This window comes from Amblyomma mixtum, chromosome 1 (assembly GCF_055824585.1).
Source record: "Amblyomma mixtum isolate Tamu chromosome 1, ASM5582458v1, whole genome shotgun sequence".
Taxonomy (NCBI): Eukaryota; Metazoa; Arthropoda; class Arachnida; order Ixodida; family Ixodidae; genus Amblyomma; species Amblyomma mixtum.
Genome location: NC_143012.1, coordinates 163329652 through 163459792, shown reverse-complemented (window position 1 = coordinate 163459792; position 130141 = coordinate 163329652). Strand labels below are relative to the sequence as shown.

Sequence of the window (130141 nt, the reverse complement as noted above, 5' to 3'; positions counted from 1 at the left end):
GCGGACATGGAGATCAGCCTGCAAATGGCCGCCAGCATAGTGGACCGCTATGCCCGAGGCTGTGGTCTGCAATGCTACCCGCAGAAATCGGAAATCGTGCATCTGCGCCTCACGCACATGCTCGACCCAAATCACTCTCCTTGCAAAGCGGTCCCATTAAAATCAGTCCTCGGACTCTTTATACATAACCAGCGACGCTGCGACACAACATGCGCCAAGCTCCGGCAGGTGGCGGACCAGGTGGGCCGCACGGACCCGCGTCCGACGACAACTGACGACCCGCGTTTCAACACCGGTTTACACTTTTCAGGAAATATGCGTTTATTGCACATTCACGCACCAAACTCTTTCCACCCCGTGCAAAGGGCTGGAGAAGGCCAACGAGCGGGTACTCCTGCGCCTGCTCACTAACACGATGCTGCGCCCAATAACACTAAAACATTTCGATCCTCAATTCGACGGGTGGTGCTCGCACTATGGGGAGGTGTCTGACACCTACCACATGATGTGGTCCTGCCAGCAGAACCCATCCCTACCCCCCATGCCAAACCCCACCAGAGAGGACTGGGCATCCTACATAGTGGTTGTAAGGGCGTGACCCTTCAGGTCACGACCCCCAACACCTCTACGAATGATTACATAAATGTTTTCACCGCCACCGCCAAGGAGGCGGCACCATCAGCTGTTGCAGCTATGTCAACCGCGGCAGCTTCTGCCACGGCAGGCGCCGCACGCGCGCTGCTAGCTACTTCGGGAGAAGCCGGCTTTCTCAAAGCACTGGGCGATGGTCGAACGCTTCACGTCCCTCCAGGTTCCGCTTGCGAACAAAACTGCCTTCACCAAGGGGACTTTCATGGTGGCCACGTTATCGGCAGTGCGAGCATCGATGAGGAGGCGTTCGATCAGTCGGCGCCGGTTTAGGAAGAAAATGGACGACGCGAGCCGTAGGGGAAAGGGCGGTAGGAGAGGAGGGACTTGTCTCTACTCAGCAAAGCTGATCTAGGGACTTTAGACGCCGGTAACGGACCTTGAAGATGGCAGTAACCCCCTCATCCAAGAGCTCCATCTTGGCGGTAGTATTTGGGGGAAGGAACAAAACCTCGACAGCCCTCAAGTGTGCATTGACATGATGCGCACTGCAGTTCTCAAGCAACATCAGCCCCTTGCACTTTCTTCGGCCATCTTGATCGAAATCGGTCAGCTACTTGCCAGAAATGCCTCGCGTCATCCATACCTTCTTAATATTTACGTACGTCACTGCGTAGACAGCATCTTGGCAAAGCCATGCGGTTTTTTGGATTTGCCAGCGAACAAGTCTCTTTTGTCCGAACCATCCATGTGTGCGCAGATGGATGGTTCCATGCATCCATGCATTTTGTCCGTCTTCGCCGCGGGAGTCTTCGTTGATAGCAGTTGTAAAAACAGACCGGTTTTATCTGCGTTGTAGATATCCTTTTCGGAATACGAAAGCATCCGATCGCGGTGCCTAGCTGGCCATCCACTGCTGGAGCGAACCCTCGTCAACGGACGCAGCCTCCTCGGCAATGTTTTTACACATGATTCCACGCCTATCCTTGAAGCGCTGGAGCTATACCCATTTCCTGGCTGGAAGACTTCGTCACCGAGAGCGAATCCCAAGTCCTTGGCCTTCGCCAGCATGATCGGCCCACTCAGCGGCATGTTCTTCGATCGCATATCCAGGAACCACTTGTAAAGCGCAGCTTCTACGTCGCCGTACTGGCGCACCGGATCCTCTTTCGATCCCCGCTGCGAACGTCGTCGTCAAGAACGGCGTCGATCGATCTTGCTACCGGTATTGATTATGGTTGAAAGTGTGGATTACGCGATTCCGTACTTCCGTGCGATATCGCTCTTCTTTACGTTTCGGCGCACTTCGTCTTCAAAGACACCTTTCTCTTCCCGTCGAGGTGCCAGGGCTCGCGAGGCTCGACATTGCCAGAGAAATCGAGCCGGACCTGACAACGGCGACAACTCAGTAGGCCCGCACCTTAACCGGAGAAGTCAGAAGTCACGGAATAGGAAAGAAGCGGAACAAGGCGCGAAGGCGAGAAACTCAAAGTGCATACAAAGACCACGAAAGCGGCGCAAAGGAGCTCTGCCAACACGCACAGCTCTCCGATTTCTGCTTCGACTTCGAGCGCCGAGAATCCATACTGGAGAGATCGAGAACCGCGATTGGCCCAGTCGGTCGCTCTCCGTGACGTCACCAAAGACCCGCCTCTTTTTCACTTTTTTTTCTTCCGCGCGGGACGGCGCGCTAGAGCTGTGCACGGGCTCGGGCCGGCCCGAAAGCCCGTACCCGGCCCGGCCCGCTGGCCGGGCTCGGGCCTTGCGGAAGTCTATTCACCCGGGCCCGGGCCGGGCTCGGGCCACGGTATATTTTTCTCGGACGGGCCGGCCGGGCTTCGCGATCGCTCCTGCGTGGCTCCAGCCGCCCTACTGTTAGAAGGTTCGAAACTAATCTCCACATGAGTGGTCTCACGAGCCCAAATGACACTGCACAAAGGAAGGTGAGGTGTGTCGAACCGAAGGCACTCGCAAAAGTACCCTCCGCCACGCGTTGACGGGGGCCGGGTGGGAGGGTTGGGGGGGGGGGGGTCATTATCACATGTACGGGACAACAGGATTCTCGCTCGTGTGGCAACAACGACGTGTTGTGACCATTATCTTCTTGCTCGCCATGGTTACTTGCGTAGGCGCATAGTTTAGTTGCCGTCACGTGAATGCACGGAGGTCGCGCGACTCGATTCGTCACGGAGGACAGCGAAATCGGGCATCAAACATGCCGCTGGCGACTCATTGGGGTCGCCCCCTCCGTTACGATTCGAGTGCCTCCGCGAGTCACCAGAGTGAATTAGCCTTCAGTCAAAAGTTTAGAGCTCTGCGGGTTTCCGGGTAGTGAGGTTCCTGTAATATTCTAGACCATGAGAGCCGAGCATTTTAAAAACATTGAAATAAACTGATTTTCCTTAAATTATCTCTTTCTGTTTCATCGTCACTTCAATTTCAGTTTTGCAGGTCGGGCCGGGCCCGGGCGGGCTTAGGTTTCTTCAGTGTCGGGCCGGGCCGGGCCTCCGTCAGTAGTGTAGGGCTCGGGCCGGGCGCGGGCTGAAATTTGCGGCCCGTGCACAGCTCTACGGCGCGCCGCTGGGGCGTCGAGCCAAGCGATGCAGTGAAGCCACCTTTCGTTTCGCGGGAGAGCAGACGCCGCTGCGAAGGTTGCCATCAATCGAGTTCTGCAGTTATTTTCGCCCAAAATTTTACCTTAAAGTCGTAAGAACGTTCCGACTGATAGTTTATTTTCGGGTTGGCGCGAAATCTCTTCGCTATATCCGCTGATGCGCTTTTATTGGCTTCGTTAAAACCGGTGGCTCAGTGGTTATGGTGCTCGGCTGCTGACCGGAAAGACGCGGGTTGGATTCCGGCCGCGGCGGCTGAATTTTGATGGAGGAGAAATTCTAGAGGCCCGTGTACTGTGCGATGTCAGTGCACGTTAAAGAACCCCAGGTGGTCGAAATTTCCGAAGCCCTCCACTACGGCGTCCCTCATAGCCTTAGTCGCTTTGGGACGTTAAACCCCATAAACCAACCAAACCAACCAATTAAAATGCAAAAATGGGAACGGGAAATTAAAATCCCTACGTTATAACCGCTATTTCGGTTTAAGCGGCTTGGCTATAACCGGGATAGACTAACTGATTTCCGCAAGGCCTTCGGCAGTGACCCAGACAACACAGCTGCATCTTCAGAACGTCCTGAAGATGTCCTCTACTGATCCTCAAGTCTTGACCTAGTCCTGTAGTCCGCGGGGACATCCTCAAATTTCCCTTGAAGGACCACGACCGGTTAAGCAACACACGAGGCCGTGGAAGGACCTTCTTAGTTCGTTTCCAGAACATCAGACGACGATTAGCCCAGAGACCGTGGGTTATTATTTGCTTAATATGTTGGCAGTGTGCACAGTGTTTGCGATTGCGAAACAGCTTTGGTTTTGTTTTTTTTTCTTTTATTCCGGCAATCAAATTTTGCAAAAGTTTTGACATGCTCAGCAACCGGCCACGGTTCGATAACCGCATTTGTTGGTACTTAGAGGTTGTTCTTCATTCAATCTTTTTATACAGCGACAGTTATAACTCTCTCTACACTTGAATTCTGCCGCCTGATTGGAAAAGCCGCTCGGACGGGTGGGCCAAAAATATGTCCTACACATCAGAAGCATGCAGTACATAAGATCAGGCTTAAAAGCCAAAATATCTTAAGATGTCTCCTCAATGCACATAATTTTTTCAGTAACAATGGTTTCGTTAACTATATCGATTTATTTTACTCAAGTATTTTTTACTAAACCTGCAGTTTTGAAGAAATGAGAGAGAGAGAAAGGAATTTTAATGAGGGAAAGGTGGAGAGGTCGGCCGGTGGTAACATAGCCCTGGCCTGCTACTCCACACAGGGGAGAGGGAAGAGGAGGAAAAGGAAAGTGCGAATGAAGGCTGATGATGGCATAATACAATGAGTTTCTCGGGTGATGTCTACACACACACACACACACCACACTGTTGAAGAAATGAAAGCCGAGTGTGAGAGATAAAGCTGCTTTTGTTTAAGTTCAATGCCACAATATTTTCTTGCAATAGGCTATTTGTAGGGAATTTCAGGAATTTTCGTCCTTCAGTCGCCCAGCAGGCTACAAAATTAACTAACAACAACATCCTCACGAGGACATTGGGCCGTGATGCATTCAAAAAGTACTCATATTCTCCTATTTGGGATGAGGACGTTTTGACCATTTGAGGATGTCCTCAGGGCGTTTGGTGTTTTCTGGGGAAGCCTGTGGGCTGCTGACCCGAAAGACGCGGGTTAAATTCCTGTCGCGGCGGTCGCATTTCGGTGGGGGCGAATGCTAGAGGCCCATCTACTCTGCGATGTCTATGCCCGTAAAGAACCCCAGGTGGTCGAAATTACCTGGAGCCCTTCACTACGGCGTCCCTCATAGCCTGAGTCGCTTAGGGACGTTAAACCCCATCAGCCAAAGTGAAGCCTGTGGAAAATAATGCCAGACGAAGGCGCTTCACATCAGCACCGCTCCGAACCGTCGGCCAGCCGTTGTAGCGACCGAAAGAGACAGAAGTGAAGAGCGAGCGCCGGTTATCTCGACGACGACGCTGTTGGCGCACCTGCCTTATTTAGTGTCCCCTGCTTTGAACACATGTTCTCACCGCCCTCCTCTGCACTCCGTTTCATGATTCATCAAAACTTCTTTTTGAGCTAGTTGGTGCATTTCGAATGTCAGAAAAATAGCAGCGCTAAAGCATGCAACCATAGAAGTAGAAAGAACACGCACACGCACACGCACACGCACGCACGCACGCGCGCGCGCGCGCGCACACACACACACACACACACACACACACACAACACACACACACACACACACACACACACACACACACACACACACACACACACACACACACACACACACACACACACACACACACACACACACACACACACACAAATTCGATGAGTTTAGCTGCACATGTTTACAACCAGATCATTTTTAACCAAATCTTATCACTAGTTATCGCGTGTTCAGCCCGAAACACGCTCAGAACGTGTTCTAAACATGCGTTTTGCCCTCTGTACAGCAGGGTGATCAAGCGTTCGGGCAACTCAGAGTTAGTCTAAAACACCAATAGCGTCTAAATAGGCAAATAAGAATATCATTGCACGTCGCTGCTGACTGTGGCAGCCTAAAGGACCTAATATAGAGTCCACTGCGATTGGCACTTGGGTACGGACTGCATGCATTGTAACTCATAGTGCGCACGTTCATTGGCGTACGCTGGGGCATGCGAAGAGAATATGAAGTACAGTCTCAATTGAGCCGCAGTTGTGACAATGCGCTAAAGTGGCTGTTTGGGCTTGTTGGGCAGTGACCATGGTTAAAGAATGCAGCGCGAAAAGACAAGGACAAACGAAGAAGTGGACAGGACTGGCGCTGACTACCAACACATTTATTCAGAAAAAAGAGCCCCTTTTATAATTCCATCCAAGACCCACGTGACCAGTTAAAGCAGCAGGCGTGGGAAAACTATCTAACACAGATACACATCGTTGCACACAACGTCAAAGACACAGCACATCGAGGCGACGCAACGTAACCCCCATACCGAAAAAACTAAATGTTTAAATGACCAGGAAGAGCCAAAAGAAACCAGGATACAAAAGAATGAATTATCGACTTTTTCGGTCCACACAGCCCGAGGCAATTGACCGAAACAAAGAACAAAAGCCAAAACAAAACAATAACAAAGACACCGCAAAACTGTGTCAAAAGTCGAAGCAAAGCAGAGTCAAAGAGGCACAATGCAACAAAACAAAACGCTACAAGAAAGCTGTGTCAAATTCTAAAAGCCATACAGAGTCAAAGAAAAAGTTACAAGTTCTCTCCGCAGACAGGGAGTTGAGTTTTCCAGGTCCACTATAATTTTCGTCTCTGTTTTGCATGATTTTTGCTGTAAGTGTTGTTCTTTAGTAAAAACTTCCTGTTGGGCGAGTTGGTAGTTCATCTTGATGTACAGTGGTTTATGGCGCAAACAAAGACAAAGCTACTTTGAGAACTTTTGTTTGCATGCATCCCTCTGGTGTGTACCTCCACCCGGCGAAGCAGTGCCACCGCGTGTTGCTTATGTTACAGATCGGTGTTGGTTGATACACATGTTGGGCTGTCTTAGCGAAGTACCTCTCTCTGGCACGCGCTGTGTGCGCCCTCAAGAGCGGCTCAATAGTCGGATACAACTTAAGTATGTAGTAAAGCTCCGCCCATATGCAGCCTCCGCCCGCAGAATTCATCCATGACACCAAGTAGTTCGCTGCTTAAACGTTTCTTGTTAAGTAAACAAGAATTAAGGTTATCACAAGACAAAAAATCTGAGCTCTAGAATTTTGATACGTGGATTGCTTGATATTGTAACGTGGCGGCCAGCCGAAGAATGAGGCGTGATGAACCATGGAAAAGAGATGATTTAATGGCCGCTGGCCTAGCGCGAGCGCTCCGTCCCGCGCCACTGCCAGCTTCGTCTTCGTCACAATATAGTCAAACATTAAAGAGCTGATTTATTTTACTGTTGCGATTGGCCAGCGGTGTAATACAACACGCCGCGGACCACGGCCCAGTGATCGTTGGCTTTGTTACGCTGCAGACGCTGCCGCTTACTACGCGCTGTGCACTCATGTGCTCCGATTTTGAATACTTTTAGCTTTTACAAGTACAAGCATAGACATATACCGGTTTATCGTACGCCGGCTGATGGCCGCGCCCCTAACACTGCGCCTGCGCAGTCGGCATCCGGTAAGCCTGCATATGTCTCATCTGTGCTACAAGTCTCGTTTGTGGCAGTGCTAAAGTTGAGAGAACTGAAGCGAGGGAATGATTTCCATTGCTGTCGGGTTTCGATCTTGGTTTTGTGCCATTGGTGAACGGCACGTACCCACGAGGAGTATTGGCCACACTAGGAAGGATTGAAAGCCTGCCTCCCCGGTTTTCTCTTCGACACAATTTCTCTTCTTCTGCATGTTTGAAAACTAACCAATTATGTAGCCAATTGTTTATATTAGCGTGAAGTCAGTGAAACCTGCTGTCTAAGTGATTGCAGAGTCCCGATTGGATTTCATCCTTGCAGCATGTGACATCTTGTTTAAAAATACGTGGCTGAAGTCAGATGGCACAGTAGACTCATGCTGAGGGCCAGGAAAATTTATGCGCAAAAATGCTTTTATTAAAGAGCCACGACTTCTTAAAAAGGCTGCGGGGTAAGTGGAAAATACTATAGGGAACTTTGTGCTTTCAGCGCGTACTTTTGGGCTATATTTGGCGCGTCATAGCATTGTCACTGGATAGAAACACACTTTCTTCGCTTCCATCGAGGGGCAGTAGTCGTACCTGAGGAAAAAATGTGGGAAGGCGGCATTACACGGGCAGGAAAACAAGACACTGCGGTCTCTTACATAACCTCTGTGAGAACTGTGAAGATTCTCTGGCTGCTCCGTTCTGCATGCTGCTTGTTCTCCAACGGGCAGTACGATTGATTTTAAAACATTTTATTCGCCGGAAAGAGCTTGGTAAGAGGTCGCGTTAAGTGGTCGAGAGTACGCAGCCCTCGACGACTTTGTCAGCCCACTCCACCGCCAAAACTTGCGTTCTGGGGTCAGAGCTAGCCAGCACTGTCTCCCACCGCTCGAGAGAAGGAGCAGTAACTAGATCACCCGGAGGTGGTTCTATTTTGCAGTCCCACAGGTTGTGATCATAGGTGGGTCGTTGGCCACAGTGTTTACAATTTGGGTTGTAAAGATCTGGATAAATGTGCGCGAGGAGTGATGGGGTGCGTATCGATCTCGTCTGTAGACGACGCCACGTAACCTCTTGTTCTTTAGTCAGGCTTTTGTCCGGAGGGGGGAAAATTCTCCTCTCTAGTTTAAAATGATTGGTGAGATCATGATATGTTATCATGGAGTCCTTCGTGAAATTCAGGGAACCAGACTCATCCACTGCCCGGTCGACGAAACCTCGGGCTTTGTTGTGGGCTGCCTCGTTCCCCGGATTCCCCGAATGGGCTGGGACCCATATCGATTCGGAATAATTTGGTGAGAATTTGGTTGCGTTAAGGATTCTAAGGGAGGTGTTTGTAATTCGCCCTTTTGCGAAATTATTGATACCCATTTTGGAATCACTGAGGATGATGCTCTCTTGGGTATGCGCTAGGGCGAGGGCTATACAGCCGCCTCTTCTGCCGTTTCAGAGGATTTCGTTTTGATTGTTGCCGAGACGATGTGGTCACCATTCTCGTTCACAGCCACAATTGCAAAAGCATTGGTATGTGCTGGCACCACGTTCACACGTTCAAATTATCCCTCCGCCCAGGGTGCTTCACATTTTCCTCTTGGAACGCATCCCTGCCGTCCAGTAGGCGGCCCGAAGCCCGAGATGCGGCCGATCGTAAAACTTGAGCCGGACATCAAGAGTTTCTTGTGCCGCTAGACAACGAGGTGGACGTCCCTCCAGCCCTGGAACGAACCGCGTCGAGAGAAAGCTCACCACGGAGCGAAGCCTCCATAGGAAGTTCACCTAACCTTGCCCCATCCCTTAGGGGTTCCTCGCGAACTTCTGATTTATGTCAGCCGACTGCCTGCGACCGAGGAAAGAAGAAGTCGCACGAGCTGCGCGGGCATCGCGAGCGATCGAGCTGGGCCGTCCGCCATATTCGTCCTCTGCCTACTGTGCAGGTCACGTCCTCCGCTGCTTCTGCGCCAGTGCCTGCCCGTCTCGAGAGTGTGTCCAAGGCGCAGCGATGGCCATCAACATACCGGGCCTCCTGTCCATCATATTCTTCTACATAATCATCCTGGTGGTGGGCATCTGGGCCGGCCGAAAGACCAACGCACCGCGCCGCGGCACCGGCTCCCTCAGCATAGGCGAGCAGTCGAACATCATGCTAGCCGGAAGGAACATCGGCCTGTTCGTCGGCGTGTTCACCATGACCGGTGAGTTTTCTCGATTGCTTGGGTCCTCTGTTCCCTTGACATAGCGGTCGATGGACACTTGTAAAACTCATTTCATTGCCGCTCTTTTTCCTTTTTTCCCCTTTGTTCCCCTCCCCAAGTGTAGGGTAGCCAATTGGGCATCGCCTGGTTAACCTCCCTGCCTTTCCGTCAATTTCTCTCTTTCTCTCTCAGGCACCATAGTGATGGGCAAGGAGGGAAGCAGCTGCGGCGCAGGGGAGGGGACCTCTCCTCATTTCGCTGGCTTGTGCGGAGAACGAGCGGCAGGCTCTGCGGGCGCTGAGCTGGGCTTGGAAACAGTTTTCTTGAACTTACTGCGAATCGTAACAAAGCGCAATTTTCGGATAGCGTAGTTAGGCTCCAGATGAGGATTCGGAAAGGATATGTTGCACGTACTCGGATTTTAAGAAAGAAACGAAAACGAAAAGTGTTTTACTCTAAGTGTTGCGGCTTTACTGTATACGCTAGTGTTGTCGCTTTGTTCAGGCAGTGCGGCATAGTCACGTATTAGTTACCGGGCACCATCTAAATGTTTCCTGTCCCAAGCAGTTGCACGATTCAATTAGAAACGTGCGCAAATTTTTTTATCTCAACTCCGTACAGATGTGTTTTTTTGCAATGAAGCACAATGTGATTTTTTTGGGTGGGCGTGGCGAACTCGATCAGCTAATGAAGGCCATAATAATACAGACCACGCTTCGGCGGTAAAGCTCTTGTCACGCCTAACCAAGCGAAAATTTGGAGATATGCTAAATACCTATGCTATAGTCAGTGCCTCTGGTGTGTGCTGCCCAAGGAACGTTGTTTTTTTCTCTGCGGAAAACATTAGAAAAGTTCGGAAGTGTAGCTTCCTCCGTTTTTGGCTGCATCTGTATGGTTTCGCTTGAAACCTTCTGCAGTTTCGAGAACTAAGAAGAGTGTTTTTTTTGGCCTAGTATTGCCAGCAGTCTAGTGCATCAGAATACAGCTATGGTGCTTATTAGCAGGCTAGTTAACTAATATTGAATAGTTAACTTTTTAACTACTTTTGCTAGGCTACTTACTTATTGAAATGCGTGTAGCCCACCGTAAGTAGTATCCATGTCAGTTTTTAGAATTTAGAAAACGCGATTACCCTCGCCGCCGTGGCTTAGCAAACTTGGACTTTTTGCCACGCCATTCGAAAATCGCCTGCCCGCGGAGGGTAAACAACGACGTCTGTCAAATCGCATCACTAAAGGGAACACGTGCCACGTGACAATCTCTTCACGCCCGCGTTGGAACAGCGAAGTGGCGAGGAGCAAAAGTTGTGGAACTTTCCTCAGAGATGCGCTTGCAGCTTTTGGGCGCGAGTGCCCAAAAAGTGCAAGGATGTGTTGAACGGTTACGAGGGTTTCCAGTAACTTACTCCAGCGCTGACACAGGTTGGTTGAAGTTAGCCTGCTATCTATTTCAGCAACCTGGGTGGGAGGCGGCTACATCAACGGCACTGCCGAGGTGGTCTACCTGAGCGGACTGGCCTGGTGCCAGGCGCCCTTCGGCTACGCGCTCAGCTTGCTCATAGGTGAGCGTGCGGGGGACGCGTTGATCTCTCCGAGAATTTTTTACTCTTGAGGTGCAATCTACCCACTCAGTTTCTTCCCCAACAGCGACGGCTTTTTTCCGACGGCAACGACGTAGGAACCGTCCAAGAAAAGCGTTTTGCTTTACGTGTTGGCGTCACATGTGGAGTGCAGAGGCACGCATTGCTATTTCACGTCGCGGATAAGCAAGGGAACGGTACAGTCGCCGTGACACTCGATCCCTGTGACCCCATCTATTCCGCTTCTAATGAGCGTCATGTAATGAGCGCTTGAAGATTCATTCGGTTGCGAAAGACGGCGTCATAGCTATTCCATTGCGTTGCTGCACTGAACGCAATTTTTTTCTAATACGTGAGGGCCCTAATGACCACGTAATTCCTTAAGAGAGTGCTGTCATGCTTTCTGTTCTAAGTGAAAGAGGAGTGACGAGCAGAGATGAACCAGCGCAAATTGTAAAGGTGACAGTCGCGTAATCTTGTTACTCGGCTGATAACGTAAAGCTGTGCAACCATACTCATAGTTGATTCATCAACAAAAGAGATTATTTGCTGCTGCGCCTGGAGCTACATAGCATTACAACGGGGCATGGTGAAAGGTGCCTTGAGCATGCACGTTCCTTAGTGCACGTACCAGAGGGTTGGATTCTTCGCGAGCCTTCGATGGCGGCCGTTAAGAGGGGGGGGGGGGGGGGCGATAAGGTGACCAAGCTAGGTGCCAGATTAAGCAGCAGAAGTTATTGGCAACGAGCGTTGATGCGCCTTAGCATACAGGGTATCGAACTTTCAGGCGGATGGTGCTATATCGCTATTTACGTGTACATAAGTTTCAGACTCCAAGCGCGGCATCCAGTGTTGAGAAGGTGGACCGCCAGCGGCTGTCATCTAAGGGAAGCCTGCAGAAAATCACTGAATATTTGTTTGTGAAGTAGCGAAGAAACGCAGCACTATATGGTTCTGGAAATATGGGCCAGAACGACGCTTTTGGCCCGACTATTACTGCTCAGTTATCTCTTGACTATGCCTTTCAACGCGTTGTTAGTGCTATCAATGCGAATCATGAAGTTGGCGGTCGCGCAACAATGCAACTAACTGTCGACTTGTTAGCTCTAGTGTTGAGCTCAATTCAAATTTCGAATACCAAGGGTAAACTGCTTCGACGCTTTGTCATTGTAAACGCTTTCTCTCTCCGCAATTTAACCCGGCGATAGCGTTGCGTTTCATTGCCTACACGGAGGAGTACATCCACGTGGAAGCACGCCGATTTTGTCGTCGAGGGCGGTCCTCCTGGGCGTTAGTAGTCAGCCACTGAAGATTGCAATGATGGCCCTCTGCGCCCGCCCCATGCAGGCGGCTACCTGTTCGCGGTGAAGATGCGCAAGGCGGGCTACAAGACGATGCTGGACCCCTTCCAGCAGCACTTCGGCGCCCGCATGGGTTGCCTGCTCTTCCTGCCGGCGCTCTGCGGAGAGGTCTTCTGGTCGGCCGCCATCCTGGCCGCGCTGGGTACGCGTACAACACTCCCAGCGGACACGTGCCTGCTTTCTGGCACTGCATGGCTCGATCGCGGTGCGGTGCAGTATGCACGGCCAGCTCAAATCATAGGGAAAAGAAATGGTAGGGTTAGAATAGTTGAACCGAGTAGACGTGCAAAAGCATGTGTTTAGTATGATTGGCTCATGGTTTTGCTTTTCTGGATCGTCGGCACGTCTGCGACGAGGTTAGCCTCAGGTAAAGCTGATCTGATCTGTTCGCAACGCAGATGGGAGCTGAGGACGACGATGCTCAATGCACAGCGCGAGAGTGCGTTGCATTTCAACACGAGGCGTGATTGGCTGCGGCGATAGCGTGCTACTATCATGCAGCCGAATGTGATCTATTCGCACCGCCGCGGATTCTAATCCCAGTCGCGGCAATATTTGTTAATTTAAGGTCAAGGTCACGGCTTCAGTGATGAATCGGCTTTTGCAGCTTTCGTCGAGAAGTAGAGCTTTCGGTCTAAAAGGAAGAAAAAAAGTCCATATATGTCCTTTCTTAAGGTAGAACTTAATGCAAGATTTAACATGTGTGAAGAGTGCAACAAAAGATAGGCGCACGCAAGCCCCAAGATGAGAAGCTGCTACTGTCTGTTAAAATTTGGTAGAACAAGACCCGTAGGTACTAAAACTTAGTCGAGGACACATCGAATGTTAGCTGTCTTCTTAAAAAATAGACAAGAATCTATAATTGGCAAAAAAAGGTTGAGTTTTTGATATAGACTATAGACCAACCACGTTCTGTGACTTACGAAAGATGCGGGGGAGAAGCGGTTGCCGGCTTGTCTACTGCGGGTAAAAAATACGCGCACCAAAGGAATACATGTAAACAAAAGTTTTCAATGTAGTTTTATGATTTCGCAAAGAACCTACGAGGTCATTCTTTCGCGAAAGAATGTTGAGTATATTATAAAACTGAAGGTGTAAGTATGAAGCATCATTTAAAAGGCTATATATTTTTAAAACGGCGCGATATATGCGCGTGGGAATCACGTCCCTCTATAGTTAGGGTTACAGGGCGGGAGCCCTACCCGTTGAAACAGATGAAAGCAAAACTTCCGTAAATATTTTTCGTTTCACTAAGCATCCTACGGAGCTGGCCACTCGTTGAGAGTTGGCGAGTGCTTTGAAGAGTGTTACAAAGTATGCTACGTCATTTCGAAGCTACCTGTTAAAACGCCACGATAAATGCGTGTTGTTACGCTACCAGCTGGATGTTTTTCCTAATCGCCCATGCTTTTCGTGGTGTCCGACATACTGCCGCGCGCACGAGTTCCCTCGCAAATGCTGCTGTTCGAACTAGACGCCCTAGGTAGGTTTACATTGAACGCAATCCTCAAACATAAACGGTACACGAACCGCCACAGTAGTGGACGATGGCGCCGCTAGGCCAGCACTATTTAGAAGCATAGGTGGCGCTCGCGGACGCTGGAGACAGGTGTGATTATTTTCAACAATGAAACTGATCAGGTGCTTACAATACAAGGCCACAAAATATCCAGAATAGCCGAGTACAAGTATCTCGGGATATAGTTAAACGAAGGGCAGATATACACGGAAAAGCATGAACAGTCTTTTAGGACAAAAGGTTGATGCCGGGATAATGCAACATAGAGTATTATGGGGGTACAACAAATATAAAGTACTGAGAGGTATTTGGAATGGTGCCGGGACTTACTTTCGGGAAAGCGGTTCTGTGCTTAAAGGACTCAGACATGGACCTTACGACGTCCCCGGCAGACGACACTCCTTCCCAAGAAATCGGCTGGACCACCATCGGTGCCAACCGTAAGCCTGCCACCGCAGCCCGACCCCGCGCCGAGCTCATCACAGTTGCCATCCAGCTTCCCCCTGGAACCCTCACCCCCAAGCTACCTCTCTACGACGTACTCGCCGCAGTCGCCTCCGCTGCGCAACTTTCCTCGAAGACCAGTGCCGACATCACCCTTCAGGCCAAGCCAGCCCAAAGCCTTGTGTTTCTAAAGACTCATTCTCCTCTCACCGCCCACCTCCTACTCTCTGTCACGCATCTTCAGCTTCATGGTAAGCCTGTCACCATCAAAACTTACACCCCCCATCCTCCCATCTCATGCCTCGGCGTCATCCATAACGTCGGGGGCCACTTCACTCCTGATGACCTCATGCATGACCTGGAATCTTTCAAAACAGATATTCTCGCTGCTCGCATGATGGGATCCACTCAATCAGTGCTCATAACGTTCGCTGGCACCGTCATCCCCCACTTTGTTTATTTCAAACGCGTTGCCTTCCGGTGCCGTCCTCATAAACCTAAGCCTCCCACCTGCACCCGTTGTCTCACTCTAGGCCATCGCGCCCACCAATGCCCCCAGCACAGCGTTCCGGCCAAGTGCCGTCGCTGTGCTGCTCCTCTACCCGCTGACCCTTCCGCTCATGTGTGTGCCCAGCCCTGGTGCGTTCATTGCCAGGTGAACACCCACCCCTCCCTCGACCCCACTTGCCCCTTCATCCTTGCTAAGCAACGCGAGTGTGCTAAAACTGCATACCTCCGACGCCTAGCTTTGCGCCGGGCCACTCAACCCACCAACCCTCCCTCCTCCCCCGCCTCCTCCTCCTCCTCTAATCATGAATCTCCATCATCTCCGATCACGTCACCACCAGGCTCCTACGCCGCCATAGTTAAAGGATCCTCGGTGCCAGCGTCCCTCTCTTCCACTACACCACCCTCTCCATCCTTGACTGACGAGAACCGCTCCTTCGACCTCCGGCTCGCAATGCTGGAACGCCAGCAGCGAGAGCAGCAGCGCATTTCCCACGATCTACAACAGCAGATACATGCCTTGACTCAAACCCTCCAGACAACCACCTCCTCTCTCACCTCCCAGCTTAGCAAGCTAAATGAGCACCTTGCCACGTTCACCACTCCTTCCTCTAGCGCCCAGGTCGCCCCTTTGGCTGACCTTGTAGAAACCACCACACAGGCACATCACACTCGCTTGGTTCAGCTGGAAACTTCGGTTCTCCAGATCCTTACCACCCTCCAAGCACAATCAAAGCAATTGGAATCCTTCGCATCTATGCTCCAATCCGTCCATGAGTCACTGCCCCCGGCAAAAAAGAAGGAACGCGTACCATCGCGTTCCTCTCCACTATCATAATGGCGTTTGGCGAGGACCTCGAGATTGTGCAGTGGAACTGCCGAAATCTTTGCCACAATAAGACCCCCCTCCACCAGTATCTACTCACCCGCCCCTCCCTACCTCATTTTCTCCTTCTCCAGGAGACCCGGACGGCCCGCAATGTCCCAGGCTACCGCGCCTATCATGCCACTACGGCCACACCACTTGCGTCTATTTATGTACGCAGTGACGTGCTCGTAGAGCAAATTGACATCCCCTCCACCCTCCTTAAATATTTAGTTGGTGTGGTTTATTACCACCCTTCTTCCCGCATCTCACTCGTCCTTTTGTCTTTTTACAACCCCCCTGTCACTTCCTCTTTATTCTCTGCTCTGGGCAAATTCCTTCACTCTCTTTCTTCTACCTCCCATCTCCTCTTTGGTGGTGACTTTAATGCCCCTCACACACTCTGGGGCTACCCACAAACCCTCAAACCCGGCCGCCTCCTCCATTGTCTGGCCCAGGAACGCCACCTCACCCTTCTTAATACTCCAGGCTCTCCTACTCGAGCGGGCACTGCCTCACAACGCCCTACGACACCCGACCTCACTTTCTCTCGGGGTTCACTTTCCTTTCACTGACAGGTGACAGCCGAAACTCTTCTAAGTGACCACTTTCTCATCCATATCACCACCTCTCTCTCCCACATCCCTCGCTGTCATCCGATTATTCACACTGATTGGCATGCTTTTCGCACTAATCTCGCCTCCGACTCCTTTCAATCCTACGACGACTGGACGTCGCGCATCTCTGCAGCGCTCACGTCCAGTAGCCGTCGCGTTCGCTCTCGTTACCCAATCCAAGACCCAGATCCTCACCTTCTCCGTTTATGGCGTCGCCGTAAACGTCTTCAACGCTCCTTTCGCTCCCAACCCCACAATGCCCAACTTTCCTCCCGGATCACTGCTTTGCGGGCCGAGATCGTCGCCCACTGCGCCTCCCTCGAGCACTCTCGTTGGAGTGCTCTTTGTGACCGTCTTGACTCTGCATTGCACTCGCGATCCACATGGTCTCTCTTCAAATCCCTCCTTGGCACTAAGCCTGCCCTTGCTCCCACTCTAGCTAAAGCCCTCACTCAAGGAACTCCCTCCGATGTTTTTGATCAGCTCGCCTCTCTCTATCTCCCGCCCCCTCTGGCACCCTCCTACCCGGTGTACTGCGGTGGACCTAACCCCGATCTGGACCAATCCTTCACTCTCCGGGAGCTCGAATCGGCTCTGGCTGCTAATGCTACACGCTCGGCTCCCGGTGAGGATGCCATTACATACACCACACTTCGCAACCTTCCTGACTGCGCCAAAGAATTCCTCCTTAAAACCTACAATGATGCATGGGACAGCGGCTGCCTGCCCAGCTCCTGGACCTCCTCCCTCATTTCTATGATTCCAAAGCCGGGCAAGCCTCCCTCTCTCTCTAACCTCCGCCCAATCTCCCTGACATCATGTGTTGGTAAGACCCTTGAGCGAATGGCCCTGACTCGCCTCTCTAATTTTCTCGAGACGAGGGAGTTCTTCCCTCATTCTCTCATCGGCTTCCGACGCCACGTCTGTGCACAGGACATGTTTCTGGTTCTCCAGCACACGTTTCTGTCACCTACCCCCACTCAAATTCACGCACTTGTGACCGTCGATGTTCGCAAGGCCTTCGACGGTGTTTGCCACGACCACATCCTTTCCCAACTCGCCTCCCTAGACTGTGGCTCCCGCATGTACTGTTATATCCGCTCATTCCTCTCTAAACGTGTCGCTCGCTTTCGAGTCGACACCTATCTGTCCGACCCCCACAACCTCACCCGAGGCACTCCTCAAGGTGCTGTTCTCTCTCCTACCCTTTTCAATCTTGCTATGGCCCCTCTCGCCTCCCAGCTAGCTGAAATTCCCGACCTGCATCATATATTTTATGCCGATGACATCACTCTCTGGTGTTCATCTGGCTCTCCCGGTCACGTACAGGACACCCTGCAACGTGGCCTAGATCTCATCGACTCCTTTCTCACCACCGCTGGCCTCTCTCCTGCTCCTGAGAAATCCGAGCTTCTCCTTCTCAACCATTCCTCCTACCAGCGCTCACACAACCACTTCGTCTCTCTCCACCTTTCTGGCTCTCCCATTCCTGTCGTCACACAGTGCAAAGTTCTTGGCTTCCCTTTGCATGCGGCTAAGAATGTGCAATCCCTTCACCGCGCTGTCACCACCTGCCACTCTGTAACTCACCTCCTGCGGCGCGTGGTCACTCGACGCTCAGGTCTCCACGAGGCTCACGCGTGCCGAGTTGCCCACGCGCTGGCCCTCAACAAGGTCTTGTACTTTGCACCCTACGCTTCCTTCACTCAGACTCAACTTAACGCTCTCGAGACTGCCCTTGTGGGCCTCTACAAGGCAGCTCTCAACCTCCCTATCACCACCTCTACCACTAAGCTCTTTGCCACAGGCCTCTTCCATCCTCTTCGTTCTCTTCTCAGTCTCCATCGTGACTCGCAGCTTGCCCGGCTTTCCCTTACCCGTCAGGGTCAGTGGTTATTGACTCAAGCGGGTATCTCGCCCATTCCAATCTCCCCGTTTACCTCTCCTATTCCCACCCCCGCCCCCAATCTTCGTATCCTTCCCCTCCCGACCAACATGTCCCCCGTCCTGCACGCCGGACGTCGTCATGCGGCCGCACAGCACCATTCCCCTCTCTTTGATACCCAGGGTGTAGCTTACACGGATGCCTCCTTCGTGGCTCCTCGAGGTTCCTGCGGCTACGCCCTGTACCATCCACACCTCCCTGCTCCTGAAACCCACACCAGCGGGCCGTATCTACACCCTCCAGACGCATTGTCCCTCGAGGTCCTCGCCATTGCGCATGCCCTCCAGTCATTTTCCCTCTTTCCCGCTCTCCAAGAGTACACGGTCTATTCGGACTCACAAGCCGCTATACACCACATACAGCAACGCACCCTTACCCCTTCTCTCCAACAGGAGGTCGAACGAGCGGTCTCCGCACTGCAGCCTTCCATCGTTTTCCTCCGCTGGGTCCCTGGGCATTCAGGGATTGACGGCAATGAGCTGGCCCATCAGCTCGCCCGCGACACACTTTTCCGGGCACCGTTGATCCCCTGGCCCAAGCCCTCGGAGGACGGTGGGAGACTCACCCTTCGCCGCACCATAAAAGAGGTCTACCTTGAGCTCCGCCTCGACAAACGCCTTTACCCTCCCCCTCATCCATTACTCACGGTGCCGGAGTCTCGCCTTCTTCGGCACATTCAGATGAATGCAGTTATCACCCCGTCCCGCCTCTTCCTCTATCGCTATCGATCGGACCCTTCCTGTCCCAACTGCCCCTGTATCTATGCGGACCTGGCCCATTGCCTATTCTATTGCCCGGCTGCTCAGCAGTCGGGTTCCTTCCCCCCACCCTCTCTATCCATCACCACCTGGCTCGACTGGCTTGGCGCTGAAGGGGAAGAAGAACAGCGGCTTCTGGTCGCCCAGGCGGTCGAAATGCTCGGCCTGTAAATTATGGTCGATTAAAAGTCCTTTACTACTACTACTAGACACCAAATTTTTGTTTGCGTGTTTTCATCTTTCAAACGACCTGCTAGACATTGTTATGCACGAAGCACCCCGTGGTATTCGTCTACGACCGCCAGATAATTTATAATACAATTTCTTTTTGACGCTTTTTCGGTTTCAGTTTCGTCAGCCGAACGATGGCTGTGACGCGTAGTTGTTTAGGTCGCGTGAGGCACACAAACAAAGACACTAACTGCTGACACGTCGTTTGTTGTAATTATAGCTACTAGCTACTGAAGCAGTCTAGTTTAAGGGCTGTAGTAAATTGAAACTAATTATCAGCATTTATATTGCCGTTTTTCGTCCGTCACGTGACCTAAAAATCAACTACACGTCACAGCCATTGTTCGGTTGATGAAACCGGAACAGCACGAAAAAATAAATTCGAATAGAGATTATTTTTGTGTCGTAGGCGAAAACCGCGCGGTGATCCATATATCCTAATGAATAAAGCATCATTTAAAAGAAGCAAACACGCAATAAAATATGGTGTCTATGGCCCTTTCAGAGCAGAAGTTCAGTCGAGATTAGAAGTAAATCATAGAGCTATTCAAAAATTAGCACTAGGTGCCCACGGCAAAACCAGAAAAGAGGCACTACAGGGGGCATATGGGGTGGGCATCCTTCGAAGGTCATGAAATACTTTCAAGGCCGTGAAGTAAATACAAGGTCATGAAATACCCAGACTTTCAGGATGCAAATATCTTCGGGTATGGGTAAAGGAAGGACAGATATACATGAAAAAGCACGAACAAACTGTCACAGCGAAAGGGCGAAGAGATGCCGCGGTAATGGAACATAGGGGTGCAACAAGTATGAAGTACTGAGTCGTATTCGGAAAGGATTGATGGTGCCAGGGCTTACTTTGGGCTATGCAGTTTTTTGCCTAAGATCAGAAGTTCAGTCTAGGCTAGAAATGAATTAGTTGTTGACATTAACACCAAGTGCCCATATCAAAACCACAAACTAGATAGTACAGGGGGACCTGGTTTGGGCATCGTTCGAAGCACGGGAAGCTCACAGTAAAATATTGAGGATGCTGAACGGTAAACGGTGGGCAGCTGAAGTAACGAAATATTTATACGGAAAGCGCGTTAGCTCAGAATAGCGGTAAAGGACTAGGAACGTAATCAGTAAGAACGGAGAAATAGAGCTTTAAGCGACAGGTAAAAATCGCAAAAGATAAAAACTGGATAAATTAAATGGAAAAGATAAAAACTGGATAAATTAAATGGAAAAGCAGACTCTACAGCTGTATAGAAATTGGAAAAGAGGTAAGGAAGGAATCTTTCAATGATAATTAAAGACGCAGTGCCTATACTCTTTGAAGCTAGGTCTGGGTGTCTCAGAACGCGAAGGTACAAAAAGAAATTTAACCTAGAAGAGGAGGCATGTGGTGTGGTAAATCTGTAGAAACGATTAAGCATCTTATGCTAGAATGCGGCGGTATCTATCCGGATGTCTATGCGACATAGGCACACTCTGTGAGGACCTAAAGTTTAGAGATAACAGTGGTCATGTCAATGAATCTGCGGTAATAGTTAGAGAAAGTGATTGGAAGATTGGTGGCTCAAAAGCTGGGAGATGACGTAAGGGTACAAGTGGAGGCTTGAAAATGCAGTTTTAAATAAAACGGCGAATTTATACATGACACCGTTTAGTTTGACGGATTGTTTATAAAGAAATAGAAATGCATCCCTCATAGCCTGAGTCGCTTTAGGACGTTGAACTCCCGTGAAACCATAAAAAAATAGAGATAAAAAACAAGCATGGTGGGAACTGCCGCCACCCCATTTTAAAGGGCACGCTCCTACCTTTCATCTACTCTTCCATCCATCCAGCTTACCGGAGCCGGAGGCGTCCGGGGCAAGGTGTAAAAAGAACTCGGGAAGCAGCGTCCGGCGATAAACCTGAAGCACGGAGGATATCACCGAACGCTATCAAGTGGCGTGATCACGGGGGACCGACTCTCTCCTTTTTACTTTTTTGTGACTCGGCTTCAACATTTTCGCTGGGCGCTCCCTCCTGAGTTTTCTTATTTTCTTCGTGGCCGAGGTGTATCGTTTGCACCGTCGTCTGCAGCAGTAGCCGGTTGTCTTTTTTTCGCTTGCCATGCCGTTTGAAAACTGAGTTTTCATGTAATGCTTTCTAGTTTGAACGACTTTATTGGTGACAAAATGCAGAGCACACTGCCGCATGTCGGACCATACAAGGAACTTAAGTTCTCTATTGGAGGAGCACCGAGCGGCTAGAGCACCTTTTGGGGGGTATGTCCGGCTTCACAACAGATTTATCATTGCTTTTTAAAAGGCTACCTTCGAAATTACGTGGCATACTTTGCCACACTTCTTCAAAGCACTCGGCAAACCGCCGATTTCATGGGTTATTTGTGAAACGAGAAAGTTCTATGTGTCACACTCCCTCCACGTACCCCAGCTGGAGGGGGATCCGCCATGCGCACGTATCGCGGTGTTTTAAAAATAAATCAAGCCAAGTCAAGTAAAGTCAACTTTATTCCAGACATGTAAAGAAAATCACATGGCTGAGGAGGAGGGAAAAAAAGCCGCAATATTGCGGCTTGACAACGTTCCCTTCCCCTAAACTACATCCCCTAAACTACAATCGCCTAACAAATTAAGTTTCACTTGTTACGTTCAGTTCTACGGTTTACTCTCCTTTTCTTCACATAGGGACGACAAAATAGGTGAACAGTGAAATGAGGAAACTGCTTTGAAAACTTTCTACAAGTACAGGCCGTGACTCCAACTTCTACTCCCAACCTGCGTCCGCGAGCTCCCCCTATGCTTGTACCCCTGTGTTAGTTTGTAGGCTATTGGTTCTGAGCTTTCTTAGCCTTTCAAGAGATGCGCGACGCCCCTTTTCACGCAAACGCCTAAGCATGGCACAAGAAGTGAGTGCGCGCTGAGGCAGGCCCGAGCATTACCTCCGGTCGCTGTCGTCCCGGGCTGCCGTTTTTACACGGTCTAAGTAGTCTTCCAATTGACTTATTATTAATCTTCGTGTACCATTTTCAACTTCAGTGTAAAAGTTACAGAATTCGTTCTTATGTGGGAACTTGACTGTTCCCTTCAGCTTCCTGTATACATGTTTCATTTCAAGGTTGTTCCCTTAAAATGTTATACCTGCTTGTTACGCGGACTTACACATAGGCTGATTACATCCGGTTGCTTTGTCGTACTTTTGTACTTAACTGGCTTTCCACGATTGATGGCGATGCGGCTCGGTGCTAAGCGAAGAAACCGACGCGCAACGTAGTAAGCGCAGGATTACAGCAGCGGCAACGGGGTATGCGCAGGCGCCACCGTGGAGGTGATCATGGACTTCGAGCGCACCGAGTCTGTGATCGCTTCGGCCTGCATCGCCCTTTTCTACACCTTCACGGGCGGCCTCTACTCGGTCGCCTACACGGACGTCATTCAGCTGCTGGCCATTTTCTTCGGCCTGGTGCGTCCTCGCCTTTGTGGCTTGCAGCGTTAGGAGGCATGCCGGGTGCCTTGTCTATGGAGACAGCTCTCGGCGCGCTTGTTTTCTTCACGACACGTGGTCCCGAAACGCACGCTACGCAAATGGGAGAGCATTTCGACCCTACGTTGTTCATACCTAAAGCGCTAATAAGGCTCACAGATGACGTATTCTATGTTACAAGAACTTGAGGTCGCTCGGTATCCGGGTGCGCAGTGGCTCTCGGTGCCGTTCGCCATGTTCCACGAGGCGGTGGGGCCCATCTCGTACCCGAAGAACGACTTCGTGGGCAGCGTCGAGTGGAAGGACTTCGGCATCTACTGGGACTCCATGCTGCTGCTCATGATGGGAGGCGTCCCGTGGCAGGTAATGGGACTCCTAATCTTCGGACGCTCGCTTGGGGCATTACTAAACAGCGGCACGGTGCAGTCCAAGAACAAAGGCAATGGAACGACTGCTTTTTGACGACATTACTAAAAATATTGCGGTTTGCCTTGGTGAAGGACTTCGAAAACGCCCCTGTTTCTACTTGTCAAGATTTAGACTAAGTAACATCACTGGTAGACAAAACTTTAGCCTTCTCTAACAACTACTCTAATACTGCGCTGCAAACAGTTAATTAAGAAGCAGCTAGGAGAGGCTGAGGAATGGATTGTTACTCTCACAACGAGGTTAGTGAGGTTTGTCCTCTCGAATTGTCCTCTCGAGCCGCACGAACAACGCGTTTTAGTGGAAACGCCTAACCGTGGCCTTATGAGCCGACGCGTACCCGCCGCCATTTTGTGTCGCTGCTGAGAATTTAAGGTTCAGGTTTTTCTACAAAAATGACGCCACTTCGCTACCAGCAATACCGCTTGCCGTTCTTAACAGAAGATTACCAGAACGTGAGTAATGAATATGCAAGAATTATGATGATTGTTCCTTTGGAAATGAGCTTAGGAAAAACTCTTGGCGATCCTTCGTGGATCGTTTGAATACATCATCTTTACTTAGGTTGGTTATCTCCGAAGTCGAGAGATATAACGTAGTATATAGCTCTCGTATAAGTATAACGTACAAGGAAGTGGCGCCGGGTGCTTTACCAAGCCTCTATGCACTCTTACACCTGTGTGTGTGTTCGGCCGCAGGTGTACTTCCAGCGGGTGCTCTCCAGCCGCACGGCCGAGGGCGCCGAGCTGCTGTCGTACATGGCGTCGCTGGGATGCCTCTTCATGGCCATCCCGCCCGTCATCATTGGCGCCGTCGCGAAGGCGGCAAGTGAGTGTTACGATGCGCACTCGGACACTTGAAGGGCGATTAGCAGCGTGGCCGGTGCGGTGGGCAGAACATTCGGCTGCCGTCAGCACGATGCTGTACGCGGAGAGAGAGCAGGGATGATGAGAGGAAATACGGTGCAAGAACGCGCGAGGGCACTCGCTTGAGTGGATCGAGACTGGCTTCTTACAGCGCAGCTATTTGATCCTCAGGCTGTAGAGAGGGCAAGACACATATTTAGAACGAATGAAATGTGTTCCGCAGCTCCCAAATCTGTTGCGACCAGGAACGCAAGAAATGACGATGAATTCATAGAAGTTTGACTGCACATGCTTACATCCAGATCATTTTAAAGCAAATGTTTCAAAGTTAAAGTTTATTTCCCATCTAACAATACAGATGGAGGAATCGTAGCAAAACGCTGCCCTTGGGCAGCTTGACGAGTCTACGATCCTAATGATCGGCAGAGAGGCAGCATAAGAGTTTATACAATTCTAGAAACAAGCACATCAAGGAAACACCAAAGAAAACACGAAACAGCAATATGTATACATAAGGAAACATAAACCACGAAAACTTAAACCACGTTATTCAAAAACAAATTATGAAGTTCTCGACGTGAACAGGAAACCAAATCGAAATTAATGTGGATATGCCTAATTAGAAGAGGTGGAAGACTGTATTGAAGGCATTCTTTACCAAGATTTATTCGTGGTTTCGGTACTTTCCATTCTTCGCCATGTCTTGTTGGACACACCGATTCTTTTTTCTTTAGTTATGCTAAATTCTTAAGATGCTGGATGTTATTTCTAGAAATAGAGTGTTGAGCTTGAAACACGCCTAGAATGTGTCCTAAATAAGCGTTTTGCACTTTGTGCCTGTTGGTATGCCACTGTACTACGGCTGACCACGCGATGATCAGCACCGTGCCACGTCGTGACTATAGCTAGCGCCCTGCGTGACCGTACAGCTCCTGTGCCCGTACGCCGTGACCTCAACGCGATCTGAGGCGTCCAGCACGAGATGACAAGAGCCCTACCAGCCGCTCAAGTGATCCGCGCGCCGTGACGTCACAGCGAACATGGTTTGAAAAGAATCGCAAAATCGCCAAATCACAATTACAATCGTAAATCGCAAAAGCTTCCAACAGCTGCGCTTGATCAACGAGAAGCGCAATTTTCCAAGCATTCTCTTCCCTACCAAGCGACGACTCTTGACGTCACCTTCTTTGAAAACAGGGAGTAGTCTATACAGGCCTCGACCTAATGGCTACGAACATGCGTCACTCCCACTTTCGTTTGTGCCGATGTCAAATCGAGGACGAGCCGACATATGCGTACTGTAGGTGCATGCGCAAGACAGAATGTCACAGCGTCTTTGTCATTATTCGCCCTTCAGGGTGGATTTCCTAGCTTAATTGTCTCAGCGTGTGTGCGCCGCATGTCAGCGAGATGCGCCATTAGATGGCGCTCCCTTCATTGCGGGAAGGACGCAGTGACATTCGGTAATGACGAAGGAACCCATAGTAGAAATAAAGCCTCTAGCAGAGTAGAGCCTACTACGCTAAGCATCTCTGCAAAGGAGAATCAATGTTCACCATTGTGTTGACACCTGGCGCCAAGAAAAACGCCATTGGCCGTAGCCCACTTCTCTCAAGACCGACGACGGCGGAAGAACAGTGCGCCCGATGGTCGAGAGACTAATGCACTTATTGAACGGAAGACGGCTGGCGACAAATCAAGGTGGTGAAATGCTCTAGCCATACGAATTAAGGCTGCCAAAGCCAGCAATGTTATTCAAGCCTAAAGTCATGTACCAAGCAGAGGATGCGGTCATGAACGAAGTGCTGCAAGAAATCCTTATTCCCCATCGCAGTCGATGTCACCGAGGCCGTGGCGGTGAGGCAGGTATACATCAGCGTTCCAGGCAGCTAATACGCTAGGAATCAGGTATTCGAGGAGACTTTCGTCGATGACCCATTCGACGCGGTCTTCATCACATATCGAAGACGCGCCAACTATAATTCTAAAAAAACTATACAGACTGCTTGTGCACTATGCAGAGGCTGTCGTGTAAATATTTTTATTACAGTCTTTAGTGTCCACAAACCGGCTTTGTGTGTAACTCAAAAAATATTTTCCGTGGCAGGGCTAGGGTCACCCAAAAATATCGGATCAAACAGAAGCTATGCGTGATTCACAATATAAGTACTAAATCGCATTCCTATGATCAAATTATATCACTAATTGTAAGGGCTAAACAATTTCTTCAGTCAGATACAGTATGCTATCGCACTTTAGTTTAACAAAGGGAGGCTCTAAATTGTTTTTTGACTCTGCGATGGTGGATTTGTCGCATAATCGCTCAGCAATCAAGCAAGCGCCAGCCTGTGGTTTCTGCGCTCGTGAAACCTCATCACGCTCAAAAGCGAGTAGTTAAGGCGAAAAACTAACATTTGGGCAAGCGTCAGCGCTCAGTATTATCTATCACTTTTCGAGGGCGACAGGCATGGTGACACTTCTTGGGGCAGAGGGACCGCGGCTGCACGAAATCAGAGGCAGTTTGAGATCACTGGTACAGGCCGTCGATCTGCGGTGGACTTCGAACGGCGCCGTGAGAATTTACTTTATGGGCCTCACTTGGGAATGTTTTTTTCAGTCGCCCACTCACTCACACTTGAATCTACTCACTCGTAAGACGTCAAATACTCTAAAGTTCCCCAAAATCTAAAGGGGCCAACTTGCACATAATTCTGTGACTGAAGTGAAACTAGTCTAGGCATGAATGATCCGAAGATTTTAACCTGGCTGATTTTATGATCAATAGTAGGAAGTAACAGCCATCACTAGCGCTAGGAGGATACGAAATAGTCACATTATATGCCGGCGCCGATAGGGATGCAAGATTTCCGCGGGCCAGCAAAACAGCTGGGCACGCTTTAACCGAGCGTTTCAAAACAAGTTGCACACATAGTGGCTGCATAAACGGCCGGCGAGGGAAATGCGCTCTTCGGGTTGTCTTGCTGGTCGCCAGGTACCGCCAGCAGGAAACTCGCTCGAAGATATCAAATTGTTGCGAGCCCTTCGTGACTCTTTTGACACTTTGTGACACTTGCTTTGTGAGGCATTGGAAGGGGGTATACGTTGTTCATTACTGCAGGGCACAGACCGAGCTAGTGCCCTAATGATCTATGTCGGCTAAACTCGCTAACCTCTGAACGGCGCCACTACCAGTACCGGTTCTGACACTATCGTGCCGCTGCAGCAAGGATAGCTATAATTCTATGCATACATGTGTGAACATAACCGACTGAATCGCACATGCACCAAATTAGCCTCAGCCTGTGGTGGGTTCTCCGCTTTATCGCACTACTGTATCAGTGCCCGATTTCGCAGACCTGACGGCGGCGGGCTACACGAAGCCGGTGCCGCTGACGGGCGAGGCGACGTCGCTGACGCTGCCGCTGGTGCTGCAGTACCTGACGCCTGGCTTCGTGTCGGCCATGGGGCTGGGCGCAGTGTCGGCAGCGGTCATGTCCTCCTCGGACTCGTCCATCCTCAGCGCGGCCTCCATGTTCGCCTGGAACATCTACAAGCTGGGCATCAGGCAGAACGTGCGTGGTTGGTCCCATTGCGGCGCGGAATAAAAAGGTTGAATCGCCTTTCGCTTAGCGGGACATCGTGTCTGAGCGTAAGCTCTCCAGGCAGGAACAGAATGAGCACTTTAGAATTCGGCCACTAAAGATACCCCGCCGCACTAAGGTTACTCTTCCTGGTCGCCAAGCAACAGTTACGGCATAGAAAGCGTAACCAGAGGAAAGTGATTCATCGGGGTAACCTAACCGCTGCTTTTCCTCAGAAGTAGCATGGCGAGAGGGATATGGTTGATCGGATGCTGCGTTCCAGCCAGAGCAGGGTCGGCGTGCAGTGTGTCTCTGCAGAAGTCAATATTTCGTCCGGCGCAGGCCACGGACAAGGAGGTGATCGGCGTGATGCGGCTGTCCATCGTGCTGGTGGGCGCCCTGGCCACCTTCATGGCGCTCACGGCCGAGTCCATCTACGGCCTGTGGTACCTGTCCTCCGACCTGGTCTACGTCATCCTCTTCCCGCAGCTCGTGTGCGTCGTGTACCTCAAGGAGCACGTCAACACGTACGGCTCGTTCGCCGCCTACGTCGTGGGCTGCGTCCTGCGCGCCGGCGGCGGCGAGTCCATCCTCAATATACCGCCCTTCATCGAGTATCCCTTCTTCGACCGCGAGCAGAAGTTGCAGCTCTTTCCCTTCCGCACGTTTTCCATGGCCGTCAGCTTCCTCACGCTGCTGTCGGTGTCCGGTGGCGCGTCGTGGCTCTTCACCAGCGGCCGCGTGTCCCTGGACTGGGACATGTTCCGATGCTTCCAGCCCCAGCCAGAAGAAAAGTCACCCCTGGTCATTGGGGCGGACCTGAAGGCTGCCACGGCTTCGGCCTCGATCCCAGACTCTGGCCCGGCTTCGGCTGCGGCCCCGGCTTCGGCTCCAGCTTCGGCTGCGGCTCCGGCCTCGGCTCCGGCTTCCGCACCGGCTGCGCCGCCGGACGGGATGACTCCAAGCTCGGAACCCACTGCGTCACCTGCGCCTCCGAAAGGGCAGGAGGATACGCCAGGCGAAAAGATGTCGACCTCTGCCTACTCGGCGATGCATACGTAAGCCGCCCTCAGCTTCAGCTTCCTTCGAATGTCCATCAAACGTACTGGACGGCAATGAGTTCCAGGCTTAAAAGAAATTGGCGACTGCATTGACGGCGCCAGAGACAACACGCAAGACTGGTTCCTTCAGGTGTATAAAGAGTGGTTGCAACATTTGGCTGCAATGTGCTGCGTTCAGAAATTATTTCAGGAAGGCAAGCAATGAGCAAAAACTTTAGCCTTATTGGTTGCGCTGTGAGGATCCTATGCTGCTTTGGCGTATTCAACTGCCAGCCTAACGAACGTTTTGTATGAAAGGCACTTCATATCCGGAGTTGCTCTGTGCACAGTGCGCCTGAGGTACCATAGTGTTTCAGAAGAGTTGGAGCCGACGTTTTCAATTCCGGGACAAGGTAAGCGCAGCAGGGGGCGACAGAAAGATAGGTGGGCGGATGAGATTAAGAAGTTTGCGGGGATACGGTGGCCGCAGCTGGCAAAGGATAGGGTTAATTGGAGAGACATGGGAGAGGACTTTATTCTGCAGTGGGCGTACTAAGACTGATGATGATGATGATGATGAAAATAATGTGCGTCCTTTATTTGGAAACAGCTCTCATCGCGGGCGCCATGTTGTTCAGCGCGTAGCTTGAACAATGCAGCAGTGTAGTTTCAGCAAGGCAAAATAACGAATTGACTGTGGTTGGGTGCGGTAAAACTGCCTAGCCCTTTTAGACACGCCGGTGGCCTTTCGCAGTGCTCCACACTTAACAAAATGGCAGCCGCCCTGTTGCTTATGTCGAGCCCCTCCTTATGCGAGCCAGAGGTGAGTTTACGAAAAAAAGAGATGTTCATTGCTCGAAATACTCCCTGAAATCTCCTCTCTCAGGAACAATAGCCAGCGCTGCCTTCTATTTATCTGCAATGTTGGCTTCCACGAAAGTGGGTCCCCCGATTGAAGCTGTGTACAGCCCACGAGGTTCGTTTCCAAGCCATGTGGGGCGCTTTGGCAGCATCCCTGGAATCTTCGTAGGGGTGACGGCAATTGTTCCTGCCTTTGCGCTCGTGCGCGAATAATGCTGTGCACATCCTTTTTCGACATGGAAAAATGCAGTTGATATCTCGTGTTCGTCATTTATACATCGTTTCTTGTCATACTTAAAGGTTGGAAAAAATGCATATAAAAATGCATTTGAAGAAAAGCCAGTACCTGACAAGCACAAAAGGATGTTCTCATAAGTACTCTGTCGTGCATCATGAAAAGTGCTGTGACCGAACACATGCGACAAAAAGCGGGAAACCACCCAACACAGTCGTGTTGGGTGGTAAGCATTGGGTAAGCACGGACAGGCTATCATCTAAGCCCCTTCTCCTTCTGAGCCCGTTCAGAAGACGCATTACGGCACCGCGCATGCACATGTGTCGACGACAGTAGTCCTGGTGCCAAGTAGCTGCCAGCGTAGTGGCTGCGGCTGCCCCTGAGCTTTCGACCACCTTTTCTCAGTAACAATCGAGGCAGCGGCGTTTCCGTTCCCTTCGCTAGCTGTTGTTACTAACTGCGTGTTTTCTTAGCAGCGTCGCCTAATCGTATCTTCCACGTTTCCCTGACAGGAAGGAGCGCCGGCATTCCAAGAGCAGTCGACACAGTGGCCTCGGCGCAGAGAGTAAGGAAGGCAGCGACGTGACGGGCAAGCGCAAGCGCAAGAAGCGCCGCCCCAGCACGAGCTCGTCCAAGTCGGCCCAGTCCGACACCGGCACGGAGTCGTCGCGGGGACAGCCGGCCGCCGGAGAGGCCAAGAAGGACTGAGCGTGCCTCCCCCTTCCTGCAGCGATCGCGGCGGCCATTGCGAACGCCGCTACGCGTTGCGGTAGCGATGATAAAGGAAAATGTGCGCCGCATGCACGTGTTAACACTGGGAATTTGATTGTACCAGGTTAAGGGCACCGCCGGTGCCCGAACCAGTGCGAGCTCGAAACTTGTGCAGCGTCGACATAAAAACAGCCCTGATTGAAGAAGCGTAGCTTGTTGGGCCAGTTGGTGCATGGTAAGTAGAAAACCAGCAGAAAGGACGCATTCACAAGAAGTGCACAGGACAACGCTCCAGTAAGTAGAAAACCAGCAGAAAGGACGCATTCACAAGGAGAAGTACACAGGACAACGCTGGAGCGTTCTCCTGTGTACTTCTCCTCCCTGTGAATGCGTCCTTTCTGCTTAACGTGGCTAGTTTTGCCATTGCACCGAGAAATGCGGCGAATTTGTATTGTTGAATCTGTAGACCATTTCCTCCTCTACTGTCCAAAGTTCGCACTTCAGAGGTATTTTATTTACCTGGAGGTCCCTCTCTCCAGGTTTGGGCTCCCGTTATCTCTGCTAGTGTTGTTACCGTTCGGTGCGAGCGCCAAAGGATTTGCATTGGGTTCAATTTGTGGGATTCCCCATGATTGCTTAATTGCAACAGGAAGGTTGATTTGCTAACTCCTTTAAAATTCTTCGAGGGTTTCTTTTTCACAAAAATGTTCTCTGTTTTTAACTTTAAACATTCTTCTGTAATTTTTCATCGGTGCATTTTTCAAAATTCACGCTGGGCTCTAATATTCTGTCTCAATCGCCTATGAAAATTTCCTTGTTTATGCCACTACACCTTGGCCAATCCCCCCAGTGGGTGTGTGCCATGTCTTAAGAGGAAGAAGGAGTGTGTTTTGTATTAAGAGGAAGGAGTGTGTTGCGTTTATAATGAGTGCCCCATTCTGTAAAAGGCTACAACAACATAATGAGTGCGTTTTTATCTGCTATGCAACCTGGAAATGCCGCGGGTATGTGCCATTAAGGCTGAGGACATCATCACAAGGAGTGTTTGGCTTGGGCGACAGCCTAGTGCTCCCGCGCAGTGGTCTGCGAAGCTTATCTGTTCGCGCCGCCGCGGGATCGACTCCCAGTCATGGACATTGGTTTCTTTTTAACTTAATATGGGGTCCATGTTGCGAGGCTGCGGCAGAAGAAAGACCGAGGCAATATTCACGGCTGGTGCTGGGGAGGGTATGAGTGCGAGCGCACTAAAACGTCGATTATTTTGAGATGGCGCACGAATTAAGGTTTTCGCGATGGTGAGTTTTATTTCGGTGAAGACTACAACCTGTACGAGAACGCGGACAAAGTAGATGTTTGGGCGAGTTGGTTCAGCGTTATCAGAACAGAGCAAAGACGTGGAGATCACGGCGCACGTTTTTTGATATAGGAGTGTTACAAAACTCGCATTGAGAACCTTGGTCGTCGACTGGAACAACGTAAGGCTTTATTGTTTAGAGACATTATTGAATGAGAGACATTACTCTGAATTGAATTACGAAAGTCATTTACACCGGTGATACGCTAGCACAGAAGCATCTGTTATGGGAACTAGCCGGTGTTGGGTTCAATCGCCCTCAGCGCATATTTTTGGGGCGAAGGCCTCTTGGGTCGCACTGGTCAGGTGCTGGCACTTCGCGTCAGGCTTTCCTCGCCACGTTCGTTAGTGCAAGGCTCTTCGAGTCGAGGCTGTTGAGGAGGCCGCACCTCCACTCGGCCCTCATGGGAGTGCCCCTGGGGCAATCGTGGACTTTGGCGAAGGCGAGCGAATGCCTCAGCGGGCCGTTGCAGGCGTCTTCGCCGAAGTGCTCACCGCACTGCAGGTAGCACCAAACGAAGAAGAAAAGCCTGTCGTCAGGCATGCCGGGAACGACGTCTTCCGGGGACTCCGATGTGCGGTTTGCCCGCGCCCCAAGGAACGCCGCGAAGGTAGCCTCCACCGACGTGAGCCTGAAGACCAGCTCCCAGTCCAGCTTGCTGAGAGAGGACGCGTTCTTGGGTTTGGCTAGGAAGCACGTGATATCCTCTTGCAGCTTCTCTCCGGCGGGCCCTCTCCACGATCCGCTGGCGAAGAACAGGCCGGCCAGGCTGCTGGCGGCCACGGAGCCCAAGGCGCCGTACTTGGCGCCCAGGGGAGCTCCCGGCTCGTACACGGGAAACGAAAACGCGTAAGGCATGAGCGAGAAGTCCTGTTGCTCTCTGTGCACGTGGGCGAGGAGGGGCGTCTCCTTTGCGGCGGACGGCGACATGGTGACGCCGTACGGCCACGGGCTGACGTACTCGCGCTCGACCTGCGCGCGCCCGTCCGGTAGAAGAGGCCGAGTTCAATGCCACCGAAAGCCGCTATCGCGTTGCTGGGGCTCTGAGTAATACGCCTTGCGCAGCAGTGTCGTGTGAAATACATATAATAAAGAGCGCAGGCTTTTCATAACGCGCAGCAACGAAGCCAATTCCAACGTTAGTGATCTGGCTTAACATAGCGCAAGCTTCGGTTGTTACGGGGGTCCACATGCACTAGAAAACAAGAGCGCGTCAATACGGCATGCTTCAGTTAGTCAGTCCAAGAAATGAACGTTCAACCTTGTAACCGTACATAAGGCTTACACTACGACGCTTAGAAATCTCCGCAGACAGCATATGCTTACTAAGAATGCTACAACTATTATTATTATTATTGTTATAATTAATATTATTGTTATTATTACCGTAGTTGAACCCTTGCTCATAGTTTCCAACGAGGGGACAAGGAGAGGTGTCATGTCTCCGTAGGTGTGGAAGGCGTGCCTCAAGTAATCTTCTCTGGATCTGTCCAAGTAGAGGAACAGGGTGCCCGTTCCGTTGTCGTAAGACGGCACCTGGAGGTCCTGCAGCGCTGGCGACTTTTCGATCTGCTCGCGGAAGGCCCGGCTTACACGCTGCACGACGTCAGCCACGTCTCTGAGTGCATCCCGCGTCGCCACTTCGCCCACGTAATCGGCGTTCAAGGCGAATCCCATGTTCTCCTGGACGATGCGTAGGCAGGTGATCCGCTGAGCCTCTCCGATGTCGTCGGGCGAACCCCGGTCGTAGAAGCGACGCATGGCCTGGCTGTCGGTCAGCAGGGAAAAGAGCTGCACCACGATCCAGCCCAGCGCGAGCGCGAAGCCCTCGGCGCCCAGCCTGGTGGGCAGGTGAAAGATGCGCCGAACAAATTCGGGCCTCCTCACCACCACCCGGATGCTCGGGTCCTCGTCGACCTCGAGTCGGTAGCGCAAAGCGTCCCTCCATAAATCGCGACTGACGTTCGTGTCGGCTTGTTCGACGAGTGACTCCCAGACGTCGCTGCTACGGAGCTCCAGATCCGGCGCACTAAGGTTATCGAAGGGCTCCCGAAGCGCAGCCAGTGTCTCGTTCTCCAGCTGCATCTGCCGCAGGTAGGAAACCTGCGAGGCCTCGTCCGTGGCGTAACGCTGTCGCAGCGCGTCGAACAGCTCCCTGTGACGCTTAACGCGGTCCCGCAGGAGCAGCAGCTCGGCGTACATGCTTGTCGGCTCCACCACGTAGCGTTGATGGCCCGCCAAGTGCATGTCGACGAGGAAGGCCACGCCCCAGTTTTGGCAGAGGTAGAGCAGCGTCGAGAGTGGATTAGAAGCCGGGGCCTGACGGGGCCATTGAAGACCGGAGCTGCGGAGCACGCCTTCGATCTTTCTCCTGCGCACATCGCGATTTCTTTTTGTTTGTTTGTGTTTGTGATGAGTACGACCGTCATGCTGCTTTTTTCTCACCGACAAAGCTAGTAAATTTCCGAGATGTCGAGTACTCGCCACTGTGAGCACCATCAACCGATTATAATAAGGGGTGTTCCGAATCGAGCAAGCGAGTGAATGAGTGGGTACGTACCTCCTTGTACGCCCTGACCACCATGTCGGCGCACGACATGTACGCCATGGCGGCGCGCTGCTTGGGCGACTGGAACTGAGCCGGCACAACGATACGCCGCGCCAGACGCGTGACTCGGGCAGAAAAGGCCGCCAGCAGCCTTTCACGCACGGTGTCGCCGCGCCGGCGTATCCAGCCGCCGCAGACGTGCTGGTAGTAGTCGCGGCATGGTTCTACGCCGGGCAGCAAGCTGAAATTTACCGCTTGGGCGTACAGCTGGCAGGACGCTGCGTATTTAAAGGAAGCATCGCTTAGTTTTCTAGGTGACGTCTCTGCACTCAGCTGAGCGCGCGTGCATCTTCAAACATTGATTCACATATAGAAAGCAACTTGTAGAAGGCTTGAAAAATAAGCACATGTTATCAGCATGAGAGTGAAAAAAGAAAGAGAGGACGTCTCCTGATCAAGTGAGCGAATGCTCAGAAAACAATTATTTCATTCAAGAGATAACCTGTCACATGATAATAACACAGTGAACAAGGGAGGGAAAACCTTAGGACGCTTGCCAACGTTTCCACAACAGGACTTCTCTTCGCCTTGGCGAAGACGAAGACAATTCCTCTTCTCGAAAAATTGACAAGCACCCTGAGGTTTTGCCTCCCTAGTTCATTTTGTTATTTTCCAGAACGACAACCAGAGATCCAAGCTCTCTACCATGGACTCTGTCGTGTATTATGTGCAGCCATGGTGTTAGAATAGATTAGCCTATTCTAACACCACGTGTGCAGCTATGCACTGTGCATTGTAGTTGTGTTCTGGCCCAACAGATGGCGTTACTACCCCCCCCCCCCCCCCCAGCCGGTTTGACGCAGCGCGGGTAGAGGGAGCGAGAGCGAGACACGGAGTGCCGGATTGCTCGCGACACTGCGTCCATGTGAGTGATGTCTTGAATAAACGTGTGCGTTCTTCCAAGTCTAGGTTCTGTAGGCAATGCGACATGGTGGCAGCGGTGGTGCCAACGGAGAGGTGAACCACATCGAAGACGACCAAACGGTGAGCATCCGCACATTAATCAGCCTTCAGCATGCCCGATGAAACGGAAGGAGACTCCACACGAAGGGCAGCCGCAGCGCAGCAGCAAAATGGCGGAAACTTCAATCCTTTCACTGTTGAGCTTCCCGAAAAACTTGATTTCCGAGACCGTTAGCGGATTGGAAACGTTGGAGTGCTGGGTGGGAAAGTTACCGATTCGTGCCTTCGCCACACCGTCGTGACGAGACAACGCAAATATACACATTTTTATACGCTACGGGAAAACAAACTAAAGATATTTTAGCATCACTGAAGTTGATAGGTGATGAAATGGAGAACTACGCTACTGTCAAGCGCAAATTTGAGGAGCATTTCATTCCATGCATGAGCACAATCTACGAGAGGGCTAGATTTAACAGTCGTGTTCAACAACCACAAACTGGCTGAGGCTTGGGAATAAGGCGAACTCAAGGACGAGCTCATTTGTGACTGCTTTGTGGTAGGACTGTTAGACGCCGGGCTCAGCGAGAAAATTCAGCTGAATCCCAAGCTGACTCTGAAGTCAGCGACGAAACTGACGCAGAACTCCAGAGTCGCAAAAAGGCAGTGTCGACCGACCAAACCCCTGAGGAAGAGGAGCTGCGACGCCCCAAAGGACGACCGAACTACAGACCGGCGCTACGGAAAGCTGGTAAGGAAACCAGCCAGAATGCGTGCAAATAGTGCGGCGGGCGCAACAACACTTCAAGAAACAGTTCCCGGTATCAAGGAAAGTGTGCAGCAACAGTGTAAAAACGGGTCACTTTGCAACAGTGTGTATGTCTGCACGCCAACACTCACCGAGACGGCTAGTTCAAGAAGATAGCATTCCAAAATGGGCATTGCAAACACGGAAGTATTCCTTGGGGCGGTTAGCGATACAGGTGGTCAGGAACCTTGGTTCATCACAGCGTTTGTTGACGGATATCCGATTCAGTTCAAGGTTGCCACAAGAGCAGATGCATCCCATCCTCGGAGTATGCAGATAGCCGCATGGAGAAGCTCAGACTGTCAACTAGCCCCCGCTCTTGCATTGTTCTCAGACTGCCTGGCAAGAGACTTTTGGGACCAGGCAAAACGCCAATTATCTCCAAGGGAATGTTTAATTCTACCATTGCCTGGCGAAACAAATCAACTCGCCAAAGGATTTTTCTAGTAGAAGGTCTGCAAATGGCAAATCAACAAAGGGATCGGTACGGGTCACAAAACCACCCTGTGGGTGATATACCGCAGCTACACAAACACTGGCACGAACAAAACCAAAAACAACAAAATGCACACGGGCACCAACACAACATCACGCAAAATGCACACTTAAATACACACAGTGGCATGCCTGCCGTGCGCCGTAACACAGCGTCCAAGTTGGTGCGTTGCACCCAGTTCGCCTGCATGCACGCCGTCGTCCTGCTCACGAATGAGCACACAGACACAGACACTCGCGACTGGAGCGTTCACAGCACTCGCCCAATGCCCACGTGAGCCTCCTTAGTCGCACCGAGCGTCCCTGTGTACATTCGAGCCACCACGTGCTGTCAGTAACACAATTAACGCCTAAACGGTAACTCACTCATTAGGCTGGCGCCACAACGGGGCGCGAACTGAAAAGATGGTGCCCTCCAGGATCAAAAACGTCCCGGGTTTTGATGGGTCCAAACCCCTCACTACACGACGCACCTGAGGGCCCGCTCTCTCTGGCGCGCCGGTACGAACCGCGTGCTGCGTAAGGAACATCTCTCTTGCCGAGTTCAGCTGTAACAGTGCGGCAGGCTTTGCTGAACATAATTTGGCGTACCGCAGCACGGAACGTACTGTTCCACGCGCCGACATTCACTGTGAAGGCTATGCGCCTGTCCCCTGGTACTTTGGAGCGTTTGGAGCTATTTGCACCGTTCCTGCACGGGCAAACATTTAAATCGCCGCTCCCTGCTTGATAGACGCTGGCCGGCTTCGTGGCATCGTCTGCTGCACGAGCTGACTCGCCGTCGCTTGACCCGAGCTTGCCTTGCGGCAAGTCGCCACTCATTTCCGGGTACTCAAATGACCTGGCCAGACACACATCGGGTGCGTTCCACAACTGTGTGGCGCTCTGCCCGGTCGGCCCAGCAAGCCCGCCTCCGTTCCCTGGCTCGCATGGAACGCTCTTTCCATCAATGACGCTACGGGGCCCTTCATGCCCTATGACCGACACAGTGTGCGGTTCCAGCAACGCTAGACTTTCTCCTGTAACTAGGTCCGCGATCTGACATCTGTCGTCGCTGGCCGTTCCCTGCTGAGCTAAATGCTCTTTTCCGCAGCTTGCTTGAGACTGCGTTTTTGGAATTGTGAGACTCACTTCCAACAATCCTGAGCACGCGTCCGCGTCCCTGGTGTCATTTGGGATTGAGCTAACCTGGGCGGCCGTGTCGTCGGCGTGCACGTTCACCGCCTCTGATACCGCGACGCTGCGTTCCGTCAGGCTGCTTTCTTGAACTGCGACTCCAGCTTCGCCGAAATCTGGCTCACCCTTTACCTCTGCCCGGCTGTCCTCTTGACCTGCGCCCGGCAGGCATATGCCGTTGCCTTCCCGCACTGGCGACCTCTCTGCTCGTGACTCGGAGCAGTTCTCCCTGGCTAGTTGGCTAGCTCTCCTAGACTCCTTGATCTTAGAAATCTCGAGCTCTACCTCCTGGCGTCTCGCTTCTAATACCCCCAAGACATACTTAACATCCTGAGGTTTCTCCTCGCACAGCGGCGCCTTTCCTCTATTCACTTTCGCAAGTTCAGCCTGAAAGTACGCTAAGCGCGCCTTTGCTAATTCCACTTGGTACCTCACATCGAGTGAGGGCCGGCATGGATAACTCTCCATACCGCCGTCTGTATCCCTCAACTGTCCTGCCGGCTCGAACACAGGGACGTGAACAATGCGACCAAGGAAACTCACGGTTTCGATGAGTCGATCTGCATTGCCAGCTCCTTGGCGTCGGAGTCCACCTCCACTTTCACCGCACGCTGCGATGAGCTGTCGGACGCCGCTGGTCCTGTGCCCGCTGCTGTCGCCTTGCTGCGACCCGCCGGTGACTGTCGAGTTCTCGACGCGCTGCCTCCTTGACCGGACGCAGTCCCGCGTCGCTGGACACCTGCCGTGGTCCTTGCGTCCTTGCCGCCGTGTCTCCGCAGGTCCGTTCACGAACGCTGACCTGTCGCCTTGTCGTCACCTTTCTCCCTGCCTTGTCTTCTTCCTGCGCCGTCTTCCGATGGCCGCAGGATCCTGTCGACTGCGCCAGTAAATTTCAGGTTCTTCTTCTTCTTTGCACTACAGGTGCACCGCCAGAGACGGTTGGTAACTCGAACTGAAGCTCTTCGCACCAGGGGTGCCACGTCAGAGACGCTCGTGTGATCAGTTGACACGCAGGGATAAAAAAAAGGCAATAACTGAGGTTTATGTACAGATATTTACAGCGTACAGAAGTTTAGACACTCGAGACAAATTAACGGCACAAGGACAAACAACAAAAAGGGCGGAACTGGCTAATCACTAGGGGAGGCCCCTGCTCGGCGTTGCCGAAGATGCGTTGCATCTGACCTTAGCGCAGAACCCCGCTTACGGCTCCGGGGCCCAGTTTTAAAGCCCTAAAGGCCCGGCCCACATTCCGTAGCTTCCAATCATGTTGTGTTGTTAACATGATTGGTTCTTCAAGAGTCTGGCCAGCCCTCCAGCTGCCGTAAAGTAGAGCACTCTCTCCACCACAAAATAAAAACAAACACAAATAGACATCCATGCCAGCACGTGTGCGAACCAGTACCGCGGGTGGGGGGACACCCGTATACCTGCCGGCGCGTTCGCGAGCAGCCGCGTTCCAAGAAAGGAGACGCTTCGCTGTGAGCACCCCCAGCCGCGTTCCGATGACCCCCGCGAACGCTACCGAACCCTTACATGTTGGCTTTGCGTGCACATGCAGTCTTTGTTTTGTTTGCTTTTCGTTTTTTTTCACTTTTATTTTTATTTTTTTGTTGCCATTCCTTTTCTTTCCTCTAGCTGTTATATTTTCATGTTTTAATTGTTTTTTTATGAATTTCGCTCGTTATATTCCTTTGTTTGTTTGTTTTTTTACCTGCCTTTTGTTATTTACTTGATCCTATTTTCTATTTCCCTTTTTTCATGTACCCCTTCTGCTTTCTTAAGCCCAGTATCTCCTGTTTGTTCGTTTTTTTTTCTCCTCGCTTTCTTTTCCTGTCTCTTCTTCCTTCTTACAGATCCCCGCACCTTCCCTCCTCCTGGCCGCCTGCGAGCCTGTCAGAAGAAACTAGGCACGCTGGACCCATCATTGTTTCATGTTCATTTCGTCCTTCGTAATCCTTCAGGGGCGCCTTGTCTTAAAAACCATTTTTCCCCGACCATCATTTGTGCCTTTTTTTTTTCCTCTCTTGTAATTGTTTTTCTTAAATTTTCTTTTGGGCGTTGGCCCCTTTTCTTTTATGTTTAATTGGATCGCCTGCGATAACCTCTTGTTGGGTGCGGGCTTCCTCTCCAATTTTTTATTTTATTTTATTTCATTTCTTGAGAGTTTACAATAAAAGGGTCTTATATGCCATGGCACTGGGCTGCTGATTTGCCTCGTCCATTTCGGGGTATTAAATGCCCGCTGATGGCCGTGTTTGCATCTCGTCCTGGTCGAAGTCGGTGATCGCGCTGTGCGGCAGCCTCAGAAAGGCCGCCATTTAACGGACGTTGGCGGGAAACGAGCGTTTGGATTGAGTACCGAAGTCAGGTTACGAGCGTTCGATTGTAGTGTAGGAACGATTACTGGTGCCGAGGTGTTGCATGTGTTGAATTGTCGGTAAAGTTATCGCAGTATTCACTACATGATCCTCTTTCGTTAAATACTTTTTCCCAGATGGCTCATCTTACGCACATCCGCTGGAAATCGTCGAAATGGTGGATAACGTTAAGGAGTGGCCAGAAATTCGCACTGCCCATATTGGTTTTTGGAACTTACAAGCCGAGTTCGTGTTTGCGGACCAGCCCACAAATCGTTAAGTACAGATGCGGCGCAAGGGTTCATACAAATGAAAACCAGGTCATATTTAACGCACAAGGGAGGTAAATTTATAATCGGTGCTACAGCATGGTCTCATTGAATTCACGGTAACGAAAACAACTTGTTAAACAATGAGTGACGCGATAACAGTAAAAAAAAAAATCTTGTCCTGTGCTTCTATCTCGGGTTCAACATCGGTACCGGACTTTCTTCTGTGCACCTACCATCCACGAAATGGATTGAACATATCCGAGAGTTCGTAATTGTGCGAAGACATTCTTCTGTACGCAAGAAGTGTACTGGAAATTTATTTCCAGGTCGGCGGGAAAGCGGTAGAGCAGAAACAAGTCGTAACCGCATTAGGACTGTCTTTGCGAACTTCCCGAACGCGCTCTCACTGATCCGCTTCCGATTTCCTTGATTATTTGTGCAGTCTACGATCACGCAGTGCTGTTCCGACGAGCTTAAAACGTGAACGGCATAAAGAGATACAAATATTTAAAACGTCAAGTCTGACGAAAAAGGCTGCTCTGCGATGTACTAAAAGCGCACGACTGCAGAGCAGACTCGAGACTGGCAACAATGGACCGGCGGAAACGGAAATGGCTGTTGGCGCCCAAAACATGGGGTTCGAGATTATTTTACTCCTCCACAGCTTGCCTTCAGTAAAATGGTGCATAGTTTACGCATGCTCATACTGCTCAGAGCTCATCTCAAGTCTTCATCACTAATGTTAATCACAACACTGCATTGAACACCGGGACTCAGAAAAAGTGAAGACAGCAGAAGCACTTACTTCACATCCCGTCTACGCCTTTCCTTTCTCTGCTTAGTTTACCGGGTTCTTTTTCCATCGCAAATCTGTACGAAGTGACCGAGCTTTCGCCATTGAAGCTCGGCACTCCCAGTGTCACGCTGCATTTATGGTGCGAACTACTACTGCTATAGCTAAGCGGCGCAGAAGGGAACAAGCCTGCAAAACGGGCTCATCAGGCTACAGCACAGGCAGGCAAAGCGGCCCTCACCAGACCCGCAGGACTTGACGGGCTCCACCACGGGCCTGGTGTAGCGCACGATGGTGGCGATGAGCAGCAGACAGCCGAGCAGGGTGACGGCGCAGATGACGGGGCCGGCCACGGTGTTGCCCTCCTGACGCCATTTGCGGCGCATCTCGCGGAAGCCCGCCCTGGCGCGTAACAGGCGACTCCATCTGGTTTTCGTGGGGGGACGCTGCACAGGGAACGCAGCTAAGCTCCACAGAGAAACAGGGCACAGCGCAGAGGCAGTACCAGAGCCCGGCAGTACCAAGTGTTCGTGCGGCAGAAGCCTGGACGCTCGCATTAGAAGCATATGTTTAGACTGCTTTGTGCACTGTGGGATTAACGAACCGCATCTGACGACTGCCTGGACTTTCGTCTTATTGGCATTTACGACGAGCAGGAATGACGGGTAGCATGCATAATTTCGACTGTATCTTATGCTGGACATTGCGTGTGCAGCTAATTGTATAATGACGCTATCCTCGAGCACTTTCACTCTCCCTGCATCTATCTTCCTCGCTTCTTTTCTCCAGAGCGTAGTAGTAGACTAAAGAAAAGTTGCTCCGACTGACGTCAGCGTCCTTCCTCATGTTCAAGTGTTCTGTTTGCCTCCTTAGCTGCGCTGCCTTTGGCGATATACTCTCGCTGAACACGCTCGGAGGCGTGTTCCCGCCATTATGCGGTCTAATTTGACGGCTGATCGATTGCAAACACAAAGCACAGTAGCCTGGGACGGAAAGACGACGTTGGCGCTCTGTGCCTAGACCGAGCTGCTCGAAATATGCGCGGCGCTGCGATACAAAAACCCAGCCACTACTTCGCGCGAGATCAGAAAAAAACATCAGGCGTTCGACTTCAGTTTTACACGCAAGCAGCATTGTGGCGGTATAATGCTGTAAGATGCTTCTAGCCTGCATGCGAAATACAGCACGGCAGTGCTCATTATGCCTTCGATGCCTTCATTTTGAAGCGTTGCAGTTTTTATCGTGTCTCGGGGCTCTCGCTCGCAGCCAGCAAAATAGCTTCCTAAATGCGTTTTTATGACATGGGGTTAAGAATGACTCATCGCTCTCCACCCAGATGTTACGACTTGCGGTGGACTGCAGAAACACAGACGGTTCAGAACAGCAGCCTAGTGCAGAGAAGTTCATGTTCAGGTAACAGACAAAGGAAGAAGGCACTACTGCTCGGAAGAAAAAATTGGCTGTGGCTTAGCTTGGTTAAGCCCGGAAATTGCGAAAGCAATGGGCACGTCGCAGTCGTTTCGTCAAGTTCCAACGTTCATCACTGCTGAGACGACACCTGGCTTCTGCACCACTGTCCATGGCATTGAGCGAATGAGTAACATCCGTCCCATCTTCCACTGTTTCCAGTGGAGAGGTTGCACGTCCACGCAAAGCTGCATACTGAGCACGCCTCTTAGAAAGTCTTCTCTCGCGCTGTTCCTCCGTCTCTGTAGCTCGCTGCTGTCTCTTACGCTCATTGCGACGAGCTTCCCTAGCGGTAGGTGGCATCGTCGAAGCAGATGTTAAGCCGCCGGTGGTGGCACCGCCACTACTCGCAGACGGCGCGAGATGGTCGCCCAGCTCTTCGGCGTGACGTCACACAGAGGTCATGCGAAAGGTCAATGGTGGCACCGCCACGGCACGACAAAGGCTTGAAAGTGCAAGTAGTATTGCTTTCGCAATAATAATCGGAGCTGTTTGTTATGCCTGTTAAGCACACGCCACAAATATCGCGCTTGTTTCTAATCCTACGAAGAAAACTAAAGACAGAAACACTTACAGCTCGTCGAATCTCTTGCAGGGCCCGGGGAGATTCAGGCATCGGATCGATAGCTTTCTCGGGGTACAGGATGCCCAAAAGGCCACTGAAGACGATGCAAAGCTATAGTCGCTATTCTTCTTACTTTCTCCGAACGAGAAAGCTGTTATTGTCTTGAACCTAAATGGTGCTCATGCACATTGGGGCAGCGGCCAGCAATGAACTGGAGCAGGACCAAGACTTCTTCTTCTTCTTCTTTGTTCTATGAGCTTGCATTGTTCGCATCCAAAGCGGCAGGGGCCTGTTACCTGCCAAGGCCTGCTCACGCATGGGCATGCATTACCGAATACGGGAACCTCGACGAGAAATATAACGTTTAGCTATTAATTACGCATCAAAACTATTTTTCTCTTTGGCGATAGGTAAAAGCCAGTTATTAGTGCCTAGCGGAAGTGGTCATCTCCGTATGCTTCGTGTGGCGTTAACACCTGCCGTATTCTTTAGCACTGCTCACTGCTACGCTATTGTGTATCATGCTGCGCTGTTACTGTATATGTACTCAAAGTTACGGGAGAAATTGCTGGTTTATTTCATTGCAATGCATGAGTGGAGAAGTATTCAAATTGTCCACCCTGCTGCGTATCATGTTCCTCTTCTTTTTCTATCATCGCATGCGTGGTCTCAACCACTCTAATTCATGGCCTCTGAGACAAAAGACAGCTTTCTAACACCTTCTAAGTTGCTTGATTCCGTGGCATGTGCCTCAAAATATCTCTGGTTATTCTTCAATTTCCCGACGACCTCAGTGCCTTAAAATATAGGCGCGCGAAAGCAAGTGAGGAAGAAACTGCCGAAGTTTCAGCCCGAGGACATCATCATCATCATCATCTTCATAAGCGTTCCTGCGTTGTCTAATCATTAGGTGCACATACTTGTTTGCCGCAGATAAATTCGTCTGCGTGTCAATTGTGCTTGATACACCCAATCTGCTACAAAAAATAGGACGGGACACTTAAGCTCTGCCGAAAGGGTATGACGCGATAGCGTTAATAGAAATTGTTCGTTCTCGGAATTGGTCGTTGTGGACTTTACCTTCGTAGATCCCTGGGAGTCGACATACCACTCCTTACGCAGTGGTGCACTGGTGCAGCGACGCGGAAGAGCCCTGGCGTGTGCTTCCACCAGTAGGGCTTGTTCGACCCAGGTCTGTCTCCGCGTGCAACTTCTCGCGAGCGATCATTTAACAGCCACCTGTCACGGTGGTCAGTCTACTCACAATCCAGTGGGTAGGTTGTGATGACGCCACAAGGTCACGTGACAAAGGGTGGCCCACCTAGGTTGCGCTTCTCCGCGGATTTTTCGCTTACAGCGCCGAGGACGACGATGACGCCGGGATTTCTGCAGAACTGTAGCCTTGACGCCGTCGCGTTGAAATTCGTCCCTCTAAAGCAGCCTCCGTTACTTCTTTACCATCAAATGGCACCTCGGAAGAGGGCATCTAGTTCAAGTGGCCAAGTTCATAAGCTGAACCTGGCGCCTTCCACTGAACGCTCACCATAAGCGAACAGCCAAGGTGACCGGGGCTACCTACGATTTTAGCGCAATAACGTTAACTGCCTTGTTAAGCAGAAAATCCGACGTCAGCGTTGTGAGCGAAAAATCACAAGCATGGTTCTGGCAGGTGGTTCCCAGAGGGAAACTTAGGAGGCAGGTGGGCCACCTTGGTCACGCGACCTTGCGGCGTCCTCATAACCTGCCCATCGGATAGTGAGGAAGCTACCCACCGTGGCAGGTGGCAGATAAATTAATTATTGGTCGCTCGGGAATAGCAACCTGGGTCGAAAAATTCCCATCGCCGGGAGCACATGCCACCGCAGGGCAGTGCCACATCGCTTAACTGCTGCACCGCTTCTCCTGGAGGGCTGCGAACACTCCAAGGGACAACGGAGTAATTACTCATTGGCATCCGCCCAAGCGCACCCATATGGCTGCAATCGAAAGCTATACAGCTTTATCGACACTTCGTTGTTAAAGACAAATTCGCCCTGCTCCAGGGTTTGAACCCGGGACCACCGCTTCACCGGAGCAGTCGCTCTACCACCTGAGCTAACCAGGAGCCAAGGTTATGGTAGGGCGAGAGCGAATTGGTCAATATAACTCGAAGTCCCATACTGGGAACAAATCATCTCCACCTTGGGGGATTCCCCTAAACATATGACCAACTCCGACGGATCTATGAACGTAAGTAGAGAATGACGTTCTGCATATATTGCAATTAACCCATTACGCTATCACGTCATTGCCTTAATAAGGACGAGCTTAAGTGTCTCCTTCAATGTTTTGTGCATACCCAGAAATTCTGATAATGCGCATTTCTTAGAAGGATAAGATGTCCATGAACGCATTTTTTTCGCCTGTACTCTGATTGCACCATAGCAATCAATGTATCCTCAGATCTGCCCTCGGGACGCCGAAGTGTTCTGCTATTTATTGTCAGAAATCCACCCCACTGGTCTTCTATGGCAGTCTTAATTACTGAGTGCACGTACAAACGTTAAAATCAAGATTTTGCTACGCATCGGAATGTTAGGCCTATCCCATCATATATTCGTAAAAGTATCTTACAGTAATTCGCAGTTGCCTCGCAAATAAAAGCGTTACCTAAGCAACCTGCAGACTTGGTTTGGTTTGGTTGGTTTATTGGGGTTTAATTACGTCCCAAAGCGACTGAGGCTATGAGAGACGCCGTAGTGAAGGGCTCCAGAAATTTCGACCACCTGGGGTTCTTTAACGTGCTCTGACATCGCACAACACACGGGCGTCTAGAGTTTCGCCTTCAAGAAATTCAGCCGCCGCCAACCTGCAGACTTGGTTTAGTTAAAAAAAGAAATATTTACCAAGCCTATAAAGAGTCAGGACTTCTGTCTGGACTAGCTGGTGCATCGCTAATTGACAAAACAACATAGTGCGAGAGAACGTGAATAAGAGAGAACACACAAGACACCACGGTAAACACCGCTCACACTAGACCACTTGGTGCGGCCGGCCAAATGATAGCCCGAAGGGCGCATTGGAAACTATCGAAAAAAGATGCGACAGCTATTAACGAATGAAAGGAAACAAAATATCGTTACCTGTGCGGAACAATGTTCTTCTTTCTTGTTCATTCATTTATAGCTGCCTAATATATTTTCCAACGTTGCCAACGCGTTCTTCGTGTTATCGTTTGGCTGGCCGTAGCTTGTGCTTCAATACGCGTGTTATTTATCATGCTGGTTTTATGAAAACTAAAACGTATTTTCCGTCAATAGTGAAGAGGTTGCACGGCACAAAGGCATATACCGTTAGATGTTGGCATTTACTTCTTGCTCATGAACGCAAGGATACGCTAATGGATCGCTACCGAGAGGAGTAAATAAAAAAACCCGGCGGTGTTCCGCTGTAGCAGTCATTGCAAACATTTCGGCGTTCTGGCGTTCGCCGCGTCAAAAGAAAGATGCCCTTCTCAGTAGTATTAGCAGTAGCGATAGCCTTGATTGAGCACTTTACGACTTTGCGTGAAAAAAATCATTTCGCGGTTCAGTTCTGCTTCCAGCGACAGGATTGGAAATCACCCTGCTGCGCTTCTTGCGGCACAGCGTGCTCTTCCGTATGAACGTACTTATCATTTCAGGCATAGCTAAAAATGGTTACTGCACTTCCATGTTTTTTTTCCCATTACGCCCGACAAAAAGTTGCAGAATCATTCCTTGGTGGCCGCAGTTACCAACACTACCCACTCAACCCTCCAAACCACAAATCCGGCCATAATAACTGTAGTGAGCAGTTATGTCCAGATGTTCAGAACAACCAACATTTTTGTACTCACATTTCTTTACTATCAATCAGAAATTTCAGTGGTAATGGTCGCGAAAAATTGCGGCGACGAGGCAGCCTTTTAAAAGAGTTGACGTAATCAGAGCTGCTGTATTCACGCATAAAGTCTTCACGCGCAGTACGATAACTATGCCGCCCTTTGGTAGCTGGAACAGGCGCGCTTTTGCTGCGATTGTGGGTTTGGCTGTGTCGATGAGTGTGACGTCAGTAAAACTGAGCAGATCTGTAGACAGAAAAGAGCTCCCCAATGTTGCTGGTGTGTCTCGTCCACAACGTTACGTACTTTTTCATAATGTTGACGCCACATACACCAGAATACTTTTTAGAAAGTGCTGAAAATTTTAGAGGAAAACAATGAAGTACGGCTCAAGATCGAAAAAAGACGGTTTTAGAGCCTTGCAGCATTGTGGACGTTATCCTTGTGGAAAAAAAAAATCTGTATGACGCAATAGCCCCGAACAAGCTTTATCACCATTATACATAAGTCATACAAATGTTATACAACTTCATTCAACGTCATTCCATACGTATGATGTTTAATCAGATATGATATTTGTATGGCGAAACCTGCCTGGCGTTATTGCATCATAGAACGTTTTTATTTTCACTGGGGATATCTCCATACAACTACACGTGTAGTGCACTGAGTGCTCGAATTTCCCCGAATCTTTTCTAGGTACTGCGGAAATAAATGAACTCCGGGTCAGAGCTAAACTTCACCCCTTGAAATCCAACGTTACGTCCTCATAACTCTTACATTCCCTGCTTATCTACGGAAATGGACAGTGTTCCATTGCAGCTTTCACATCATCATGGAAGTTTACTCTCTAATTTCAATGCGTTTTCACCTACGTCAGAAGTTTTGTAGCTTGCAGCCTTGATTCACAACATTCACTACGTAAGATCGGGCGTAGGGACCTTATATGAACATTATTCTGTCCGCAGTAGCACTTTCAACAGGACACGTTTCTGTGAACTCCGGTAGCATTGCTTGTTGTGGTTGCCGACATGTCAGCATACTAAAGGAACACATAGCAATCGCTCTCATTTTGTTTCCTAGTTTGCTTACTAACAAAGCACGGATGCAGTTCAGCGTCGATTGCGTCACTTGTTCATGGAAGCAGTAATGAGCATCTTGCCTTCAGACGTGCAACAGTAACACACTGCGTCTCTGAACTCGGGTTTTTATGTTTAGCGCTGGTTATAAATAGTAGCATGAGTCACATCACACACATACGGCAGACACGCGGACCATCAGAAGTAGTGACTCATTGCAACATTCTTCTTTGCTGTCGGCAGAGGGGCACAGCCAACAATGCGTGTTCGTTGCTACTGGTCGAAGCAGGTTGTCCTCAGAAGGTTTGCTACGTTCCTTTCTTCCCTTAGTAAAAGGACACACGAGAAGATGTCACTGATGAACCGCACTCGGCGTGGACACGCACTTCATTGGCTTCGTCCTACTTCTTCCTCTGCGGGCCCGTCAAGTGGACAGAAATCTGCGAGACGAGATGGCGGTCGACCGCTTCTCGTTCGTCCTCGGCGGCCAGGTCGAGCACGGGGCCGGGGGCCATGGGCAGCACCTTGAGCATGCAGCAGGAGCGCACGTCGGCCAGGAGGGCCTCGTAGGCGTCGATGTCTCGGAGGAGCTCCCTCGCGGCGGCCACCGTCGGCTCGTCGGGGTCCTTGCAGACGCGCAGCGCGAGCGCCGCAAACAGGCCCACCATGAGCAGCAGGCCCAGGCTGACCAGGGCGTCCAGTGTCGACACCGCGCCATGCGTGCCCCACTTCTTTCTCGTGGCGGCGGCACGCGCAAGCGGCAGAAAAACTGCGTCAGCTTTACCTTTGTTGTTAGATCCTTGTATATGTGGTTTTGGTTTCAATTTAGTGCATTGTCTTCTCTTGTTTTCTCTTTGTGTACTTTATAATTGCCTACTTTCTGTCACATGACCCGTGCATATAAATCGTGGGTCGTTGTCAACTAAAAGGAGTTTCGTTTACCACTCGACCAGTGACACTCGCCTCCGTTCATTCATGGCCCTCGCCTCCACAACAACGGCGCCTTCGCCTCAAGGTAGAGCAAGAGATGCGGGACGTTTTCCTGCCCCGTGACAACTGAGCACTTCTAAGGAGGCATCCTAAGAAGTAAAAACGGAAAGAAACTTTGAGCAAAATAGCAGTCGTACGTCTAATTCTTTACTTCTGCTACACACCAACATGGACATCGACAGCGGCTGCATCGAAACTAACCATGTCTTGAGATCACTCGGACTAACCGAACATTTTCTGGCGTGCGATCTTCTGTCCTGCGCGTGCAGGAAGGGGGAGAATACGTATGAGAACGGGTAAGGGTAGAATTAAAAGCCGCCACTCCCCGTTGCTTCCGTGGTGCAATGGATTAATAGTTCCATTCGATTCGCCTGCACTACATGAACTGCTTCTCGTGGTGCTGCACTTCGTCATTTGTTTCAGCGGTGCAACATGGTGCCGTCTCCACGACGCCATTCATTTAAAAAAGTGCAGACGTTGTGCAGGTCTAACTCAGGAAAACTGCACCTCCTCAATGGTCGGTGCCGAAACGGTGCAGCTGCAGCCGTCATGGAAGCAGACGACGGCTTGCGCGACGTTGGCTTGTGCTTTGCGATTAACGGCGGAAATACTCAAATTAGTCCACTCGACGATGAGAACGCTGCCCCACACCGGCCCGACTCTGATGGAAAGTGAGTGGCCACCCGAGAAGGCGGCGACGGAGGTGGGGACGGCGACCCTCGCTGACACGTACCTTCCGTCTCTCGACCACCGTGCTCTCGACGCACCCGTCACCGGCGTCTTTTCTTTTCTTTGGACGAATAAAGTTATAACAGTACTTGAAGCCGGTTATGTTAATTAAAAAGTACACATGTGCGTGCAGTTTTATGCATGTTGTTGCAACAACCGCCTAACATGCAAGACGGCGTGTGCACACCACAGTCGTGTTCAGTAAAAGAACACACGTGCGTTTCGCTTAGCTGCCGCGAGGTTGCATCGAGGCTGATGCATGGCAACACCTCACTGCGATGTTCTGTCTGAAAATTATTCACACGGTTCGGGATGTTGGCAGCCGTTTATATATGGGCGCCTCGCTGCGGGCTGCAATTTGGTGGCGACGCCAAGGCTAAGCAGATGACCAGGCCTGCACTCGACCTTTTGTTTTGGAAGCAGCCAGTGCCAAGCTGCACTTGAACTGCAGGAACTGGCTCTGCACTCTTGCGGCACCACCACGGCACCGCCGCGGAACTTTACAGAACTGGTGCAGGGAGTGCAGGCGAATCGAACGGACCTAATGTTGTGTTTGAACGCCCAAGACAGCGGCTCGAATCCGCTTTTGGCAGTAATTTTTTCGTGGCCTTTTTTAACGCATTATGAACAGCAGCGAAGTTATTTATCATTTACCTCCGGGACTTTGTTCTTCTATATGTTGAAATTCTGAGATGCTTTAGCTGATATCACCAGTTAAGCCTCTCACTCGAAATATATTTATCGCTCTTTTTTCCACCCATTTAACGAGAATTGTATGCACTCAAATTATCTACCATTCGGTCAAATATATAGGTGCTCCCCTCAAGGTGAAATAAATTTGTAATAAGAGAGCAAATTACTCAGTGGCATCCACCCAAGCGCAGCCATACGGCTACAAAAGAAAGCTGTACAGATTCCACAAAAACTTCGTACTTAAGGAAAATTGCGTCCTGGTCCGGGGCGCTTGGGTGGATGCCAGTGAGCATATAGCTCCCTTATTACATCTACCATTCCCTCGGGATGTGCGTTACCTTTTTTTTTTGCGGTGGGGGGGGGGGGGTTGCATTCTGAGATGTTTTTGAGAATTTATAAAGCTTCGATACGAGCCGGGAGGCAAACTCAAATTGGTGCCCTGTGGTGTTGCTTATGCGCAGAAGACAAGATCGCCCGTCGGAGAAAGTCAGCTGCTCACAATGGGTAGCCCGCGATGAGTAGAGCGCTGCCGGGACTGCCTACGCGGAAATACACTGGACCTGAAGCGACATGGAATATACTGAACCGAACTAAACAGCAGAGTAAACCTCCTGTTCATCTAGGAATGCCGTAATCTCTGTATTGGGCTGCATTTGACACTATTGCCAAAAAATATGTTCAGCTGGAGATTAATCACCTCTCCTTTAGCTGCTCCTGGACGACGAGGACAAACAACATTCCGTCAAAACGGGAGTAATGTGTTCCAGCCCAGGGGTAAGAGGGCTGCAGGAGCAAGGAGGGTATTTACATCCTTCAAGATTGGCTACAAGGTGCTGAAAGAGTTCTCTTGGCGTTGCTTCGTTAAGCCTTCGCTTCCTAGGAATCTTAGGGAGAGTGGCCCACATTTATTAAGAAAGCCCCATGACGCTTGGTGAAGTAAGCGGCGGTGAGCTGAACGACGCGTCAGCTGTGCGAGGAAGCCATGGACGTTCACTCGAAGCCTCTCACTTCATCGTCTTCTACACGCTGGCACGTGAGGTGGCGCTACAAATTCATGTTGTCCTCAACTTGTTTTTATAGGTATTGGCGCACCGCCGAGCAACGGCGTTCCTGTGCTACGCCGCCGGCCGCCATGCCTGGAGCGAACGTAGCAGATGAACTCTTGTTCCACAAGCATGCTTTCTTCGCGTGTCGCATTCAGATTGCGTTTGGAATCCGCATGCAGCCGACTTTCGGGCGGTAGTCAACGGGTGCTAGAGGAACAGAAAACTACATCTTAAAACCACTCGGATGGGCAGCTGCGCTGTTTGAGAAACCGAAGGTTGGTTGCGGGTTGCGTTCCTCTCAATGAACTCCTAAATCGTGTATAAATGACATGTTTTTGGAATATATCAACATCAGGTTGAGGTATATAGGAAAGGCGTCCAAGCAATGCACCGTTAGCAATCAGCAGACTCAACAAAAAAAAAAACTGAATACTGTGGCTGACGCAGTACTGAAAACTGTTAAACTTTGCTCCTGACTAGTTAAGCACACGAGAGAACCTTTGCTAACACTGACGGCAACCTTATGTTGCTGTGGGCAACAAAGCGGGCGCTTATAGCCACCCGATCCCACCTCCAAGAGTACATGGTACCAAGAACTTAGCAGAGGCTATCAAACACCTATCAACCATCCTCCTACGAGTAGCAAAGGCTTCAAAATTTTGCATTTGGTAAACACTACCGTAGGCTGTTTAAATAATTATAGAAACAAAATGCAAATTCTCACATTTATTTATTGCACACATGCCCTCGGCACAGAAGACGTCGGTATCTGAGTCTCCTTATGCTAACAATGATGACAAAGTGTTTTTCATGTGAAAGATGCAAAAATTTATGACGGTATACAATGTCAAAAAAGAACATTGCCCTGGGCACAGAAGCCCTCACTGCCTCAGTTCCCTGTTGCTAACAGTGATAACAAGGTGTTTTTGCAGTGCAAGACGCTCAGTTCAAATGTTTCGGTGCTGTAGCCTAGAGAAAAGAAGAGTTGGTTACACAAAGAAAGTGTCTAGTGATTTTAAATGTTCTGTCCAAAAGCCCTCACGCACCTTTAAGAGGAAATGTTACTGACATTACGCAATATAACAGGCGTAGTTGACTTTGAATATAAAATATCTGATTTGAACCGTGACCCACTGCAAACACGCAGTGAAGTGTTTTGCCTGAGGCCACATTAGTTATCGAAAGCGCTACCGTTCTGTGCACGCGCGAAGCCCTTATATCTACAGGTAAAAACAGAGATGATTATTGAAAAAGGTTGCCTCGAAGTTTAACAGCGGTAAGGAGGTAGGACAGGGCTAGATGTTACCCAATGTACGGGCCTAGCACGCTATAGGCGCCACAGTAAGTTCGTTGTCTCCTTCGCTGTTCCCACTGCTGCAGTAATCGACGCATGGAAAGCACCAAGGAGACATCCCCATCAGCCTGACTACTCCCACACCATATCTCTTCAGTTAACCCTCTACTAAGTCAGCTGCTGCCATCCTATCCCCGCTAACTTCCCAGCCACCCACCTAACGTTCTGCCGCCCCCTGCTACGCTTACATTTTCTTGGTGTTCAGGGACCATCTGTTATCGTGCCTTCGCATTCTGTCGCCATGGACACGGAGGATGAAGAGGTTGGCCTGTATCAAAACGGTACCGCTTTATATTCACAGCGGCCTGTCACCGAAAACGGAGCGGTTAGAGGCTGAAAAAAAAAAGTTTTCGCAGTCACCGGACGATTCCTCAAGTAAGAGGCTTGCGTCGACACACATCTCCGCGAGTACAATCCAGAGGCTACGCCACTACGCCATTCACTTTAAAATAGTGGAAAACCGTTCTTTTCTGTAAACAGCCAGGACAGCAGCTTGGGCATGTTGGTTATTCATTCTTGATGGAACAGCGCAAAACATCGGGACAAGAGACAAGCGCTGACTTACAACTGGTTTTTATTTCGAAGAAACATTGCTTCTTATACCTTCTACACCCTCTCAAAAAGCACATGCGTCGCAACCATATCGTTCAAGCGTCCACAAAAAAGCATGGACGCTTGAACGATATGGTTGCGACGCATGTGCTTTTTGAGAGGGTGAAGAAGGCATAAGAAGCAATGTTTCTTCGAAATAAAAACCAGTTGTAAGTCAGCGCTTGTCTCTTGTCCCGATGTTTTGCGCTGTTCCATCAAGAATTTTCTGTAAAGTCTTGAAGCTACTGGTGGGCAAACTTTACAATTCAATTTTCATGACAGTAAAAGAGCTTTTCGATGCAGGACAAACGTCAAGATAGGAAGAAAAAGCCAGGAAATAAATTTTTAGACAACAGATAGATTTCGCCTAGATGTGTCCCGTTACGATTCGCTGTCGACTGAAACGCTAATATTAAGACTTACGGCTGTAGCATGTTGCCGCGAAATACTGTAGCGTTTGTTTGCTCATTCTCCACAGCTGCCGCCTCGTCGCTTCCATTGTGATGGAAGAAGCGACCAGATTTATCTTGATTGATCGCATCCAGGCGGAGCCGATTCTACATTGTTCCAGAATGGTCTAGTAACTTTGCACGCTTTATCTCGATATTTAGCTACCAGCCCTAAATTCGGCACGGCCGAGAGCGGCGGGCTTCTGCTCGACGACCGCCGATCACGCCGGTTGCTACGCCGCCGCCGAGCCATTCAGTTCCTCGTGGGCACAAGTCAGCCCAAATATACCGGGTGTTTTTTTTTTAGAAGGCCAAAATTTTTAAGGAAAGGTAAATTCCTTTAGATTTATTTTAACCCTGGGGCTATACTGAGGGCTACGGCGGACGCCAGGTAACAGGCAAACTGCTTTATTTCGCTGATTAACTGAATACGTTAATTAACTTTTATAATTTTCATTTTAGGGGATATGTTGTATTAGCCGAATTGAAGATCGTCTTCCAAACAGTCCAGCCAAGAAAAAAAATTTTCGTGAAAAAATTTTTTGCGCGCGTTACGAAGCAAGATAGTCACCCTGGTAGGCAGCTTCACACTGTAACACAGCGTCTGTGAGCGCCTGTGACGTAGTTCGCTCCGCCCTGCACTTTGTGTCACACGGTTGACGTCACCTGAAGGAGAGATAGGCGCCTGCCGGTACCGCTGCCCGTTTCGCTTCGCTCAGCGGCCTCACGGAGTGCGGCGTGGGAACGCAAAACGTACTGTCATTGCGGCATTCCGTGAGGCCGCGGAGCGAACCGAAACAAGCAGCGATAGCGCAGGCCGCCCGTCCGGGCTTCAGGTGACGTCAGCTGTGACGCAAAGCGCAGGGCGGAGCGAACTACGTCAGAGGCGCTCATCGCCGCTGAGGTACGGTGTGAAGATGCCTACCAGGGTGTCTTTTTCGAGCCTCGTAACGTGCGTGAAAAATTTTTAATTAAAACTGTTTTTCTCGGTTGGACTGTTTGGAGGACGATCTCCAATTCTACGAATACAACATACCCCCTAAAATAAAAATAAGAAAAGTTTATTAACATATTTAGTTAATCAGCGAACTAATTAAAGCAATTTTCCTCTTGCCTGGCGCACGCCGTAGCCTCCAGTATAGCTCCAGTGCTAAAAGAAATCTAAAGCAGTTTACCTTTTTTTTTTAAATTTTGGACCGTCTAAAAAAAAAAAACACCCGGTAGATTTTTGTTTAGAAGCCATTTTCGCCGTCGTCCTGCTTTCTGGACTGCAGTCACCAGTATACGTGACAATATGTTGCCAGCTGATAGTTCCTTGCTTGCATGGTGTCTTGTGGGCTTAAAAAAAAAAAAAAAACCTACAGGTACGGTGTGCGCTTTTGTACCCTGCGAAGACGCGGTGAGTTGAAACAAAAAGAAATGCATATCCACCAGATATTTGACACATTTCTTTCAATTTAGTTTCTTTTAGAAGGTTCTGATGAGCCGTAGAGAGGCGCTTTCTTCTGTTATCGCCAATGGCCAGCCGAGGATGTCCGAAGCAGTGGGACGCCACCTGCGGCGGAGGAAAGGAGGCACGAAGATAAGAGAGGGTCTCGAGAAAAGACGGCGGGGCAATATTATATGGAGTCAAGAGAAAATTAAGGTGCCAATAGCACAGACGTCCGAATGTGGGAAAAAATGTTAAGCCTATATTAGTTACCATATGACGATTTTAAAGCGAGGGCATTACACGGCTCATCGGCACGAAAACCTTGCGTCGCCCAAAGTGTCGCCCTGTTACAAAACTCTCGACTAGTCTAAACAGCGTGACGTCATTCAAGCCGGGAATTTACGGAATGTTAACCACCAATCCTAGAAGTACTTGGAACTGCACCAACTACAAAAGAATAGAATATATTTGGAAGAGATGAATATTAGCAGTGACGTAAACAGTATTGAGCAGTTATAAACCTTATACCACCACTAGTGAGAAAAACTGATCTTTAAGGAAATAGTAAACTGTACGAGGGCTCATAAGTTCTATAAGGCTTTTCGGTAGACTTCTCTTGATTCAGATTTGTATTCCATGTAATTATAGTTTTTATGAACATCACGATGAGCGGACTTTTAATTGCACAAAGCTGGTGGTTCATTTCTCAGGAAATAGCATTTAGATTCGTTTTACTAATTGTCTGTCACATGATACTGCTGTGTATGGTCTATAAGCAGTGTTTTTTGCTCGACTGTCCGGTCCCGCTCACAAGCTAACCTTGCTAGCTTAATGGGGCTGGAAATACATTCTGTGCTTTAAGATGAATAAAGCGTTATTATCCTTTTTTGAAAAAGAATTGGAAATCAATTACAATGCTTTCGCATTAGTCGTTCGTAAGTTCCTTAGGTACCCCCCTCCCGTAATTTTAATAATGCCAGCATTTGGCAATATGCGTTTGAAGATTAAGGGCAAACAAGGTCAGCGCTGTAGGAGAGCATTGGTCGTCCGTTATGAAACAATCCGCTACAGTTTTCGCGTGTGATTTGTGCTCTCAACCCTCTGACAGGAGTGAGCGCCCGGCTGACTCTGCCGGAAGGCTGTGGCGAAATGGAAACAATGCTATCTGGTACAGTCTACACGAAGGCTTGTTTTCTTGATGCGGCTTCGCTGCACACGAGAGGGAAAATATTTCTTACCGAATTACGGATGAGCCCCACTTAAGTGTAGTATATATTGCCTGCGGTACTCAGCAGATGCTCCAATTATTTCTTTGTGCGCCTGAAATCTACTTCCAGCAGCCGGTTGGGTCGCCACAAACGCAAGATCATATTCAGGCGATTCTGAGTGTTTTCGTTCTTGGGGGATCCCGACGCGGCCCATTCAGCTGACGCTCACCTCACATGGCTCCACCGGAGCACAAAAGCTCCTCACTCCTATATGCGCAGGCAAGAGGCATATACAAAGCACGAACAGTGCGCCTGAAAAATTCTCGCTTCTCTGCCCATCCTGTGGGTAACCGCGCAGTGATGTGTAAAGCATATTTCACTTCACGTTGCATTCAAAATAAAATTGGTCAGTAAGCACTGACACAGAAACTCTGCTTCGACAAATACGCTGGGAAACGACATTCGTAACTCTGTGAGGAGTAGCTGTTTTTGTTTCTGTGCAGCTATAAAATGGCTTAAACAAAAACATGACGTCTCTGTCTCGAAAGATAATTTGCATTTCTTTTCCGCATAGTGCGCTGTGAATCGAGGCACATAGCCTTAAAGAGGAACACCGCCTTACCGGTAGTTACCGTGCTTAACTGAATTGGCGCATAGAAACCCAAAGGACGGCTCCGACGACCGAACAAGGCTCACATCAGCTCTTCCTCTCCGGGCGACTAGGACAAGCAGTTCTTCGAAAAGATAGCGCAAAAAGGACACGGACGACACAGAACTGGACCGGACGGCGGGACGGGTTTTCGATGAACAGTTACCAACCAGCCCAAACCAAGCTACAGTTGCATAAAATTTCTCCTGCATTGGGCTCTTTTCTATCCTCTGCTAATGCTTTAAGTTGGGCTAGTTGGTAGTCGGTACCACACGTATTGACTGGCGAAATTCACACACACATAACAAGAGAAAGCGACAGGACACACGCTAGAATTGCAACTCAGAGTTTTACTAGACGAGTAACGTGTATACAGCCAGCTTGTACTTGCGCCGCTGGTGCCACCAATCCGTTTGGAACGCACAAAATGACAAAGAATTATTAATACACGAGTATAGACAAAAATTGACAAACGAAACCAAGAAAACACATCGCACAGGCACGAAAAAAACCTGATAACCGTAAACGGAGAAAACGAGCAAAGTCTAAGAAGAAAAGAAGCTATGCAAAAGGTATACAATCTGACCAGAGCCGCGAAAGATAGACCATACAGATACAAAAAGGCGGTGTGAAAAAGTACATGACGCGTAAAACCATGAAATCTAAAACAACCCGCGTGAAATGAAGTAAGCAGTGCGAACACCTGCGCCAATGGAGCCAACATGCAAAAGGCCTATAGACCCAAATGTAGGAGAACGAGCCGAAAGGCAGAGCTGATAACATAAAACGACGGGATCCTCTGAGGAGGCCTAAAGATGACTTTATAGGCATAGTAAAATATAATAAAACCAACTTTAAAAGCGTTGTAAAATAACAACCCAAAAGGGAACCCAAAAGGCATTGTGCCGAACTGTATGCGTGGTGCACTTGAAAAGACTTGCCCCACAAGGTTCAAGACAGCCTTGATGAGCAGGTGACATGGCAGAGTAGGTCTGGCTACCCGAAGGATGTGATCGCATCCGTAACCGAAGTCCTCGTTAACGAGGTATACAATGGGGATCGGTCCAAGCAAGACGTCAGGTCTGAGCTGAATATGAGACGGGAAACCATTCAGTATGTGCACGGATTGTCGCACTGATTGAAAAAGGTGGCGGCGAAAAATGGTGTCTCGGTGTTGCTGACAGCGCCCAACAAGCTGGGCAGACTATGCCGAATTGCCAATGAAGGGAGGAGCAGCAACAGTGCTTGCACTAAGAAACACCGTACCAGACCTGTCTAGTGGCAAAAGGGTGTCGTCTACAACATCCCTTTGCCTTGCGGTAAGCGCGCTACCTGGGTCAGACAGGCCGTTGCCTGATTGAAAGGCTACAGGAGCACCAGCTCAAGGTCTCTGCTGTTGCCACAGAAGGCCATTTGGATGAACATTGTGCCCGGTGCCCATACAAGCCAGTATGCAAACCAGCATGGGAAAAAACGGTGGCTGTGGGTAGGCCAAGTACAAGAGAAGGTATAGAGATTCTGGAAGCATTCCTTATAGCAAAAGCCGGTGACGAATGCGTGAGCAAACCATCTGTTGCCCCAACTAAACGACAAAGGCGCTATTTGGCCAAGCATGTTCCTCCGCCCAGCAGGTGAATGTGGTTCTTATTGCCTTGCGGCAAGCCGAGGTTTTTATTTGTTTTAGTCACTCTTTTGGGTTGTTATTTTATTACGCTTTTAAAGTTGGTTTTCTTTTATATTGCCATGCTTTTAAAGTAATCTTTTAGGTCTCCTCAGAGGATCCCGTCGTTTTATGTTATTAGCTGTGCCTTTCTGCTCGTTCTCCTACATTTGGGTCTATGGGCCTTTTGTATGTTGGCTCCATTGGCGCAGGTGTTCGCACCTCTGACTTCATTTCACGCGGGTTTAGATTTCATGGTTTTACGTGTCATGTATTTTTCACACCGCCTTTTTGTATCTGTATGGTCTATCTTTCGCGGCTCCAGTCAGATCGTATACCTTTCGCATAGCTTCTTTTCTTGTTAGACTTTGCTGGTTATCTCCGTTTACAGTTATCAGGTTTTCTTCGTGCCTGTGCGATGTGTTTTCCTGTTTTCGGGCATCAATTTTTGTCTATACTCGTGTATCAATTATTCTTTGTCATCTTACGCGTTCCCAACGGATTGGTGGCACCAGCGGCGCAAGTACAAGTTGGCTGTATATATACGTTACTTATCTAGTAAAATTCTCAGTTGCAAGTCTAGCGTGTGTTCTGTCGCCTTCTCTTGTCCTGTGTGTGTGAATTTCGCTAGTCAATATGTGTGTTTTCATCATCACCTACCACCGTTCATCCTGTGATCACCTGTGTCGACCTCATCGCCTCAACTACAAGTCAGTCAAGGGTTAGCGCCTGTCCCGTCCAGTTCTGTGTCGGCTGTGTCCTTTTTGCGCTATGTTTTCGAAGAACTGTTACCAACTAGTCCAAACCAAGCTACTGTGAAAAGCAGTAACTTTATACAGCACTTAGTCGGCCCCCCCTTACCTGGAGCAGGTCACAGGAGTGGTGCAGACTATCCCTTTATCGCGCGCCTGATGCTTCTTAACAACTTCGGAGCTTTGTGTCCGTTCTTGGCGCCGTGCTTGGCGGCCGGGCTGTGCTTTGGCGATGTCTCCTCGGCCTTGTCAGCCACCTGGGGGGCGTCCAAGTTGGACAGGTCCAGGTCCGCCACTGCGAGGAAAGCAGTCCCGATGTAGGCCACGTTCTCAACGGTGCCGTACAGACACAATGGATTAGCGTCACATCGATTCTTAAATGCCGACTACGAAAGACGACGCTAATGAACTGCACAGCACAAGCTCTACTAAAGGAGTTGGTTTATTGGTGTTTAACGTCCCGAAGCAACTCAGGCTATGAGGGACGCCGTAGTGAAGGGCTCCGAAAATTTTGACCACATAGGTTTCTTTAACGTGCACTGTCAATGCACAGTACCCGGGCCTCTAGAATTTCGCCTTCATCGAAATTCAGCCGCCCCGGCCGGGATCGAACCCGCCTCTTTCGGGTCAGCAGCCGAGCGCCGTAACCACTGAGCCACCGCGGCGCGTTCGCTACAAAAGGAGCACTCTAACTTTGGTGTCATGTCTTCTTCTCTACAAAGATCCTAAGAAGACACTACTATGCATGATTCACCAAGTGGCATTCGCCTAAGACCGCAAAATAATTAAAATAGAATTTCACTGTCGCGCTCTTTCGGTTTCAGTTTCAACAACCAAACGATGGCTGTGGTATCGAAGGGAGGTTATAGATCACGTGAGGCATGAAAAAAACTTGTATGATCGCGGCTTCACCCTTTTCATTCACTACAGTGCTGAAGCCAGCGTTCCTCAAGATCTGGAACAACAGCGAATGCAGAAGTACCGATTAACTTGCAGTTTTTCATGCCTCGCGTGGCCTGTAACCCCTCTTTAACGCCACAGCCATCGTTCGGCTGTTGAAATCGAAACAGCAGGAGAAAGAAATTCGATTATAAATTATTAAGCGGTAGTTGAAGAGTGCCACGTGGTAATGCGTGTACAATAATTTCTTACGTCTCATTAAAAAGAAGAAAACACGCGCTCAAAAGTTAGGTGTCTCTGCGCCTTTAATGCGTGGTCCTTCATAATGGTTACTAAACAGCAAAAAGACGAGCACATGAAAGAAAGGTCGCACACGACAAGCGCTCACTAGCAAAAAAAAAGTGATTGATATCCATGATCAGAAAAAATAGCAGCCAGGAAAAAAAAAAAGATGAGAGAGAAAAGAAGAAGGCGTGGAAGTAAATTGCTTTTGTTGCTAGCAAGCGCTTTGTCATGTGTGGGCTTTGTTCCATGTGCTCGTCTTTTTGCGCATTAGTATACATTATAAACCTATACCAACATGCCCAAATTGTGCCCTCCTTCAGTGTGGTCCTTCGTTGTTTATGATTTATGTGGTTTAATGTCCCAAAGCGACTCAGGCTATGAGGGACACCGCAGTAAATTGCGACCACCGGGGGTTCTTTAATCTGCACTGACGTCGAACAGTACACGAGCCCCCAGAATTTCGCCTCCGTCGAAATTCACCGCCGCGGCCGGGGTCGAACCAAAGTCTTTCGGGTCAGCAGCCGAGCGCCATAGCTTACTTGGTGGCGGCCAGTCCTTCGTCGTCTCTCGTTGTTAACGCTAGAATTAACGGTTTGTTACCAACTACCGCATGCTCCTTAGCACGTAGCCAGCACCAGGGCCTTGATACACTCTAAACCCGAATAAGCCTATAGGTGAATAAAAAGGGAGCCAATACCCTTATTAAGCGGGCAAGTTAAGTGCACTTACGGAGAGTGTACTTCGCTGTAAGTACACTTTGCCGCATCTAAACGACGCAAGTGGAGTGTCACTCGCGGAAGAGTGCACTTCGCTAGGAGTGCGTTCACAGACCACACTTTACTGGCCGAGTGCGTAGCCTCGACGCCAGCTGTTTCAATGGTACAAAATTGATAGTGCATAAAAAGTACTTACAACTTTATTTTACGTGCTATAACACTGTTGTCAGAAAAAAGTTCGTTGCTAATAGCTACAAGCAAAGCAACAAAACAAGTAAACGTGATCAGATGCAACATCGCTGCCCGCCGCTATCTTGTTTGTTGTCGAAATTCTGGACAGACTTGGCCGGTCTTGGCTTTTGTTATATTTTCATTTTGTTTTCATTGTTAAAAACTGTTGAACCTCCTTTTATTTGCGCTATCGCATTAAGCAATCAAATATTATGAGTCTTTATTTCTTTTCCATCTTCCTGTTCAGAAATTCCGCTCATTTTCTGCCGCTATTTTTTTTTACTACGAGTGCACTTTGATTTCCCGTTTAGCACTGCGTAGCCCAAAGTGTCACTCAGGATGCCGAAGCGCACTCCCCTAAGTGCACTTAACTTGTGCGCTTGACAAGGGTATGAGCTGTCTTCTAGCCTACTAAAACTTTTAGGGAAGGGGCATTCTTCCAATGCCCTGGATAGAAATTCACCGCTAAAAATGCGGAGCTTTTAGCAGTCACGAAGATTTTAACCGAGGTTACAATTTACTGTATTTGCTCACCTTCAAACCTCCGATGCCGCGTTTAAAACCCTCCACCCACTGCTAACTCCACCCCGATACTATTCTTTGCTGTGAAAATAGGCCTCCGTTCCCAAGAGTAAGCATTCTGTATATTTTGTGATGGAGATCTACCCTGGAATTTAGGCAGCAAACCCTCCTCCTTAATGAGAGGGCGCTTGAGGACAGCCTGTTCTCTTTTTATTCCCATGGAGGGAGTGTAGGAGAAGGTTTTAGCATAGCGCTGACGCACTGCCGTACACTTACACGCTTTGCCGGATGCACTCGTAGCAGCGTCACACCTGGTAAACAGGTGTACGTCTACGCTATAGTAAGCTTCAACTTTAATGGAAACAGCATTTGGTAACAATGGTCAGTGGCCTGTCGCATCCTGTATTACTCCGCTAGCGATTCACTAAAGTAAACGGGATCAGCTTTTTAATGTTTGACTATTGCAAACAAGCCAGAAGTGTCGAAATCTTTGTGCTTATGATTTCTGCTCATTCTTAGCTTCTTTTCTGGGTCACAAGAAAACCTTTAACAGCGGACTCCTTTTTTTGTCCCGGAGGTATTCTGCTTGGCGGTCGTGAATGTGGCGGAGGTTCACTGCAGACTTAAGTTGTATCCGACTATAGTATACCTCCTTTATCACTATCCAGTGTCACTTTGCTTCACGAAGAGCGTGGCAAAAGAAGTACAAACCCAATCTGAGAGATGCCTTAACCCCCTCCCCCCCCTTTTCCTCCTCCTCTTCCTCGTAGTTTTACAAAAGCTTCCTGCAGTTGGTCCTTCAGCGCAACCAGACACGGATCCCGCCTGAACACAGGGTGTAAGTGTAGAGCATGAGCACGTACCCGAGGAAGGCGAAAAGTGAGGTGGGAAATTCGTTGGGATACCGTACCCGCGGTAGGGTAGGGCTAACTGCAGACCATTACTGCAACGCTTAATTCCCCGATTGACATAGACTAGCAAATTGCTGATGATGCTGAAAATCATGATGATGATAATGATGAGGGGAACACTATCTTACTCTCTAAAACTAGCACTGGTTGGCTAAGCATACGGGCTGGCAGCTACCAGGGAGTCTAAATCCAAACTAGTTATGAGAGCCGAGTACATTTACAGATATGAAAGAAGTTGCGCGTGTCTGCCGAGTGATGTCGTATCGATTTCGTTCTTTAGACTGCACGTTTCGTATGAAGAAGTCAATACCATGCAGCTCCAAACCCAGTGTAGTCCCACGTAGGAAGTGCCAACACCACTGTATGCATCATATGCTACCAGCCTTCAGGGGCCTATTAAGGTGTCACTCTGGACCGTCGGCCCAGCGCTATGCAATATCGTTATGCCACGGATCTCCCAGGTAAAGCTCACAGTCCACAGCCCGCCTGTAAATCTGGAACCTGAACGCATCTTACCGTCCTCGTGCTCCATGGGGAACTCGTTGCGCCTCTTGTGACCTGAGTGCGTCTTCCTGGTAACTGCGAGAGAGAAACAAGACGCCATGACAGCTTACAGCTGCTGCATGCTATTGCCGCCGGCTGAGCATTACTTATTCAATGCACTATTGCGGTAAATAAATCAGTTCTTCGCAGAAAACTATTTTCCACCGCGAAAAAACAAAAGACAAGAAACGAAGTATGCAGCAGAACGATATCGTAGGCTTCATGGAGAGCGCCAGCTTGCTACCGACTAACCGGGACCGCGGCTGGAGATAATTCTTTTTGTGATTCATTATGGCGCTTTATGTTCATTGATCAGCACGTCCTATGGAAACAAAAACTATCAGCTTGTACGTGGTCTCTTTAGGCAATTACGGTATGACAGAACGGAAACTTTATCTGTTCGAATGCGATGTAAAAAGTAATCCAGCCGTAAAGTGCTGATTCGTAAGCAACAGTTGGTAAAATTTCTCGTCCCTTTTAACTACGAAGCCGCCTATCAGATAGTCACTTCAGACCACGCAGTGCCTCTCTAAAAACCCTTCGCCTGCCTGATGTTAGCTCCAGCCATATTGCGACCAACTCAAGAGGCGGTGGTACAGCCGTAGCCGATTTGCGTAGAGGATGACGACGTCGAGGCGAAGGTTGATTTTTGATAAATGTATTTTAAAGTAAAACGAAGTAACGCTCGACACATTGCGAGGCGCACCGCACTGGAGGGCTCTGAATTGTTATCAACTACCTCGGGATCCTTAACCTGCACCGAGATGTCCACCTACAGGATCCCTTTTGATTCAGTTTCGTTCGAAGTGGGGGCCAGTAATAAGCCTACGAACTCGTGATGCCGCAGCTCCTCAGCTGCCAGCAACTGTGACGCCTAAATAATTCCGCGGCGGCGTTGCAAGGTGACTAGAGTTACTGTACAGGTACCTAGAGTTGCGCGTAGGGCTGCCGAGTTGCCGCAGAAAGCATCCAAGGTATGCGGCAAAGCCACACTTCGCGTTTGCAGGAGACGCTACGCGGCCCAACTCGGACGGGGAAATTGTCGAGCGATTACCATATGCAATCCCAGTCTCATTTTCCGTATACACTGCTCATTTATATAATTATACCGAGTAAAAGGCTCGGAAATCTCTTCTTGCTCTGCGGCTTTACCGCATAACTTGGATGCTTTCTGCGGCAACTCAGCAAACCTACGCTCACTTCCAGGTACTTGTGAAGTAACTCTAAGCCAGCCGTTTTAAAATTTCGCATAGTTTGCTTTAGCTCCTATTTGCTAAGTCTGGACTTCGCACAACCCGTGTCGTAACCGCCACTTTCTCCTTTTGCAACCGAGAGCAGTAACTTAAACGGACCCTCATGAGGCTTCGTTTTGCGGATAAATTCTGCGCGCTACCTAGCGGCTTCTATAAGCGACCTGTAGTATTTTATGCGATAGTTGCTGTCTATGTTTAAGACTCACAGCGCTAGCGGACTCTTCAGAGACCGCACCTCCACACATCCAGCGCCGATGATTTTAAGGCGGTCAATAGGCGCGAATTACGATGACGCGGGTTTTTTCCCAGGGCTTTTACCAAGCCTATATCCAATAAACACCTAAAGTGCAAAGTAACTACGAAGCTCAGAATCGCTTTTGCGTTTCAGTACATGAAAATGCCAGGTAAAAGGGAACCTCATAGGCAGCTTTTGCTGATTTGAAGGCGAAACAACTTCCGCTCACTTTATCAGATCCCTTTAACATCCTGTCAGCAGCAAAAGCTAGTAATGCGGGGTCTCAAAACACGGCGGCTTTTTCTGGCGTACCACTGTTTAACAGGTAACTGCCGCTGCGGGTCTCTGGTTGACCTGGCAATATTCTTAAAATTTGCAGCAAAACTTTAAGACAAGCCGGCAACAGCTGCTTGACAAAGTTTTTGTAACTCTAACATTCCTTTCTTTATCTTGAGAAAAGTCGAGGTAAGATGAGAGCAATTGATTTCTTAGCAAGCACTGAACAATTAGGGCTTCGAGTATGGGTGAGGGACAAATTTTTCACTTTTCCTGAGTAATCCTTCTGCAGATGGCTGATTGCTTCTGCGTCTCTTCAAATTTATTGTTCAGATGAAATCTAAGTGTTCTGCGAACTCTTTCTCTTTAATACTGTTCATATTATATTCAAACGGAAACTAAGGGCGACTCCGGCACAGTTTTATTGTTAGTAAAAATCGGTTATATGCCTCTTCCTGGGTATGTCCATGCCTGTTCGGCAAGAAAAGACGCACGTACGGCTGAGAAAATGGCATTTAAAAATTTTCGCCCCGCTCGATTCGAACGCATGATGTCTTCCCCAAAGAGGACTCCATATGAGCCATCTCGGTGACATAATCGTCTCGCCGTAAGCATCCTTAGCCTGCTGGGGAAGGTTGCTTTCGCAGTTTCAAGCAAATGCTGGTGCAGCATGGCATCTGGGATCCGCACCCACGAAACTCCGCCGACGCACGCAGTTCCCTTGCAAAATCTTCCGGTGGTAGTGACCCCTGTAATTCATTTTTCTTTTTACAGCTAATGCTCTAATAACTTTATCTCAGCCATTTAGTAGAAAAAGTTTAGAGGGTGCAGCAGTACTCGTGTAACGTGTAACGTCTTGACGCGTAAGCGCGTTAGGTGGACACCATCGCCAGGCCTCCTCAAAGCGCGATTGAGGTGTCCACAGACCCAAGGAGCTAGTTATACGCCTTTTCTTTCCTTAAAATCAAAGGCTTGTTTAGAAGGAGAATAAGTAAACTCTCGAAACTAGACTATTTGCTTCGTGCAAGCGGGCCCTGGAGTCCTTGAAGGCAACGAGATCGAACCGATGATCGCAAGCGCAAGATGACCGAGTATGCACGGGAGCTGAGAGATGGCAAAAGGGGCCTCTGAGATGCCCAACCTAGCAGTCGCCTGTTGAACGTCAAAACGGGCCTGCCGCTCCAGATCTCTCGGCCTCTAATGCCAATCTGTTCTCGCTGATTATAATGCGCTAAGCCGGTAAGATTGAATATAATAATTTATCGCCTATATTAGCTTACAAAGTTCAATTCTTAGAGTCGTTTTCCATAAGGCTCTTAGCATATTTTTAATGCTGTTTGGGTTCCTGCGCCGAAAACCCTGTGAACGGCGGAAGTAATGGATTCGTGGCGCTTTCCAAATGCATTCTTAATGAGAGAGGGCCTGTCTTTTAACAAGTTAGGAAACTTGTAGACGCGCCAGAAACATACAATAAATACGCAGGTGAAAATGAAACCCTCTGAAGGTGCAAGCGTTGGCTAACCTCGTCGGGGAGAACCTTCGGCCAATATGGGAAGACCATGATTCGATAGTAATAAACAGAGAGCAGGATATCGAGACTGGTGTGCTAAGTGACTCCAGGCAGTGCTGCCGGAATGAGAGGCTCGCAGTGTAAACCTGACCTAGGATGTGCGAAGTCAACAATGTGCGCCGTGATGTGCCTCCCCACCTGCATTGTTTCCCAGGTTTCCTGCAAAACTATGTAAGGGGAAAGGCTTCGCTCACACTTTTCTTCGTAGTAAAGGAGGTGGAGGCCGCCTAAAACAAATATCCGGAACAAACTGCTCCAACTATGCTGCACTACATCTATAAAAGTCAAATCAGTATTGAGATTCGAAAGGCAGCAAAATATCCTTTGCTGACGTCGTGGAGCTGTGCCATTGCTCGCCTTACCATTTTACCATCCCCAGACGAATGGGCTCACTGAGCGCGCGAACCGCACGATCACAAACATGCTGTCAATGTATGTTGATTCAAGGCACAAGAACTGGGACAGCGTCCTGCCGTTCATCACGTATGCATACAATACTGCGCGCCATGAGACTACTTGCTACAGCCCCTTCTTTTTACTCTATGCTCGCCCCCCACGCTACACCCTGGACACCATACTACCATTTTCTGACGAGCTTCATGAGGATCCCTCTATCGCTGAGACACTGTCTCGCCGAAGAAGCCCGTCGCCTTGCTCGCCTTCGTGTTCTCGCCTCCCAAGATCTGTACAAAGCGTGCTACTACCCCCACCGCCGTCACGTCACTCACAGCCCTGGTGATTTCGTCTTCGTGTGGCGGCCGATCAGAAAGCGAGGATTGCCGCAGAAGCTGCTGTGCCACTACGATAGACCCTATGTAATTATGGACCAAACTAGCGAGCTCAATTACCGCATAGCTCGTCTCACGGCAAGCCCTACCATTCGTGCGGCGCTATTTAACTCGCCCAGCGGGCTTCGGCTGCGTAGGGGGAAGTGTGACGCCCATGACGAGGCGATGCCTATTCTATTTGGTCGGCATCGCTGACTACGCAAAAAATGAGGAGGACGAAGTGTTTGTGTGTCTCGTGCTTCGAAAGTGGACCCAGCTGGTTCTCGGTCGCCCGTCGTGGTCTTAATACTCCTCCTGGTCGTAACAATATGTTGGGCGCTTGCTTTGCTTTTAAGAATGACGTATCGAAGATTCTTCCCAGAATCTAGACTGGTAGGTGTGTATTAAGCTTTTTATTTTTTCTCCATTTTCACTACATGGACCTGACTTTCTTAAAAATTGTGTATACTGATATCGGCAGCCCACTCATCCTACACGCAGCGAAATCACTCTTAAAATATTTCACCCCCTCGAGTCGCCAAGTCCCGACAGCCATGCGAAATCACTGGGGTTTATCAAGCGGACAAAATTCATTTCATGAGTTCAGCCCCATTTGACAGGTAGCGGCAGCTCAGCAAATTTCCATGGAAAGCATTTGTGTAGATTTTTCGGGGGACTTGGAAGGGGTGCAGACTCACGCCTGGGCACGACCACGGTCACGATGAGGAGCATGGCGAGGAGGACGAGGAACAGCGTCCCGCACACGATAAGCACCGTGAGGATGCTGTCCGTGTTGAAGAGCCCCGCGCGACGCGGCTGGGCGGCCTGGATCACACTGCGACAGGAGGAAACAAGAGGTGGTGGTTCCCGTTGACATCCGGTCTTTAGTGGGAGGTGACTCAAGTACACGCAAACATAGTGCGCTACTTTAGAACGTTTCATTTCTCATTCATTTCACTTGAAGACAACATGAACCAAGTACAAACTGGAAACAAGCGGTCAATCTTAGGCACAGCCGGTCAGGCCACAATGTCTCACTCCGCCCCAGCCAGTCCGACCGAGCAGCGGGGACTAAATTCCCGTCGCACAACCACAACACTGTTTCCCAATTCTAGCCTATAGCCAACGCTATAGCGCAGATAAAGCTCCGCATACCCGAGCAAGTACGAATTTTATGCTATTAACTTCTTAATATTTTAAGGTTTGACGCCATTCGGGTGGTGGCACACCCACAATTTAAAGCAGTAAGTAGCCTTGCAGCCTTTCGCAACCTACTGAGTTCACCCCAACTCATTCACTCGAGAAATGCGTACTCTCGTCCCCATTCCTCCCGCAGGAAAGCATGAAACTTAGTTAAAAACAAGCTGGTATTAAGACGAAAATACTTTATTCTTAACTGTCAGCTAGATGAGCAGCTTCACTATTCTCTGCTGCATTTTCGTTGCGTATGATATTTTTACCGGAACTTCTGGCTGACACACTACGCTTGTGTCGTAACACGTGAGTTTATGGATAGTTTACCGCCTTGCTAACCGAGGACCGCGGATTTTGTTGCAAAATAAATTTTACCAGCACTTGCGGACAACGTTGACAAGACTTTGTCCTATGAGTGCAGTTTATTGCTAGGTATAACTTCTGGCTGCCTTGCACGCATCATCATCGTGTCATACAGGTGCAGACGTAAGTAAACGGAACACGCTATTCCGTTCTAATTGGAATCACGACTTCTCTATCAGGCATGAAGCAAAATTTATCGATGAAAAATCAAACTAACCTTCATTACCAGCCTGCCCATACTGCAGCTGCCAGTTTCGATTAGACAGCGAGTTAAAATGTTTAAAAGCAATAGCGTGCTTCGTTTCATCATGTCCGCACCTCTATGTATAATAACATTAAAACTGGACATTTAGCATGAGATCCGAAAATGATAGCATAACCACACTAAAGGCATCGAGCAGTTACTGTAAATTCTTGTGGACGTGTTGCACTGGTGTAAGGCGCACCGATCACGCCGACGGCGTCGGCGCCGGTTTGCCCGTGCAGCATGGACGTGACTCGCGTTTATGGAGGCAAGTGCCATCATGGGCGCCGTTCTGTATCGACGAGCGTGACGTCAAGGTGAAGCCAATGGCACAGCACCAAATCAAATGGAAACGAAATGAAATGGCTTAACCAGTTTTCGTTTAAAGAAGCAAAGAATAAAGGTATCACGTACGAAGGATTGAACTACTAATAGCTAAGTGTTCATAAAGAAATAAAAATAATCGCGCCAATGCATCGCCTGAATAACAGCCATGGATAGAGATTACGGCACTGCGCTCTGCACTTCCATAACTTAGTTTATTATGCCTTCCCTCAAGAGAAAAGTTAAGTATACAACAGCTGTATATTACCAGTGCCCACCTATGGGGCAGAAACGTGGAGGCTAACAAAGAGGGTTCAGCTTAAGAACAACGCAGCGAGCTATAGAAAGAAAAATGATAGGTGTAGCGTTAAGAGATCGCAAGCGGGTGGAGTGGGTGAGGGAACAAACGTGGGTCAATGACATCCTAGTGGAAATCAAGAGGAGAAAGAAATGGGCTTGGGCAGGGCATGTAATGCGAAGGCAAGATAACCGCTGGTCCTTAAGGGTAACAGAGTGGATTCCAAGAGAAGGCAAGCGTAGCAGGGGGCGGCAGAAAGTTAGGTGGGCGAATTATATTAAGAAGTTTGCGGGGATACGGTGGCCGCAACTGGCAAAGGACAGGGTTAATTGAAGAGACATGGGAGAGGCCTTTGCCCTACAGAGGGCGTAGTCAGGCTGATGATGATGATGCGTTATAATGATCCTTAGTATGTGGTGGCGATACTCCATGCTAAGAAAAGGACAGCTGAGTTCGCGCCCGGTAACGGCTTTGTTACCGCGATATTTACACAAGGCGACTTCTCTGAGGTGTAAAGCGGCCGTTGTTATCGGCCTTCGCGCACTTTCAAAGCAAGACCCTTACAAGCTCGCCAAGGCCGTATGCGGCTCAGTGGGCTAGGCAGTTTAAGCACTCCAAAAACACTCACACTTTCTTTCTTGTCCGAGGCGCAACGGCACTCTACAATAAAGGCAAACTATGTACAGTCAGGCCGGAATGAAACGTAGTGAGATATTCGTTAGGCAAGGATTTATGAATCGGTCCTTTGCTACATGGTTTATCCTGAAACATGACTGAGACTAGGGCTATACTGCAGCTTAAAGTACACAGGTGAAATATCTTCGCAGGCGCTGTTAGCGTTTCGTTCCGACCTCACTGCACGGGCTCACTACCAAGCCCGCTTGTAAGTTGTCACCACCAATGGAATATAATCCAGAGCGCCAGGTCCGTGGCCAACACAGCCCGCGTCGCCTATGAGCGACAAGTAACAATTTATTGCTTATAATGTGAACGCGAATTGTTTTTTGCTTAACGATGTACTGCGCGGTGTCGATGGTGCAGTTTGCCGTAGAGGAAGTAAATAAAATAGTACTTGTCTAAGCAACCAATCCGGATGCGTTGTTGGGCAGGTTGGTTCATATTGCTTTAGAAAGATGGGATGCGCACATGAGGCAATCACAAGCCCGCCCGTTTTCTTTCTTGTGATTGTCTCATGTGCGCATCCCGTCTTTCTAAACCAATCTGGGTAGCTATTGCTTCTATACGCTCTTGGGGACAGCAAAAAATTCCAATTCGTTTTTTTTTTCGATTCGCACAATGAAATCTATAATCTAAATAGGGGACTTCTGCCTGTAGCGGCATCCCAGTAGTATGTCGCCACTCAAACCACTCTATGTTCACCTGAAGACCACCGATTATGCTGGCATCGCTGTCTTGAGCCACATGACATGTGCGGCCCAAGGCCTCTCACGGATGTGCAAGCTCTGTCTACGTTATCCACGAGGGCTTGGTTGTTTTAGCACTTATGAAAGGTTCAGGGAGATGCAGCAGTACTATTGGTCGCACTTCTTTCGCTCTGATAGAGTGCGATAGGTTCTGAAGATTTTTGTTTTTCATCGTGCGATAACCCGCTGCACGCTAGATATGTGGATTATTAGTGCAATCCTACAGTTCTGCACCTTGCCAATTCAAACTCATTCTTGATCATTGCTCGTTCTGCTGACAGAGTTTTCGCCGGGTGCCTCTGAACGCTGCCCCGTCATTCAGGGTGGAGACGCCTACGCAATTTTGGGGCCGATGCTCTAAGTTGTGCCGCCGTCCGTGATACCTCCAGAAGGTTTCTCTATTTTTCTCTCTAGCCTATAAGACCACCCGAACTGCCGACATGCGTCTGCATAACAAGCAGGTTCGAATTTAGGTACCTCTATATCTGTAGCAGTGGACTTTGTCTGTGACCCACAATGGCGCCTACGATGAATGGCGGGTGGCACAGCTCTGGACTGCTGCGCTTGTGTCGATGCTCAGTAGTTCACATAAACGCCCACACTTCTCTTTTCACACGGAGAGGTGTTCCCCGTAGGCATGCACAAGAACGTGAGTACTCACTATCGCCTGGGGCTGCGGGGCATACCGTACGCGTAGTTGGCGTATCCAGGATCGTAGCCCATTGCTGTATTATGGAGGAATAGAGAAATACCTGTGAGCAAGCACTGTTGAAAACATGGGACGAACGGTATTACCCTGATCTGCACTCTCTTGTGTGTGAATACCTAATCGGCGTTACGCCATAACGGCGGCTTTATTTCGTTCGTGTGCACTAAATTTAAAAACGGGGCGCCGGAAAGTGACTACGCGTTAGATGCCTGCGAAAACGCCGCGCGTTACATGACCACACGGTGCCCTATGCCGCGCCGGTCACTTCAGTTATATATTCTAATTCCAAATGCCGTGTTGGCGGTAACTATGACATTCCAACCTCAACATAGCTTTTTTCGTCTGCAGAAGGCAGCGCTCCAAATACTATTTGATGGTAGACAATTAGGGGTTCATTTCCTTAGCATGAAACCGGTTCCTTTACTTTTCCATTTAAGACGTAACCTTAAGGTTCGTTCACACTTTGGCATTCGGCGGCGGGAGCCAGCGAAATCGGCGGCCGCCGAAATGTTGCTTCGTTCACAAGTGCCCGCCGCCACGTCGCCATGAACCATTGTTGTCAACAAACCGATGCTACTCTTATGCCTAAAAGGGGCAGAATCGTCGCTCTGAAATAGAACAAAAATGTGAATGCATTACTCATACGTTTCTTTAGAGGCGAGATGAGACGAAGCGAAAGCCCGGTGCCCCATTTATGGCTGGAATGCGCTGAAAAAAGCGGTAACGACGACGAATTCAGTCGGAAGGGAGGCGTCGTGCATTGAAGGGCGCCTCCATGTTTATCGTCGCGGGAATGCAACTTCCTACTCGCCGTCCTATTGGCCAATGAGACTCGGCGGAATTTTTCTGGCGGCAGAAATCGGTCTGTGACTGATCGCTCTTTCCGCTGAGTATTTGGCCGGAACCTCTGCCGCGGCGCCGGATTCTGCTCGTTCTCGCCTCCGAATGACCAAGTGTGAACGCGCCATAATGCGGTGACGGCGGGAAAGTTCTCGCACGTATTTTTCCAGCTTCAAATGTGTAGTGGAAGGCAAGAAATGAAGCAAAGACGCGAAACGAGTAGTGCTCAGCATTTTCGTGCACACTGGACTTCATTAATCAAGACATACAGCAAGGATCCCTAAAAAGTGCCATGACATGAAACACTCAGAAATACAGGTGTTTTCCGTTTGCTGCACAGAAAAAGTGCCTATAGTAGCGATTTTTTGAGATTAAGTAAGGGTTTCACAACGGCATGTGAGGTCAGCATCATTTCGCGCGTTTGTTCCCTAACCTATTCTGCCCTACTCCTGTCCCTCAAAATTGCCCTAAGCATGTTCAAATCGACAGCTCGGAGTGTTCTACCCGATGTAATTTCAAGCTTTGCCATTAGCCAGCAGTCTTATATTACGTCGTGACATCATACAAGATTAAGCGAAACTCGCTTGACAATCAGTTATTCCACGCCGACTGGAAAAGATGAATAATTGGAAAGCAATGGAGTCTTATGCATTGGAGAAATGCGAAAGCATCTGCATTTTGAACCTCAGGAACTGTTTTTTGCAAGTGATCGTTGTCTAATTAATCAGTACACATCCCCAACGCACTTTAACGTCGTGCACTCCACAGCACGTGCACTTCGGGCCCCTCCAACACTCTTGAACTAACTACCTTTCGTGGCGTATGCGCTGCGTTCGCCGGCATTGCGAGTGAGGTCAAGTGAGCGGACATGCTGTGATGACACGTTCTGCCGGCAGGTCCTGTACACGCTACTCACGAGACAAGAAATGTTTTCGCATTACAATAAAAAAAATTGCTGTGGCTTAGCTTGGTTAAGCCCGGTAATTGCGAAAGCAATATCCGTTGCTACGCCATGGTTCAGCTGGTAGTGTAGCTGGTGGTGGTGCTTGTGGTTAGACTTGTGGTGAAGCATCGGTTATACAATCCAATCCAATGCAATCCAATGCAATCCAATCTAATCTGATCTAATCTTATTTAATCCAATCCAATGCAATCCAATCCGCGCCGCGCGCGGCGGGCGCAGGAGTTCGGCAGCAGCCACCACGCGCGGCCTCGCCTCGCGACGGCACAAGTTGGAGCCCTGCTCTTGCAGCTGTGACGTCACACCGCTAGGCGCGCCGCTCAAGGTCAATGGTAGCTACCGCGGCCTCGCTACGCGAGGAGCTGAAAGTGGACGTAGTATTGCTTCGCAATAAAAAGCTTTCAGCGGCACACGTACGGGACAAGGGTGTGGGTGCGCCCATGACTGTCGCGCCGTACGGGTCACCGGCGTACGGCTGCGGACCGTACATGGGCTGCGTCTGCGGGGCCGCGTACGCCGGGTCCACGTAGCCTGCTGGTTGTGGCGCGTACATGGCTCCAGGTTGGCCGTACGCGCTCTGCCCGTACGCATCCTGCTGGCCGTACTGCATGGCCACCGTCTGCAACAAACCGCGCGGCGCCGCAGGAGACGGTGCTAGATATGCGAGAAAAACGCATCGCAGCACGTGTAGCCTAGCGCACATGGCGTTCACCTCTATTGAAGGTACTGAAATTTGCTAGAAAAAAAAAGACTGAGTTAACGATGTCGTTCTTTTCAAAACCATCAATGCAACGGTACGGTATGTCGGCTTTAACGTCCCGTACCAGCTAGGTGTACGGGCGCTTAGTAAAGGCTACAGGTTTCATTTACATCACCACGAGCTATCGAATGGGAAAGGGTATACAAGGTTCTCCGCGATTGTTCTATAGAGGGATGCTTCTTCATTGACGGTCATTATAAAGTACTCCCTAGGGAGCGTCAGCCTCAACCGTTGGCGAGAGCTCCGCTATCAACCGATGCCTCTAAACCGCACATTTATACAGGAGAAAGTCATGCTTGAGTGGTCTAATACGTGATGTGAAAAAATGGGATTCTTAAAAAGCAAGCCATCCATGTTCCCATATCGCTTTCCGAGAGTCATAGACATCTTTGCCCCAGTACATCGATGTTTTTGTAGTGTTAAGTTCTATTCTGCTGGTTGACAGAGGTTTGATGGCCCACGTAGCGCAGATCCCCTCATGCCCCCCCCCCCCCCCCGACCGCCTTTGGTGTGGTGGGGTCTGGAAAAATAAATAAAAAAAAGGAACGGATAGAAAGCACGATTATGCACCGATTTGAACAATGCAGACACAATACACTGGCAAAAATTACAGGCACAATATGGCAGTACCAAACAAAGGAAGAAGTTCAGAGCCTATAGCCATCTTTGTACGCTAACAACAAGAACCCAGATATGCGAATTCTACCTACTCATCCTCTACAATGATTGTGCGTGCTTAGCCCTGCCACAGAGTCAGCTAGTTTGTTACCTTTAGGTCCTGCTGTGCAATCAAGCGGAGCTCTTCTGTCTGTGCCACTTAAAGGGACAATGACGACAAATTAAAGACGGCCGATATCGATAAACTGACGCCTTCAAATGCCAAAGATGCTGCTACCACCAAAAACGCAGTTGTAATCACTTAAGGAAAAAGTGACAATTATCGCCGCCACAGGCCAGTTTGGGACGCAGACTTCGACGACGGCAGGTAGTTTCTTGTCTGCCGATTTCTTAAGATATGCCACACCGACATTCACTTCCTACGGCGGATGAAACAGTCCCCAATACGCTCGATTTCATCATCAGTGCACGTAGTTAAAATCAAGTGCCGTTAAAATGGTACTTTCTTTACTCCAAATTCATCACTAATAATACGTAGGACCAAGCGGACACGCAATACGAAAGCTCTTACGCCGCGCACTAGCTGAGGCAAGTTGCGCCAAGGCTAGCGGCAGCCTAGAGCAACATTGCAACGCCTCCCTCCGCCGGTACAGTGGACAACGGGGCAAGGGAACCCACGGTTGACCTCTGCTGCGGCCTGGTTCATAATGCTAGTCTTCCGTCGTGACTAAGGGCAAAGCAATGCCTAGCTAATTGGACAGAACAAGGTCGCTCACCGTTGGAATGCCCCGAGCTGTCCGCAGCGCAGCCTCCGCCCTACGTGCTACTTTGTCGTCGTCTTCGCCGGCGAGCCCGAGACGAACGCTGCGTGGCGGTGCACGCGGCACGTAATGTGTGCTTCTTCCACTTCTGGTTTGCCCATCGCCTCCTAAAGGACACATCAATGAAAAAAGAAACTTGCAGACTTATCTCTGCTATGCCTTAATTAACCTACTGCCTGAAATGCACCAAGGTATCCTTTTAGATCGCACTGCTTTCTCGTTGAACCTCTTTTAACGGAGCTGCCGCTGTGGCCTATGTATTCTTAGATTCTGTCGTCTGCACCTCAAATACATGGTTACACGTCGGTTGCATAGGTGAGCTTAGACGTATATTGGTCACATGCGCTCCCACTTAAGGCGATGCAAGAAAGCACCAGCCGCGCAAGGGCCGTTGGTCCGTTCTCCAACGATCGCAGTCCGCTCAAATGCAGCTGCGCCCACTAGATGCAGAGGTACAGAACACTGGTAGAGTGACCTTGGCACATGTGCACCTCTTCGCCTATAAAGATGGGCGGAAAAAAAACTGAACGCTAGACTTTGGGCACCACTTGACCGGAAAGAGCGAGCCAGGACAAGGAAAGGTCAGACTGCGACAGTAATGTAATATAATGTAATGCATATAATCAGTGGTGTCCGACTCTTCACGAACACATTGACCAAAACGCAACACGCTCCTCTAATTTCAGCTGTTCCCTTCGCTGTTCCCTTCGTCCCAGGTGCACACGACGTACGCATCCCGGAGCAAAATGCGACAATGCATGCGTCAAAATGAGGCGTCCTTCCAAAATCAAGAATTTGGTCACCCTTGCAATGAATTCACGCCAAGCCCGCTCCATGGACACGAACGCAATCTTCCAGAGTCTATTGGCATAACAATTACTGGATGCAGAGATAACCCGGCACTGTTTCTTTATATTAACCTCTACAGACTAGGCAGTTCTATAACAATTCTTTGCATGAAGCCTGACTACGCAATCATTTTAAATTTTATGCCTTCTTCGCAACTTTCAGTGCTTTATCACTCAAGCCCACATTCACGGAAAAAGCCGCTTGTCGTTTGATGTACAGTGGTGAGCAGCCTTGTCTAGAGCGCTTGAGCAGTGCGCACGTGGTAACAAAAACCGAAATTAGAGAGCAGCCCCTCATTACAGGGCAAAGTTTTCGTGCCTGCTTTGTTTACGAGGCTATCTGGCGCTACTTCCGTGCAAGCGTTGCAGCTGGACCCTAGAGGCTGCCACAAAATCTGGATTTGTTTGCAAGGAAGTGCACCGCCCGAGCGCTCTAGACAAGGCTGCTCACCACTGTACTGCTTTAACATAAAGCAATATCAGAAGTAACAAGGCATAGCCACGACAACTAATGAAAAACCAAGATAAACAATGTAAAATGGTGGCGACACAATGCTCTTTCATACAATTCGCGTTCAGCTTAACTGCGCAAATCGATCGTATCTTTTTTTCTTTTACTGTCTCTGCAGTTGCCTTTCGTCTCCTCCCTGTCAATTGGAAATGCGACGAACTTTTGGGTGCTATTGTAGGTCAGGCTCAACAGAGCTTCTCTCATTGTCAGTGTGTTGTACAAATAGCCGTCATTGCTCGCCGTAAAAGTTGCTGCGCTTAAGCTGTGAAGAAGGTTTGGACATTTTATTTCTCTACAATTTTCTCACTTCCATCGCACTTCTATGGTGGGTGTCTTTAGGGAAATCAAAATGCTTGTGTCACCTATGTTGCTTGATGCTTTCCAGTGATTTCTTCGTATCTTCATCACACCGCTGGGCAAATGACGTTTTCATTATGTCCTCAAGCCGCCATCCTCTTCAATAAACGTTTCATAAATAAATAAATAAATAAATAAATAAATAAATAAATAAATAAATAAATAAATAAATAAATAAATAAATAAATAAATCAATCAATGAAGGGTAGAGCTTTGGAGCAAGCAATAAATCCTGATCGGTACTTAGGCCCTAAAAAACACCACAATGCTGCGCTTTGCACCGTGTGTAGCTTGCTGCTAAAAAAATTCCCTAGTTTTGAATGTCGAGTGCAAATACTCCCAAACTTTCCATGAGGTAAGACAAAAAAGAATTGTAATAAATAAATACTTAAGTTAATTAGAATGCCTGGTCAATTGCGCAGCACAGTTTTGAAAAATATGGCGTGCCGAATTTCACGGCTTGTCGACCGCTTTCTCGTTTACCAAAGCTCTCTTACAACTTTTTTTTTTCTCTGCTTAGAAAAAGTGAGTCTCGTCAGCTTGAAAATTTTTAAAATTAAATGGTTTTTAAAATGGTTGCACCAAACGGTTTTAAAGCCGATCACGCTCTCGAGTGCATCATCCATGCCGAAGTTATTTAACGTGTCATTGAGTGCAACCGCACTAGCATTTCCAAAAGGTGCCCTCGCTGGATTTGTCCCGAACAGATAACACTGAATTAATATCTTCCAAGAACAATAAATCAGACGTGGAAAGAGTGTAGGACGAGAGCGGAGGAATGCGCAACCGAAGGGTGGTTACCAGCGGAGCCATCCGGAAGTTGGTTACCGTGGGAGGAGGAGGGTATGGTGATAGCTTAAGAAGGCGCAACCAGATAGCGGTTGCCACAGGTGCCACCCGAAGGGTAGTTACCCTCAACCGGAGGGAAAATTTTATGGCGGCTGCGACGAATGAGCAACCAGAGGTTGGCTGCCTCGGGAATCACCTGAATAGTGGGTTACCGGGGAGCGAAGAGGGAGAGCATGGCATGAGCGCGGGAGAAGGAAAAACTGTATTAGTCTCAAAAAAAGAAAAACGGAACTTGAGGTCGTCGCTAGGTGATCAGACGTCATTGCTTCGTGATGACCTCGGTGGCTCGCTCGAGGGCCCGGCGTTGGACAGCCAGGTCCGAGCTGAGCAGCGTCGCCTCCCTCTGCTAAAAAGTACTGATGGTTGGTTGGTTTGTGGGGTTTAACGTCCCAAAGCGACTAAGGCTATGAGAGACGCCGTAGTGGAGGCCTCCTGAAATTTCGACCACCTGGGGTTCTTCAACGTTCACTGACATCGCACAGTACACGGGCCTCTAGAATTTCTCCCCCAAAGAAATTCATCCGCCGCGGCCGGGATCGAACTCGCTAGAAAGTACTGAGTTTCAACTCTGGTTTAGGGTGATCAGGAGGGCAAGCCCATAGGATGTTGGCTCTGTCGGCCCGTTGACTGCAGAAGGCGCAGTCGGGGTCATAGATAACAGGAAACATGGCGGCACACGGGGCCGGCTAGCGGGAAACCAGGGTCCATCTGCAGCGGCGGCTGCACAAAGCGCCACCTGAGGAGAGAGGGTCAGCGGCAGTGGCGTCCCCGCGCCGATAGTGGCGGTCTGGTTAGGACAGATAGTCGAAGAACGAGCATGTGTTGAAAACTAAGGAAGAGCGGTCTGTACCTGTAGAGATATGAAATGGTCCACATATAAATAGAAATGAGTTCACAGCTGTGGCTGAGTCTCGCGTTACACTGTAGTAACCTTACCGAGTTTTAATGTGATATCATTCTAGTTGTCACACCAAAAACCTGCCGATGTCCGGTGTCACAAAGTTCGCTGATAGTCAAGAGAAATCACGGACTGTGTCATGTCTTCTGGGCTTCTCTGATGGGTCAACCGGACTGATCGATAGAGGTCATGTGACCTTGAGATGTCGTCACACCCTGCCCACCGGATTCTGCGAGACGTTTCCACCATGGCAGGTGACAGTTAAATTATTGATTGGTTGAGAAAGTTCCCGTAACCTTGTGACGTCATAGCAACCTGCCAATTGGGCTGTGAGCAACGCAGTTCCCAGCCAGCAACGTGGATAGATAACTGAAATGAAAGATCAAGAAAAAATTTAGACGGGGGGGGGGGGCACTTTGTTGACCTAAAGTGCGATGAGGCGGCAGCATTAAGCGCGGTGTTGCTGCTTGTTTCACTGATGCGTGGTTAAGTTGTTAAGCTTCGCCTCTAGGAGTGCAACGTGACAGAGTCTTGCAACGCTGCCAGGGAGTCCACAGAAAGCCATGCCCGTTCGGCTCTGCAGCTCCACCACGATATTTTAGAGCCTGTCGAATGTCCCCACAACGACAAGGTGGTCCTGGCCTTGGATCTTAAAGGCGCATTCGACAACGTCAAACATGAAGTAATCCTGGACCACCTCAGTAACACCAACTGTGGCCACAAAACATTCCATTACATAAGTCAATTTCTAACAGACCGTCAAGCCTATATACGCATACAAGATGCGGAACACGGGCCATACACCATCGGCTTGAGGGGAACACCTCAAGGCGCGGTCCTGTCTCCCCTGCTCTTCAATTTGGCAATGCTTCGTCTTCCCTCCAAATTGTCTTCTCTGCCCGGGATACATCACGCTCTTTATGCGGATGACATTACAATCTGGGCCACGCAAGGCAACCTGGGCCACATGGAGTCCTGCCTGCAAGCAGCGGCGACCCTAGTCGACGACTACGCGGCCTACTGCGGACTCCAGTGCGCCCCAGCTAAATCAGAATTTCTGCACTTACGTCCCTCCCCTCGGGACACAACTCCGCTTCGCATCAGTCTCCCCTCGGGACCGATCCGGGAGGCCAAGGAGATCCGCGTCCTTGGCCTCTTCATACACCACCAACGCAGAGTCGACACCACCCTAGCCAAACTTCGCACGGTGGGAGACCAGGTGGGCCGAATGGTCCGCCGGGTCTCCAACAAGCGGGGCAGATTACGAAGCAAGGATGCACTGCGGCTTGCCCATGCTTTCGTAACGAGTTGAATCCTCTACTCAACTCCCTACTTGCACCTGTGCAAACACGATGATGACCAACTGGAGGTCATCCTGCGGAAAGTCATCAAGCGGGCTCTCGATCTTCCGGTCACCACGTCCAACCAGAGGCTTCTGGCCTTGGGCGTGGTGAACACATTTCGGGAGCTTCGAGAGGCCCACTTAGTCAATCAATACACGCGTCTTGCACAGACCACGTCCGGTCGCCGCCTCTTGGACCGGCTACACATCAAACCCGACTACCACATTGAGGAAAGGGAGAGAGTGCCAGAACCCTGGAGACGCGCCCTCCGGGTCCGACCCCTTCCCCGCAACATGTCCAGAGAAGACCATAACGGTCGTTGCCAGGCGCGTGCGGAAGCGTTGGCGCGATAATATGGTAACCAAGAACATGTGTATGACGTAGACGTTGCCGGCCCACACCACGCGGGGTGGTACACGGCCGCAGTCGTACACAACACAAACACAGTTAACGGGCTCACTTTCAAAGCCTACAGCGCAACACACGCGGAGGAGATTGCCATTGCTCTGGCTCTCACGAATCCCAAGTCAAAACACATCATCACCGACTCGCGAGGGGCCTGTCGGAACTGCGAGTTGGGCTGGGCTCCCCCGCTTGCCTGGCGCATACTGGAATATAGCTGTCGATCTGAAGATCCAACTCCACGCAACCTGATTTGGGCCCCCGGTCACCAGGGGCTCCAGGGAAACGAACAGGCCGATCAGGCCGCCCGCGCACTCTCTCCCCGGGCTATCTCCCTGTCCTTGGAAGGGTACTACCAATCAGACAATCTGGCCATTACATTCAAACAAATCACCGATTACTACAAGGGGGAGCACCGGCGCTACCCGGCCCCTTGTAAGGGTCTGGATCGCGCTGACGAGCGCCTCCTCATCAAAATTCTCACTAACACTGTACTGTGCCCGGCGGTGCTTAAACATTTCAATACATCCTTTGATGGCACGTGCCAGTTCTGTGGGGAGGTGTCTGACACCTTCCACATGGTTTGGGCGTGTCAATCTAACCCGTCTATCCCCTCCAACCCCAACCCAACCAGAGAGGACTGGGAGGCGGCCCTGCTCGGCTGTCAAGACCTGAAGAGCCAGAAGGCCTTGGTTCAACGGACGCGGGCGGCGTTGCTTGCCAATGGGGCCCCGGAATAGGGGCTCCACCTAGTACTGTGAGGGGAAAGGACCAATAGGGTCCTACCCCAATCACCTTTCTGTAAAAAATTTAATTGCTTATAAATGTTTTTCACCACCACCACCTACGCCTTGCTTGTCGGTAAACTGGTTTTTGAGGAAAGGAAATGTATTTGTCTCGCATATCTCGGTGCACACCTGTACCTCGCCGTAAGGGAAGGGAGTGATCGAAGACACCTCATTCACTAGACACGCCTTTGTTCATTCCAAGCCACCGAGTTGGCATGGCTGAGGGGTTAGCGTGCTCGTCTCGCACTCCGGAGAACCTGGTTCGGCTCCCCAACTCGACCAATTTCCTACTCGGATTTATTTCTTTATTTATCTGGTCTGATTTGAAATGTTAATTAGGCTAATTGGTTAATTAAGGAATTAACGTTAATAAGGCCCATTTACTTGGAGCATCACTATACGATCCCTTTAATTGGTTGCATGGTTACTAGCCGAAGTAAAATTGGCCTCGTTTGAAATTCGCGCACTGTGACGTCACGACCTTTTTCCACCAATTGAAAACACACCTTCTGTTTGTTAGGCGCGGCGGCGGCTCCTCGAGGAGCACGGGGTCCACGGACCACGCGACGAGCGGTTAGGCCTGGCGTAGTATTGCTTTCGCAATAAAACTTGTAATATATGCAAATGTCGGCACCCCCAGAGCATAGCAGATATTTACTACTGCAGCTAGCAGCCCGAATATGGCATTTTTTCCCCAGCATGTGCAGTTTTTAAGTGGTGCTTCGGCGTTGGCGGCCGGCAAGAATTACGTACGCTTCCGCTCACACTTTCCTCACGTTATTTCTGAAATAGAAGAGACGCTTTCTCTCAGAAAGAACAGACGCGCTCTGTTTTCTTTTGAATAGCTGTTTTTTTTCACTCTTGCGCAGTTTGTAGTGGTCGGACGTTAACTCTAGGGCCAGACGCCTCATTTCGCCGAAATATGCCACCACAAGCTACCGCTCAAAACTGGCAACCATCTAGTACAGTGGGGTCGTGCCTGGCCAGGGTGTGCAGCCCACATCAGGAGACATTACAACTTTCAGCACTCTCTCAACTAACTACGTTCTCCTGCGTCGCAATGTTATCACCGTCGCCCCTGAGCATCAAAGTCATTGATGCTCGTCGCGCCTATCTTCCATCGCAATTTACCACTGCTTCAAGGCCGTGCTCGCACTTATGGGGTCTACATAAACCTTGGGTGCACCGATCTGTTCGTGGAATTACGAAGAACGCTGGTGCCTTATTGGCTGCTCTCAAACCGATCACTTTGGAATATGTGCATTCTAACCACAGTCACCGCATCTATGTCTGCACAAATGGCTCAGTTAACTCAGCCACTTCCGCCGGGTATGTGGTGATCTCGGCGAGGCCCATCTTGATCAAGGTGAAGACGACGTACCACACTTCCTCAACTGGTGCGGAACGGCTGCCCTTCAGTTCATTAACCAAGAACCTCCTCATGAGTGGTCAGTCTTCACTGATTCCAAACCAGCCCTTCAAGGCCTGCAAACGGCTCTACGCCGCGGGTCGCATGAACAACTGGTTGCAGAGGTTTGCGAGGTGTACCACTGGGCTATATCGAAAGGTCATGATAACATTTTATAGCGAAAGCAATACTACTCTCAAGAACGGCCTTTCGCGCAGCGGCGGCCACTTGGCACGTTTGACCTTTAGAATGACCCCTGACGTAATAACACGCCTAGTGACGTCACAGTGTGACGTCATACCAGGAGCGAGAGACGGGCTACCAACTCTGCTCATTAACATCATCATAGGAACTTTATTTTAAGCAGAGGAGTTTGGGGCTCACAGACCCCTGGGCAACCGCACGGCCCCACTGCAGTCAAACGTTATTTCTCCTACGGACCATGACGTCGGCAGCCCGGCTGGTTGCGATGCCCTGTTTGGCCGGGTCCGCGGAGCACAGCAGGGTTCCCATGCCTCCCAAGTGGTGAGGTGATCCTGGCCCCGGGGGGAGGGTCCGCCGGGCAGAGGAAGAGGATGTGGGAAAGGGTAGCGGAGGGATGCTGGCAGAGGGTACAGGAAGGGTTAGTGGAGTGATATCGCGATTGCAGACGGGGCACGGGAGGGTGCGCGTCTGGAGGCGTCCCAGAGCGTCTGGTGGTAGTTGTCTCGTCGGGTAACGGCGGCCGCTTGGCACGGCGCGCCGCGCTCCTCCCGCTAGAGGCGCTAGTGACGTTATGGCGTCACGTCATACCAGGAGCGAGAGACGGGCTACCAACTCGGCTCGTCGGGTAGCGTCTGCCGCTTGACACGGCGCGCCGCGCTCTTCCCACTAGAGGCGCTGCATATGCAGTATAAAACATCTGCTTTCGCAACCTACCAGGCTTAACCAAAGCTAAGCCCCCGCCAATTTTTTCAGTAACTGCGAGGACACTGCGATATCAAAGGAAACCACCACGTGGACGAGGTGGACTGTAAGTCTGTATTCCTATATCAAGAGTTGACGCAGCGTGTGAGCTACGGAGTTTGGCGCTTAAGCTCACGATTTCTGCGTGGAACACTGGCCAGTTTCTGAACCGTCGCCTCAGGGCATTGGATCCTGGGCTGGGCCTTCGTCTTGCCAACAATATGCCGCGTCGCGAAGCAACATTGTTTTGCCGTCTTTGGCTCGGTGTTGCATTTACGAAAAAATACACGCTCCGGATTGGGATGGTCGACAGCCCTGCTTGTGAAAGATGTGGCTGCAAAAAGACAATTGCATATCTCCTGTGTAAGTGCCCTACTTTGGCGGCCGAAACGCGTACGCTTCGTTGCCCTGTGGACCGCCTCGATCCTCGCCCTTTAACAGATTATAATATCCTGGGACCATGGCCGCAGCAGTCGAGTGCCCTGAAGGCGTACAATGCACTTTTTTCCTCCTTAGAGCAACTTGCTTGAGAGACAAATTGTAAGTGTGCCCCTCGCCCTCTCTCTTTTTCCGTTCTCAATCCCATCATCCCTATTCCCCAGTGCAGGGTAGCCAACCAGAACACCCTTCTGGCTGGCATGTCTACCTTTCCTCTTCCTCCTTATCTCTCTCTATCTCTGGCGCTCCGATTGAAGAAAGTCGGTTGCGCAAACCGACAACAAATAAACAGGCCGCCGGTCACAACGATGGTTCCGCAATAAACCCAGGCATTCGCTTTGCTCAAAGGACACTGGACAGCTGCATCGAATTGTTTTTATCACTAGAAATCGATTCCCTGGCTCTTCCTCGGTAGGTTAGCGTTTGCCTGGCAGCAAAAAAAAACATTTCCGGCTCAGCAAATTGAATTTCACAATTTTCCCACCTCTCGATACACTCGTGACGTCCATGCCGATAAAGACCGGCCGGTGATGGAGACAATTGTACTTCGTTCTTTGGTCATTTCTAGCTTATAAAAGCGCATTTTTCGGTAAGAGTGACCTCAGTATAGTTATAATGACAGAGCTTACCGATAAAGGCATACTTTAGGTTGTCGTCAGTCTCTGTCTAAAGTCATTATGGGCGCCAGTAGCCTGGCCAAACCCTGACAGTTTTACATTATTTTCTAGGACTCTAATGCAGTCATTTCTAGCCTGCTGCACAGGCGCTGCCCTCTATGGTCCAGGTGGCACTTGGAGTGGGGAAACCTCCCATGGTGTCGACGTTACGAAGAGAGGGATGGTAGTGGTGACGGTGTGACTAATTGCCTGGAGAATGGGGAAATATTTTGAGGCTCTCTCTTTCGCAATACCCCGCTAATCATCGCTTTGAGTGAAGTGCCTGCAAGCTGCCTGCTTGAGCACAGTCATAAGTGACCATTTTTATCCGTGGTTATTGAGCTCATGATTTTCAAGGAGAACGCCTGAACCAAGGAAAGACGAACAAGACAAGGTGTTTGCTTCTCATCTACTGCTTTCTCGTCGGTCAATCTTTTTTAGAGCGCAGCTCTTTGGCGCCCGTTCCTGCGTTTCACGGCGTCGCCGTTGTCCCTCGTAACCAGCTCCGCAGACGGTGCGGCGCGCTGCTCTAGCTGCGCACGTTCCTGGCGCCGGAGCTCCTGGCGCCGAAACGCATAGCCGCCGCCGTTCGCCAAGCGGCTGAGTGGAAGCTCTGGTGTAGCGGTCTTAAAAACTAGCTGTGCATGAATTGCGAAACCGGCTACGCAGAAGCAGCCTGCTCCTCACACTTTCAATTGCGGTGGTCTCCTCGCTTTGCTACCCGCCGCACACGTCAGCATATCGAGGTGTTGTTAACGTCGAGAGAGTACTCTTGGTCCGCAGCTCGCAGCGCTGTATCCTTAACAGCCCTTCGCATGACATTCTGGATCCGAGTGCACTTGGCCGCAGCGCCGTATGTGACCAAGCTTCTGGCAGTTAGCGAGGCAAAGAAGTGAAGTCAATTCAACAAGACACACCTTCTATCATCGCCTCTGACATAGTAACGATGCATTACCATCTTCTGTGCTCACTCGTGCGTGCATCGCATCACCAACGTCACCCATAGCGCTCCCACATCAGCCTCGTGAAGGCTCCGGGCATTCCAACCTCTGCGAGCAACCGTCCTCCCGGAGCTTCTAGTGCGACTAACTTTTGCCCGCATAAAAGCTGCCACCGGCATCCCTTCACCATGCAAGGCTGTGCATGGAGGAATTCAATGCGCAACCCGCGCGCCGACTCTGCCGCGAGAGCAATCAGCGCCTTACCTTCGAAGAGCCGGGAACCCCCATGGCGACAGCACGCCCGTCAGGGGCGCTGCAGGTTTGTAACGCTATCAGCGTGTATACCCTGCTGAGGTCCTAGCAGGAACAACTACTGCTGTAAAATTCGCAACCTTTTCGTCATCTTCCTTGGCCCAGACAGTGAACAAGCATGGTGACAATGATTATTCGTAGCGCCTTTATTCAGAGAGCCACCCTGGCTCATCTGGATGCACGATCAAAAGATGAACGCGTGAGTATGGCCCCTCCTCGGCCCACCTGGCTGGTATGGAGCAATACCGACAGCTCCCATTCCATGACTCATGCATGATCAGCACAAAGGAGGCCCAGCTTCGAAAAAACGTTCTGCTAAAATTTTTATTGCCTGGTCAGCAAACGTGCTTTTCTGGTTACACTGTACTAGCATGGCGGCGCCGACAGCGTTTGACGCAAATGCTGTAGTGATTGGTGTCCTACTGCTCCCCGCCCAGCATAAATCATTGTGTGTTAGCAGAGCGGCGAAAGAAAGAATGCATAGCCCCATGCCAGGATAGTTTCTGTTGCCAGATCGGAGTGCCTGCAGAAAGGCATGTCATGCGTTCTAAGCGTAAGAGTGACTTCAAAAACATTATGGGGACACTTATGCTCCGCCTTTAAGGGTATGACTCGATGGCATTAATGGTTCCCTTCAGCGGTTTCACTTCATACACAAGCCATCGCGGTGGCTCAGTGGTTATGGTGCTCAGGTGCTGACCCGAAAGACGCGGGTTCGATCCCAGCCATGGAGGTCGCATTTCGATCGAGGCGCTATACTATAGATGCCTTTGTGCTTTTCGATGTCAGTGCACGTTAATGACCCGAAGTGCTCGAAATTATCCGGAGCCTTCAAACATACGGCGTCCCTCATGGCTGAATCGATTCGGGACGTTAAACTCCCGTCAACCAACCAAGAAGTTCTGTTTTGAATTATTCTCATTCCAGACATTCACGCGTGACGCCACCCATGACGTGTATTTCTGCACGCAACGCCTCCACGATGACGCCGGGTTTTCCGCTGAACTGAACCCATAACGCTGGGCGTCAACACATCCTATGGCTGGTGTTTTTTTTTTCTAAGGTGGCAGCTGCATTCTTTGTGGCTGTGACACTGCTGACACTCTGTGTGCAGAGTTTCGCTCAAAGCCTTCGGTTTAGTTCTTAGAGTATGACTGTGGAATCACTCCTGGTCAACTACGCAGTCATCAACTAGCCCATCTGTGTAAAGTCCTTGCTAAAAATGTGCCCCAACTACTTGACTGAGAACGCCGTGTCCATTCCAGATGCCATTTCTATGCGTTCGTGTTCGTGCGTTCCTGGCCAGCGGCGACGTCTTTTCGAGGTAGTTCACCAAGCGGCATATTGCGTCAGGCAAAAACACGACATTCATTTTTTTCTATCAGATATAGAGAAAAAACAGTGCGGAAAAACATGCAAGAGATTAGAGCCTACGCCATTTGCAGTAAGTTGTTTCTGACAGCTGAGCTAGCAACATCGCTAGGGCTCTATGTCACTAACAGAAGCGCAAAACCATTGCTTTGCTTCGAGTGATGCACGAGGACGACGTCGGCAAGTGTGTGAGAATGCTATCTATGAAGAGATAAGAAATATCCCCTGGGGCCGACTCCGTCAGCAGGACCGCGTTCACCTCCTGCGGGGCCGTGGCTGGGGGCGCCCCAGACGTAGCTCGGCCAGCAGTGCCAGCAGGGGTAGCGTGGAGCCCATGAGCGCCACTGCCACAAAAGTGGCGTGCAGGTCCTTGAGTGCCAGCGGCTGGAAACCCCTCTGGCGTTGCGCGCAGCGGCCCCAGTCCGGCAGCATGCGCTCCGTCCACAGGTCCATCAGGCCAGACTCCCGCAGCCAGCCCAGCCTGCGGCGTGGTTAGGCGGGCATATAACAGTGAAGTTGTCTACGTGCGCATTGAAGTAAAGGATCGCCGTTTTTGGATGACTGGCTCAGTGGGTGAGGCTCGTTTTCGAAGACACGCCAAGGATTATGGGAAAATTGTCTGATAGGTATTACTGCGAAAGTAATACTGCTTGCACTTTTCTGCCATCGATGGAGGTTCATCCTTCGCTCCGGCGCAGCTGCGGCGCGCTACCACGTGACCGCGTGACGTCACGACAAGAGGAGAGCTGGGGGCTCAACTCGTCTCATCGATGGAGGCTCATTAATTTTATTCATTTAATCAATCAATCAATTAATTAATTAATTAATTTTACTTTATGCCGAAGAAGAATCTATGAGTAGTGCGGAGCGATATAATCACAAGAGAAGAAAACGCCGTGTGGAAGAAACACCGGAACAGAAAGAAGAGCGGCTTGCTAAAAGAAGAGTGCAGTATAGAGCAAAGAAAACACTTAATCATTCCAACAGTTCACCGCCTGTGTCTTGGCCACTCCCCCGTAGTGGGTATGTGCCATTCTACTTGAGGCCAACCAACCAACCAACCAACCGAAAGAGAAGAGCATTGCGGTGATTCGAGACGGTGAGATCGTGGCTCAGCGGCGTGAAAAAGAAGAGATAAGAGTTGGCGAGTTCGAGTCTGCTACGTGTGAATTCGAGAAAAGAAACTACCAGCAGAACCAAGCGCAGCCAGGTGTTATTGCTTTCGCAATCAGCCCGGCTTAACCAAGCTAAGCCTTCAGCCAATTTTATTTCCGTTTCCAATCTTCCACTGCTTCTGTGTTTCACAGCAGTCACTGCGCATGCTGGCATTGTTCATTGGGTTAGTTATTTGTGCACAGACACCCACTAATCGCACTGTATCATCGCAAGACCGGTGCGTGCTGCTTATGTGCACGGCGCGAACGATGAAGCAGACAATCCCGAAAGGTAACCGTCCGCTGTCATAATTAAAATTCCGACGTAGGCTGGCTGTTGTACACATGTGCTGCAGCCGGTTTCACATGCGTCTGAATGAGTTTAATGCGTCAGTCATTAAATGTTTATTTGCCGTACCGCGAAATGATGGAATCTGTGCGAATGTGTGAACGATCGAAGTATTTTTCCCAAAGCGTGCAAACGCTGCCAATCCGTTTGCAAGCGCTCAACACATCGCATGGCGTGCCCATAGAAAGTCTCGTCCCACATAATTTTCGTTGCTCTGCAGTTCGCATTTCGATGAGAACGATACGAAGTAGAGTCGAGTCAACATCGTGCTGATTTTGCGATGATACAGTGCAAAAATTCAGGGGGCACTTTGACTGTCTAAAGTGCGTAGAGGCGAAAGCGTTTTCCGCACCTCTTTGACTGCTTCTGTGGCACTGGTGGCGTCACATGTAATTCAGTACTAATTACTATGTGATGACAAATCACTAATTAATGGTTAATTACAGATTAATGCCTGAATACTAATTAGCTGCTAATTAATGACGCTTAAGCTTCGCCTTTAGGAGTGGAATGCGACAACGTGTTGTAGCGCTGCCAGGGAGTCCACGGAACGCCACCACCCGTTCGGCGCGATGCCTTGCCGTTCGAACGCAACGATTTTTGGAGGAAAGGAAATGGCGCAGTAATTCTCGGTCATCTCGGTGGACACCTGAACCTCATCGTAGAGGAAGGGAGGAAGTGGGAGTGAAAGAAGAAAGACAAACATGGCCCGTAATGAAAAAAATGAAAATTGTATTTGAGGAAAGGAAATTACGCAGTAACTGTCTCACATATCTCGGTGGACACCCGTCAAAATTAAGGGGGGGGGGGGGGGGTGCACTTTTTTGACCTGAAGTGCGGTCACTGGTGTGTGGTGAAGATGTTAAGCTTCGCCTCTAAGAGTGGAACGCGACACCGTCTTGCAGCGTTGCCATGGAGTCCATAGAACGCCATCGCCCATTCGGTTCTACACCTCGCTCGTCGGTAAATTGGTTTTTGAGGAAAGGAAATGTATCTGTCTCGTTGGACACAACCTCTCCGGAAGGGAAGGGAGGAGGATGGGAGTGAGCGAAGACACCGTATTCACTAGACGCGCCTTCGTTCATTCCAAACCATCGAGGTGGCATGGCGGAATGGATAGCATGCTCGTCTCGCACTCCGAAGACCGTGGTTCGATTCTCGAGCTCGACCAATTTCCTACTCGGTTTTATTTATTTATATGGTCTGACTAGAAAAGTTAATTAGGGTAATTGGGTAATTAAGCAATTAACTAAGCTCAGTCGCACCTACTTGGAGCATCACTCTATGATCCCTTCAATTGGTTGCATGGTTACTAGCCAAACTACAATTGTCCCGTTTGAAATTGGCGCACTGTGACGTCACGATCGCTTCGACCAACTGAAAAGCGTGACATTTCTGTCGACAACTGCTGCTTACAACGATGAGACATTAAAGGCTTTCGCCTTAATAAGCGATGCTGCAGCACAAATAAAATAGTAGAATAAAATATATCAACACAGCGACGGTGTTGAAGCAAGTGAGCAGAGTGAGACTTTAGGAACCACAAGCACAGGAAATCTGGACAAACGCTTCTAGTTTCCACGGCTGTCACCATGCACCGCGCCGCGCTGAACACTCAAAATCACTGCGGAAATTTAGAATGTTAGGTAAATCCCGCTGATTTAGTAAGGCCGCCGGAAAAAGTTCGTGTGAGCGTAGGAAGCATTGAATAGGTTAGATTTTGAAGCGATGAGGAAGAGTCAGCCATTATAATCATCATAACAATGCAGTTCCCTCGATCTCTCTAGTTTTCTCAAAATTAAAAGTTTAAAATATCCCAACTGCATAGCCTGGTAAGTGAGTGGTGTTGCACTGCTGATCATTTGCAAGCACGCACAAACGAGGCCAAGGAGAGATGTAGACAACACAAGCACTCTTTTTGTTTTCTAGCGATGCCACTATACATATATGCACTTCCCTTCTTGACGCCACTCTAGCTAAATGCCGGCATCAGGTGGGCGCTGTTGTATTGAGCGCTTGTGTTGTCTAGGCCGGTCCCTGTCCTCGTTCGTGAGCGCTCGCACGTGTTCAGCAATAAAGTATCCCCTCTGGGTTACGTGACGTCCGCCACTGGCTGCCAACAGGTGACGCTTGCTGCTGATGTCCAGCAAATGCTTGGCATAGATAGAAGCGGTTGTAAACGACTTTCCTATGACCCATTGCGTTGATTGCGGACCCGCACGTCACCGTTTAGCGCTCAGCGTAGTAGCTGAACTCGCCATCATTTGTGCCAGCAAATTACTGCATCTATGGAAACTCAAAGGTTAAATCAGAAGCGAAATGCCTGTATAATCAGCTTTGGTTACGCAGTGAATGTACAAGGAGTGACAGTGACGTTGCTCTTCCCGCAGAAATGTGCCTTTCGCTACGGGCTCGTTACTAACGCTGTGTACTCACAGTGGCTTGGTAACAATGCGAGCGAGCCATTACGTTCTAGCTGTACTCAACTTAACCGAAAGTTTACACTCCTGTCTTACTGTATCGTTATATAAAATCACTACAGGTAACAGTGGTACAAATGCTGACTAAGCCAGAACATCTTACTAGAGGTATAAAGAATACACTTCTGCGAAGTAAATACTAGGTTCGTACCAATATAATCGACCCGATATAAAAAAATAAACCACAGTTACAGTTACGAAAAGCTGTTCCTTACTGAGGAACCTACAGCATTCAGGAACCATTTCACGTAGTATCAGTCCCCATCAAGATGAGCACCTTCGAATGCGACACATCGTTCGGGCGTTCTAGAGAGGAGGCACACCTCTGGTCCAGGGCGCGGCGGAAGCGGGGGTCCAGGCGCGCGTTGACGTACAGCCCGAAGGAGAGCGTGTTGATGGGTTCGCGGGCCACATAGAACTGGGCGTGAGGGAAGCGCGAACAGCTGCGCCCCACCACGTAGCGGAAGCTGGTGCGGTCCGACAGGATCACCGAGCTGCCACGCGCCACCTCGGCCAGGTGCGCCGGCCCGTACAGCTGGTCGATGGACACCAGACCCGCGTGGCGCTCCACCATGTGCCACACGTTGCGCCACACGGGCCGCTCGGAACCCTGCGCGTGGGGCTCAGTCTGGACCTGAGCATGAAGCGACTACTTCGCCTTCATTGCCTTAGTAATGCAGTTCCAGTTCCTTTTTACCGTGACGTAGGCTATCGTGCTTGCCAGGAAGTGCTAGCCAAAATTTCCCGATATAGAATATCCCGCCGAAAATGTGATCCAACCAGAAATAGCGATATAATAGCGCAGAGTAGGACAGGACACACGAAGAAGACACGAACAACACGAGCGCTAATGTCTTCTTCGTGTGTCTTCTTCGTGTGTCCTGTCCTACTCTGCGCTATTATATCGCTATGATCATGCACCAACAAGCCCAAAAAGCTACGCTTTTCAACCAGAAATGTATGGGTAGGTGTAGCGATTAAAATGAAACGCGCTCGCGCTTCACGCGGAAAACGAGTGACATTTGCGGCTTAATGTCTCCGGATTTTGTGCTCACAAGTTCAAAACTTTTGCCATAAGCTCAGCCATGTACTAGAACCATACGTACCATGAGCATGTCTAAAGTGAGCTCCGGTTCGCTGTAAAACCAAACGAGAGCGCCAGAAGAAAGCTTGGACTATATCTACAAATTTAGTGACAGGAAAGCTCTTTTTAGCATATGTTTCTCGCAGGCAGTGGCTGCATTTAGCACGCCCACGTTCCATGACGCTGCCATCAAAGTGTGACACAAGGCGCCTAAACAGCGACCCCAATGTGAAAGTGGTGCTTTGACAGAAAACCATCATGCGTAGAAAGCGGGTAATATCGCCGGTAGTGAGGCCTTCCATGGTTGCGGAATGACCGATGGTCCCGCGGTCATTCCGCTAACTAGTTCACTACAGTTAGCGGCTCAACACTTATTGACGATAAAATAACATAAAGAAGCCATCTTTCCCTTGCCACATCCCTTGAGATACTGCCTCGATGGACTTGTGTACAAAGTTTGTTGCGAATGAATCCACCATACGGTGGCATTAAACAACTTCGATATCGCCAAGATGACTTCTTCAGGAAATTTATTAATGGAAACATTTTGCTTCTTTTATTTTCGACAAACTGTCAACCACGAAGGCGTTATTAGAGGAGTGGTTTGAAGGACGTAAATAATTTATACGCTTCTACATGTTGCTCTTACGTTGGAGTCGCTACCAAAATATGGAGGCAGTGACACAATAGAAATACTAACATACAATCATCATCAACAATACATAAAAAAGAACTGCCTTCTCGGCAAGCGCTACAAATTTTCCTAACATTGGCTGCATCGTAATACATGGTTCTAATGCATTCGTTTCGCGAACAGTCTACAGAAAATAAGAATACCAAAATGAGTTTTTAATGCAGGAGAATTTCTGTAGCCTATTTCGATGCGTAAGTCTGGTTTCTCTAGTGCATTCCCTGTTTAAAAAAGAAAAAACGAAGAATTTAGCTTCAAGGAATTGTGAAGTAGATAGGTACAGAATTTTTGATCGTTTCAGCTTTGCTCGACTGGTTCACGTGGGAAGACCTGCGCAGCGAGAAAGTTCAGTTGGTTAGGCAGTGTGATTGTGTCGGTTATGAGGAAAATGTGTCGCCTCTCTCTGGATCATTTCAAGCGTGCAGGTAATAACGTTTTGCCTGCGGATTGCAATGTTTTGGTGCTCTGGAATGCCGGAGACCTCTATGCATTACTTCGACACGTACTTCGACGACAAGTACGACACGGCCCACTCAGTGCCCATGACTCACCTGGTGTTTTAAACTCAGTGGCGCAACCTATGGGTTCAGCAATCTCCTTAATGGGAGCACCACATTGTCCACACACCCAAACCCCATGTGCTTCTATTCAGGAGGCTACCAAGGCAGTCTAGTGCTACACTACTCGAATGCTACAGCAGGCAGCTCCAGGCAGCTGACATAAGATGCACACAAATACCATGTTTATTAGAACGAATGCGGTGGCCTAGTGACTTCAGCATCCGCCTTGCCTGCAGGAGGGGCGGGGTTCGATCCCCAATGCCGCTGGGTACCCACCGGTTTTGTAATGGGCACAAGGTTTCCCCCTGCCCAGCGCTCGGCTCTTCTCTGGTGAAATGCTTGGAAAATAGCCTTTTGTCACCTCACCTTCCCTCGATGAAAAGTTAGGCAGCGGTTCAACTCTGCCGAATCGAGTTTCACGTAGCGAAAGCTACATAAAACAAGCGATGTCTGCCGGATGGGCAGAAGCGGATTGCCGCAATCTTTGAAGATGTAGTTCGTTATGCGTGCGCTTCTCTCGCGCTCTCCTTCCTACATAGCGTCTATGTCAAACGCACAGCTCTGGTTATACATACCGATACCAGACGTTACAACTGTGAATTGAATCACGTGACATAACGTGATTCCCACGTGGCTTTCTTACTGCGTCTACGACAATGTCAAAGTTCAATATCAAATGTAAAGGTCAAGGTCAAAGGTCAGGGTCAGAGGTGGTCCACTAAGTGGACCACACATGAGTAAGTATATGCGCATAGCAACACTAGCCATGACTTATCTCAAGGTCGTTTCAAGGTCATTCGGAGGCTCACAGTGAAATGAGTCCCAGGTATAGTAGTGTAGCTTTCGCTACAAAATCTGACCGCGTGGGGCTGAAATCCGCCCTGTGCGGTAAAGCCTATGTGTTGACTCTGCTAGAGATAGTAAGGGGTCAAATATTTGCATACCTCAGCTGAAGTTTTTCCAAAAAAAGAAAACGAAAAAATGAACGAACAGGTGAAAAATGCCACCGGATGCACTGTATTTGAGGCTATATATCTTCTAGGCTATATATCTTCATTTATTATAATACATACAGACCAGTCACAAATGAGGTCACAACAATTCGCGTTATTCATTCATTTTTAATTAAGTTATTCAATTTATTTGCACAGGAATGCTAAATATGAGAGCAGCTTTGAGAAGCGGATGTGCATGACAGATGGCGTGGATGAGGAGCGGCGAACTCTCTTGGCCTCTCTTCTCTGAAACGAATACTACTTTCCTACCGGTGCGACCACGACGTTCGTCCAGTGACCTAGTTTTTTTTATTTGCACTTATTTTCAGTGTTTCCTTAAGTAGCTTCTCTTTTATTTAGTGCTTTCGTTTCTCTGCGGGTAATCCTTTTTTTTCCCCGTAGCAGCACTATAATAGTGTCTATGAGGTTCGAGCTGAACAGGGCTGGGCAAGATACTTCAAAATAGTATCTTCGATACGATACTCGATACCTTTGAAAATTGTATCTCCGATACCGATACAAGATACACAACCGAAATCGATTTTCGATACAGATACTCGATACTGTATCGTCGATACTTCGATACGTCACTAAAATATCAAATATAATACAGGTTATATTACGACTAACGAAGTTTACATAACTGAAATCACTGTCTAATAATGCCGGTAATATACCGGGTGTCCCAGCTAAATGTAACCAAACTTTTAAAAAAGGCGAAGTGTCCTAGTCCCGCGAAACCAACTCAGGGTTGTTCATAGTCGCGTGGCCTAGTCTTGAGTATTTTTTTTGCTCTTCAAAGTTCATTGATTAGTTAAGTTTAATTAGCTAACTTTTTAATTATTAACTTCAGGAAGAAAGTGTCAATGCAAAAGTTTTAGACCACCTCGAAAAACCGCTAGTAGTGCTGTTTCCGTCAAGGTACGATTTACGCAGCTTCATTTATTGGCAGAATGTAAGAAAAGAACAGTAGCGCAACCAAGACGAACACAAGAGAGGACCACACAGGACTAGCGCTAAACTTCATCTAACTTTATTCACTAACAGCGCAGCAAATATACGGAAAACCAGGACACGTGCAGAGAGATACCAGTTTCCACACAACACTATCTACAGAGCCGTTCAAGATACGCCATTTCCGATTTGAAGAGGTTCACCGACGTATCGCTAACACAATATACACCTCTCTTCCTTATATGAAATGCTTCCAATAGTTCCCTTGCCCTTGTGTCTTTGCTTCTACCTAAAATCTTTATCGGATGAAACCGTGGTTGACACTTTTTGCAGTACTTGCATCTTGCCTGTGGCAAATGTTCTGCCGCTCGAGGGCATTCATAACACTCAGCGCAGTGCTGAGAAAGGTGTGCACCACTTACGTCCTTCACTGACCAGGCGTGCTCACCTGCCCTTTCATTGATGCACCGCCCTGTTTGGCCCACATAGGCCTTCCCGCATGACAGCGGTATTTCGTACACCACCCCGATGCAGCCATTCACGAACTTCTTTGCATGTCTGATGCGGCACCCACTCTTGTCTTTGCTCGCGATGCCCGCACAGAGCTGTGCCAGCTTGCGTGGGGCCAAAAAAACAACCGGTACGCCATGTTTGTTGGCCACTTTTTTCAAGTGGTGGGCTACCTTGTGCACATATGACACTACTTCAGGTTTCACAGCCGCTTTTCTGTTGTCACATGGCTGCTGCATCTTGATGTCTTTCACCTTGTTTAACAGGGCTTCAGCAACCGCTGTGATGATTGTAATGCCGGTAATATACCGGGTGTCCCAGCTAAATGTAACCAAACTTTTAAAAAAGGCGAAGTGTCCTAGTCCAGCGAAACCAACTCAGGGTTGTTCATAGTCGCGTGGCCTAGTCTTGAGTATTTTTTTCACAGCGGTTGCTGAAGCCCTGTTAAACAAGATGAAAGACATGAAGATGCAGCAGCCATGTGTCAACAGAAAAGCGGCTGTGAAACCTGAAGTAGTGCCATATGTGCACAAGGTAGCCCACCACTTGAAAAAAGTGGCTAACAAACATGGCGTACCGGTTGTTTTCTCGGCCCCACGCAAGCTGGCACAGCTCTGTGCGGGCATCGCGAGCAAAGACAAGAGTGGGTGCCGCATCAGACATGCAAAGAAGTTCTTGAATTGCTGCATCGGGGTGGTGTACGAAATACCGCTGTCATGCGGGAAGGCCTATGTGGGCCAAACAGGGCGGTGCATCAATGAAAGGGCAGGTGAGCACGCCCGGTCAGTTTAGGACGTAAGTGGTGCACACCTTTCTCAGCACTGCGCTGAGTGTTATGAATGCCCTCGAGCGGCAGAACATTTGCCACAGGCAAGATGCAAGTACTGCAAAAAGTGTCAACCACGGTTTCATCAGATAAAGATTTTAGGTAGAAGCAAGGACACAAGGGCAAGGGAACTATTGGAAGCATTTCATATAAGGAAGAGAGGTGTATCTTGTGTTAGCGATACGTCGGTGAACCTCTTCAAATCGGAAATGGCGTATCTTGAACGGTTCTGTAGATAGTGTTGTGTGGAAACTGGTATCTCTCTGCATGTGTCCTGGTTTTCCTTATATTTGCTGCGCTGTTAGTAAATAATGGCTTATGGCTTATGGGGTTTAACGTCCCAAAGCGTCTGAGGCTATGAGAGACGCCGTAGTGGAGGGCTCCGGAAATTTCGACCACCTGGGGTTCTTTAACGTGCACTGACATCGCACAGTACACGGGCCTCGAATTTCTCCTCCAAAGAAATTCAACCGCCGCGGCCGGGATCGAACCCGCGTCTTTCGGGCCAGCAGCCGAGCACCATAGCCACTGAGCCACCGCGGCGGCTGTTAGTACGAGGGGGTACCCAGAAGTAACCGGACTAAATTTTTTGGTCGGCAAAGCTTCTTTGGTACCGCGTTTTGCCACTAGGAGCGCATAGAACGAACATTCCAGAGCCAGTAAGCCGAGTGCCGTCGTTGAAGGAGGTCAGACTAGTTTAGGCAGAGTTTTAGAGTGACGACTGTTTTGTGTGAATGTCGTTCTTGCAAGGGCTGATTTTCGTGAACAGCGTGCGGCAGTGAAATTCTGATTTGTGCTCGGAAAAAGTTGAATGGAAACTCTTGAAATATTAAGAAATACGTACAAGGACGATGCTATGGGGACAACTCAAGTGTTCCTGAATCGAATCCTGAATCAAAGCAACAATCATGCCAATGGAAAACTCCAAATTCACCTCGCCTCAAGAAAGCTCGTCAGGTGAAACCAAACCTCAAAACAATGCTGATTTGTTTTTTCGACGTGAGAGGAGTCGTCCATTGAGAATTTGTTCCGCAGGGTCAGACAGTTAGCTAGGCTTTCTACTTCGATGTTTTGAAAAGATTGGGCAACAGTGTGCGGTGGAAGCGGCCAGATTTGTGGCGGTCGGGTGACTGGTTTTTCCATCATGGCAATGCCCCTGTTCACACAGCCCTGTCTCTACGACAATTTTGGACCAAAAATGGCATGACCCGTATTCCTCAACCCTCATACTCTCCCGACCTTGCCCCGTGCTACTGTCTTTGTTTCCTAGAATTAAAAAATGGGGGAAGGGAAAGCGTTTCGCTGATGTTGCTGAGGTGAAGAAAAAAACGACGGAGGCGCTGTCAAGCATCGCAAAAGATGAATTTAAACAATGTTTTGAAAAATGGAATGAAAGATTCGACAAGCGTATCATTGCAAGTGGGGAATACTTTGAAAGAGATTGAAGGTCTGTGCCTAAAATGTGAACAAATAAGTTCAAACAAAAATAAGTCCGGTTTCTTTTGGGTACCCCCTCGTAAATAAAGTTAGATGAAGTTTAGCGCTAGTCCTGTGTGGTCCTCTCTTGTGTTCGTCTTGGTTGCGCTACTGTTCTTTTCTTACAATATGCACCATCTAGCCCAACAAAAAGTTCTTCTAAATCATTTATTGGCCTTAAAAGAAAGTTGTCACGTGACCAGCTGCTCGCTCACTTCTCTGCCCCAATGTGCAGCCAAAGTCTCATCGATGAAATGACTTCAGAAAAAATGGATTTTATTCTTTAAGGCGTGTCTTGGGACGTTGAAGTGGCACAGTTGTCATGTGGAAGCTTTTTCTTATTGTGCGGGTTATGGTTAAAGGCCGGTAAAAAAACTACTTTACGTAAATATTAATTTGCTGCAATTGTCTCATTAAGCTGTTTCTCAAAGGGATCTACAACATTTCCATTGACACTTTCTTCCTCAAGTAAATAATTAAAAAGTTAGTTAATAATCTTAACTAATTAGTCAACCTTAAAGAACGAAAAAAATACTGCAGACTAGGTCACGCGACTCTAAACAGCCCTCATTTGGTTTCAGACGGCTAGGACACCCCGTGTTTTTTAAAAGCTTGGTTACATTTAGCTGGGACACCCGGTATATAATTGGCGAACATAGGAAATGTACCCGTGGTTTCTTTAACCTTTAGTGTATTTCTATAGAGCCCTTTTCCTGAAAAGACTTATAAACGAATCCGACCACATGGATCTGTTGAAGCTCCGCGTTCTGCGCAGTTGGCCTTGTTAGAACTTTAATTTGGACTAAATCCATATATATATATATATATATATATATATATATATATATATATATATATATATATATATATATATATATATATATATATATATATATATATATATATATATATACATATATGTTGAAGCGATCGCTTCCGTAAGCAGCCTAGCGAAAAATCATTTAACCCAAAGTTCCTCATACGAACTAATCTGTGAGCACTTGGCTATATGAATAAACCTGGACCGTTTTCTGTTTTCGGTTCGATACTACAGAGTACTTACCCGATGGCTTGTGCCTTTGATAAAACTAAATGATGCAAGCTCAGTGCGCTTGGGAACCGAACAGTTAGTTTGCCAGTACTGCGATAACAAACTTCTGAAGCTGAAAACTATTCTTGAAAAGCTAGAATGAAAACAACAAGTAAAATGGCTGAACGTTTTTATTAGGCAAAAAGTATTCGTTACGTTTGCATGAAGGTCTTAAGTAACAACATTTGCTCGAACCGCCGGTCCGAAAGTGCCCCGCTATGTGGGCGCGCTATAACAGTGGCAAATGAAAAAAGCCTCTGGCTGGTCAGCAGGGGCGTATAAGATATTGGAGCTGTACCCCAAAACTCACAGCTGCGCCTTATCCAACAAACACCGTCGTATTATGCCCTGGGCGTCCTTGCTTAGTTAATTTGTAACTTTGATCCAGCGCCAGGCTTGTTTACGTGACAGTCAGCTTTGACTCAAGTGCAACTCCTACTTGACTGCCAGCAAGTTGTATCTACATGAAAAGAATAGCGACCTCATCAGGCTAAAACAAAATTTTAAACAACGTAATCTGACGTAATTTTATCGTTTTTTTCACTTAGCCGAATTGTCCAGTGCCTAGTTTCATCTCGTAAGTGACAGTTAAAATCTCAAACATTAAGGCGTTAAAAACAGTAAAACTAAGGAAAGTTTACGTACCTTAAGGTGAAGCTTGAAATTCGTAGTCGAGGAGTAGGCACCGCTGATTGTTGTTTTACAAAATGAGCACATGGCCTTGACTTTGTCCTAATCAGATGACTCGACAGTGAAATATTTTCCATCCAAGATGGCACACCGAAGTTTGTCAGCCATAGCTGCTGCTTATCCGCGCGTAACGCGGCGAGGGCTACTGGCGTATACCGCAAACTAGGAACACGTGCGAGCAGTCGCACTGAAATGGGACGGCGGACAGTCGGACGGCGCAGAAACACCGATCCAGAAGTGGTAGCTTCGGAGCTGGCTAAAAAGCAGCGAAGGTGCTGCCGCCCGTCTTGTACTACCGCCTGAGCGAGGGCTTTTACAGCTTTTTTTTTTTTTTGGTATCGAGTATCGTAAAATACACGATACACTAAAAATGTATTTTCGATACCGATACTCCCATACTCTAGTTTTCAGCACGCGATACCTAATACCGATACACAAAATGTATCGAAAGATAGTATCGAAGATACATGTATCTTCGATACTGCCCATGACTGGAGCTGAATGTATGCAAAAATAAAGATAGCTTTCAGCTTGCGTGCCTTTGCCGCGGTCGTTGTTTACTTCTTCGTTCTATAAATATTAATACGGTGCTTGCGCCATTATTCATTACCAACTGGGGAGGAAGGGTGAACTCACGCTGAGCATGGCGACCAGGATGCTGTTCGCGAATAGGAGCGGCCGCACTTCGGACTTGAGCGCCAGGTCCTCGAGGCTGTCGATGCGCGCGCCCTCTGAGCGCACCGAGAGGCAGGCCTTCATCTGGCCGGCCATCGCGTACGCCAGCACCAGCGCCGACAGCCACCAAACCACGCGCAGCGCGCGCGCCGCCAGGTAGCGCTGGCCGCGCACGTCCTCTCCAGCCGAGCCGCCTGCGAGACCCGAGTGCAAACGAGAACCTGTGCGCTGAGGATGGTCTAATTATGGCGAATAAAAAGATCTAATTCGTTCTGTTCTTCCGTGTCACCTGCCTCCCTATTCAATTAGTTCCGATTTGGGGTCATTTGAACAAGAAAGGTTACTTCTATAGCAAAGTAGGTTTTGTTTTATGGGGCTCAGTGTCCGAAAGCAACTCAGGCTATGGGGATGCCGTAGGGTAGGGTTCCGAATAATTTCGAGCACCTGCGGTTCTTTAACGTGCACTCACATCACGCAGCTCACGAGTTTCTAGCATTTCGCCTCCATCGGAATGCGACTGCCGCGGCCGGGATCGAACCCGCGTCTTTCGGGTCAGCAGCCGAGCACCATAACCACTGAGACACCGCGGCAACCTCTGCCAATGCAGATTCAATAGCTTTTCAGACAAGAAATTAGACACCAAGGAATTCAACGGGACATAAAAAAAATATTACTAAATCGATAGTAAGTGCACAACGTACCATGAGACACGTCCGTAGAAGCAGGCCAGACAGTTTGCACAACATTAAAGAGCCTATGTCAAAACGCGTTGCTGACTCTCATCAAGGCATCGGCCGACGTTTAAACGTCATCGCGCGATGTGCGCTGCATTCACAAACCAAGACACGAAACGAGGCACGGACGAAGCGCAACCGAAGCCAACTAGACCAGTTTGTGTCATTGTTAGATTTAAACGTCACTAACGATAACGGCATGGGAGAGCATCACTTGCTCGCAAGAACATTGATTCGCATGTTATTTCCTCATGAGGACCTAAACACATGAAAAGAGCGCATATGTGGCGTCCGCAGCCCATATGCGCAGCTGAGCGGATGCGATAAGCGCCGCACCTCAAGCTCTTTGCTGGGCAGGTATTGAGCGACGTCGTAAAGCTGCAGCTCCGCTACATTTTGCGACACGCCTGAAGTTACTTGAAAGCCATAGCAATGCCAAACTATTGGAATCGCAAGCGCTCGCTTATATAAATGGTTTACAGACTTTCTGTAGGCTACTCACAGACTATATTGCCTTCGTATAGATTTTCGCTTTTCTCAGTTCGTAGTCCATAGACTGCCTATAGATAGAAGTCTAGTAAAAGTGTACGGCGACAAATCTATAGGTTGTCTACAGACTATATATAGAATCTGTATTGTCTGCAGACTAGCCTATAGAACTTTTCCAAAGAAAGTCGCATTGATAATAATTGTCCAAAGACTGATCAAAGAAAATTTTGCAAAGGCGTGGAGGTACAAAGGCGTATGGTGCCCCACACGTGTCCTCCGAGACGTCATGGCCATGCTATCTTCGGTCTAAGAGCTCTGCAACTAGTCTCAGGATCTATAGGGCTTTTGTACATGCCTCGGAGCGCACGCATCTGGGCTGCACCCACGCAGCTAGTATGTCGAAGTTCAAATTCGATGTAACCGGTGGCACTTGAGATCGAGAGCATTGCCGCAAGGATTAGCTTTCGGCGGATATTAGTCGGCCGGGAGCGTGAGTTCTGAGGAACACGCAAACTCTGGCCTTCGCCGAGCGGGATTCACACCTTGCTGCAGGAGATTCCCCAGGAGACCGAAGAAGTGATGCACGCCTCGTCGCAGGAACCCGCCGGCTCCTGGCCGGCTGTCGGCTGAGGCGGCGAACACGCAGCACACGAGCAGGGATGCAACCAGGCATAGCCACACCTGCGGACGTTGGAGAACAACGAGGGCTGTCGAGGGGAGACTTTGTTATTCGTGCTTTAGGTGGTCTATTGAAGGCTCAGTACCACAGCAGTTTTGGCTGGCTTACGGTATTTTGCTTCAAGGTGAAAAAAAGTAATCCTTGCCTCTCGAACGAAACCAGTAAAATAAAATGTGCTATGCGTCTGGTTGTATTTAAAGAAGCTTGCGTCGTCGACTGTCTTCAGTGAGAGTAAATGAAATCCTTAAGACGCACTAATTTCCATTGTGTTCTCACCTGTGTGCAGCAGGAAAAAGGCTGGATTAATGGCGCTGCAGTTTTTTTTTTACAGAAGTTCAGGGCTTCGTGACGCCAGCAAAAAAAAAGAGAACATGGCGGCACACATTAAATCTGGTTAGCGCGCAAGATGCGGGTCACGTAGGAACGTAGGAACCAGCAAGGAAGCAAGAACTTTTCCGGAACTACGTCTAAAACGCCGCCTGTCGGCTACAGTAGAATATTGAAGTGTTGCGCGCTAGATCAGAGTCAATGTTGAATTTCCAATAGGGCGACAGCCTATAGGGGTGCGTGGTGTGTGGTGCTCTAACGATGAACACCTAATCGACTTAACTACCACTATTGTTCATCACATACCTTAAAGGAGCCTAAAAGGAAAATGTAAAACTCAGCAAGGCGAATATATCATTTCTAGAGAACACTACTGATGTTTGTTTTTATGATCGATAAGGTGGCTGCGTTGCTGAGAAAATCTCAAATGAAAGTCCCAGAACCTTTCCACAATCAAACTGCCCGCGAATATGAGCAGTGCGTCATTTCTGTGACGAATTTGTGATGGAGGTCGCCGATCAATCAGAGGCAAGCTCTGAAGAACGGAGGTTAGCCAATAGCGCGTGCTTGGGCAGCCAGTGGGCACCCATTGATTCTGCGCTAGCGGCTTTCGAGTGACGAGACGCCTTTAATTGTCTGTGGCGGCCTAGCAACCAAGCAAGCAGCAGGGACCGAACGTCTTCCAATGCGGCTGAGCTTGTCACTCGTCACAGTTTTTCTCGACGAATCGCTCCCGTAAGGCCTTCAGTTCACTTTAGAGAGTTGAGCCCTAAATACTGAGACTCCTCGTTAGAGTTCCCTCTCCTGAAATAACTGACTACGACGAGCCCAGTAGCCCGACTCAGCATCGTATGAGGACTACGTTGGTTTCGGTCGCACTACCTGCCCCATCGTCAACTGTGTTGTACCTGTACTGAATGCAACCCTTTGTCATCTTGCCGTAATACTTTCTAGTAGTTGGACCGAGGTGAGGATGATGGAACGGAGCTTCGAGAAAGTGAAATACCCTCGCCTCTTGTTTCTGGTGAACATTGCGATTGAGCTGTCGCGTTTACTGGAATTAGCCAGTGGTATCGCGCTAGCCTCAATATTAACGCTACTTTTTAGAGTACCATGCCCCGTTTCGATAAAACATGATGTCTTACATCGTAATATATCAGTGTAACTCTGTCTACTGTTTACCTTCAGTGCCCCTTAACTCCTGCGGACCAGCCACTTACTCTCATGTCGAATGCCCGTAGAAAGCCGAAGGACGCCGCCCCGCCGCTGTCCACCACGGGCACGGCTGCCAAGATGGTGATCTCGTCTGAGTAAACGGGAGCCGTGTGTCGCGCGGCGCGGTTGCGCTCGTTCGACGGGACCATCATGGCCATGGCCAAGTCGACCTCCTGCGTGCAGAAGTCCGTCCATAAGGGAACGCAGCTTCAAAGACAACTTGGCTGCACATTTGTGACGTAAACACTTTTGCATTTTGAGGACCTCGAACGGTACCTTCCCTTCGCGATTACAGAGATGTTGAGGCGGCCTGGAAGTCTGCTATTCTGTTCCCATTGTGGTCCTCTGCATAAAAGCTGCTGCACCTCTGCTTGTTATCGTCCTATCATTTTTAATACGACAGCACTAGAAGGATCATGAAAGCGTAAACGGTGCGGCGTCGGCGTCTTTGCGAAGTCGTCACCTGCCGGAGTGATGTTTAGGGGGATTTTTCCTCTATCCACCTGCCCCCTATAACCCTTTCCACCCCCTCGCCCCTCCATTTTCTTCTTCTCGACTTTTAGAGAAGAGGAGGGGACGTCGGATTAAGTATGACTGAGCAAAAATGAAAATTACACGATCAACAACAGGCCTAGGCGCAAAATAGACAGGTTCCCGGAGAACTATCTACTGCCTCCCGAAGAAAATGAGGCTCGAGAAAGCTATCTCGTCTCCACATTGCTCGGGAAGAGCCACTTGGATCCCACAAATCCCATCTGTGGCTTTGTTTAAAGCAGCCACCTTCCGGCGCAGTGGCGCATCGCTTAACCGCTGCACCACTGCGCCAGGAGTGGTATGAGGACTCCCAGGTATCTATGAATGGAAAGTAGAGAATGACCAATTCCGCATATATCGCCATTGGCTGCAACAAATTCAGCAGCTACAGAAAATGCGAATGCATTGAAAGAATCCACCGAGGACCGCATAAGAGATTTTTTTTTTTATTTCCTCTCCACGGCGATGGCTTTGTTGAGATCTTCGGACGCGAGCAAAGCGTGAATGCGACCACAACAGCGACCGATATGTGCTAACTGCTGGCGCGGGAGGCGCACACTGGAGGACGCCGGCTTGTGTGTGCGTAGAGGTGCAGAACGAATGAAAGGATGAATGAAATTGAGCTGATCTCACGTCTCGCTGAAGGCGCCCAACGAGACCCGTGGCTGTGCCGTTGGGGAGCACGTTTCCCAGAGACCGGTCGGCGGCCAGCTGCAGGCTGTAGCTGTAACAAGAAGGGCGGGCAGCCGTACATAGTCAGGGAATAATCCGAAAGCGTGTTTTGAGCGCGAAACTGCCAGTTCACCCCGTTGGCGACCGACTAGAGTTCATTAGCGGTACTGACAGTGTGGCGCGCGAAACATACCCAGTAGTTCTGCTTCATTCCGACAACGCGTCAAAAGAGGCCGTGAGTTGAACTTCGCGCGTTACTCACAGCGACAGAATTCAATTCTCTTTGCCTATCTCGAGCAACCACAGACGTTTCCTTTTCCTCTAAAGACGCCAAGCGCACCACAGTTCGCGCTCTTTATTGTGCTATCAAAAGTATTTTGCCAGAATAACTTCGCCCGAAACATTTCTGGATCATGTCACAACCCTCTGAATTTTCCAGTTGAGTCCAAACCTAGCTCCCATTAAAAGAATCACAATAAAGTACTTTTTTCTCATTACAGTTCCCATTGTTTCTTCGCAATGAATTCTTGCGCATTCGTATCGGATAGAATTATATTAGTTCGCAATATCAGCGTGAATTACAGAATTTTGCGATGTTGTTTAAATACTTAGGCTAGGTCTGCAAACAGTACAAAACTTTTCATCGGCTCCTTCAGACACACATGCCAGATTTAAAAAATGTCGGAACGTGAGTGCAATCGAGTACGTTAAAAAAAAGAATTTACGAAAAAGTGCGTTTCGTCTCGACTTCGGTAATGAAAGTATAAAAGACAGCCCATTTTATAGCCATTAAAATTGGGATTTCCCTCAACTATTTCAGTGAGAGCAATCTCTGTTACAGGCGAGGCAAGGAGCCTTTCACTACGGCGTCCCTCATAGCCTGAGTCGCTTCGGGACCTTAAACCCCCCATAAAAACATAAAAAAACATAAAACAATTTTTAAAACTGAGCGTCTGCGCCGCCAGACATTGTTACCCCATGTTGCCGCTCCACTGCACAACCCGATGACGGCGCCCCTCAAAATCCTGGTCTGGCGCATAGTTATTTTCATTTCATTTCATTCATTTCATTTATTTTCCTTAAAGGCCCGGTGAGGGGCATTACATAAGGGGTGGGTACAATCTTCGTTGGCGGCAAGTGTTAACACGATGACAAATGAGCATGAAGATTATCAGCGAAGGTCGCGGAGCACATGATGGCTGCAATGTCGCTGGGAAGGCCGTTCCAGTCCACAATGGTACGGGGAAAAAATGAGGCTGCAAAAGTAACCGTGCGGGAACGTGGTCGAGAAATTTGGAAGGGATGAGAAGTGCGAAGAGATATGCGGGTTGGCGGGACGATGTAGGGTGCGCAGGAAAGTGAACTGTGGTAGAATTTGTAGAATAAGCAAAGGCTGGCGATGCGACGGCGAACTGAGAGGAGTGATAACCCGGATTTATCTTTCAACCCTGACACACTGATGTCGTAGGAATATGAAGAATGAATGAATCTGGCTGCTCTGTTTTGTACTGCTTCAAGTGCGTTGATAAGGTAAGCATGATGCGGGCTCCAAATAGGTGAGGCATATTCTAATTTTGATCTGACAAGTGTTTTGTATGCTAATAATTTTACATGATCGGGGGCATGGCGGAGATGACGTCGTAAAAAACCTAGTGTTCTATTAGCAGATGAGATAATATTAGTGATGTGGGCACTCCAGGACAAGTCATTACACAAGGTGACACCTAAATACTTATACGATAGACAAGTCTGTACAGGGACGTTACTAATTACATACGGGAAATCAAGCGGATTATGGCAGCGGTGAAAAGACACACGTTTACACTTATGAGGGTTAAGTTCCATTAACCAAACGTCACACCATTCCTGAATGCGGTTAAGGTCTTCCTAGAGAGAATTTTGGTCATTAATGGTAGTAACTGAGCGGTAAATGACGCAGTCATCAGCGAACATGCGAATTTTAGAATTGATGTTGCCTGGCAGGTCATTAATATAAATTAAAAACAGAAGTGGACCGAGTACAGAGCCTTGAGGGACACCAGATGTTACAGGAATGGAGTTAGAATTGTGATCGTTAATAGTGACAAACTGCGTGCGATTAGCGAGGAATTCTTCTATCCATTCTAAAATATCAGTAGGCAAGTTCAAGTATGACAGTTTTAGTAGTAATCGTTTGTGTGGTACCTTGTCGAACGCTTTTGCATAATCTAGGAAGATGGCATCGGTCTGCAGGTTAGTGTCAAGATTAGCATGCAAATCATGAAGAAAAATAGCAAGCTGTGTTTCACATGAGTGACCTTTTCTAAAACCGTGTTGTGACGGATGAAAAAAGTTGTTAGAGTCGAGGAAGGTCATGATGTTTGTGTAAATGACGTGTTCCATGAGTTTGCAGAGTACGCTTGTATGGTTACGCCTGAATGCCTTCAGGCGTTCACGCTTCCCCTCTCATCAGCGTAGCAACTACGGCGCTTCTTACGAGTTGCGTTTTCATGAACAGTTGTGGCAAAAGTCAGTGGTTTTTGATGAAATGAAATCGCCCAGTAGCTGGCTCACTACACTACAGTGTGCTTCATAGCCTAAGCCTCTTTGGGGCGTTAAAGCCCGTAAAACAGTATACCAACTTCTCGGCGACAACCCGAACCGCTCCACGACAACCCGAACTGCCATGCTAAATTTTGCTCGCGGGCGAGTTCACGTCCCTGCATTTCGCATGCTGGACTCCCTCGCCGCGCACCCGCCCCGCCATGTGGAGCTGATATGGGTGCCTGCCCACTCCGGGAATCCCGGAAACGAGGCCGCCGACGCTTTAGCCTGATGTTCTCTCAACCGGGCACCGGCGGCCTCCGATGTGGGGTTCTCGCGGGAACGCATGCACTCATTCAGTGAAATGACGCAGGCCTGCAAAGCCGAGTGGGTGCTCTACCCCCCGACCCATCCCACCCTCGACCATTATCATCGGACACTTTGGAGGTGGCTCCAGACACGCACTTTACCCTCCCCTTATATATTCTCACGGTATCAACAAGTCCACACAAACCCCTCCTGTACCCACTGCCACCATCCTAAAGCCACTCTCGACCATATCATTTTCTTATGCACGGCGGATCCTCCCTCGCATGGCCTGGAGCACCTTGCCATTTGGGAGGCTTGGGAGACCCTACTGTGCTCCGAGGACCAGGCCAAGCAAACCATCACCGCAGGTTGGGCTGCCAGCGTCATGAGCCTCCGGGACATGAACGTTTGAGTGCAGTGGGGCCGTGCGGGGGCCCAAGTCCTACCTGTCCCAAACTCCCCTGTTCCAAAGAAACTTTTCAACACCTGTGTGCTTTGCGATGTCAGTGGGCGTTAAAGATCCCCAGGTGGTCGAAATTATTCCGGAGCCCTCCACTGCGGCACCTTTTTCTCTCTTTCTTCTTTCACTCCCACCTTCTTCCCTTCCCTTACGGCGCGGTTCAGGTGTCCACCGAGATATGTGAGACAGACACTGCACCATTTCCTTTCCCCAAAACCAATTAATATTATTACTTGTTCGCCTATTAAATAAGAAGCAATACATTCCTTATCTGCAATACATGATCAGGTATTTTGCCCTACCAGTGCTACATCCAGCGCAGTCAGGTGCTGGCAATTGTCAATGACTTATCTATTTAGTTTAACGCTGCAGTGCAACTTACCATGGCAGGTGGCGCTTCCTAGGGTAAACTCCAAACTGTGAGTTGTGTGAGCCCAAATACACGCACAAGTCACCAAAATAAATCGCGAAAAATTGAAAACCTTCCACTTGATAGCGTTCGGGGTATAAGCAAATTTTTTTTCTATAAGAGAGCGCCTTAGACCCCTCGGGTAGTAGTACCCTTGTCAAGTGGGAGATTGAATTTAGCGAGCTTTCTTTCACAGCCGTTAACAGAAACAACGTAAACGTTGCCTTGAGGCAAACATTGAAGACATTGAGGCAAGCATTTAAAAGTGATATACAACATTAAAATTACGAATTTCTTCCCGAAGCCAATACTTAAACGTTTGGAAGTTAATCCTAACGAACAGCAAACTTTGCTAGAGGAAAAAATAATGCAAGCTAAGCGACACGCCTCCCAACAACACTCGGAGTCTTCACTCGCCCAAGACCCTTCGTGCTTTTTTATACTTGGTTGCATTTAGCTGGGACACCTGGTATATGTGCGATCACTTGTGAAACAATGTTTACGGTATTGAGTACCTCAACCACAAAGCGTTCCATTACAATGAACGAAATCTCCGGGATCAAGAAAGGGTTATAACCCGCCCCTGCGGCACTATGTGCGCAGATGTCGGTAGTGGAGTGATCGTTCAAGCACGCATCACTTCGGGAGGCCCGGTGTACTCACTTGAAGCGAAGCGACAGCGACAGCGCCTCCAGCACATCGCCCAGCAGTCCGACAAGGCGGTCGCCAGTGTCGCTCTTCACGACCTCCAAGTGTGGCTTGTACTGCGAGAGGGAACGAAGCTCCTTTTAGAACATGCTGCTGGGTTACTTTCTGGAGGGGAGGCGTTGCGAAGAGTTCTAAACGCCTCGTCATGGTGTGCGCATGTGTTCTAGAGTTTGTTGTTCGCAGTGTTTTTCTACGCACTTCATCCCAGGCTGGTCCTCCACGAGGCCCCTTGCCTCCACAAACCCACCCCGATACCCGCACCTATAGAACAGAATAGGCTTGGGCAGGTTGGTGACGCAACCACCTTGCGTCACCAATGTGACGCAGTACCACCTTGCCCCCCTCTGTTCGACAAGACAGTCATTTTGTATCGACACCGAAACGAACTAGAGAGATCAAGGAAGTGCGTGAGATAGCACGGGCAGGAGACCAATGCGTTAGCAGTCCGTCTGTGGCGTTATCGAAGAAAGAGTTCGAGTTCTTGGCATGACGACATGCGGCATTTTGTTATGTTTCTTCATGTTTCTTCTTTTTTTCTTCCTGCTGTATCAGTAGTGTATATATGCTCCTTATCTGCAATAAATCCGCTGTGCTGAAAGTTAGCGCTTGTCCCGTCTCGTCTTTGTCCTGTGTTGTTTCCCGCGCTATGATTACGCTGCCGCACCTATATCCCTTCAACACATCATCACATTATCAACCATGGCCAGAACCCGGCGCATATGGCAAACACACTTCTATTCCGGTGGTAAACGCGGGAGTTGCCGTTACGACAGTGCTCCCCCAAGTGATATGACCACCCAAGATTTTTGTTGTTTTTTTGCGATGGGAAGAAACTTTTTACCCGTGTACATGAACTTTTAACGTACATTTTCTTTCTCAGTTTTTACCACTGTGCAATTATTGGTGAGAAGGAACCTTAATTAATGTCTATTTATCATGGAAGTCTTTATGCTGATGCAGAACTGATGACTCGAGAACAGCGTGGGCAATGAGCCTCCTTACAAAAGTCGTTTGGGGTGTCAAACTCATTTGTTTGCAAGAATTTAGCTCAAGAGAATGAACAGCACCATGATTGAAGAAGGCTTGCAATTATTAGTAAACTGATGGGTACCGAAATCGATCCCCGCGCCTCCGTATACAGACGTATGCTCTGACCACTTGCTCAATACTGCGGCATAACATAGAAATGTTGTGTAATCCTCTGATACGGATTCTGCTATTCTCGTATGTTTATTTCCTGCGCTATTGTGCGATTTCTTGCATAACTGTTGTACTAACTTGCCGAGTATTGGAGCAAACCCTAAACGGGAAGGTCCCAGGTTAGCCTCCTTCCAACACCTTTTGCTGCCGGTTCCTCCTTTCCAAGAAGTAAATGCGAATTGAACTCAAGCGGCGGCTAATTTATCCAGGGGAAGTCCTACATGTCTACATACTAAGAAATCAACTGCGGCAGTAGTGCGCAGTGAGGAGCTGTGAGAAGCATGTAAGGGCGAAATTCTATCCGGTTAAAATATTCTTGATTGCTCTTAGAGCAGTTGAATGGCCACATTAAATCGAATGTTGACAGTGAGCGTCAAAAAGACTGACGCATTTTTTTTCCCAAGCAAGAAAGAAATATACGGTAGTTCTAACGCAAATGTGTTTTCTTCCCTTCTCCAGCAAAAATGTACTCTGTATACGATGTATACGATGAATGGAAGCCCTTCGGTGGGCAGGCGAAAACATGGGCCGTGGGAAACATGGGCACGCAGTTGGGACTTAATCGAGCATACCGGTGGCTGCGAGTCCAGTGTCTTCCATACTTAGTTACGTCTGGCGTGCCATTCCGAATTCGGGTTATTACCGGTTCTTTTCAAAGAAAAAGTATCCTCGATTAACATCAGTTTATTGCGGCCTCAAAGAACATAAGCAGCTTGGGGTAGCAGGCCCTAAAAAAAGAAACTGAATTGCCCGCTTCCTCTGAATGTAAGAATTCATCTTATCACGTGAAGTACGAAGTAGATGAGCTGCAGGTTCGCTCTTTCGTATCTGAGGGTGGACAGCCATATCCCGCTGCAAGCGCTGCGTCGAGTACACGTGAGAGAGTCCCGGCGAAGACAGTGCTCGTGACTCTTGTCTACGGGAAGCTGACCGCACTAAAAGGAACCAAAAGTTGGTACTCAACTGCCCAATCTAGGGGAACAAAAGCTTTGTTAAGCCGGATATTTGGGCAAGTTGGTACATGTTAAAGAAGAATAAACAGCGCAGATTCGCAAGACGAAGATAGAACACGACGGTAGATGTGACACAGCGTCAAAATCGCTAGGCTGACTGTCAGCGCGGTGTGGTGTACGATGTGCCACTATCGTGTGGGAAAACGTAGGTCTGACAGACGGGTCGCTGTCTAAATACTCGACTAAGCGAGCTCGCCAGCTTGCAAAAAAAAATCAGGCACAGGCAGCAATCTAGGCATTGCAAAGAATATCATTACAAAACTTCACTCCTGTCCCGGGCAGCACGCGCGTCCTAAAGAAATACAGAACGAAGGAAGCCAGGAAAACCTTCGAGGCACTAATCATTTAGCACAGAGGCCAGAGTTGCGTCAGCAAGACATCTGTTAGACTGCTTGGGAAGAAAATAATTTATTTATCAGTTTGACTTCTGCAAAGCGCCTGCAATGAATGCAATTTCTGTATCATTTACCATGTATCATTTATCGAGTACTTGCGAAAAAAGATACGAAATAAGGCGGCTTTAATTTACAACCTGTAGGGGAACTGTCCTCTTAATTTAAGAATTACAACATATAAAGCATTAATGGAGTCTGTTTTACGCTATGGAGTTACTTTATATGGCACATGCTCAGAATACAAAGTGCAAAAGGTGGATACACTAATAAAAAGAATAGTAAATTGTATCAATTAAGGCACAGGCTTACTGTCACGATATGGTGGGCGGCTTGATGTTTGATTGGCGCCGAAGTTATAATTAATCGGGCCAACCTGCCCACCACTGCACTCTCCGTAAGTTAGGAGGGGGTGGAGCGACAAACTTCTCCACCCCGCGTGCGGAAGATGAGGTTAGACTGCTGACCGGCGATAGGGGCCACGCCTGATTAGCCGTTGACCGGAGGGATGAGGCGTATAGGCAAGTTTCTTAGCAACCCTTTTACTCCGGTAAGAACAAGAACAACGGTTACGAAACAAGCCAAGCAAAATAGCGGTAATGCACAGGCGCGAGGCGAACAACAAGCACAAAATCAGAACACAAACACAAACTATTAACAAGAAGAAGGAAAACAACAGGGCGAGAACTATACAACAAAGTTACACGATTAAAGCAATATACAAAAGAATAGGACGAGAACAGCGACAGAACAAAGAAAAGAGCAAAGCGAGTGGTGAGAATCGGTGGCTTAGCTGCGTAGTGGCAAGGTCCGGTCACAGGGAGCGTCGGGCTGCGGAAGCGCGCGGTGCTGATGGGGGGTGCGGATACGGGCGAACTTGGGCCACGGGTTACGCGTCTTCCACGCGTCTTTCGGGGCCGCCGTCGCCGCGCTCTACGCGTCAGACACCGCCTAGGCTCGCTTGCCGACCACTGCCCTGGCTGACCCTACACACGTCGGCACGCACCGAAATCTCTAAACCAACTAACTCGATCGTGATTTTCCCGCCACCGTGTTCCCGTGACAAACCACAAAAAAAAACAAATAAAAGCAAACGAATCCTCTCGGCCCCGTGCACCAACGATTTACAGATGTTGAGAAGGGGGGAGAAGAAACATGAAGAAACTGGAGGGGATGCGAAGGAAAGGTATGGTCCTAACGAGGAGCGATGTTAACTTCCCAAGGTTGGGACGGGTGCTAGGGCATTCACCGGCCGCTTCCCGTCCCCCCCCCCCCTCGTGAAAGCACTCGCTTCCCGGCAATAATCCTGAGGAGGGGGGCGGCGTAGTCTTGACCCCCCCAGCGTCGCGAGGGGTCAACGCCCACGCGGGGGGAGGCAAAGTCATCGCCGCTGTGTCGCGACATGCCCGCATACTACCGGCGCCGTGGCCAGCCGTGGCCACTTTGGTCGGAGAAGAAAGAAGAAAAATAAAGCATGCGCGCACTTTGTAACACAACCCCCACGAAAAGAATGTTATTCTTAATAACATTTCAAAATCAAATACACAAGTGTCGTGCATGCACAAATGCGTCTTGCCGAGCAAGCAAACGAAGATGAATTAACGCGCACTTCACTGTCAGGAGCGCGCACCAGTTCTTCGTCGCACAACGTTTCCCACGATGGCTCGCACAGTCGCGCACTGCACACTTCACGCAGTCACGTCACAGTCACTGCAGACTGTTCCACACAACACTTGGAATTGAAACAGTTCAACACTGCACACAACATCCGCAGATTTTGCGTTGCCAAACATTCCAAGCACAAAAAAGGCCACAACATATAAAGACAAAGAAAAGGAATGACCACTTAGGCGGAAAGGAGCTTCGGAGCTCGTGATCGCCTAGGTTCCGGTGGGTGCAATGAGTGCCGGACTGTTGTCTTCCTTTAGTACGGCACTGAGGGGGACTTCACCGTACTTCTTGGTGCGGAACTTTCCAGACAGGAATTTTCCTCCGCCTACTTCGACTGTGCGGCAGGTATCGCGAAAGATCGCTCGAGCGTCGGCGATATGACGCTTCCACCGTAGTGCTCTAACGCGAGCGCGTCTCTGGTCGTCTAGCTTTTGGGATAGCTTTGTAAGACGCATGCGATCGTTTCGCGCCTTTTCTCTGTCGCCTTTGAGAAACCCTTCATAGGTTTCTCCTCCTTCCTGCCATGCAATAAAAGGAAGCGGGCACTGTCCTTTACTGCTAGGCTTGTTCGTCTCCCTCGGCGAGCAGCACACGGCCAGAGTATTGTAACCCGACCGCTCATGGGAATAGCCACCCTGGCGAGAAGTTACTGACTGTACGTCATTTGCCGGTTGTGCGCTTGGCTGTGCGGAAACGGCAGTCTCGCAGCAACCGGCTCGCTCTACCCTCACGTATGCCCGTACACCTCTCTGCACTCCTGGCTGCTGCTCCGAAAACGGGCCATCCGTTAAGGCGACCGGCCCCGTGTCGGCCGCTTGTCGCGGTTCTAGCCACGCGGGAACTGCGGCTTCCCCACGATCCGCTGGTTCCCTTAAGGAGCACAACTGCGCTCCATTCTCTCTGTCAGGCTCTACAGCCGACGAGTCCGAGCCATGCTCCTCGACTCCGACTGGTCCGTCGGGCTCTGCTTTTCTTTCCTCATCATCACGAGGGTCGGGGCGCTACACAGCTCGCCGCCCGGTCCGCCGCTCGGGAGCCGTGACATAGCCGGGATCTCTTTTCCTGAAAGTGTGCCCCAGTGTCCCGTCCTCCAGGTCAGGCGACACTGTTACCTCCCATGTGACGTCTGAGGGCGGTGCCGGCATTCGGCTAAGCAGCTCTTCCCGCGTGTTCGCTTCAGGCGTTTCCGAACTCACCTCTACCCCGATTGCAAGGCCGAGCTCACCACTTCGTCCTTTGACGATACAAAGTTCACCCCCTTTGAACGTGAGCTCCCCATGCTCGGGAGGCGTCGGCAAGCGCACCTGGTCCGCTGCCGGTGTCATTTCTGCCACCGCCCTGCAGTCGCCTTGCCGGTAATTCCGTTCGCCGGCATCAAGCACCTTCGGTGCTGTCTCACCCGGCACTTCGCTTCCGTTTGAAGCGGCATCAGAGCCTTCGCTCCTGCTAGCTTTGCTTCGTGCTCGGAGAGCCTCAAGTTCTCTCTGCAGCTCCAGCAGCCTGCGCGCTGAGCGCGCTTTGTCTAGCTCGTCCTCCTGACGACGGCGCTCATCCTCCTCGCGACGACGCTCGCGTAGCGCTATCCGCTCGTCGCACACAAATTGGCGAAGGGCTGCTCCCTCGAAACCTAACGCCTTTCCGCGCCCGATGAGTCTTTCTAGGTCCTCCATCGCGCCGACTCTACGCACCTTTCAATAGGGCGCGTACGTCAAGTCTGGCCTGAACCCTACGCCTCCCGGTCAGGGCTAATCGTGGTCAGCAAGTCCTGTCGCGGACGCCAATTGTCACGATATGGTGGGCGGCTTAATTTTTGGTTGGCGCCGAAATTATAATTAATCGGGCCAACCTGCCCACCACTGCACTCTCCGTAAATTCGGAGGGGGAGGAGCGACAAACCTCTCCACCCCGCGTGCGGAAGATGAGGTTAGACTGCTGACCGGCGATAGGGGCCACGCCTGATTAGCCGTTGACCGGAGGCATGAGGCGTAGGCAGGTTACTTATCAAGCACTTTTATACTTGGGCAAACCAGCAGAACAAAAAGTTACAAAACAAGGCCCAACAAAACAGCGGCAATACAGAGACGCGACACGAATAAACACAGAATCGAAACACAAACACAAACTATTAACAAGAAGAAGGAAAACAACAGGGCGAGAACTATACAACAAAGTTACACGATTAAAGCGATATACAAAAGAATAGGTGGAGAACAGCGACAGAACAAAGAAAAGAGCAAAGCGAGTGGTGAGAATCGGTGGCTTAGCTGCGTAGTGGCAAGGTCCGGTCGCAGGGAGCGTCGGGCTGCGGAAGCGCGCGGTGCTGATGGGGGGTGCGGACACGGGCGAACTTGGGCCACGGGTTACGCGTCTTCCACGCGTCTTTCGGGGCCGCCGTCGCCGCGCTCTACGCGTCAGACACCGCCTAGGCTCGCTTGCCGACCACTGCCCTGGCTGACCCTACACACGTCGGCACGCACCGAAATCTCTAAACCAACTAACTCGATCGTGATTTTCCCGCCACCGTGTTCCCGTGACAAACCAAAAAAAAAAACAAATAAAAGCAAACGAATCCTCTCGGCCCCGTGCACCAACGATTTACAGATGTTGAGAAGGGGGGAGAAGAAACATGAAGAAACTGAAGGGGATGCGAAGGAAAGGTATGGTCCTAACGAGGAGCGATGTTAACTTCCCAAGGTTGGGACGGGTGCTAGGGCATTCACCGGCCGCTTCCCGTCCCCCCCTCGTGAAAGCACTCGCTTCCCGGCGATAATCCTAAGGAGGGGGGCGGCGTAGTCTTGACCCCCCCAGCGTCGCGAGGGGTCAACGCCCACGCGGGGGGAGGCAAAGTCATCGCCGCTGTGTCGCGACATGCCCGCATACTACCGGCGCCGTGGCCAGCCGTGGCCACTTTGGTCGGAGAAGAAAGTAGAAAAATAAAGCATGCGCGCACTTTGTGACACTTACACACAGCCTCCACAAAAGAGAAGTACTCCAAACAAGGCATACTCAAGGTACGCTAAATGTTTCAGTTTTCGGTAGTTACGCGGCACTATTTCGCAAGTGATTTCAATGTACCTGTACACAAAGAAGTCACTCTAAGGAAAATAGAAAGATACATCAAGCCAAGAGCTTTCACAAACTACAGAAAAAAACTTGAAACTACTATGTCCCCACGCTATTTAACGAACTTAATGGACGACCTGTGCAATATTTAACAAAGGAAAATAATGGTGAAGCATTAGGAAGTGGCGCTTAGCAACAATGCAAGAATTGCATTTTTTATGGCTTTGCAGGTGTGAACGGTTCCTGTTTGCATGCCTCATGTGTCTTGCCTTCTTATATGTGCTTATCATGTATTACTAGGCTTTTCCCTTTTGTTCTCATTTTTCGTGACAAGCAGGACAGAATCCTGCTATCTGATCACTGCTTTGGATAAAAAATTTATTGAAGATGTATCCACCAACTGCCAGGTCAGCCAACAAGCGCTTTGTGCTTAGGCTGACCAGCAGACTTATGTGTATGAAAAAGTGGTGAATAGATTGTATTGTATTGTATTGTATTGTATTGTATTGTATATTCGTGTTTTGGTTTTAGATGTTTTCCAGCTATATATTTCGCCGAAATAGAAAAAAAACTAGTTGATAATCAGAGCTTTGTGCCGTCGTGTTCTTTCTTCGTCCTGTGAATCTGTGCTGTTTCATCTTCTCTAAAAGCTCTGACCTACAAACGTTTCGAATTCCTTCAGGGCACCTATACTGTGGATTCGAATATTGGGATAGTATCAATGTTCATGAAATTCCTGCATGAATGCGTCACGTACTATCGCGCTCAATATGAGTTGCAACGCGCGGTCATCGACCGGAGCTCGTTCCGTGGTCTGCCTCCTCCGAACAGTCGCTCGGAATTCTGGGAGAAACTGCTGTTCCAGGAAACAAGAGCACCCCCGCTCAGGAAAAAGCTTGCAGTAAGTGAAATTCATTCTTTTGGCTGCGACATACTACCGCATCGCAACAGCTCTCGATAAGTTCCCTATATACAGGGTGTTTCACCTAAGACTTTCTGCAATTTTTAAAAATAAGCTATTTGAATTAGATGCGCGCTTTTTCTGGCATAGCATTGTCAGTGGTGTAGTACATCATTATTCAACTAAGACGTGCTAACTAGCAGGCTTGTTAACCAATATTTAATAGTTAACTTTTAAACTATTACCGTTGGGCTCCTTAATTATTGAGAGGCATGCAGCCCACCGTAAGTAATGTCCATATCCGTTTTTAGAATTTCGAGAACGCGATTATCCTCGGCGCTGTGGCCCAACAAATTTCGCCTACATCGCGCCAAAATACATGCGGTTTGAGAAGCTTGCAGGCAAAGCAACCTCTCCAGTGAACCTAACTCGTCAAAATAGCCAAAATTTGTTGGGCCACAGCGCCGAGGATAATCACGTTCTCGAAATTCTAAAAAAAGATATGGATTTTTACTTAAGGTGGGCTACATGCCTCTCAATAATTAAGGAGCCCAACGGTAACAGTTTAAAAGTTAACTATTAAATATTGGTTAACAAGCCTGCTAGTTAGCACGTCTTAGCTGCATTATGACGTACTACACCACTGACAATGCTATGCCAGAAAAAGCGCGCATCTAATTCAAATAGCTTATTTTTAAAAATTGCAGAAAGTCTTAGGTGAAACAACCTGTATATCCTCTTAGTGGCCCAATTAAACAGCAAGAGACAATTTATTTGATACTGAATTCTATTTGCTGCATTTGATTCAATTCTCGAACACATCATTGCATCTAACACGGCATTACATTTAGAAGGCAACGGTTTTTTCTTTTCAAAACAACATGGGTTCAGAAAAGGGTTATCATGTGAAACACAACTACTCGAATTTACTAATGAGCTGTTTCACGGTATGGACGAAAATCTTCAAATCGACTGTATATTCCTAGACTATGCTAAAGCCTTTGACCGCGTCCCACACTGTCGTTTAATAGCGAAACTCTCATCATTGCGCCTCGATTCATTAACAATTTCTTGGATAAGAAACTTTTTATCATTTCGAAAACAATTCACTTCTATTGATAACCATTCATCCCCTTTAATTGATGCAACATCAGGCGTACCGCAAGGTAGTGTAATAGGCCCGTTACTTTTTCTGATTTACATCAATGACCTCCCATTAGGCATTACCTCAACACTCAGAATGTTTGCAGACGATTGCGTTATTTATCGCAAAATCCGCTCCTTTAATGACCATATCGCCCTTCAAGAAGATCTACATCGCATTAATAACTGGTGCTCATCATGGCAAATGTCCCTTAACACTGATAAATGCCAGTTAATGACATTTAGCCGTAAACGGTCTAATTACCTTTTCACTTACTCGCTTAACAACAGTCCAGTCACTCTTGCGTCATCGTACAAGTACCTTGGCGTTCACTTTTTATCTAATCTCTCATGGAAAACCCACATAGAAAAAATTGCTGCCAAAGCTAGCCGTACATTAGGCTATTTAAAGCGTAACCTCAGAGGTGCGCCTTCTTCCACACGCCAGCTCGCATATCAGACATTCGTCCGCCCACAAATTGAATACGCATCTTCCATTTGGTCACCTCACCAACAGTACCTAATTAATTCCCTAGAGCGCGTACAAAATCGTGCCGCTCGCTTCATTTCTCGCAACTATTGCCGACATTCCAGTATAACTAACATTAAGGCTTCGTTATCCCTTCCATCCTTAGAATCTCGCAGAACAATAGCACTTATCTGTCTCTTCCATAAAATTGTTTACAGCCATCATTCCTTCACACTACCTCTTACAAAACCGGCCCGCACATCTCACCGATTGCATAATCACCTCAGTTTTAAGCGCCTTTCGGGAAGGACCACTGCATTCAACTCATCAGCCCTGCCCCGTGCAATCATTTATTGGAATAGTCTTCCTGACAACATTGTTCACATCTCAGATCATGTTATTTTCAAAGAAAAAATAAGTAGCATTTTCTTGTGAAGTGTGTTCTGTAGTGCGTTTTTCAATTTAGTTTTTCAATTTAGTTCTATTTTCTGGTTGGTTGCTTGTTCTTTGTATAACGATGTTAAAATAACCATGTTCTACTTGCTTCTTTTTCCCACCCCAGTTATGTAACCCCCCTCACATAATACTCCAGTCGGAGCCCGTGAGGTATTTGAATAAATAAATAAATAAATAAATAAATACGTGATCACGTTTTATTGAAGCGAAACCTTTTTCAATCCGATCTTGATGCATATCAAACAAAACGATTTGTGTAGCCCTCTGCTGCCATGACTTCCATGAGTTTGCATGAGGTATTACTAGTCATTCTCACGTGACCATGCTTGTGTATAGCGAATTATTTTCATACCTAGGAATGACTCATATCAAACAAAATGGTTTTTGTAGGCTTGCTCGGCTATCACAAAAGTGACGCCCCTTGGCCTAGTCACTAGTGACAATAATAACGTGACAACGCTCGAGCACAGTGCATTATCATTCTACCCAGGCATGCATGTTGCATATCAAACAGACCGTGTCTTAAATCTTTGTTCAGCTAACGGGAGGACGAGATCGCGCGATGAAATCGCGTGATTACGGTCACGTGACCATGTTCGAGTGCAGTGAACTCTGTTTGTACCCAGGCATGATGCACATCAAACGAAATGGTTTTCCAAGCCCTGCTCGGCAATCAGTATACGAAGGCCACATGACCAAGTCACGAGTGACTAAAGTCACGTGAGAACTTTCGAGCACGGGGAATTATTTTTGTGGCTAGGCATGTTGCATATCAAACGACTCAGGTCTTGAAGCTCTCTTCGGCCATCAGCATGACGAGTTCGCATGATGAAATCACTAGTGATTGGGGTCACGTGACTACGTTCGAGCATAGTGAACTTTCTTTGTACCCAGGCATGATGCACATCAAACGAAATGGTTTTCCAAGCCCTGTTCGGCTGTCAGTATACGAAGGTCATATGACCAAGTCACTAGTGACTTAAGTCACGTGACCACATTCGAGCACAGGGTATTATTTTTTTGCCCAGGCTTGTTGCATATCAAACGACTCAGGTCTTGAAGCTCTCTTCGGCCATCAGCATGACGAGTTCCCACGATGAAATCACTAGTGATTCGGGTCACGTGACTACGTTCGAGAGTAGTGAACTCTCTTTGTACCCAGGCATGATGCACATCAAACGAAGTGGTTTTCGAAGCCCTGCTCGGCTTTCGGTATAAGAAAGCCCTATGACCATGTCACTAGTGACTAAAGTCACGTGAGCACCTTTGAGCACGGGGTATTATTTTTCTGCCCAGGCATGTTGCATATCAAACGACTCAGGTCTTGAAGCTCTCTTCGGCCATCAGCATGACGAGTTCCCATGATGAAATCACTAGTGATTCGGGTCACGTGACTACGTTCGAGAGTAGTAAACTCTCTTTGTACCCAGGCGTGATGAACATCAAACGAAATGATTTTCCAAGCCTTGCTGGGCTGTCGGTATAAGAACGCCCTATGACCAGTCACTAGTGACTGAAGTCACGTGACCACTTTCGAGCACAGGGTATTATTTTTGTGGCTAGGCATGTTGCATATCAAACGACTCAGGTCTTGAAGCTCTATTCGGCCATCAGCATGACGAGGTCCCATGATGAAATCACTAGTGATTTGTGTCACGTGACTACGTTCGAGAGTAGTGAACTCTCTTTGTACCCAGGCATGATGCACATCAAACGAAGTGGTTTTCGAAGCCCTGCTCGGCTGTCGGTACACGAAGCCCACATGACCAAGTCACCAGTGACTAAGTCACGTGACCACCTTTGAGCACGGGGTATTATTTTTTTGTCCAGGCATGTTGCATATCAAACGACTCAGGTCTTGAAGCTCTCTTCGGCCATCAGCATGACGAGTTCCCATGATGAAATCACTATTGATTTGTGTCACGTGACCACATTCGAGCGTAGTGAACTCTCTTTGTACCCAGGCATGATGCACATCAAACGAAATGGTTTTCGAAGCCCTGCTCGGCTGTCGGTATAAGAACGCCATATGACCAAGTCACTAGTCACTGAAGTCACGTGACCACTTTCGAGCACAGGGTATTATTTTTGTGGCTATGCATGTTCCATATCAAACGACTCAGGTCTTGAAGCTCTCTTCGGCCATCAGCATGACGAGTTCACATGATGAAATCACTAGTGATTTGTGTCACGTGACTACGTTCGAGAGTAGTGAACTCTCTTTGTACCCAGGCATGATGCACATCAAACGAAATGGTTTTCCAAGCCCTGCTCGGCTGTCGGTACACGAAGCCCACATGACCAAGTCACCAGTGACTAAGTCACGTGACCACCTTTGAGCACGGGGTATTATTTTTCTGCCCAGGCATGTTGCATATCAAACGACTCAGGTCTTGAAGCTCTCTTCGGCCATCAGCATGACGAGTTCCCACGATGAAATCACTAGTGATTCGGGTCACGTGACTACGTTCGAGAGTAGTTAACTCTCTTTGTACCCAGGCGTGATGCACATCGAACGAAATGGTTTTACAAGCCCTGCTCGGCTGTCAGTATGAGAAGGCCACGTGACGAAGTCACTAGTGACTAAAGTCATGTGACCACCTTTGAGCACGGGGTATTATTTTTCTGCCCAGGCATGTTGCATATCAAACGGCTCAGGTCTTGAAGCTCTCTTCGGCCATCAGCATGACGAGTTCCCATGATGAAATCACTAGTGATTCGGGTCACGTGACAACGTTCGAGAGTAGTTAACTCTCTTTGTACCCAGGCGTGATGCACATCGAACGAAATGGTTTTCCAAGCCCTGCTCGGCTGTCAGTATGAGAAGGCCACGTGACGAAGTGACTACAGCGCATAGTCACGTGACCACGTTCAAGCACGGGGAATTATTTTCGACCCTAGCATGCAGCATTTCAAAAGGAGTGCTTTTGGAATACCTTTTAGGCTATCACTATAATGAGTCCACATGACCTAGCCCTTAGCGATTACTGTCACGCTAATACGCTCGATCACGCTTCATTTTTCTACTCAGGCATGGTACATATCAAATTACATGCTTTTTGAAAGGGCAACTACGGTTATTTTTCAGCCACTTTAAGTTAATGGCTGTTTTGTGTTCCTAAGAACCTCCTCTAATGTGTACGATACAAGGTTCTCAAGAGCAATCCTAAAATAATTCTTAAACAGCAAAAAACGCAAAACTCGAAACCGAAACCGCAAAACCCAAACCGGGGAGGTGCCTTCGCGCGATATTGACTGTGATGTCACTGGCGTGTTCGCAGCGCTGCGAAGTTCGTAGCCGCGCTGTCGACATGCCTGAAGCGCGAAGAACAGCTTTTCCGAGACCAGCGAGTCTTTAGAAGACGACTCGTTCGACGATTTTGGACTGGACGAGTCGCCTTTCAGGTATGACCCACCGCCGCGCGAGCCAGGCGAGTAACACCGCAGGCCGCGTCACCTACAGCATGGAGACGGTCTGAACTCTGAGAAGTAAGTACTTGAGTCATTTCTCGTGCATGCATTTGTGGCACAGTCGTCAGAACAAAAGTTAATGTGATGCTCCCGCGTACAGCTGTTCGTGTGGTGAGTGCAGGCCGTCCCAGCTTGAGGAAAGAATCTGCTGCCGGAACGCTGCCGCGGTGCACAACGTCCTTACAGGGGCATGCATCACTAATATTCCTCTCTGAAAGAAGCTTTGTCTCGACTTTGAGCTTTTGGAAGTGAATTCACGCCAGCTACAATTCTACAATCCAACATACTTTGAGCACGCTTACCGTGGTCCGCTTCCTCTTGACGGCTGCGCTTCGTTCAGCTGGACGCTGCGATGGGCAGTTGTACTCGAATAACGTTGGCACATAATCTGCCTTCAAGCGCAGGTTCATTAGTTAGTCCAAAGCTCTCTCTGAGGTACAGGCTGTCTTCATAGCAATTCACTCGAAATGTTTTGGGCACAAGCGGCAATGCTTCCTCGGAGACCAGTTGACACGGCGGACAGCTCTCACCCACTTGTGGCGAAGGTTCTTATCGCTAGTAAACCTACGGTAGATCACGCCCGTTGTCACAGATGAAGAACTTGTGCACCCCACAGTATAAGAGAAATTCCCGTGACCCATCACTCTGGCGTACACATCACGTCAGGTACGTTGAGATGGCGGAAAATTACACAGGTGGTCGAAATAATTCCGAACACCTCATGTACGGCACCTCTTTCTTCCTTTCTTCTTTCACTCCTTCCTTCTTTCACTCCTTCCTTACGTCGCAGTTCGGGTGTCCGTTACTGCGTCATTTACTTTCCTCGAAACCAATTTGCGGTTTTCTCCTGCACTGCCAACGCCAACGCGCGCCAGACCAGCTTGACACACCTACACGCCATTGACATCACAGTACAGGGTGGCCTGCAGAAGTTGCTTGATCCATGGGTAACGCTCGCGTCAGCTCGCGTCGAGAAGCGCTTGTCTTGAAATTCGCTCGCGGAAAACTACGCCGCTTTCAGGTGCGAAATTTTACATAAGACATCAGATTACTATAAAGAATTCGGACTTAAAATTTCATTTCGATCGATGAACATCGAAAAATCGCCGGAGTTGCCGTTTAAAGACCTCTTTGGCTAAGCGTGACCAGCTCATGTGATGAATTCACTAGTGATACTGGTCACGTGATCACGCTCGGGACTCTCTCTGTGTAGACAGGCAGGTTGCTTATCAGACGAAGTTGTTTTGGACGCTTTGTTCGGCTATCACTTCGGTAAGCACACATGACTATGTCACGTGTTAACGCTCGAGCACAGTCCACTATTTTTACTCTCACACCACCGCCGTCGCGCCTCTTTCGCCCACCTTCAACCTGCAGATGAATTCTATCGATTGTTTAAAGTCTCGACTTAAGGAAAATATATTAATTAGAGCACAACCACGACACTAATTATCGGGGGTCATTTCAACGGTTTTCGCCTAATTGTCGACTCGGATGCAAGGTCAATTTATTTGCACTGCGCAAATGCGAAGGCGGTGCTCGGATCCGGTCTAAGAACCAAGCACCTACGACATCAGTTAGAGCTGTGGAGTTCGACCAGATGTGTTGAGCGGCAAACACAAATCATAAAAATAATTAATTACATAATTTTGATTTATAAACATTTTTAACCCTATAAAATGACTGGCTATAAAAGGTGCTTTAGTGCTGCCCATTTGCGTAAAAGTACAGCGCCTCTTTTAGAAACAAAATATTCTTGTTCACTTTCCTTCACGGGCAGTGGCTCTTATTGGATCCAATTTGACCGAGGTCGGTTCGTATTTTTGCCACTAGCTGCCGGCCTGTGTAGGTCTGGTCATCTCGTGACGTCGTTAGATGAAGCTTCTCGCTTTTTTTCAGCGTAAAAGTTAAGTGCTGGGCTCGTTTTTGTCGCCCTGTTACGATCTCGACGGCTACGTATGTGCGTTCGTTTTTCACTATACCGGACACAGTTGAAGTCGCAGGCTTTGCAGCTGCTACCTTCAGAAAGGCGGTGTGCTTCGAGACAAAACGCCCATAGCAGGCTAAGAGCCGATGTTCCGTTGGACACTGTCAAAGTGCAAACTGCTCTGCTGGCCTAACACTGCGACGGTAGGGTATTACTATCACATTTATATGGTGATGTCATCGGGAGCATATAAAAACCAGAAAGATGTCTTCCACCTGCGTGGGAGGTTTCATACTCGACTTCAAGATCATGTGGCTTGGTAGTCTCCATGCAAGCGCATATTCCACTCTGAATTCTTTTACTTGTCCCTGCAGTTGGACTAAATGGTTGTGGTCTGTGTTGACTGTAGTGAATGAAATAATCCATGAGAATTATTTTTACTCGTAGTGAAGAAATTGTATGATCTGCGTGCACTTGTTAGTGATTTAAGGTATACTAACGTTCATGTCCCTCTAAATTTTCGGCACTGCTTTCATAACAGAGGAATCTATAAGGTTATCTCTTGCTAATAAAAAGGGAGTGCTGCCCTGAACATTTATCTTCCTTTCATTTTACTAAGAACTGAAAAGCGCGAATGACTACGATTGTTTAGACATTCAGTTTTGTAGATGCTACAGTGACGGTACACTACCCTCTCATTATCACAGATTAGATAAGAGAGTGCTTTTTGTCATGTCATGGTTTCTTTCCTTTGCAAAATCTCGAGGGCTTCGATGCTATTTCTATCTGCGCCTTATACAAACAGGAGTGTGCCATGAGGTAAGCTGTTTTATTGAAATCTTCCTATGTAAACTACTGGGGCAAGTACTTGCTGTAACGTTTCCTGAGGCTGCAAAGTCACTATCTGTATTTGTCCAGTCTCCCAGGCCTTTAATTGCTTTCGCCTTCTTCGAGTGCTTGATTTTCTTTCGTTTGGTCTGTGCAGCTTTACAGTGTATTTAACTTATTCTTAGTCATGTGTAGTCGTGTTTTGAACAAATAAATTATGCCCTTTGTTAAAAAATTTTACATGGGCTCAATTCGATGTTCTACATAATTTTGTGACAACCCATTGCTCGCAAGCTCTAGCGCTCAGTAACAATTAACTCCCAAACAAGGGACAAGAGTGGACTCTAGATAATCGCTATATCACGAACTTTTGCCGCTTTTTAAGCGAGGCTTGTTTGCACTCCTTTTTATAACTCTCTTTCCTTTTTCATTATGCCTGATGGCAAACAGCTCGAATAAAAACAAACTATGCCTATAACTGTACCTATGGGACAATGATAAAACCAGTTGGGCCTATTGGCACTTTGGCACCTTGTTATTCAGAGAAAAACACAAGGCGAAAAAGAAGAACAAAGACACAATGCGCCCTCAGTATCTACAAATAGCGACGGTAGTCAGCACTCGTCGTGTCTTCTTTCTTCGTCCTTGTCTCGTGTATCACGCTGAACCTCGAGCCACACGATGTTCTGTTTTTCCGCCATCACGAAGCTATCACGAAGCTTGTGCCTCTTGCGGTGAATAGAAAATCTTAAAAGTAAAATAAAGAGCAGTGTCAGCAGTTGTGACTCTTTCTGCAAAGAGAATAAAAGGCGGCTGAAAGTACGCTATAAGCTAAAGCGGCATACCTTTAAGGAGAAACTTATGTCTCCCCCGAATGTTTTTTCTTCTCCAGTGGGGGTTCTCATTCTCTGGCATTAATAATGCGAGTGCGCCCATCCTTTTTTCTAAAGGATGATTGAATCTTTGCTTTAGATAAGGTTATACGGGATACCATTAACCTCCCGTTCAGCGGAGAAGCCGCCGTAGTTGGCGTTGGTGGGCCGTGAAAACCGCGATTAGTCGAGCGGGTCACTAGATCGCACGCTGAGCTGTGGAATGTAAATTACTAAAACATGATTTAAATTGACATGAGTACGTAGCATGACTCAAATGTCATTGTGACATTTGGGGATGCAGAGTAAATTAATCGAGCTCATAAGGAAATTAGGGTAATTTCTTGAAAATCGAACTCATAATCCTTAGGTTTCCAGTCAGAGAAGCTACCGCTACACCACTGAGGCATTTTTTTACACATGGTATTTATTATAATGAATCAATGTTTTATGTACAAGAACTATGAACAGAACCACGAAGAAAACAATCGGCAGTCAACAGAATGCATAATACGACACACCTAAACAACCAAGCACGAGAAGAGACGCTACGCAGGCCACATCATACTACATCTTATCAGGATACATCTAAGCAACAACGCACTAGAAACGGTGAAATGAAGAGCACATTCGTTCTACTTTATTAAAGGGAAAACATGTGTCTGTTGTGGCGTAATACGCGATCTAGTGTGCTCACTGATGTGCGCTACAGCTTTCGTGTAATGCAATTAGGGGTGCTAATTAAGAAAGTAGCAAATAACTGTTAACTCTGCCATGTCATGCAATTAAGGCATAGTTTAAGACCCCCCTTTCGTTCCTAGGATTTTTAACTAACGTAGACTTTTTTATTTGGAACCTATACTCACGCTCACCTCAATCCGCTCTTATTGTTGAGGAGGTGACTCAGCTTTCATTCTTAGCTCTTAGAAGGTTTGCTTTTCTTGTTTAGCAATAGCGGGACGCTACATGGCGGTTCATGCAAGCGGACGCACGTCGCATCGGTTCCGCACATTTTGACCAAATTCGACCGGACGAAATCATTCTCATTACTGGATTTTATTCGGAACGGAAAGATATCAAGTGCTGGATCCCCAGGATAGAAATTTCGAGCGGTAGGACCAGTTTCCGGCTTTCTACCGGACTTGCAAGTTATAAAGCGGGCGCCGGCCCGCTAACCCTAACGGGCCACCCAGCTCGACATCGTGAGAGCATGGACCGCTAACCTTGTCGACGACGCCGACGCTTAACATCGACGCCGTTTCGAAGACGGACCATATGGCGGGGTCCAGCCAAGAGAACGATGTGCCACTACAATCACTAAACGTCCTTCTCAACGAATTCCAAGAGATGGATGAACACGACTTCGGAGACGCCGACTTGGGAAGTGAGGATGAGATCCCGTCCGACTCCTCGTCGAAGCCAGCCGGGTACAACAACGATGCC

At 49.0% G+C, this 130141-nt stretch overlaps 4 protein-coding genes and 1 pseudogene across 4 annotated transcripts; 2 read left to right on the top strand and 3 right to left on the bottom strand.

Moving 5' to 3' along the window:
* Window positions 1-9355: 9355 nt before the first annotated feature.
* On the top strand, window positions 9356-30589 carry LOC149369616 (high-affinity choline transporter 1-like). Its single transcript, XM_089576018.1, has 9 exons — window positions 9356-9563; window positions 11017-11124; window positions 12490-12645; window positions 22703-22851; window positions 23086-23235; window positions 23997-24126; window positions 27519-27736; window positions 28088-28803; window positions 30394-30589. Exons 1-9 carry the CDS (start codon window positions 9371-9373, stop codon window positions 30587-30589), a joined length of 2016 nt encoding a protein of 671 aa, XP_089432144.1. The 5' UTR covers window positions 9356-9370.
* A 1679-nt stretch (window positions 30590-32268) lies between these two features.
* LOC149369615 (uncharacterized) lies at window positions 32269-41748 on the bottom strand. Its single transcript, XM_089576015.1, has 5 exons — window positions 41604-41748; window positions 34508-34773; window positions 33317-34311; window positions 33233-33284; window positions 32269-32919 (listed from the first exon to the last, which is right to left on the bottom strand). The coding sequence occupies exons 1-5, from the start codon at window positions 41746-41748 to the stop codon at window positions 32269-32271; spliced, it is 2109 nt and encodes a 702-aa protein (XP_089432141.1).
* Window positions 41749-55660: 13912 nt separating this feature from the next.
* On the bottom strand, window positions 55661-76685 carry LOC149369614 (uncharacterized). Its single transcript, XM_089575346.1, has 7 exons — window positions 76588-76685; window positions 74851-75052; window positions 72585-72648; window positions 68775-68911; window positions 63949-64011; window positions 59977-60162; window positions 55661-55721 (listed from the first exon to the last, which is right to left on the bottom strand). The coding sequence occupies exons 2-6, from the start codon at window positions 75041-75043 to the stop codon at window positions 60005-60007; spliced, it is 615 nt and encodes a 204-aa protein (XP_089431472.1). The 5' UTR covers window positions 75044-75052; window positions 76588-76685; the 3' UTR covers window positions 55661-55721; window positions 59977-60004.
* A 12269-nt stretch (window positions 76686-88954) lies between these two features.
* On the bottom strand, window positions 88955-102305 carry LOC149369612 (uncharacterized). The gene is made up of 3 exons (XM_089576012.1): window positions 102195-102305; window positions 93006-93292; window positions 88955-89180 (listed from the first exon to the last, which is right to left on the bottom strand). Exons 1-3 carry the CDS (start codon window positions 102201-102203, stop codon window positions 88955-88957), a joined length of 522 nt encoding a protein of 173 aa, XP_089432138.1. The 5' UTR covers window positions 102204-102305.
* Window positions 94928-96262, top strand: LOC149369613 (cyclin-dependent kinases regulatory subunit 1 pseudogene; annotated as a pseudogene).
* Window positions 102306-130141: the final 27836 nt, after the last annotated feature.

What these genes read in the sequence shown, in the direction of transcription:
- LOC149369612 (XM_089576012.1), bottom strand. An exon ending in CGCCGCGCCCTGGACCAGAG is followed by an intron (nt 89,181 to 93,005) that starts GTGTGCCTCCTC and finishes ACCACGCCGCAG; the next exon opens with GCTGGGCTGGCTGCGGGAGT.
- LOC149369614 (XM_089575346.1), bottom strand. Translation starts at nt 75,043, where the DNA reads ATGCAGTACGGCCAGCAGGATGCGTACGGGCAGAGCGCGTACGGCCAA. An exon ending in CGCACCCACACCCTTGTCCC is followed by an intron (nt 72,649 to 74,850) that starts GTACGTGTGCCG and finishes TCCATAATACAG; the next exon opens with CAATGGGCTACGATCCTGGA. An exon ending in CCCCATGGAGCACGAGGACG is followed by an intron (nt 60,163 to 63,948) that starts GTAAGATGCGTT and finishes CTTTCCTCGCAG; the next exon opens with TGGCGGACCTGGACCTGTCC.
- LOC149369615 (XM_089576015.1), bottom strand. Translation starts at nt 41,748, where the DNA reads ATGCGCCGCAAATGGCGTCAGGAGGGCAACACCGTGGCCGGCCCCGTC. An exon ending in TGGTCAGGGCGTACAAGGAG is followed by an intron (nt 34,312 to 34,507) that starts GTACGTACCCAC and finishes CGCAGGAGAAAG; the next exon opens with ATCGAAGGCGTGCTCCGCAG. An exon ending in ACGGTAATAATAACAATAAT is followed by an intron (nt 33,285 to 33,316) that starts ATTAATTATAAC and finishes TAATAATAGTTG; the next exon opens with TAGCATTCTTAGTAAGCATA.
- LOC149369616 (XM_089576018.1), top strand. Translation starts at nt 9,371, where the DNA reads ATGGCCATCAACATACCGGGCCTCCTGTCCATCATATTCTTCTACATA. An exon ending in TGGGAGGCGTCCCGTGGCAG is followed by an intron (nt 23,236 to 23,996) that starts GTAATGGGACTC and finishes GTTCGGCCGCAG; the next exon opens with GTGTACTTCCAGCGGGTGCT. An exon ending in GCCTACTCGGCGATGCATAC is followed by an intron (nt 28,804 to 30,393) that starts GTAAGCCGCCCT and finishes TTTCCCTGACAG; the next exon opens with GAAGGAGCGCCGGCATTCCA.